At 37.8% G+C, this 126,820-nt stretch overlaps 2 protein-coding genes across 4 annotated transcripts; one reads left to right on the top strand and one right to left on the bottom strand.

Moving 5' to 3' along the window:
- Positions 1 to 14,567: 14,567 nt before the first annotated feature.
- LOC128208471 (octapeptide-repeat protein T2-like) lies at positions 14,568 to 15,074 on the bottom strand. Its single transcript, XM_052912036.1, has 2 exons — positions 14,956 to 15,074; positions 14,568 to 14,775 (listed from the first exon to the last, which is right to left on the bottom strand). Exons 1-2 carry the CDS (start codon positions 15,072 to 15,074, stop codon positions 14,568 to 14,570), a joined length of 327 nt encoding a protein of 108 aa, XP_052767996.1.
- Positions 15,075 to 20,783: 5,709 nt separating this feature from the next.
- LOC128207936 (protein trachealess-like) lies at positions 20,784 to 95,633 on the top strand. Of its 3 annotated transcripts, none has more exons than XM_052911145.1 (14): positions 20,784 to 21,426; positions 48,947 to 49,021; positions 60,324 to 60,377; positions 74,227 to 74,465; positions 80,202 to 80,272; positions 83,704 to 83,793; positions 85,202 to 85,289; positions 87,101 to 87,190; positions 87,799 to 87,908; positions 88,562 to 88,755; positions 89,344 to 89,450; positions 90,984 to 91,131; positions 91,481 to 91,566; positions 92,207 to 95,633. In XM_052911145.1, exons 1-14 carry the CDS (start codon positions 21,335 to 21,337, stop codon positions 93,415 to 93,417), a joined length of 2,655 nt encoding a protein of 884 aa, XP_052767105.1. In that variant the 5' UTR covers positions 20,784 to 21,334; the 3' UTR covers positions 93,418 to 95,633. The 3 variants fall into 3 exon arrangements, with proteins under 3 accessions (XP_052767105.1, XP_052767106.1, XP_052767107.1); XM_052911146.1 differs by lacking the exon at positions 20,784 to 21,426 and adding an exon at positions 40,055 to 40,105; XM_052911147.1 differs by lacking the exons at positions 20,784 to 21,426; positions 48,947 to 49,021 and adding an exon at positions 59,928 to 60,090.
- The last annotated feature ends 31,187 nt before the right edge of the window (positions 95,634 to 126,820 follow it).

Here is a 126,820-nt window from a genome sequence, read left to right as displayed (position 1 = left end):
AGCTACAAAAACATTTAAACAAATTCCGTCCTGATATGGGTGATTATACTACAATGAATGTATACATCGTCCGTCTGTGTTTCGTAGAGTATTAATAAGGCCAAAAATTTTTTAAAAAAATATGTTTAGAGTAACCTTCCCAAAATTTCTAGGTAGGGTAGGTAGGGATTTTTTTTTTCAAAATCTGTCGTAAGTTCAGAGTGTTTTCTTGCACATGGCAGTCTTTCCTACATTACTGTCATTGCCTGACTTTGTTTTATCATATAAACAATAATTCTGATTAAAATCTGCATTTATCCGCCCTTCGTAACTCTCTATTCGCTAACGAATATTTTTTTTTGCTCAGAAACGGAAAAAATAGTTAGGGTCGGCGCATATTTATAGGTAGGGTCGGGTTACCCGAAACGGACATATTTTTTTTTAGGCCTAACATGTAAATGGAAAACTTATTATGTAATAAGCCAAAAACATTGTCTCTGAGACATAATGTTTCATATAGTCTGTTTAAAGATACTCTCTCAAAGATTGACCGATTTGACATCTTTTTTGTCTTGGAATGAGGCATTTTTTTCGCCAATGTCTGGAAAACAGTGATATAAGACTGCTGACAAAAGATAAGATTTTTTTTTTCTAAATTTACATTTGGAAATTGATCTTTTATGGCTAAAGTGTTACCTATGTCTAAATAAAATTGAAATTTTCATCAGTTTTTCAAACAAATGAGATCTGTTATATTGTTCTATCTTATATGACCTAATTGAAGGCCGGTTCTGAGACACAAAAAAAAGAATAAATAATGTAAATTTGTAGATTGCAATGTTTAATGGTACTTTCCAAAATTTAACAACACAAAACTGTGGTTCCGATTGTTTATTAAGAGTCAAAAGAAATTACCACCGCAATTACAATGGCCCTAAGTTGTGATGGTCAAGAGTCTTGACCCAAAGCTTGTCAGTATTTACAGTTATATGCACATATAATGATTTGCTGATAATTAGCTCTAGCTGTGTTTCAGCAGGTCCCTGGTACATATGCGTAGGACTGATTACTCACCCTTTGTTAATAAAAAGGCTAGGCCTTATAAACAATACTTATGACCCTACTTACAAAATAGGCGACGACCCTACCTTTTTATGCACCAGTCAATTGTAACCACGCTACCCCCACCCACCCCCAGGTCCGGGGAATAACGGGGACTTTGACTTACGGTCCAGCCAAGCCCGGGCAATATCCCGGCCCTGAGGGAACTAACTGCTGGTACCCCCCCCCCCGCCAAATGCCACCGCACCCCAGGGACCCTAAGTTAGGTCCATCCCCCGCCATATTTGGTGCGAAGACAAAACCACCACATTCAACCGGCAATGCGGGGCCACCTGGAAGGTAAAAACATGGCCCATTTCCACGTTTGTGCCCGGTATACTCATGGACCTTGGGGGGGCCGTGGTTGCAATTGACTGGTGCATTATAATCCGTTGGTACAAGAAGGTGCGTTTTAATATGTAGTTTAAAACCTTATACATTATTCAGAAAATAACATTATAGCCATTCCCCAATAGTGGCAATAACGTTCTTACATAAAACCTTTTAAAAAAAGAAAGAAAAAATCCTTACCCTACTTGTTTTTGAAATGGATGTAACCCTAACCATTTTTTTCTGTGTTGGCCCTACCTCGAATTTCTCACAATGTTTCTATGTCACTTGGACAGGTTGAGTTTAATTACAGCTTTGTTCGTTCGTACATAATACCTTCGCTAAATTTATTCAATACATGGTATTGGGCAAGTTCATTCTTTACACTGCAGGATGTCACTGTACTGTGTAATGGTGCATAGTGTGGCAGATTGGAATGTGGAATCTTTTCAGAGCTTATGTTCATTAATGTGAATAAAATGTGAATAATGTATGTAATACTAGTAGAAATAAATAGTGCCAGGAAGCTAAAGCCAACGCTTGTTTGTTGTTATGATTTCGGTTAGGGGCGTAGCTAGCCCTCTATTCATGTGGATTCATAGTTGTGCTAGGGGGGTTCAGGGGCATGCCCCCTCAGAAACTTTTGAAAACCATGCATGGTTCATTTTGGGCGTTCTGAGGTACTTTATTTAGTACTGGAAAACTGACAGTTTTAGGATCATGTAGTCAACTACGCATACTGCAACTTTGGTTGATTTTTTATTTGTTTGTCAGAATCATGTGGATTCAGCCGCGTACTCGCGTATAGGCAGCTACGCGCCTGTCGGTGGCATCGGCCGAGTGTTTAACGTATCAGACTCTGAAACAGAGTGTCCCGGATTTTATCCCCACTCGTAGCTTTGTCGATGATAGTAGTTTTAAACTTTTCACAACGCTTGTAAGGGAAGTGACATTTACTTACACTCATTCACTCTTGTTGGCACGATGTTACGCGAAAGTCTGGTCTTGTGTTGTGAGGGTACCGGAGAAAACCCACTTATCCGGCTTAGTGACCACCAACCAAACTCAATGCGTCCAGACTATCAATGATTGTACTGTTTATAATCTTTGAATTGTAAATGGGTTCATAATCACATGTATATAACAGATTTAAAAATGCACATGCGTTCGTCTCTAAAATTATTATACAGAGCTTGTGTTACACGTTCTTGACCATTGCGACTTCTTCTAATTACAGCGTAATAATATTTACCTTGACCTTTATTTTCTCTCCCAGGATGCGCCCTTGACCGGAAAAGCAAACTCGAGCAAACAATGTGATAATGATCAAAATTACTTATTTATTTTTCTTTCGTTTGTTTCTGAATTTTATTGTGAAAACAATGTCATTGAAAGAAACTGTAAAACTATATTTCTAAAAGTTCTGCTCACGGTAAAAAAAATTGTAGATGGCGTACATGGTATATGTGTTTTACTTAATTATTCAATGTGCGATGTTTTGCGTTCGAAAACCGGTAAAGCATCTTTGATACCACGGACAATGTATTTTATTATATGCTTTCCGGTGGTTTGTAGAAGTTTATCAGTGAAATGAAATTGAATTTTCACTGTTTCAATTTAATATGTTTCACTGCTTTGAAATTTGAGCCCGTTCTCACGTCCAAATCAAACTTCAGCGTACACTGAGCTGGGACACAATTTAACAACGTCATTTCCGAAATAAACCTTACGTTTGCATACAATTTGGCACGCTTTTCTGAAAAACAATTTGATGTAATGTTATATCCTTTTTAGGCAAATAGTAAAATTAAAAATGGTTTGTTTTCAGTGTGAGATCGCAAAATATTTCACCTCGTGAACACCGCTTTTGGAGCTGACTCATAATATATAAATTTCGTTCTTAAAATGAAAAAAATAAATATCGTCTATATCATTGTCATACATGGAGACCCTTAAGGAAAGCTTATCAAAGAATCAGTTACAGTTGCGAAGAAAATAACTTAACATGTTTCGTGACATATTACATAGATATAGTTTCATTGTCAATGTGTGGTCCTTTATTTTAGCTTATCGGAGCAGAAGTTAATTGTTTGTGCTTTTTTGAGTATTGTGTCGTGATTATTTACGAGTAATATGTTCTTGGTGATGCATTATGGTATATATGGTATACATTTTTTTTAATTTCCTCGGAGCTTATCGTGAGATGATTCCGTTTCATCGAATATTATGGCCTTCAGTACCATAAAACAGATAAGTTGTTAAGCCTTTGAGGGTATATTTACAAAAGTAAAAACATCTTTCAAAGCTTGCAAGATAATTTGTATGCTGTCGCAGCGTCAGATTTTAAACTTAGTTGCACAATGGGTCAGAGATGGCCAAGCTTCGGGGCTCTTGGCCTTGTCTGAAACTAGTCCTTTTGCACATGCATTTGGTTAGAAACCGAATACCTTTAATATAAACCGTCATACCCATAGAGTCAAAATCTACCGCATTTCGATAGCCTCTGTGTCGTCTGTTTCGTGCAAAAGCTCACGTAAGCGAAAGGTTTTACAAACCTGCATCGAAGATATTTAAATGAAACTCGGTATAAGGCGCACAACTTGACGTTATCTGGTTAACAAGGACACGTCCATACCACGTACTGAACACTAATATAAGCGACAAACCGTTTAGTTGCAGCAAAGAAGTTCTGAGTTCGCGTCAAGTCTGTGAGTTTCAAAGGACATATGTTTGTCGTCTTAGAACCGTTGCAGGTTGTGGTTGCACAGAGCAAGAAGCCGCCTGATGGAAGATATGATAGATACTTTGGAGAGATAAATGGACCGCCCTAGGCATACCGTATATATACTGTACACGTCTGACGTTGATCAAGGCAGAACAGGCTGTGTGCAACGTCGTCACCACTAGGCCGATCACTGACATTGAGGGCGGCGACATCTCTCGGCACGGGCCGACGACCGATCAAAGTATCAGCGGTCCCTTTATTTACATGTCCTTGGCCATGATCCTCAGTGTTTGAAGCTGGATAGTCAGGGCCATGTACGCCCTTGTACACATATACATGTTTAGAATGTAGCTCATGTCCTTTGTGGGTCTGGTATTGCCCTAGGTACTCTTCATGGTGTAATATTGGAGGCGGCAATATACTAGTAAGCGGAAGCCGTGCTGGTCAAACCGTTAACGAATACATGTGATCACCAGGTCGAATGCCTCAAGGTATTTCTTGCGGTATATCTGGCAATGTCAGGGTATTCGTGTGGTGCGTCCCTGAACTCAAACCCCTATGGCATCCCCCATCTCCTTGACACGGTTGGTTCTCCCATAACTAACGTTAACGTCGATGCCATCCCCAAATTGGTCACCTCGGAGACTGCTTGGGTCGTTATAGCCAATCAGGCAGCGACCTAGGTCGTCCTGGTCCTCTGGCGTGGAGAGGTTCTAGTGTTATAGCCTGCTGCTTAGGTTGTCAATTTGTGGCAGGATCTTGTATGAAACGCCGAACAAGAAGTCAAACGCCCTCATCTTAGCCTTGATTCTGAGTAGTATCGCTCTATTTCCAGACTGTTTGCTTCGCCCAGAGACTTTGAAGCATACAGTTATTGTCCAACACACTCTGTGCAAACAGTCTGTCCATCTCGCCTGGAACTGCACATGGAACCCGAAGTCCTTCTTTAGGGTCGATGGCATTTAATTTAAGTTTAGTGGTTATGTGCTTAATCACCCCTGTAAGTATGTTTTATTCCATTAAATATGATTCTCATTACAACATGAGATTATTAAAACTAAAAACACTTATGTTTTGTTAACTATTCACCCTTAGGAAATCTGAGGCAAAACATGTTTGCGGTTTGCACTGAAATACACCAAAAAATAAGCGTTTGAAAGGAGAATTGAAAACAGAAATAATACAATGAATTCAATTATGATGTGTCTTTCGAGTGTTGGTATACCAAGTGATATACAGTCGAACCCCGTTGGGTCGAATGCGAAAATATCTCGAGCCTCGGAAAATTTGAGCCAAGCCGGATTGTTTACCTTCAATATAAAGAAATCGGTCCTTAACATCTAGTTCGAGTAAACGAGGATTTCGAGGCAATCGAGGTCGAGCCAACGGGGTTCGTCTTGCTAAAGAGAAGGGATATTTGATGTTACATTTATGGCTTTGTTTTCATAGTATTGTGATTCAAAATATGTTTTTGCATTATATGATTATTAAGTATTTTGGAATACAAGACAGACTTTTAAAATATTACCATTTTTAAAGTCATCCACCTTTCTTTTTAAAAGTACAATACAGATGAAAGTACAGTGTTAAAAAATAAAAATTATTTATTTAATGCGCCATTAAAGCTGTTCTTTCACAGATATACCATTTTTACAACTTTTTTTTTGTCTTGGAAAGAGCCAATTTTTGCGTAAATATCTGTAAACCAATGATATAAGGTTGCTGACAAAAAAATCTGATCGTAGATTTTCATATTTCCGTTCGAAAATTAATGTTTTATGGCTTAAACCGTTACTAACGGTTTTAGAAAAATGCATAAAACATCAGTTTTTTAACTTAAATATAAAAATCTGCGATCTAATTTTTTATCAGCAGTCTTATATAAATGGTTTCCATGGAATTTCGCAAAAATTGGCTCGTTCGAAGACAAAAAATAAAAAAAAGTTGTCAAAACGGTAAATTTGTGAGAGTGCAGCTTTAAAAGGAAATATCAAAATCGTAAACCCAGGCCTATAGTTCATCATTGTTAATTGTACTAAAATGAAATAGAAAATTTCATTATTTTTATCAAAATGATACATATAACCGCAGCAGTATTCATGTATAAATGTGAAGTTAAATTGTTTCATTCTTAAGTATGGACAGTTTTTATGCAAATATAAAACATCTTTATGCTATTCATTGTATTGTAACATAGAGTTATTAATTTAACTCAAACAAACGTTAACCATAATAAATGTTCGCATAATTCATTTATATTATGGGCTTTTGCTAATTTTCTGCAATAATATCATGATGGATTCGTCGTTATGTATGTTTCAATGCATCACGAAAGTACAATTTGCATACACTTTCCAGGTAAAATAGCTTTGTAGGAGTCAACAAACTGTGGCGGCCTTCTGCAGAATTATATCAATACTAATTTAAAACATTGGCACAACGTTTTTACATTAATTTAAGCAAGGTTAACAAACTGTATTTTAATTATCTCATAACATTTTCACAGACATACTTGACATGATCTGATGTACACCATGTAGTGTCGTCAAGGCCTTTCTCTGAATCAGGTCCGGTCATTCCCCTTTCAATTTCTATCAGTCATTTTGGAGGCATCTTGAATTTTTTTCTGATATCACCAAACTGGTGTATTCTTGTCAAATGGACACCTTCCGGACACCGTGCGAACGCCGAAACAACACATGTGTATCATACGAGTTATGAACCTGTCAATTGTAACCACGGCCCCCTTGGTTTGTGGGTATACCGGGGATAGCCGGGAAATGGGCCGTGTTATTACCTTCCAGATGGCCCCCAGTGCCGGGTGAATGCGGTGGTTTTGTCTTCGCGCCAAAAATAGCGGGGAATGGGCTTTACCTAGGGTCACTGGGGTGCGGGGGCATTTGGCGTGGGCAGGAATTTTACCCGGGCTTGGCTGGACCAAAAGTCAAAGTCCTCGCTATTCCCCCGACCTGTGGGGGGGGGGCGTGGTTACAATTGACTGGTGCATTACATCCGAGATCCTTGCGCACTCCGCACGACCTACCTGCGATGTCCCTGAAATTATTCGATAGGTATGCTAGTCATGTAAACTAAAGGTGATGTCTGGCCTGTTGTAGATTGTATAAACATGTTTCCGTATGCATGTGACAAGAAACTTGGATTGCATAGATCGTACGGTTTTTAAAAATAGCGCGGTAATCGCACGACATCTGTGAGATTGCCTTGAGACAGTCGTGCGAAAGTCCTTGGAAATCAACTAATTCGTGCAAAGATAGGTTGAAAATCTCACGATACTATCGAGTTACTCCTGCGTTTAATAGTCTTGTGTTATTAATGACTTACTTCTCCATATCTGGAAAGGGTCTATAAACTTGAGGTGAAAACTTTATCAAAATTGATATCTGTTCCTGTCGTGAAAGCATCTAAATTTTCATTCGACCACTACCACAACATTGTCAAAAAAAATTAATATTTCGAACGACAAAATTATCGTGGCTTTCATAACCGATGCTTACCGGAAACATGATTAAACAGATCAGACATCATATTACGTTTACATGACTATCAGATTTTTAGAGAACGTGTTTGTTGTGTACGAGGTGTGTCTTTTAGGCCTAAGTCGTGTGCCTTTAAACACGGTCTTTGTTAAATGTGTGTCATCTTGGCTTGTCCCTTATGTTTAACTAAATAAGTGTAGTTTAATGCACCAGTCAATTTTAACCACGACCCCCAGGTCCGGGGATATATCGGGGATAGCCGGGGAAATGGGCCGTGTTTTTACCTTCCATGTGGCCCCGCAGTGCCGGGTGAATGTGGTGGTTTTGTCTTCGCGCATAATAGAGCGGGAAATGGGCCTAACCTAAGGTCCCGTGGGTGCGGGGGCATTTGGCGGGGATTTTACCATCAGTTCATCCCCGTAGGGCGGGGATTTTGCCCGGGCTTGCCTGGACCGAAAGTCAAAGTCCCCGCTATTCCCCGGACCTGGGGGAGCCGTGGTTACAATTGACTGGTGCATAACTTTTGTTCCCTGAAAACCATTCTATATAACCTCCTAGAAAACAGCTAACTTCACGCCGCTAGGCCGCTGAATCGCTTGATCGACTTTTTTGAAGAAAAAAAATGAAAATCCCTTCAGATTGATCATGTGTGCATAAAAACAGCAAATATGTCATTGTTGTAGAAGAGCAGGCATGTTTGCATGCTTTAAATAGAAAAAATGATTGTTCAACCTTTTTGAAAAGTTGATAAGATACCATATTAGGCCGCTAGGCCGCTAACTTCACGCTGCTAGGCCGCAAGGCCACTAGCTTCACGCCGCTAGGCCGCTAACTTCACGCCGCTAGGCCGCTAACTTCACGTACATTAGAGAAGCACCATGGGAAACCGATAAACACAAACAGCATGATTTTGCAACATGAGCAAAGTATGTCTAGGTAACATGTTTGACAGAAAATGGAGATTACGTTTACGATTTGACGTTGTTTGTAGTCTGAAATGGTGCATATTGGTGCATATTATTAATAAATACTCCGTCATAGGAATAAAAAGGTTCACGTAACAATTTAAAATTAGGTTGTGATTATTGTTGCTATATCGATCTCAGTGTAGTTTAATGTGCAATCATGCGAGTCTACTTTTAGATCGCACCGCCATCGTTTTCAATTGCTGGCTTAATTAAGCTGCTCTATTGCCTTAAATTTTGGAAAAGAAATTTATCAAACTATTTTATATGTTTAATTCATATTTTGTCGTCATGTTTTTTCTAAACAATTCATTATTAGTTTTAAAAGTATTTCTGTTCTAGTGAGTTTGATTTTAATAAATGTATTTCGAAACACTTAACAGGATATAAATTATGCGAAATACTATTAATGTGATTTGGCGTTATCTTTCAAAGCTTTCTTTATGAAACTGCACAATACGTCGGAAACCTGTTATCAAAGAAGTACATAAGATATTAATAAAATTGTAAAGAGGCTTATTTCTCTATTTGTCAAAGCAGTTTAAGCATTCATAATTTTGTAGCTAACATTAAATTGATTTATACAATTTCTGACACAAGTCAGTGTGATAGATCACAGAACTAAGAACTGCATCAATCACTTTTCAAAGTCAGCCAATGTAAAAAATCAAAACAGATTAAGAATGTTTAAGTTAAACGAGTATAGTTGTTAATTAACTTAAATGCAACTGAAATGGCATCTTGATACTAATAGATCATCCACTAATGAATAAGACCATATTTCTGGCTATAAGCAGTTTAAACATATTTCATACTAATTAATCTGGATTTTTAATGAATACCCACATAAACAAATGATTGTTACATTTAGTATGTTATTAAGGTATTGTTTCCATCAAGCATGAAAATGTATGTCGATATTATTTAAAAAAAATGTTTTTGTTATTTTCCATTTTTGAAGCAAATGCGGAAAGTAACCATTTAATCGATGAGAAATCTTAACAATCTCATCCCGGACACTGCAGAACTAATTGATGAACGCCTTGACCTTCAACACGCTTGTGCTAATGAAGTAAGTTTAGAAAAGATGAGGAAATCGACCTATAGTCGATCAGAAACCTTAACAATACCAACCCGGACACTGCAGAACTAATTGATGAACGCCTTGACTTAACACGCTTGTGCTAATGAAGTAAGTTTAGAAAAGATGAGGAACTCGCCCTATAGTCGATCAGAAATCTTAACAAAACCAACCCGGACACTGCAGAACTAATTGAAGAACGCCTTGACCTTCAACACGATTGTGTAAATGAAGTAAGTTTAGAAAAGGAGAGGAACTCGCCCTATAGTCGATCAGATATCTTAACAATACCAACCCGGACGCTGCAGAACTAATTGATGAACGCCTTGACCTTCAACACGATTGTGCTTATGAAGTAAGTTTAGAAAAGGAGAGGAAGTCGCACTATAGTCGACCAGATATCTTAACAATACCACCCCGGACATTGCAGAACTAATTGATGAACGCATTGACCTTCAACACGCTTGTGCAAATGAAGTAAGTTTAGAAAGGAGAGGAAGTCGCACTATAGTCGATCAGATATCTTAACAATACCACCCCGGACATTGCAGAACTAATTGAAGAACGCATTGACCTTCAACACCCTTGTGCAAATGAAGTATGTTAAGAAAATGAGAGGAAGTCGCCCTATCGTCGGTCAGAAATCTTAACAATACCAACCCGGACACTGCAGAACTAATTGTAGAACCCCTTGACCTTCAACACGATTGTGCAAATGAAGTAGGTTTAGAAAAGGAGAGGAAGTCGCACTATAGTCGACCAGATATCTTAACAATACCACCCCGGACATTGCAGAACTAATTGATGAACGCATTGACCTTCAACACGCTTGTGCAAATGAAGTAGGTTTAGCCACAGTTTCACTTCTCACAATCCTTCACCCGTTTTTTTGCAAATATAATCTGGCTCGAATGTATCAATGATTGATGGAATAAAATGTAAAAAAAAACAAATCCGTTAAATCCAAGTGAAAGGGAACTTCGATATAAAGTTAAAGGAAAATGTTAATAGAGTATCAATGATCATTTTTTTCTAAACTCTAGATACTATTCTTATAAAAAGTCCCTCATTTTCGATTCATTTGAATAATTGTAACCAGCCTCCTATTGTAAAACGAGCTTCTATTTAAATATTATTTGAGTTACGTTTTATTGCTATTATCTGCTCTTAGAAATATTTCCAATACCAGTTGCATGGTATACCAGTTGCATGGTTTTACCGAGTCTGTTTCCCTGCCTACTAATTCCAATAGTACATAGTGTATAAGGGAAATGATCCAGTGAGACTAGGTTTGAGCATATTTGGTCCATCATGCTCTGTAGGACCTTATTATTCCCATATCATATTCTTCACAGGTCTGGGAAAAATAGGATCAAATTCTTCACAGATTTTGTTGATGACATTGCTGTTTGATAAATTTGGTATTAATATGTAATAATAAAAAGAAATAAAAAGATAATAAAAATAAAATAATAATAATAATAATAATAATAATAATAAAAGCATGATAAAAGTTATAATAATTACCTTATACTACTTTATAATTTCACCACCTTCCTACCTTATAACCTGGCCGCATTCCTACCTTATAATTTCACCGCCTTCCTACCTTATTACTTGGCCGCCTTCCTACCTTATAATTTCACCGCCTTCCTACCTTATAATTTCACCGCCTTCCTACCTTATAATTTCACCGCTTTTCTACCTTTCCTTATAACCGCCTTTCAATCTATTCATTTCACCGACCGCCTTCATCCCATATAACTTGACCGCCATTCTACCTAATAATTTCAACGCCTTCCTACCTAATTATTTCACCGCCTTCCTACCTTATCATTTGACCGCCTTCCTACCTTATAATTTCACCGCCTTCCTACCTTATCATTTGACCGCCTTCCTACCTTATAATTTCACCGCCTTCCTACCTCATAACTTGGCCGCCTTCCTACCTTATAGTTTCACCGCCTTCCTACCTTATCATTTCCCCGCCTTCCTACCTTATTATTTCACCGCCTTCCTACCTTATAACTTGACCGCCTTCCTACCTTATAATTTTTCCGCCTTCCAACCTTATAATTTCACCGCCTTCGTCACCTTATAATTTCCTCGCCTTCCTACCTTATAACTTGACCGCATTCCTACCTTATAATTTCACCGCCTTCCTACCTTATTATTTGACCGCCTTCCAACCTTATTATTTCACCGCCTTCCTACCATATAATTTCACCAATTTCCTACCTTATTATTTCACCGCCTTCCTACCTTATAACTTGACCGCCTTCCTACCGCCTTCCGACCTTATAATTTCACCGCCTTCCTACCTTTAAATTTGACCGTCTTTCTACCTTTTTATTTCACCGCCTTCCTACCTTATACTACCTTAAGTTATAATTTGACAGCCTTCCTACCTTATTATTTCACCGCCTTTCTACCATATAATTTCACCGCCTTTCTACCATATAATTTCACCGCCTTTCTACCTTATAATTTCACCGCCTTTCTACTTTATTATTTCACCGCCTTTCTGCTTTATAATTTGACCGCCTTTCTGCCTCATAATTTGACCGCCTTCCGATATTATCATTTGACCGCCTTCCTACCTTATAATTTGCCCGCTTCTTACCATTTTATTTCACCGCCTTCCTACCTTATACTACCTTTAGTTATAATTCGACTGTCTTCCTTCCTTATTATTTCACCGCCATTCAACAATATAATTTCACCGCCTTCCTTCCTTAAAATATGACCGCCTTTCTACCTTATAATTTCACCGCCTTTCTGCTTAATAATTTGACCGCCTTTCTATCTTATAATTTCACCGCCTTTCTGCCTCATAATTTCACCGCCTTCCTACCTTATAATTTGACCGCCTTTCTACCTTATAATTTCACCGCCTTCCTACCTCATAACTTGGCCGCCTTCCTACCTTATAATTTCACCGCCTTTCTGCTTTATAATTTGACCGCCTTTCTATCTTATTATTTGAAAGCCTTTCTGCCTCATAATTTGACCGCCTTCCTACCTATAATTTCACCGCCCTTCTACCTTATAATTTCACCGCCTTTCTGCTTTATAATTTGACCGCCTTTCTGCCTCATAATTTGACCGCCTTCCGATAATATCATTTGACCGCCTTCCTACCTTATAATTTGCCCGCTTCTTGCCATTTTATTTCACCGCCTTCCTACCTTATACTACCTTTAGTTATAATTCGACTGTCTGCCTTCCTTATTATTTCACCGCCTTTCTACCATATAATTTCACCGCCTTCCTACCTCATAACTTGGCCGCCTTCCTACCTTATAATTTCACCGCCTTTCTGCTTTATAATTTGACCGCCTTTCTATCTTATAATTTGAAAGCCTTTCTGCCTCATAATTTGACCGCCTTCCTACCTATAATGTCACCGCCCTTCTACCTTTTAATTTCACCGCCTTTCTGCTTTATAATTTGACCGCCTTTCTGCCTCATAATTTGACCGCCTTCCGATATTATCATTTGACCGCCTTCCTACCTTATAATTTGCCCGCTTCTTGCCATTTTATTTCACCGCCTTCCTACCTTATACTACCTTTAGTTATAATTCGACTGTCTTCCTACCTTATTATTTCACCGCCTTCCTTCCTTAAAATATGACCGCCTTTCTACCTTATAATTTCACCGCCTTTCTGCTTTATAATTTGACAGCCTTTCTGCCTCATAATTTGACAGCCTTCCTACCTATAATTTCACCGCCTTTCTGCCTTATAATTTGACCGCCCTTCTACCTTATAATCACACCGCCTTTCTACCTTATAATTTCACCGCCTTCATACCTAATCATTTCACCGCCTTTCTACCCAATCATTTCACCGCCTTCCTACCTTATAATTTCACCGTCTTCCAACCATAATCATTTCACCACCATTCTACCTAATCATTTCACCACCATTCTACCTTATAATTTCACCGCCTTTCTACCTTATAATTTCACCGCCTTTCTACCTAATCATTTCACCGAATTTTTACCTTATAATTTCACCGTCTTCCTTCCTTAAAATTTGACCGCCTTTCTACCTTATAATTACACCGCCTTTCTGCCTTATAATTTGACCGCCTTTCTATATTATAATTTCACAGCCTTTCTGCCTCATAATTCCACCGCCTTCCCACCTTATAATTTCACCGCCTTTCTACCTTATAATTTCACCGCCTTTCTACCTAATCATTTCACCGCCTTCCTACCTTATAATTTTACCGTCTTCCAACCATAATCATATCACCACCATTCTACCTTATCATTTCACCGCCTTTTAACCAAACATTTGACCACCTTCCTGCCCTATTATTTCACCGCCGTACTACCTTATAATTTCACTGTCTTCTACCTAATCATTTGGCCGCCTTTCTACCTGAACACATTTGACCGCTTTTCTTCCTAATTATTTCACCGCCTTTCAAAATATATCAATAGTAAGTGGTAAAATAAGCTTATTTTTTGCGTCTTTATAATTACATAATTAAGAATTACTTTGTCTGAGAAACAGACCATACTGACATACAATCTTTAATGTTAATGCTGTATTGTTATTAAATGCTGCTCAATCAATTTGACTGATCATATTGCTATGTTATAGTTATTACTGTCTACTTTTTGAAAGTTGAAAGTATTTATATTTGCTATTATGTAAATTGAACGATAAATGACATTTCTGGGAAATGATGTTTTAATGTAAATGTCCCGACTTGTGTATGCAGAATTTACCATTTTTGTTCATTTATTAAACGAGTTGATTTTAAGGCCCACTATTGAAATACTTATATCACTTCCAAGTTACTTTCTGTGACAGTTTCGCAGAAATATTATGTTATTATGAATTCCTGTTTCAGCTAACTATTATATTGTTGTTCTAATCCTTCTCCTGTTTTCCGTCCCCCTCTCCTCTCTTTTCTATGCTATTCCGAACCTCCTCCAACCGATTCCTCGCTCCTTCCTCTCCAACTCTCCTATCCACATCTCTCTTCTCTTCTTCATCGCCTTTATCCATCTCCTCTCCTCTTTGTCTACTGTTTTCTTCCGCTTCCTCTAATTCCCCATTTCCTCCTCTTCCTCTCCTCCTACAACTCACCTCCTCTTAATTATCCTCTCCCCCTCTCCATCTCCTCAACTCCTGCCCCTCCTCCCACTCTCCCCCTACTCCTGTTTTTCTTTTCCTCCTCATCCCCCTCAACTGCTTCATCTCGTTCTCTCCTCATCGAACTACCAACTGAACTCCCCCTTCTCGACCTCTTACTGACCCCCTCCTCGACCACGTCTCTCCTCCTATTTCTCCTTTCATCAGCCTCCTCCTTTTCTTTTTCCGTGGTCTTCTACTATACTTGTCCTCCTTCGTTTGTCTTCCACGCCTCCTCCTCATTTTCCTTTACCTCCTTTCCTCACCTCTCCTCATCTTTCTCCTCACCCTCCTCTGTTCATCACCCTCCTCTATTTCACCTCAACCACCTTCTTTTCCTCCAACCTTCCCTTTTCATTATTACAGGTCAACTATTTTCACATGTTTATCTTTTCTTAATGCAAAGGAAAGGTTCACACTCTAAGAGATATCTTTGGTATCGACACACATGCAATGAATAACAAGAACGGTCTCGATTTAGTGAAACTATTGATAGGCGGTTAGGGCATCACTTTCAAAAAATCAGTAGCACCCGCCAAATGTTAAGGGCAGTGATGATGATTTGGTTAATATTTAATAATATACATTATATAGTTATGTCCACATTTCTTTCACCATATGTAATTGTTTGCTTATGCAGTTTATATTATTATATTTAAAAAAAAAACTCTATTAAGATATATTCACTTATGCACCAGTCAATTGTAACCACGCCCCCCCCCCCACCCCCAGGTCCGGGGGTATACCGGGGATAGCCGGGGAAATGGGCCGTGTTTTTACCTTTCAGGTGGCCCCGCAGTGCCGGGGAATGCGGTGGTTTTGTCTTCGCGCAACATATAGCGGGGATTGGGCCAAACCTAAGATCCCTTGGGTGCGGGGCAATTGGCGGGGATTTTACCATCAGTTCATTCCCGCAGGGCGAGGAATTTAGCCGGGATTGGCTGGACCATAAGTCAAAGTCCCCGCTATTCCCCGGACCTGGGGGGGGGGCGTGGTTACAATTGACTGGTGTATTATCCCGAAGGACCAGAAATACTATTGTGAACGAAGCCTGCGCATAACTTAACGCCAGCTGTATATAGAGCAATATGTAGTAATAAAAACAACGGTCTCCCATTGAAAAGAAACAGTACAAATAAGTGCAAACATGTCAACGCCCTCAGTGTGAAACAAAACAAAGTTATGTCATCATCCTATCTAGTCTGGCGTTCCTTTCCCTAACACTTTAGTTTCTGTATGGAATATCAGTACGCCGGGAACCAGACAGCATCTCATCAAACAACAACTAGGCCATCTCCGGCAAGTTTCGAGATAAACCTTGTGTTATTTTCGGTGTCAATTGGATAATGGCCGAGGTGTTCCAATTGATTTGGAATGTCAAATTAGCAACCTTCAATTGTTGCAAAACATTACTTCACACTCATAACAATACGCATGGTTCCATGCATATTAATTATACATTCTTAAGAAAAGGACTGAGGGATAGTTTATCTAAACGCCTGATTACATAGAAATTGACAAGCTTCTTGAAGCAGTTTAAATTAACTGCGCGGGAAAATGCTCCGTGTCGAAAAGTGTTTGTTCTTGAAACAAGAGGACTCGTTCTGAACACCCCAAAATTAAATTTAATCCCAGCATTTTTTGATAACGATATTTCAGTACGTAATTTTGTGGACCAGTCTAAAGCACTCGAGTGCCTTTAAGCGTCTATTGACTGAAAGGACCTCTAGAGGTTAAAGCCCCAATTAACAACAAACACGAGACACCCAACGACAAAAGGAAACACTAGACATACAACAAAAGACAAGAACAACCAAATACAAGACACACAACGTCACAAGGCAACAGACACGAGAAAAAAGCAACGTCACAGGACAACACGAGACATACAACGTAACAGGACAACACACACGAGACTAACAACGTCACAAGACAAGACACACGAGACATATAACGTCAAAAGACAACACAAGACATACAACGTCACAAGACAACAAACACGAGACTAACAACGTCACACACAACGCCACAAGACAACACGAGACATACAACGCCGAAAGACAACACGAGACATACAACGTCACAAGACAACAAACACGAGACTAACAACGTCACAAGTCAACAAACACCAAACAAGATGCATACAACGTCACAAGACAACAAACACGAGACTCCAAACGTCACAAGACAACAAACACGAGACACACAACATCAACAGACAACAAACACGAGACATACAACATGCACCAAACACGAGACACACATAACATCAACAGACAACAAACACGAGAAAAACAACGTCACCAGACAACACGATACATACAACGTCACAAGACAACAAACGCGAGACAAACAACGTCAAAAGACAACAAACACGAGACATACAACGTCAAAAGACAACACGAGACAAACAACGTCACAAGACAACACGTGACTAACAACGTCACAAGACAACACGAGACATACAACGTCAAAAGACAACACGAGACATACAACGTCACAAGACAACAGAAGACATACAACGTCACAAGACAATACGAGATATACAGCGTCAAAAGACAACAAACACCAAACAGGATACATACAACGTCACAAGACAACAAACACGAGACTCCGAACGTCACAAGACAACAAACAGGAAATAAACAACATCAACAGACAACACACACGAGAAAAAGCAACGTCACTAGACAACACGAGACATGCAACGTCACGAGACAACAAACACCAAACAAGATACATACAACGTCTTAAGACAACAAACACGAGACTCCAAACGTCACAAGACAACAAACACGAGACAAACAACATACAACAAACACGAGACACACAACATCAACATACAACAAACTGGAGAAAAAGCAACGTCACAAGACATCACGAGACATACAACGTCACAAGACAACAAACACGAGACTAACAACGTCACAAGACAACACGAGACATACAACAAACACGCGAAAAAACAACGTCACACGACAACAAAAACGAGATATACAACATTACAACATAACACGAGACAAACAACGTCACAAGAAAACAAACACGAGACTAACAACGTCAAAAGACAACAAACACGAGACATACAACGTCAAAAGACAACACGAGACAAACAACGTCACAAGACAACACGTGAATAACAATATCACAAGACAACACGAGACATACAACGTCACAAGACAACACGAGACATACAACGTCACAAGACTACAACACGAGACATACAACGTCATAAGACAACACGAGACATTCAGCGTCAAAAGACAACAAACACCAAACAAGATACATACAACGTCACAAGACAACAAACACCAAACAAAAGACATAAAATGTCACACGACAACAAACACCAAACAACAGACATGCAACCCCAACGACAACAAACACCAAACAAGAGACATAAAACGTCACACGACAACAAACACCAAACAAAAAAAAACATAACACGTCACACGACAACAAACACCAAATAAGAGACATAAAACGTCACACGACAACAAACACCAAACAAGAGACATACAACTTCACAAGGCAACAAACACGAATCAAGAGATATAACTACAACTTCACACGACAACAAACACGACTCAAGAGGCATGCAACTTCACACGGCAACAAACATCAGCCAAGAGACTTATGCTCCAGTCAATTGTAACCATGCCCACCCCGACGAATAGCGGGGACTTTGACTTTCGGTCCAGCCAAGCCCGTTTAAAATCCCCGTCATCTGCGGGGACGAACAGCTCGTGAAACACCCGCTAAATGCCCCCGCACCCCAGGGATCCTAGGTTAGGCCCATTTCCCGCTATTTTTGGCGCGAAGACAAAACCACCTCATTCGCCCGGCACTGCGGGTCACTTGGAAGGTACAAACACGGCCCATTACCACAGCTGTCCCCGGTATACCCCCGGACCTGGAGGGGGGGGGGGGGGGGGTTACAATTGACTGGTGCTTTACAACGTCGCACGACAACAAACACCAAACAAGAGACAAACAAGGTTACTCAACAACAAATGCATGACACACAACGTCACAAGATAACAAACAATAGACAAGAGACATACGTCGTCACAAGACAACAAACAATACACGTCCATCAAATATCGCTATTTGTAAATGTTCTTGGTACGGTCAGTGAAGGTCACTGGGTGTTTAAACCATTTAAGCGCTCAAAATCACACCTGCCCCATCAGTTATGTCCCTAAACAAGATCTCAGTATGTTTTTCCTCCGAGCTTGTTTCTGTAGATGCAACTGCATTATAAAACATTAATGAAAAACAACAACAACCAACTGGTTTACTTCTTTGTTCCTGTTCGCTAATTGCTGAAGGCAAAAATCCGTCAATGCGAATTATTTCCATAGCATATGAAATATGATTTTTTTTATTTGTTAATAATTTCTAATAATTGACCCAACAATTGTCGAACATTGAAGGGACATATCAAAGCTTAAATCTTTAAGCGCATTGATATAAATCATGATTAAAACAATACAAATCATTTGTTAATAGGTACATCTTCCTTTTGAAATTACGTTTTAACTGCATGGCGAAAAACATAATTGTGTCCTCTGATGACATTTTACAACAGTTTTATTTCTTTGACCAAACAACGAGATGTCAGCTATCAAGCGCCTTTTTAAGAAAATAATTTATGGAAATGAATATGACTAGGATGTTTCCTCATTGAACATTTTATTTTCATAGTTGTGTTGTATTTACAGTGTTCAAAGTGGTCACTGGCGTATCCCCACATAGGCACAATAGGGGCCAGACCTGCACATGATTTTTTTTTAAAATAAGGTGTGTGTGCGTGCGTGCGTGCGTGCGTGCGTGCGTGCGTGTGTTCTGGTGGGGGGAGATTAAACGCTCCCTGCATTAAACCATTATCTACATTGGCATTCAATATTAGTCTTAATTTAATCGAAGAACGATACTCGGATATCTGACCTACGCTTTGAATGAAGTAAACAGGAGCGAATCCAGGATTTAACATTAGACGGAGTGTAATATTTAGGGGCGTACTTTTGGAAATTTATTTGGTTTAACGTGTTGGCATGGGGGTTTTGGGTACTCCCCCTTAAAAAATTAAAAACAAATCTGGTCCGAAACGGTGCATTTTGGGCGTATTTTATTTCTTATCCTCCTATGATAAAAAAAGTGACATTGGACGATTTGGGGTTGCAAGATGTCCCCCCTAGACCCGCTAGTGGTAAATGCTGTATGACCTTAAGATTAAATAAAGCTAGATATGAAATTTCAACCCTGGTCATCAAGCCCCGACCGCCCACCACATACCACCACCCCCAGTAAACCGAGCCTACACATCAGTTCTGATCTAGTAACACCCCTGTGTTTGCTTTCGTATTGCTTAAATAATGTATTCATTTTACAACTTTAGGTTTAATCGCTGCTGGGTCTGCTTCTCAATATATTTAACTTAACAAATAAGACTGCAGCTATAAAACTATAGTTTAAAGTATATACTATCTAGTAGGCATTGTGGATGTAAAGATGTAAAGACTTGCGCTAAAGCTATCTATGAGTTCGTACATTCGGAGTGAAAAAATGATTTATAGGATACTTTAAATTGAAGACTTTAAAGTGAATTAATCTTTCCACCATACACCAATGCTAATTCATTGCATCTTCAATAGAGAATGTGTGCATCTTGTCTGAACGCTTTAAATGAGCATCCGCCACTCTTTCAATATAACTTTTAAATTCATTTTTAAAAATAAAATCGATCATGGAAAATGGTCCGCACATCTTTTCATGCAGTTTTTACGCTCCAATTTGAGATTAAAAATATAAATGAATGAGAATGTAATAAACAGAAGCACCAACGCAACGTATCTATAACTTCTTCTATAGCCAGTTCTGGATTTTAAACGCCTCAAATACTCCAGCTTGCACTAAATCAATGTTTCGTTTATTTGGCATACCAATGCACGTCGCTTTTCTCCTTTCTGCTCCATAAATCACTGGTTCTTGATTTGGATAGGCAAGAACTTCCTATTTGATGGACCTCCGGATTGGTTCGTTATTGGGAAAAGGCGGGCAGATGAAATGGAACAATTCTTAGGTCACGTAAAGCAGATAATATGATCGACTGATTTGGAATTCAGCGCAAATCGCTCGTGTAAAACTCGTGAACATTTAGAACCGATGTTAAACCGAGCATCAAGAAGTTGTTTCTGTTTCCTAGGAATTGTATTACAAGTTAACGACGTTTATCTTATCTTAAAGAAGCGTTTGACACTATTGCACAAATAGTTGTCTGGTAATTAAATTTAACAAGACTTGCCAAAATCGACGATTTATATCTTTTAGTGTTAACATTTGGCAGTAGGAATCTTACTTCAATACATGCCATGGAAACCGTCTGCAAAGATACCAACGTAGTTCTAGCGGTGTTCGGCAATGGTCAGACGAACTGACGTGAATACTACGACGCATATACTAGTTTTGTAAAACGTATAGAATCTCCAGTTGGGTCAAGAATGAACGACCAGACCTATTTTCACTGGGATTTTTTCCGACCACAGATTCACAGCCCAACCTTTGCGGTTGGAGGACAATTTCTGGACATAAGGTAAGAACTTTCACAATGATCTGATTTCTTTGTCGACACATATCTGAAATGAACCTTTTTGTTTAAAGGTTTCATCCCACTTATTATTTGCTATATGCTTCGAGATTTTATTTGTATATAAGTTGTTAAGGGCATATTATTTACTCTTGTCGAAATAGTTTGATTTTTTTTTCATACGTGTTTTTTATATATTTTTCAATATTTTATTCCTCGTGTAAAATGTATTATGCATGTATTTCATATGCATGGTTAACCGATCGGGCGTATACGAAAACGGATAAGAATTTGGCAGTTTTATAACTTATTGCAATAAACGGTTTTATTATAGTTAGATTATTCACCTTAGAACGATTCCAGATATTGCCTTGATCTATGATTGATGTTAAATTAATTATTTTTTCTCGGCCCTGCTATTTAAAGCTGTATGTGATTAATTAATGTGGCTTCGACGGTCAATGACATAACTTTATTTGAGATACATATTTACACAAATCTCATCTAAATATATTTTCAGATTGTCAAAATAAAACAAATCCTCTAGGAGTAACATTATTGCAGTCACCAACTTATTTTGAGAATATTTATTATTTCAAATAAACATTTCTGCTAGCAATATTTTAAAGTGACAGTCTTATTTAAAATCAATACATATACATGTATAACAGACATACATTTTGACTGATAAACCTTTAACTACTTACTAAATAATGCATTTATGGAAAATATTAATTACTGATAAAAAGATTGTAACCGTGTATCTAATAGCAAAAAGCGCAAAAAAATTAAATAATTGGTGAATGCTAAAAGATTAACTATGGTCTACTATAGTCTCATAAGGTAGAAATACCGTGCTTTTTGACATTTATTCATCCCTTTTGGAATATTAAAACAATATAATTAATTGTGGTAATCTTATTTGGGAGTAAGAGTGCATCTTTAAACATATGAAATGTTCATTATCCTGGGGGTTAGAAACAAGATGATGCTTCAGTGATATGTTCTGATCTGCATAATCACTTGTCTATCTAACCACGAAATAATTTAAAAAAAAAATCAGAATAAATATGAAATATATGTTAATATCTGTTTTTTTTTTTTTTTTCAAGGTGATCATTTCTGTTAATTTAAATATATTTCGTCTGTTTTTGTCTTTAAACATTTCAATGTATATGTGTGGCGCTTGTTATATTGGAAGCTTAGTTTGTTTTAACCAGTATCTCTTTTGATAATAAAATAAGTTCAAAACACATAAAATAGCAAGTAGAAAAATAATCACGATAGTTGATATTTCAAACTGTAAGAATGACACATCAAGAAGTAATCCTTCTTACATTTAAAGTACACATTAACAGAATTGAGAAGTATGCATCAATGATTTCTAAATCTATCTTATGTCTGTATTCTTAAAATGATAAACATGTGGGGTAAAATACCATAATTGACAATCATGTTGACATATTTGATTCATATTTCACAATAGTAAACTAAAGAATAATAAAAAAACATTGATAATTATTACAGGATGGCGTTATCGAGACGCAGAACAAGAAATTAATATACATGTTTTTCTATATTTCTATAGAGCTGAGTTTAAATTTTGTATCATTATATTTTTTCTAAACTGATTAAGCAGCGACGATTTTTAAAGCACATAAATGTCTCAACCATTTTAGGATTCGGACTATGGCTATTCCAACACGGTACAGACGAATTCATTTAAGATATACTACTACAGAATATATTACTTGTGTTTCTTTGCTTGTTACAATTTTGAATTATTAAATATCCACCTGTAAAAGCCCTTAGATTTCAGCATAATATCATGATACAATAATTTATTTTATCTTCTTATTAACTCTCTTATATGTATATAGCCAAATAAGATAAAACGTCAATAAAGATTTAGACACTGAAATCAAGGTTTTACTCGTAAAAATGTTTGATGAAGCAAAATACAGCTTTATACATGAAAAAATGATTTTTTTTCATGCGCCGATAGTAAATTTGATAAAAGTGAACCAATCATAGTTGGGAGTATTGGTCAGATATAATGAAAACAAGTTACAATAAAAGCTTACCGGTGATTTATAGGATACTTCACAGTTTCAAACATTGTTCAAAACTAATTCACATCTTATATCATTTTCAGGCGTATACTGAAAATAAAAGTTTATTTAATTGTAATATCAGAATATATTCCACCCCGTGAACACCAAATGTTATTACATGACTCGTGAAATAACGTTCTTGATGCTCAATCTTTTTTTATTTTTTGTCATGGAAAGAGCAAATTTTTGAGTAAATATCTGCAAACCAATGATATAAGATTGCTGACAAAATATAAGATCGCAGATTTTCCTATTTCCGTTCGAAAATGTTTTATGGCTTAAACCGTTACTAACGGTTAAAGAAAAATGCATAAAACATCTTTAACTCAAATATCGAAATCTGCGATCTAATTTTTGTAAGCAGTCTTATTTAACTGGTTTACATGCATTTGCCAAAAAAATGGCTCGTTCCAAGACAAAAATAAAATAAAAAAAGTTGTCAAAACGTTCAATTTGTGAGAGTTCAGCTTGAATTTACAATGATATATAATATATTTAAATGCGATGTTTGAAGCAGTTTGCACACTGTGAAATGAAATGAAATGTTGTATGTACACTGTGTCAGAGTTTTATTGTCTATTGTAATTCTATAATAGAATAGCCGCATATATCCTGTTTTGTACATATTTTGTTTTAATTGAATTGAATAAATAAATAAATATATATCAGTGCTTCGAATCCATTTCAAGCGTGCCTTTAAATGGTCTTGGTGGTAGAACATGTTTTTTTTTCTTTTTAAGTTTACTGTTTTGAATGTTTTTAAATAAATGTTTACTTTATATTGCAATAACTTGAATGTATTTCATTATCGTTTAAAAAACAGCACCAAACAAACCTATCACATGTAGAGACTATCATCATTACTGTAGTGGGAAACTGGGATCCGTGTCAATAATTATCTAATCGATCTTAGTCGTCAAAGTAGCTCGCTCATGGTTTGTAAAATGCACTCCTTTTTAATAACGAAAAAAAGTGTGGCAAATCATAAGGAGGTTAAAATTTGTTCAAAATTTAATATCGTCTATGAAGACCACAATTTTCATTAGCGTTAATAACGCGATTGAAAATTAATTACGGCTGTGGTGTTGCGTGATTGGTTGATTGACATTATCACGTGATGTTATCAATGTTTCGTTAAGCAGTCAACATATCCAACCTATTTATAAAGTACCGTTGGCCGTGTGGACTAATCGGCTATTTTATATTTTTTCTTGACTTTACCGGCGTGGTTTTGTACCCCATAAAAGTATTTTCTTATGCTATAACTGTATTTTTTTTCTGCAATTTCGACATCATACAGTAAAAATAATGATAAAATAATTATTTTCAAAATAAGAGCACGCGGCGCGCACCCCTACCCCCTAAAAAGTCCCAAGTTTGATTACTTTTTATTTCAATATAGGAGAATAAAACTTAAACTACGCCTAAAATGTACAAATTTAGACTAAAAATTGTTAAAATTTCTTAAGGGAGTACCCAAACCCTCTGCCAACATTTTAAACCAAATAAATTTCGGTTCGAATGAAGGGGCGCACGTCAAACTCTTAAGCCCCCTCTACCGTCCAATCCTGGAACCGCCCCTGTGTATGTAAATGGACAGTGTTAAGATAAACATGCAGTTTGTAAAACATTAACAAGGTTTATTTATGCTTTATTTTGTTTATATACTAGAAAAAATACCGTTGGTTAATAACTTATTTTGTATTCAATTTGTTCTCCATTATTGACCGTTACCGCCATCTTAACTCGCTATTTTACAGAAGAAAAGATACTGTAATAAGTTTTGCTTATTGTCCGTCTGTGTTTTCGAACAAATGATATGTAATATACTAAAGGGTTACTGTTTGTATTCGTCTCGAGTACGACATTCCGGATCAAAACGCAGAACTAATATATCTGTTATTTTATACAAAACTGGTTGTTAGGATACAAACAAGCTTAATCTTTATGAATTTCAACTTTCGCGGGTGTTTAAAGGTCCGCCACTGCCACTCAGCCTGTACACAATCCCTGCGTCAGATTTTGCGTTGACAATGAGTCAGCCACTGAGGTTGTATTCTAATTAGAATCTCAATGATTAAGAAATGGCTCGTTCGCTTTGCTAACTCTCTCTCTCTCTCCCCCACCCCTTCTAAATCATTAAGATTTCAATTCATATCATCTAACTATAACATATCACATGATTTAAAACATGATTAAATAATAAATATTATTTTAAGGACGCACTATTTTGCCTCATGACGTCATCTTATAACATCGCGCAATAATACTTGTTATGACATGACGTCAGCAGAGTAAAATATGGCCGTATTTCACTGAAGTAAAAATAGGACGAACGTACTTTGCGATATGCTAATAAGGTCATACTAGTCCAATTTTATTTATGTAAGACTTGCGCAGAACATTTGATTTTAATATTCAAAACGAGTATTTTTTGCATTTTTAATCCACGAAGTTTTGCAAGAAAAATACCTAAAGCAATGCTTTATATGCGTTTTAGCACCATTACATAAATAGGGATTACTTTCTGAATTTTTATCATTGCCAAAGGAATTATCTATGTCATTTCGACACATAGATATCCCGAAATCTGTAATCTTATGTGCAGACGAGCATTGCGACGTCACCTTTGCACAGTATAAATTATGAAAATGAATGCATTTAAATAATTTTATTATATAGTAAAAATTTCGTACCGAATCTATTATAAGTTCCAACACCTTGTAGGTAGGTTAACTCATGTTGTGAATAGTAATCAGAAGAAAATAGCTTCATGGCAACAAATACGCATTAGGCAAGAGGTGAAGCAATAAAAATGCAAATAAAACGTTATTTTACTTCTAAATGACCTTTTTTGCATGTTTTTTTTTTCGGCGGTAAGTATTTAACCTCAGTTTTGACCTAGGTGTTGGACGAATAACCTTGGTTGTAGGCCATTCAAACATTGTATTTATTGAATAATGTCGAACAAACAAAAGCAAATGTAGCGTTTTGATTGGGTTATATATAAGTCGGTGAGCCCACGTGAGGCACTAAGAAGGTGAAGCTTTGAATTTATTTTTGTGGGTACTTACTTCAAATTGCTTCCCTTATAGAATAACCCTTTTTTGTGAAAACACGCCAAATGGTTCATTTAAGTGCAAACTATTAAATTATTAAGCATTATATGTTTTCAGCTGTTTATCGTCTATTTAGTATTATAACCCCTTGCGAGCCTCGCGTAATCTCCCAGTGATGTGACGTGTGTGCACACCACGCGATAAATTGCGTCATAAATGCTATGTAGGAAGGCAATATTTGACTTCGAACGAAGACTTTAAACAAAGATAACTTTACTATTTCTTCACAATTATGAATGAAACAAAACAACGCCGGTTACAGTATGTTAAGGTCATACTACTTTCTAATACACTCTTCAAGACCGTGTTTACAAATGAATCGCGTTTATCTTTTTTAAATATATTTCTCTTTTAACTTGTACCACTATTTGTTAGAATGTTAACTCAACTGTTCTGCTATAAGTACTAGAACGCATGACAAACAACACTGCTTCTCCTCTCTGAAGATATAAATGCTACTTATTCAACAAATCAAAGCGCTTAAAGCGTTGAAAGAATTTCGTCCTGCTACGTTTAATGAGTATAGTCATGTATTTTTGAAATAAATATACCCTGTTTATTCCGTAACACTACGATTTATTGACATGTTGTCACGTTATGAACACCTAGTGCACTCGTTCATAAAACATGCTGACAAAATTTCACGGAACACATTTCTTGCCAAATCAAATTAATCATATTAGCGGTATATTTATAAACATGTTAGGTTGAGTAAAAAAAAATGGTAGACCAAAATGTTTACAATTAAGAATTAGAACTTAATCATTAATAATGAACATGTTGGCTCGATGTAGATATGAAAATTATCATCTTTCAGTACATCATAAAACCATTATCGTACAGTGGAATGCACAATTTCTTGGCATCGACTTTCTACAATTGTTACATAAATGTTCAAAAAATACCAAAATATTTTTAAAAATCCATTTGTTCGAAAAGCGCATTTGAGAGTAAAAACATGGCATCGTAATCCTCTGATCGTAGGACGTCTATAAATAACTTAAAATAGCAAAACAAATTTTAGCTCCTTCTTAATTCAATGTAACTTTGAGTGACCAACAAAACCCTTAAAAAGGGCAAAAATGTAGAAATCATACAATTAAAACAAAGCCATCATCTTCAAGGGCAAGAATTATCCTAACATATATGTAGAAAGTAAGTTGATTTGTTGAAAGACTATTTCGTGAGAACGATTTAACCATATTTTCCCTATATAACTATATAAGCACTTTCGCTTCAGTGTATTTCTCCAAAGTTGACAATGCGACTGTAGCCAAAATCTAAACATAGATATATACATGAATTTATTTTAATTCAGTACGCGTTCATTTTGAAACTATATGCGTATTCTGCGTTTTATATTGTTTCGAAACTCGTCGATATTAGAATAATTGCGTTTTCTATGAGTTTAATTTCGTAATTACGCAAAAACGCATTGTATTCGCACTATATTAACCGCATAACATATTATGAATACTCCTTACAGCGCTAATTTTAGCAATTTAGCTACATGTACTTATTATGAAAAACGCAGCCGGTGGCTACTGAAGCTATTGGTAACTAGGTAATTGAGATGTAAATGTAAATGTAAATAAGGTCGTTCAACTGACTGCTGTTCCAACGGCGCTGGGGTTGATACGCCCATGCGCGCATTAATTTGTCATAAGTTTAAAATGTTATGTTGACCTGCCGATGGGAAATTCCGGGATACGGTTACAAATGTCGTTGACCTGACTGCTGTTCCAACAGCGCTGGGATTGATAAACCATGCGCGCATTAATTTGTCAAAAGTGTAAAATGTTATGTCGATCTGCCGAAGGGATACGTTTATAAAGGTCTGCAGGCCTAGTGTTGATACATTATATGTTCTTGTTTGCAGTGAAGATTAAATATTATTAGATGTTCATCTATACCTGAAGCACACTGTTTCCATTCGAAAATCCATTAACACAGAAAATGTACATGACAGTAATCGGAATGAACATAGTCCATGGCATTCATAAAAGAAAACATCGGATTTGATGCATGTTTGGACTAAATGTCAGTTTTTCCTCAGTCCAAGTAGGATAACTCTACGGAATGTAAGTTTTAAGTCATAGTTTCTTATTCTTCAGCTTTCCGCGCTTTAAAAACAACATTTACTATTTCTTAAAAAAGGTACAGTTGTGGGTTCGTGGTGGTGGTATTTTTTTTTTTTTTTTGGAGGGGGGGATACCATTCAAAGTGCATGAGATTAAAAAAAATAAAAACAGCCGAGTTAGTTTAGTTGGCAGAACTGAACTTGTCTTCCAATCGTACTTGTTCGCGGCAGATCATGCTTCACATAGAGAACAATATATGTACACAATACGCTTGACTTCATCGATTTAAAAGTCATAATGTCTTCGAGTAATTTGTTTTTCTTCAGTGTTTGTATACCACGTGATAAATTACGTCATATATGCTACGTCGGAAGGCAACTTTTTGCTTAAAATGAAGACTTAAAAAGATAACTTTTCGTTTACTTCACCATTTTAAATGAAACAAAGGGCAGTCTAAAGAGCCCCACCTTTGTTTTATCACCGAAGTTTGATAAGGTGATTAGTTTCATCAAACACTTCGACAAAACTGTTTCCAAAATAATGTTTTGACAGTGCTCCGTCAGACGGTCGTATTGTGAAAAGGTTTGTCGAAGTGTTTTAAGAAACTAAAATCTCAATCAACCTCTGATAAAAGACCGAAGGTGGGGTTTCGTAAGCGGCGTAGACTGCGCTTTGTTTCATTTAAAATAGTGAAAAAATGGTAAAGTAATATGTGTTTAAAGTCTCTTTTCGAAGCAAAATATTGACTATTGACATAATATTTATGACGCAATTTATCACGTGGTATACACACACTGTTCTTTATAAACAAACATAAAACAGCTACTGATCGATACTCAATTGAACATATTCTTTTTTAAATAAAAGCCTATAAGAAATGAAACATAAAAAAACAGTGTTACTTAAGCTTTTCGGCAATTTAGGCCATACCCTGTCATATTTCCAATAACCCTTAACAAGATTACTATTTTGAACAATCATTTATCATTGTTCCAAGCGTTTTGGTCACTTTTTACAAATACTGAAACTGTTTAATATCTGTCTCCATAAAATGCAAACGAGTACCTCCAGCTTTGATGTGTGTCACTCCAGTAGCCTTCAGTTTTGTTTAAAATATAAGATAAGATAAACATAAGCTATCTGTATGCAACCAAAGTAAAATTGAGTATAATTTAGGTCTTGCTCTCATTTTTATTACTTTGCAAAGCCGTTCTAGGTGGATTGAGTAGCTTGGAAGACTTCACAATCTTTCTTAAGTTTTAACACCCCCCCCCCCCCCCCCCCCCCCCTGCATGACTTGCCACCAGCGGAGTACATAGCGTGACACAGATACTCGAGCGCGTACTTCTGAAAAAATAACGGACAAAAATAACAAACTTTTTAATTGCGAAATTTGATGTAAAAACCCAACCCTTAACCGGGTAAGGCACAGTGGTACCCAAAACAGTCGAATGTAAGTCAAATGGATCATCTTTATTTTTTACATGTGATTTGTATTAAATATTAGCGTTTTTAAAGTACAAAAAAGTCATGAAATATACGCCAAATTGCACCTTCAAAAAACATTCCGGGGGAGGATGCCCCCGGACCCCAATACAAACAGGTCGCGAGTACATGCTTAATGTATCTAAGTACGCCCCTGGGCCCACTACAACAATTAAATGCCATTAAAAAATTTATTCATGCGCCAGGTTGAAACAGTAAAATCACAATGAGAGAACTAGAGCATGAACATTACTGGAGCCGTTGACCTTTCTTTGCACATGGAATTGTCAATACTGCGTACATGCTTTTGTCTAAATATATTAGATATAAGTTTAGACTTGTATTTTAATTAACAAACAAGCAATAAACTTGGAGGCTGCACTTTATAGCTGCACACTCACAGATTTACCGTTTTTATTAACGGTTTAAGAAAAATGCATAAAACATCACTTTTGGAGCGAAAATATCAAAATCTGCGATCTCATCTTTTGTCATCAGTCTTTTATCTCTGGTTTGCACATATTTACGCAAAAATTGCTAGTTCAGAGACAGAAAAATGTAAAAACGTTCAATCTGTGAGAGTGCAGCTTTAATTAACTAGTTTTGCTTTCTGGTGTTTAGTTCAATGTATTATATGCCTCTGTGAATACTTGCGTTGAACTTATGGGATTTTATTATATTTTTCAATGTTTAATTTTCACACGACAATGATGATGATGATGACACTAATGCTATGCCAAAACCTAACACATTTTCTTCAAACAAAAACAAAAACAAGCAAATTCAGTAAAACAATGATCGTGCCTGAGAATGATTTTGGTGCTAGAGGCGTTGACAGTATATCATCTTCCGTGCCAGGCAATGATCTCGGTGCTAGAGGGCCCTGACAGTATAGCACCTTCCGTGCCAGGCAATGATCTCGGTGCTAGGGGGCCCTGACAGTATAGCACCTTCCGTGCCAGGCAATGATCTCGGCGCTGGGGGCCATGACAGTATAGCACCTTCCGTGCCAGGCAATGATCTCGGCGCTAGGGGGCCCTGACAGTATAGCACCTTCCGTGCAAGGCAATGATCTCGGCGCTAGGGAGCCATGACAGTATAGCACCTTCCGTGCCAGGCAATGATCTCGGCGCTAGGGGGCCCTGACAGTATAGCACCTTCCGTGCCAGGCAATGATCTCGGCGCTAGGGTGCCCTGACAGTATAGCACCTTCCGTGCCAGGCAATGATCTCGGCGCTAGGGTGCCCTGACAGTATAGCACCTTCCGTGCCAGGCAATGATCTCGGCGCTAGGTGCCCTGACAGTATAGCACCTTCCGTGCCAGGCAATGATCTCGGTGCTAGGGGACCCTGACAGTATAGCACCTTCCGTGCCAGACAATGATCTCGGTGCTAGGGGGACCTGACAGTATAGCACCTTCCGTGCCAGGCAATGATCTCGGTGCTAGGGGGACCTGACAGTATAGCACCTTCCGTGCCAGGCAATGATCTCGGTGCTAGGGGGCCATGACAGTATAGCACCTTCCGTGCCAGGCAATGATCTCGGTGCTAGGGGGCCATGACAGTATAGCACCTTCCGTGCCAGGCAATGATCTCGGTGCTAGGGGGCCCTGACAGTATAGCACCTTCCGTGCCAGGCAATGATCTCGATGCTAGGGGGCCCTGACAGTATAGCACCTTCCGTGCCAGGCAATGATCTCGGTGCTAGGGGGCCCTGACAGTATAGCACCTTCCGTGCCAGGCAATGATCTCGGTGCTAGGGGGCCCTGACAGTATAGCACCTTCCGTGCCAGGCAATGATCTCGGCGCTAGGGGGCCCTGACAATATAGCACCTTCCGTGCCAGGCAATGATCTCGACGCTAGGGGGCCCTGACAGTATAGCACCTTCCGTGCCAGGCAATGATCTCGATGCTATTAAGGTACCCGATCTACGGTATTGTGAAAACGCAATGCCTGGTGATCCTGTTTTATTCTGGTATCATCAAAGGGGGGAAGCGCGTAGGTGGAGCATATGTAAATATTAAATTGATATGAAACATTTTGCATACACTCAGTGTTGACCTTGACATATTGATATATTCGATTTCCATTGAAATGATTAACAAAATAACAAACTTCAATGACTTTTCTGTAGTAACTTTTCGGTCATTTATGCTACATATAACTAATCAGTTAGCACTACCTTTTAAATGATATTAAAATTATATTACATTACCAGGCAGTAAAGCTGCTCTCTTACTCCCAAATAAGTTATACCACAATGAATACATATTTTTTTTAATTTACCAAAAAGGACGAATATATATCAAAAACAATGGTTCTTATCATGGACACCGTGTTGAATTTGAAAGAAAGGTGCAGAAAACACGTTATTTCTACCTTATGAGACAATAGTTAATCACTGTAAATCTTTTAGAATTCACAAGTCATTTAATATTTTTGCGTTTTCAGTAGTTAAATACACGGTTAAAATCTTGTTATCAGTAATTAATATGTTGTAAAGATGTATTATTTAGTAAATAGTCAAAGGTTTATCACTCAACATTTATGTTTGTTATAAATGTGTACGTATTGATTTTGAATAAGAGTGTCACCTTAACAATAAAACCAATGGCTCGATAAAGCGAAAATCTTATTTTTATCGTAAACCTTAAACCGTTTTCTATTTTCTCTGCGATCATAAAGATATGTTTCAGATCCAGATTGTTTGTTTATAATAACACGTATGTCTTCTTTATGCCACTGTACCCGAGAACGCCCCCACTCTATTTGCTTAAGTAATGAGCGCTCTGACAAAGCGGTATTGTGATATGTGGCTTACTCGACTGCAACAGCTCGCAAGATGAACGTATCAAGGCGTCAATTTATCTTGTCCACATTGTCAGCGCTTTGCTTTTCAAATTGGATGGATTCACTTCGGGCTATTCCCTATCCAAAAGTCTTTATTACACATATGAATTGAGTAAAAATCCTACCGTGATCATATTTAAAAGCAGAAAACCCTGTTTATTATAACTCACAAAAACATGGAAACGGGTGCAGCTAACATCAATATCAAAGTCATGTTTTGTATGACTACTAGATACGGTCATAGTTTGATACCTTCTAGAATGGTAGACTGCGGAGGACAGGCCTAGATCTACAGTACTCGACCTCACACATGTCCGATCATTAATCGATAGAAGCAAAATTCAAATGAAAAATAATCATTGATCTTAAGTGTTACATAAGTAGTCATATAACCCCATTGATCAGTTTTCAGTACATTTGCACCGACCAGATACAGACATCACCGGCAACCTAATCGATACATTGGTATAATTACTTTACCTCACTTGCAACCCAATGGCAATATTGGGATATCTTCTTTACGTCACATGCAACCTAATGGCAATATTGGGATAACTACTTTACGTCAAATGCAACCTAATGGCAATATTGGGATAACTTCTTTACGTCAAATGCAACCTAATGGCAATATTGGGATAACTACTTTACGTCAAATGCAACCTAATGGCAATATTGGGATAACTACTTTACGTCAAATGCAACCTAATGGCAATATTGGGATAACTTCTTTACGTCAAATGCAACCTAATGGCAATATTGGGATAACTACTTTACGTCAAATGCAACCTAATGGCAATATTGGGATAACTACTTTACGTCAAATGCAACCTAATGGCAATATTGGGATAACTTCTTTACGTCACATGCAACCTAATGGCAATATTGGGATAACTACTTTACGTCAAATGCAACCTAATGGCAATATTGGGTTAACTTCTTTACGTCAAATGCAACCTAATGGCAATATTGGGATAACTTCTTTACGTCAAATGCAACCTAATGGCAATATTGGGATAACTACTTTACGTCACATGCAACCTAATGGCAATATTGGGTTAACTTCTTTACGTCAAATGCAACCTAATGGCAATATTGGGAAAACTACGTCACATGCAACCTAATGGCAATATTGGGATAACTTCTTTACGTCAAATGCAACCTAATGGCAATATTGGGTTAACTTCTTTACGTCAAATGCAACCTAATGGCAATATTGGGATAACTTCTTTACGTCACATGCAACCTAATGGCAATATTGGGATAACTACTTTACGTCAAATGCAACCTAATGGCAATATTGGGATAACTTCTTTACGTCACATGCAACCTTATGGCAATATTGGGAAAACTACTTTACGTCACATGCAACCTTATGGCAATATTGGGATAACTACTTTACGTCAAATGCAACCTAATGGCAATATTGGGAAAACTACGTCACATGCAACCTAATGGCAATATTGGGATATCTACTTTACGTCACATGCAACCTGATGGCAATATTGGGACAACTACTTTACGTCACATGCAACCTGATGGCAATATTGGGATTACTACTTTACGTCACATGCAACCTAATGGCAATATTGGGATAAATACTTTACGTCACATGAAACCTAATGGCAATATTGGGATAACTACTTTACGTCACATGCAACCTAATGGCAATATTGGGATAACTTCTGTACGTCACATGCAACCTAATGGCAATATTGGGATAACTACTTTACGTCACATGCAACCTAATGGCAATATTGGGTTAACTACTTTACGTCACATGCAACCTTATGGCAATATTGGGATAACTACTTTACGTCACATGCAACCTAATGGCAATATTGGGATATCTACTTTACGTCACATGCAACCTAATGGCAATATTGGGATAAATACTTTACGTCACATGCAACCTAATGGCAATATTGGGATAACTACTTTACGTCACATGCAACCTAATGGCAATATTGGGATAACTACTTTACGTCACATGCAACCTAATGGCAATATTGGGATAACTACTTTACGTCACATGCAACCTAATGGCAATATTGGGATAACTTCTTTACGTCACATGCAACCTTATGGCAATATTGGGATTATTACTTTACGTCACATGCAACCTAATGGCAATATTGGGAAAACTACGTCACATGCAACCTAATGACATTGAGATAAATACTTTACGTCACATGCAACCTGATGGCAATATTGGGACAACTACTTTACGTCACATGCAACCTTATGGCAATATTGGGACAACTACTTTACGTCACATGCAACCTGATGGCAATATTGGGATTACTACTTTACGTCACATGCAACCTAATGGCAATATTGGGATAAATACTTTACGTCACATGAAACCTAATGGCAATATTGGGATAACTACTTTACGTCACATGCAACCTAATGGCAATATTGGGATAACTTCTGTACGTCACATGCAACCTAATGGCAATATTGGGATAACTACTTTACGTCACATGCAACCTAATGGCAATATTGGGTTAACTACTTTACGTCACATGCAACCTTATGGCAATATTGGGATAACTACTTTACGTCACATGCAACCTAATGGCAATATTGGGATATCTACTTTACGTCACATGCAACCTAATGGCAATATTGGGATAAATACTTTACGTCACATGCAACCTAATGGCAATATTGGGATAACTACTTTACGTCACATGCAACCTAATGGCAATATTGGGATAACTACTTTACGTCACATGCAACCTAATGGCAATATTGGGATAACTACTTTACGTCACATGCAACCTAATGGCAATATTGGGATAACTTCTTTACGTCACATGCAACCTTATGGCAATATTGGGATTATTACTTTACGTCACATGCAACCTAATGGTAATATTGGGATAACTACTTTACGTCACATGCAATCTAATGGTAATATTGGGATAACACTTTACGTCACATGCAACCTAATGGCAATATTCGGATATATTCTTTACGTCACATGCAACCACTGCAACTTACTGCTTTACGTCCACTGCAACTAACTGCTTTACGTCCCCTGCAACTTACTGCTTTACATCCCCTGCAACTAACTGCTTTACGTCCCCTGCAACTTACTGCTTTAAGTCCACTGCAACTTACTGCTTTACGTCCACTGCAACTAACTGCTTTACGTCCACTGCAACCTACTGATTTACGTCCACTGCAACTTACTGCTTCACGTCCACTGCAACTAACTGCTTTACGTCACCTGCAACTTACTGCTTCACGTTCCCTGCAACTTACTGCTTTACGTCCCCTGCAACTTACTGCTTTACGTCCACTGCAACTAACTGCTTTACGTCCACTGCAACTAACTGCTTTACGTCCACTGCAACCTACTGATTTACGTCCACTGCAACTTACTGCTTCACGTCCACTGCAACTAACTGCTTTACGTTCCCTGCAACTTACTGCTTTACGTCACCTGCAACTAACTGCTTTACGTCCACTGCAACTTACTGCTTTACGTCCACTGCAACTAACTGCTTTACGTCCACTGCAACTTACTGCTTTACGTCACCTGCAACTAACTGCTTTACGTCCACTGCAACTTACTGCTTTACGTCACCTGCAACTAACTGCTTTACGTCCACTGCAACTTACTGCTTTACGTCCACTGCAACTAACTGCTTTACGTCCACTGCAACTTACTGCTTTACGTTCCCTGCAACTAACTGCTTTACGTCCACTGCAACTTACTGCTTTACGTCACCTGCAACTAACTGCTTTACGTCCACTGCAACTTACTGCTTTACGTCCACTGCAACTAACTGCTTTACGTCCACTGCAACTTACTGCTTTACGTTCCCTGCAACTTACTGCTTTACGTCCCCTGCAACTAACTGCTTTACATCACCTGCAACTTACTGCTTCACGTCCACTGCAACTAACTGCTTTACGTCCCCTGCAACCTACTGCTTCACGTCCACTGCAACTAACTGCTTTACGTCCCCTGCAACCTACTGTTTTACGTCCACTGCAACTTACTGCTTTACATCCCCTGCAACTTACTGCTTTACGTCCACTGCAACTAACTGCTTTACGTTCACTGCAACTAACTGCTTTACGTCCTCTGCAACATACTGCTTTACGTCCCCTGCAACTTACTGCTTTACGTTCCCTGCAACTTACTGCTTTACGTCCACTGCAACTTACTGCTTTACGTCCTCTGCAACATACTGCTTTACGTTCCCTGCAACTTACTGCTTTACGTCCACTGCAACTTACTGATTTACGTCCACTGCAACTTACTGCTTCACCTCCACTGCAACTAACTGCTTTACGTCACCTGCAACTTACTGCTTTACGTTCCCTGCAACTAACTGCTTTACGTCCCCTGCAACTTACTGCTTTACGTTCCCTGCAACTTACTGCTTTACGTCCACTGCAACTTACTGCTTTACGTCCACTGCAACTAACTGCTTTACGTCCACTGCAACTTACTGCTTTACGTCCACTGCAACTTACTGCTTTACGTCCACTGCAACTTACTGCTTTACGTCCACTGCAACTTACTGATTTACGTCCACTGCAACTTACTGCTTCACCTCCACTGCAACTAACTGCTTTACGTCACCTGCAACTTACTGCTTTACGTTCCCTGCAACTAACTGCTTTACGTCCCCTGCAACTAACTGCTTTACATCACCTGCAACTTACTGCTTTACGTTCCCTGCAACTAACTGCTTAATGTCGCGTGCAACCTAATGGCAATGTTGGGATAACTACTTAACTTCACTTCCCATGCTTGCTATTAAAAGATTTTGTCTAAAAAATGTCGAACCAAGTTTGAAATGTATGAGATAATTTTATGTGTTTAGACGATGTACTTATATGTCCAATATATGTTACGTCTGTTCTGTTGAAATATTCAAAATTTAAACGAATTAATGGCTAATTGAATCGGGATAACAGACCTCCCGCGGAGACTGCCAAAAATAACTTATTTTATGCAGAAATATACATACATTTTTTTTCTTAAATTTATCGCATTTTATGCTTACTGCCAAAACATGTAAAATCATCTAATGTGAAGGAAACTGCTTTTTAAACTTTTTGAAACTGCCCCCGTCCTAGAATTGAGAGCATAAAGTAGTCTTTTTGTCTGTCCGTCTGTCCCTCCGTCCGTCACATCCTTTTACGGAATATAACAACAACTAGTGATGGGATTTCAACGCAACTTCAAACATAGACAGAGGGCAATATGCACACGTGCTATTCTCACGCCTTGCTAAACTGTCTCGACCTTGAACTTTCTCATCATGCATGAATAAGGAAGTTATAACTCAAAACGTACTTTGTAGTGATTTGAATAGATCTTTGAAAATAGATAGATAGCAATGAGAGGAATTACAGTGCGAGAGAACTTAAATCTTACATTTCATAGTTACTAAGTAATCTCCCCTTTACCATATTCGTTATACTTAATTTTGATCCGGAGCATAATTGCAAAAGTCGTTGAAGTATTTATGCACCAGTCAATTGTAACCACGCCTCCCCCCCCCCCCCCAGGTCCGGGGGTATACCGGGGATAGCCGGGGAAATGGGTCGTGTTATTACCTTCCAGGTAGCCCTGCAGTGCCGGGTGAATGCGGTGGTTTTGTCTTCGCGCCAAATATAGCAGGGAATGGGCCTTACTTGGAGTCCCTGGGGTGCGGGGGCATTTGGCGGGGGTTGTACCAGCAGTTCATCCCCGCAGGGCGAGGATTTTGCCCGGGCTTGGCTGGACCGAAAGTCAAAGTTCCCGCTGTTCCCCGGACCTGGGGGGAGGGGGGCGTGGTTACAATTGACTGGTGCATTAACTAAATACACATACATATGTAACAGAGAGAAAGAGCAGTGTTAAGAAACCACAGCCCTGTCATTGGAATTTCCTTCGTTCATTTATATGCTTATTTTTTCTGTCCGGAGTATTACCAAAGGCCTTCTGCCATTTTACTTCAGCCTTCATATACAGCTATATTTCATAGCGTAGAAGTGTTGTGCGAGGAAACCATAACTGTATTTTGAAGTTTTAGATTTGGTGCCCGTTGTTCATGTCCATTTTTTTTATCCGGGGGATAACCAATACTATATTAATGATAAATAAATAGTATTTCGCCTTAGTTCTCCAAAGACATTAAATTTGTGGCATTGGTTGGTGGACTGGCCGTTGGCCGTCGCCATCGTGACACCGCAACCTCTTGCGGATGCGGCGGCTTGGATAACCCGTTCATGAATACGCTACCCCTGAAATGGCGTAATAGGTGCATTGCTTATGAGGAATATACCATCAAGACATAAGACAATGCAAGAAGTTAATAGTAATTTATGTATTATACTTTGTATTTGTAGTCTAACGTGCTTTACACGTGCTGAGTCAACAAAAACAGTTGTATTGTAATGATGGACAAACGCCTTTTATCAAATTTATACATGCTCTTTGTTTATTTACATATTTGAGCTATTGTATACTTATTTATGCCCAATCATTTTGAGTATTTCTAATTTAATGCTATTTGGAAAAAAAAATCCTTCACAAAGATTCATAAAAATAGTTGCTTTTTTTAAATACGGCCCCGAATAATGTTCGTTTTTAATAACGTAGCCTTTTTAAAATAAAAACGGAAGTATAAATGAAACATTTAATCATCACCATGATTGTATTTGCGGTTCGAACACACGTCTGAATTTGGACGGCATAACTTCACCAAAACGTTTGGTAAAGTCAGTAATGATATGAATTAAAAAATGAATTCATCATTAATGTAAATGCAGAAAAAGGAAGAATTACCATACGATATTTTGAATGCCATGCTAATAACTCTTCTCCTTGCGCAGTTCGGTAATTTGAAAGGCGGTAAATGATTGGTAACATAATTAATATGGGGTTGAACCTACACACATACATTGCGCAGTTGATGAATGTTAAAACACAGGCGTACATACGTGTGATTATAACGAACGACAGGTTGTTGAAGGCTACGCGTATGTGTACTTGTGGACTACTTTTGAGTGCGACGTCATCAAGGTATGTGGAGACGTTACGTCAGATGTTCAGCAGACGATTGTATAAAAGTGGTTAATTCTTTGGTTTTGTCAAAGGTTGTCGATAAGTTAATTGATTGGTCGATATTTATCCAATAATTATTATTAACCAATCACATTACTTGAATGAGCAAACTAACCGAATGAAAACCCGTGGACAACTTAACCAAGTGGCCCACTGGCTAAGGGCTATGGTTATTGCTCAAATCGCAGAAGTTCACAAAGTTGACGCACTGGTCAGTGAACGTTCAGTAAACATATTAGTTTGAAAATTACTGGGAAACGTAACATTGTGGGTCTATTTCTATGATATAACATTCATCATGCAATTTCGAAAATTACAGATATGGTACCTACGTGAAAGGATTCTGAAATTGACATGACTTTTCGACATAACGTCCTATAGGATACACATTTTAAAATATGTAGCTTATTTCCCACTGTGTGGGAATGGACAACGGATATAGCTGAAAAATGATCAATCGATAAGCGTTTGATTTTGACACATGGTCAGTTTTCTATCATTTTTTTTGTATTTTATGTTGATATATTTAACAAAATCGAAGAGTTTTGAATTACTTAATACTGTGCAATATACGACTATGATGGAAATATGTCTCCTCTTTTGTATAATAGCCCAATTCATTCCGAAAGTTGCATGATCGCTCACAAATGTTAATTTATGTGGTACGATTTCAAACATAAATCAACAAATTGAAAATAAGAATAAAAACTGAATCGAGCTATTTCATTGTAAATACATAATCTAGTAATGTGTACAATATCAATATGATATATTTTGTTGTTACGGAGATATTCATACCTTTCGATGCCCTGGCAGTGTACTGGGGATAGATGAAGCAAATAAATAACTGCACAGGGGATAGCTATTAAGTGGACTGAGGATAGTAACGATGTATTTAGAATAACGAGACTGTGATAATGATTACGGCTTTTTATCTATACGCGAGCCCGAGGGGAATTGTTCGATGTTGTCCATATCGAGGGATGAGAGCAAAAACATGTTGTTGTTTTTTTGTATCTGTATGCACTTAAAACTGTTTCATTCATACATATTAGTTAACCATGATGTGTTTTTCACAAGCATCAATATCTAAATATTTGAAATACGCCGGTAATCTGATTTATTGAGTAACACAAAACATACGGCCGTAGAATTTTTGTAGTGTTTGCTATTCATATATATAGTATTGCTTTGTAATCAAGTTGGTACGTTTTTGCACACAGAATGTCACCAGTAGGGAATGAGATATTGTGATCAAATTTGGAACACGTAAAGCTTTTTTTAGCTTGGGTCGATATTGGTATTACTTAGAACAGAATAATGGTCTCTGTTCGTTCATTTCAGTGAGAAAGAATGTATTGTGACCAACCCTGATATTTACGCAGCGTGCATATACGTTCATTTAGGAGAGCATGGATCAAACTCATTGTTAACTAAAGTTTGCTCAATAATTTCTTATCAAATTGTACTCTCACTTTTTGCAGATTATTTGAAAGTTCGAAATAGACATATACATGCATATTGTATATTAACAGTGTTACTATCAATTTGTGTCCCATTATATATATGTTATCACCAGGACACAAATTTCTCAACTTTGAAATTATCCCCAGTACATAATACGGCTATCCCCAGTACAGTACTGTGAACATTTCTAAGGGCATATCTTTAACAGTTTAAAAGTTACATTGCCATATCTCACAATAAACATAAGTTGAACTTATGCTTGTGAAATCCTTCGATTCAGATTTTTTATTTATTCGATATATTTCCTAAAAATAACAATACTTGTCGAAATTCTGTAAGTTTTGAGGTGATCAGCTCAGATTTGAAGAAACATTTTACGAAGTCTGCTAAATCGTAAGCACTTTAAAGTATACCATAGGCCAAATTTAGCATTCAGCAATTAATTCAAACACTTGCTTCATTTGTGGATACGGTAGATATGCGTTAACACAGCAAGATTTTACCTCTGGTTAAGAAAAACAACTGCATAATTGTCTGTTTACTGATCACTTTTTGAGCTATATCCGGTGTCCGTTCCCACACAGTGTTTCCGAGACACATGAACATAATACAATTTATGCCACATAAACATGAGTAAGCTCGTTTAAATGTAAAATGTTTCATATATTTCACATTTACACTTCTGTAAGCATGACGGAATCATTTCCGGTGTACGATATACAATTATATGACATGTTGACGCCTGGTGACCACATATTACTTTGGCTACCTTAAAGTGACGCTCATAATTAAAATCAATATATATACATATAATTTTTGATTGATAAATCTTTAACTACTTACTGAATAATGTATTTTTTGGAATTATTAATTACTGATAACAATATTATAACCATGTATTAAATAGCTGAAACGCACAAATATTAAATGACTGGTGAGTGCTAAAAGATTTACATTGACCTACTATCGTCTTAAAAGGTACAAAATACCGTGTTTTCTACATTTGTCTTTTAAATTAAACACAGAATCCTTCGTAAAAAAACATTGCTTTCGATATTTATTCTTCTCTTTGGATTAATTAAAACAATTGTAATAATTGTAGTACATCTCGTTTTGGAGTAATAGTGCATCTTTTATATAGTTACATCTGAAAGGGTTTAATGTGTACAGGAAAAAATTGTAAATATTGTACTGTTAAACATATTGCATGCACGCTTTTTTGACCTTGAACGATTGAAAAATCTGTTAATTTGGTTCTAAATTCATTTGAAATATAGAACTCAAATTCAAACTGCCAACACTTAAGCTATAATGTATTTTTGTCATTATTTTACATATTAGTAATCTAAGCAATACCCTGTCAGACGAAACCTTATTGTTCGGATCAGGGTCGGGTTAGATACACGAACATAAGGCCGATTGATCAGGACTTTGTTAAAGTTAACAGCGTGATTATCGACATCGTTGTTAGCGTTTAAACGTCAACTAGTTGACAAATGTGATTTTATGGTAAAATAAAACAAGTACAGCAATAAACTTCAAGAGCAGAACATATTTTAAAGATAACAACGATGACTTTAACAACGTTTTTAACTTCATCAAAGTTCTGAACAAGCGGCCCAATATGACCTTTGAAATCAACTTTTACGGGTACAAGAAGCTTCCAAAGCATCACTTCTACAATTGAAATTCATTAAGTCGAATTTTGATACCTCGAATGTTTAGGATTTGATAAAAACTGCAACTTTCATGTGTACGAGCCGTCAAGGGAGTATCTTCGGTTTTAAAAGTGATATGTGATATATTATGAAAACAAAATAGTCATGACAAAACAGAGAAGGACACTGATAATAGGAAGCTTTGAAACTCATACTACATTTCGTTTCTGTTACTCTGTGATGCTAATAATAGAGAGCCTTGAAACTCATACTACATTTCGTTTCTGTTACTCTGTGATGCTAATAATAGAGAGCCTTGAAACTCATACCATATTTCGTTCCTATAACTATGTGAAGCTGGTAATAGAGAGCCTTGAAACTCATACCCTTTCTCGTTCCTATAACTATGTGAAGCTGGTGATAGAGAGCCTTGAAACTCATACCCTATCTCGTTCCTATAACTATGTGAAGCTGGTAATAGAGAGCCTTGAAACTCATACCCTATCTCGTTCCTATAACTATGTGAAGCTGGTAATAGAGAGCCTTGAAACTCATTCCCTATCTCGTTCCTATAACTCTGTGAAGCTGGTAATAGAGAGCCTTGAAACTCATACCCTATCTCGTTCCTATAACTCTGTGAAGCTGGTAATAGAGAGCCTTGAAACTCATTCCCTATCTCGTTCCTATAACTATGTGAAGCTGGTAATAGAGAGCCTTGAAACTCATACCCTATCTCGTTCCTATAACTCTGTGAAGCTGGTAATAGAGAGCCTTGAAACACATACCCTATCTCGTTCCTATAACTATGTGAAGCTGGTAATAGAGAGCCTTGAAACTCATACCCTTTCTCGTTCCTATAATTATGTGAAGCTGGTAATAGAGAGCATTGAAACTCATACCCTTTCTCGTTCCTATAACTCTGTGAAGCTGGTAATAGAGAGCCTTGAAACTCATACCCTATCTCGTTCCTATAACTATGTGAAGCTGGTAATAGAGAGCCTTGAAACTCATACCCTATCTCGTTCCTATAACTATGTGAAGCTGGTAATAGAGAGCCTTGAAACTCATACCCTATCTCGTTCCTATAACTATGTGAAGCTGGTAATAGAGAGCCTTGAAACTCATACCCTATCTCGTTCCTATAACTATGTGAAGCTGGTAATAGAGAGCATTGAAACTCACACCCTATCTCGTTCCTATAACTATGTGAAGCTGGTAATAGAGAGCCTTGAAACTCATACCCTATCTCGTTCCTATAACTATGTGAAGCTGGTAATAGAGAGCCTTGAAACTCATTCCCTATCTCGTTCCTATAACTCTGTGAAGCTGGTTTTATGAAGCATTGAATCTCATACTATATCTCGTTTCTGTCACGATGCTTAACATAACATAACATAACATAACATAATGTTTATTGTACTTAAAGGCCACCAGCCCAGAATACATACAAAAATATTATATTTGATAGTACATTAAAATATACATCAACTATAATTATAGTCGTGAATGCTTTCATCAATATTAAGACATAATACACAAGTAACACAATGGAAATGAAATGTAATGATATATAAATCGATAGATAGATCTTAAGGTAAGCTTTGGAACTTATTCTATGATAAGCAGACTTTACTGGTGTTAATGCTGTTTTTGTTTTTTGTTTTTTTAAATTACTTGTTATAACATGGTGAATACTTTTATAGCATTTGGCAAGTGCTAAATAAATTTCAAAAAACTGGGAAAAAACGGAGGAAGAGAGGAAATCTTTACGAACAAGATACTTACAGCATTACTTCAAACGTGGAGATTCATTTATTACAACTCTGATATCTCGAATTTTGGGTTAGGTTTATTTCATATTTCTTTATATCGAAGTGTATTAAGTGCAGTTGTATTTCCGTTACGATAATTTTACTGTGTGTGCCAACCCTGACATTTACGAATCAAAAAACAAATATTTAGTACTTAAAACTGCAAAATATGCACAACAAACAGTTTGTCGGTAACATAATTTCCTGTTTGCCAAATAAGCTTTGATCGATTAATTGCTTTGGAATGCAACTGCGTGAGCGTCATCAAAATATCTATTAAACGTCTTCCATTAATTTTCTATATCGTTATAGTCAGAACATATTGTGTCATATCCAAAATAAATATATGTCTAAATGACTAAGTAGAGCGGGACGAGAGAAGCGAGCGAGACTTTTCAAGTCATTAAGATTGTAAACAATAACTGACTAAGAGTATAATGTGTTTACAGTAGGCGGGGATCATGTAATAATTAGATGACATGAAGTAGCATTTTAATGATGAAGAATGGGCGGAGTAAGCGTATCGAACGAGACCTTCTTTAACATTATAATATTACTTTAGGTCATCTAACTTTCTTAAAATACTACCTCATTGGTGGACACATTGTCAACGCAAAATATGACGCAGGGATTGTGTATTGGATGAGTGGCAGTAGTCTTCCGCGAAAGTGGAATTGTTTTAATGATTCAGCATAGTATTTAATGATTGACTGTTTGCAATTTCATTGGCTGAAAATGTAGGTCGTATTCTAAATCTGTTGAGTTCGTAATAACTAAGCGTGGTAGTTTAAGCAGGCCGATATAGGCGATTTCACTTACTGTAAATGGTAGCTAAAATATACCCCCGGTGAATATACATAATGGATGCGAATTGAATGCCTTTTTAGTGGGATCCATTAAAGCTGCACTCTCACAGATTTATCATGTTCACAACTTTTTATTTTTTTGTCTTGGAAAAGGCAAACTTTTTCGTAGATATCTGCAATGATATAAGATTGCTGACAAAAAATCAGATCGTAGATTTTCATATTTCCGTTCGAAAATTAATGTGTTATGGCTTAAACCGTTACCAACGGTTTAAGAAAAAATGCATAAAACATCATTTTTGAACTTAAATATAAAAATCTGCGATCCAATGTTTTGTCAGCAATCTTTTATAACTGGTGATCATGGATTTTCGCAAAATTTGGCTCGTTCCAAGACACAAAAATAAAAAAAGTTGCCAAAACGTCCAATCTGTGAGAGTGCAGCTTTAAGTATTTTTTTGAGGACAGTTTGGGAAAAGCTCGTCATTAACCTAACCGTACTTGTTTGAATAACGCTTAAAATTAGTTCATCTGGAAAAAGACAATTTATGTTATTGTTTTAATTAATGGCCCGCCTCTATCCTTACGGCAGATTTATCATATGGCATGGCTTTACTGAATAGCACGCCTCTGTTCTTATGACATATTTATCATATGGAATTGTATTTTTGAATATATGAATTTATATGAGTTGTACGAGTTTGTTTTAGTAAGTATTGATCTTGATACTGGCTATGACAAGGGTATAACGTTAAAACATACTTGTGTTCATAGATGTTGGAATATGTGTGAGGTTGAGTGTCTACACAAAACAACAATAATACTATTTTTGTTTCAACTGGCCATTTCAAGATGTTTTCTCTAATATTGATAAAGACGAAGAATTGGTTTAAACAATATGTATTTTAATATACAATACAAAAGAAAACATACAACATTTAATTTACCCGTAGGGTGTGCTATATAGAAACATAAGAAAGACAGAATTTCTGATAATGTTAAATGATCAGGGTTTAGAATAGGGAAGAAAGCTGAAATCCTATGCGATCCTAGGGTGAAGAATCACGCGAATTCAAAGGGGTTCTCACATAGGTCACCACGGGTCACAACTGATGTAAGAAACAAGTAAATGGCGATAATTTATAAATAATTTGTTTGACAAAAATATATGAAAATGTTTCCTAGCTTGTAAATTATTATGATTTTTCTGCTCTAACACGTGTGAAATATTTAAGATTTGCTTGTATTTGATGCCATCCTTTGCCAAAAATTCAACTTGACGAATTTCGTAGAACGATGCAACGCTTAAAATTTGGCCATGGATTGCATCATTAATCTACAAGCAAATCAAAAATAGTTCACACATAAAGAAGCAGAGAATAGCATAGTCTTTTATAGGCTAAGAAATATTTTCTCTCAAGAAAGTTATTAGGAGATTTACCTCATTTACTTGATCGGTCCCATGTGAGAACCCCTTTGAAGTCACGTGATTCTTCACTCTGCTCTCTTCTGTTACTGCTTTGACTTGTTTGAGCTGGGTATAAACGATTTGAATATAAACCAGGTATTAATAAACATGTTTACTGGTTTGTGCGGGTGTGTTTTTCTTGCTTAGTCAGTTGATATCGCTTCAATTCTGCTTCTATATATGAAAAAAATAGCTTACTAATACGGTACCGAACCTTTTTAAATACAAAAAAAACAAACATAAAAATACGACGACGAAATGAGAGACCTGATTGACTTTAAAACAAAACATGTATCATATCTTTTTAACTCCGTTTATAAGTTTTATGAAATTTATATGATATCCAGTAAAAATCTTAGCATTAACACTATACCTCTTTTAGAATACAACCTACATTTTCATTTAAAAGGGCACATTGGCTTTTATGAAGTACTGCGCTAAATCGTTGAACGGGCTTTTAAGCTCCGCCTTCTCAGAACCTGCTTTATACAGGCCGATCAGTTGTTTCATTCAGTGAAATTACAGGTTGTTTTTAAAGCACAGACAGTACAGAACGTCTGAATTCAAGAGGAAATAACACGTTTTCCTCATAAACCACTTTATTTAAATTAATCTTGATCATAAAAGCGAAATGATAAATAAACGTATAACTTGCTGAAATATTACCAATTAAGCACTCCAACAAAATTGCTTACAAACATGCGGAGTGATATATTATCTAACCAATAGAACTCCAGCAATGTCATGTGTGCGTTTTCAACATATATTTGTTGTACGAAATGAATAGTTATTATAATTTATTATTATTAACGACGATGTATTTAGTGTATTGAATAATGCAGTACGTATACTAGTAAAATACGTACAATAGACTAGATACAATAATCTTGATTTAAAGCCGGGTATATGGTAACAAAAACAACAACATATGCTCAGTTTTATGGAAATATTTCTGAAGATGTAAGTATTCATTATGCCATTGAAGCGGGAATGTGTTGTAGATAACCCGGAACCAATATAAGTGCAGAAATTTTCAACATAGACAATATTTCCTTTATGAGTTTGCAAGTCAACATCTTTTTTCTAGATTTAAAACATAATTAACCACCTTACGACATCTATAGAAGACGTCGTTGAATTGAAAATTTAAGACTTTAACTTTGCGAGTAAGGATTACCTGGCAATGGTTAGAAATTATATATATATATATATATATATATATATATATATATATATATATATATATATATATATATATATATATATATATATATATATATTCCAAACGTGTTTCATTCAGTCATCTTTTTATCTTTTTGTTTTGCAGTGATCATTACATGCATATTGAAAGGGTCCTGCTTACCCTACACTATTTTGTATTTGTTTTCGAAGTTGAATTTAAAGATCTTAACGAATGCTTTATGATCATACATGTAGTTAAGATTAACGTTTAATGAAATAGGCAATTCCCGCTATTAAAATAGAAATTTCACATGTAATAGCTGTATAAAAACAGATCCAGAATATTAGATGAGGGACATGCAGCAAAAACTCTAGTAATAGTTTACTACTTTTATATTTGTTTTCAGGGAGGATGCGATGCGAGGAATCCAGAACAAAGCACCTTGCAAGCCCTTCTCTCTGGACCAATCATGCGCCTTCTGGTGAGCTTTTATTATCATCATTCAGATTGTATCATGGATTTGACAATAACAGTCGGCGAGCGGGCTTGTGTCGTAAACAAATCTTGTTTTATTCCATGTCATAAATTCAGTAGCTTTTATTCAATTTTCATGAAACTTGGTCAGAATACTTGTCTGCACAGTGCCTTAAGAAATATAAATATGGGTCATCTCAGGTAAAAAAGCTATGTCACTAGGTCAAATCCCCTCTATAAATTAATAGTTTCTGAACAATTGTTATGAAACCGAATGAGAAAACTTGTTTGCATGCTTTCTTGAACAATTATTAACACAAAGTCAATTTTCATAAAACCTTTATCAGTTTTTCTGCATTTTGTTTTGAACAATTATGAATACAATGTATTGGTCAGTTCATGTCAAACTAGGTCACTAAGTCAGGTAATAATAGATCAAATCTTTGAATAAAAATCAACATCAATAATTTGAACAACTGTTGAGAAACTTACTCAGAATACTTGTTTGCATGTTTTCTCGAACATTTATGGATGTGGGTCACCTCATGTCCAAATCTATGTCACTAGTTCAAATTTTAGAGAAATAGTCCTCGTCGTAATTCAACTTTTTTAATAAAAAAAATCTTGACAACAACTTAATTCACTCGCTATTCTATAAACAGTTAAACAAAAAACCCAATTTGCAGAAGTTATGTTTTCTTTCATAAGCTCAATTTTTATGGGGTGGGGGCGGAAGGAGTACCTTTTATATCGTGACATTTTCCTGAAGGGTGTAACAACGGCACTAGTCAATCAAATATTTCTTCTAAAGTATAGTGAACGTGAAGTGTTACATGGAAAAATAACAACACGTGGACATTTGAATAATATTAAATTCTCATGAGGTCCACGATTAAGCGCTTGCATTAAAGGATTTTTGTTTTATTTCGGTTTAAACAATCACAGAGATATCTGATTTTAATCACTGGTTTCATTTGCATTAATATGATTTTTAATTCCACGTTGACTACAAAATATCGATTGACCAATTTTATTATATCATTTTTATAATGTGACCATATATCCAATATCAATTAATCCACATGTTTAAACTTGCTCAATATACATAAATTCAAACGATCAATATATTCATGGTTTGTAGAAATCCAATATATGCATTTAAATAAAGTTCATGATAATTATTCTGTTTCCCAGAATTTGCTACTATATTAAAGATGAACCCGTCATATATGGGACAGATGCCATTGACATTTCAAACAACGTGTTACATGTAACGACTGCTCAGTAGTTTATAATATTCACCCACTCCCACCGTACAGCTGTTCGAAAAGCACCATAAATAAAGCAGCATCTTCTAGCATCTTCTTGCAATGTTTTATCTCAAACATTTTGCCAAACGCGTTATAACAACACATCCCCACGCTATCGCACAGCATCGTGCCAAAACATGCGTCTAGAATAGGTCAAAACAATGGTTAACTTTCTTCACACTCGATGTGAAATAAATACATTTTAAATTGAACTAATCTAAACTAAACGCCATGCTTATATTTTATTTTGATTACATTTTTAAATATTCTTAATTTTAAAATGTGCAAAATAAACAAATGTGCATTCAAGCACAAAATGATACAATGAAAGCAATGCCTTTAAATGCAATAACCAAATTGAGCTAATTAACTATTAAGAGTTTACGATAACTATTTTATAACGCAATTTCATCAACAATCGTATTGTACGAATAATGAATATATACTTGCATTTGTCAGTTTATTCATTCTTCTACTTAATTTTGCACGCACACCTATAGAGTATTGGTCAAACCATAGTTTATCGGTCTAGGCACAATGGTACTAAACCACTGTTTTGTTCTGTATCTGTCACCGCCTGGGCACAATGGCACTGAACCACTGTTCTGTTCTGTATCTGTCACCGCCTAGACACAATGCTACTAAACCACTGTTCTGTTCTGTTCTGTATCTGTCACCGTCTGGACACAATGGTACTGAACCACTGTGTTGTTCTGTGTCTGTCACCGCCTCGACTCAATGGTACTGAACCACTGTTCTGATCTATATCTGTCACCGTCTAGACACAATGGAACTGAACCACTGTTCTGGTCTGTATATGTCACCGTCTAGACACAATGGTACTGAACCACTGGTCTGTTCTATATCTGTCACCGTCTAGACACAATGGTACTGAACCACTGTTCTGTTCTGTATCTGTCACCGTCTAGATACAATGGTACTAAACCACTGTTCTGTTCTGTATCTGTGATAACCTGGGCACAGTGGTACTGAACCACTGTTCTGTTTTGTATCTGTCACCGTCTTGGCACAATGGTCCTGAACCACTGTTCTATTCTGTTCCTGTCACCGTCTGGACACAATGGTACTAAACCACTGTTCTGTTCTGTATCTGTCACCGTCTGGGCACAATGGTTATGAACCACTGTTCTGTTCTGTATTTGTCACTGCCTGGGCACAATGGTAATGAACCACTGTTCTGTTTTGTATCTGTCACCGTCAAGACACAATGGTACTGAACCACTGTTCTGTTCTGTATATTTCACCGTCTGGACACAATGATACTAAACCACTGTTCTGTTCTGTTTCTGGCAACGTCTGGGCACAATGGTTATGAACCACTGTTCTGTTCTAAATATGTCACCGTCAAGACACAATGTACTGAACCACTGTTTTGTTCTGTATCTGTCACCGTCAAGACACAATGGTACTGAACCACTGTTTTGTTCTGTATCTGTCACCGTCTAGACACAATGGTACTGAACCACTGTTTTGTTCTGTATCTGTCACAGCCAGGGTACAATGGTACTGAACCAATATTCTGTTCTGTATCTGTCACCGTCTGGACACAATGGTACTTAACAACTGTTCTGTTCTGTATCTGACACAACCTGGGTACAATGGTACTGAACCACTATTCTGTTCTGTATCTGTCACCGTCTGGACACAATGGTACTAAACCACTGTTCTGTTCTGTATCTGTCACCGCCTAGGCACAACGGTACTGAACCACTGTTTTGTTCTGTACCTGTCACCGTCAAGACACAATGGTAATGAACCACTGTTCTGTTCTGTACCTGTCACCGTCAAGACACAATGGTACTGAACCACTGTTCTGTTCTGTATCTGACACAGCCTGGGTACAATGGTACTAAACCAATGGTCTGTTCTGTATCTGTCACCGTCTGGACACAATTGTACTAAACCACTTTCTGTTCTGTATCTGTCACCGTCTGGGCACAATGGTTATGGACCACTGTTCTGTTATGTATTTGTTACCGCCTGGGCACAATGGTAATGAACCACTGTTCTGTTTTGGTATCTGTCACCGTCAAGACACAATGTACTGAACCACTGTTCTGTTCTGTATTTGTCACCGTCAAGACACAATGGTAATGAACCACTGTTCTGTTCTGTACTTGTCACCGTCAAGACACAATGTACTGAACCACTGTTCTGTTCTGTATCTGACACAGCCTGGGCACAATGGTTATGAACCACTGCTCTGTTCTGTATCTGACACAGCCTGGGTATAATGGTACTGAACACCTGTTCTGTTCTGTATCTGACACAGCCTGGGCAAAATGGTACTTAACCACTGTTCTGTTCTGTATTTGTCACCGTTTAGACACTATATTCTAAACCACTGTTCTGTTCTGTATCTGACACAGCCTGGTTACAATGGTAATAAACCACTGTTCTGTTCTGTATTTGTCACAGCCTGGGCACAATGGTAATGAACCACTGTTCCGGTCTGTATCTGTCACCGCCTGGGCACAATGGTAATGAACCACTTTTCTGGTCTGTATGTGTCACCGCCTGGGCACAATGGTACTGAACCACTGTTCTGTTCTGTATCTGTCACAACCTGGGCACAATGGTAATGAACCACTGTTCTGGTCTGTATCTATCACCGTCTAGACACAATGGTAATGAACCACTGTTGTGGTCTGTATTTGTCACCGTCTAGGCACAATGGTACTAAACCACTGTTGTGTTCTGTATCTGTCACAACCTGGGCACAATGGTAATGAACCACTGTTTTGTTCTGTATATGTCACCGTCTTGACACAATGGTACTGAACCACTATTCTGTTCTGTATATGTCACCGTCTGGACACAATGGTACTGAACCACTGTTCTGTTCTGTATCCGTCACCGTCAAGACACAATAAACTAAACCACTGTTCTGTTCTGCATCTGTCACAACCTGGGCACAATGGTAATGAACCACTGTTTTGTTCTGTATCTGTCACCGTCTGGACACAATGGTAATGAACCACTATTCTGTTCTGTATCTGTCACCATCTGGACACAATGGTACTGAGCCAATGTTTTGTTCTGTATACGCCACCGTTTGGACACAATGGTAATTAATCACTGTTCTGTTCTGTATCTGTCACCATCTAGGCACAATGGTACTGAACCACTATTCGGTTCTGTATCTGTCACCGTCTGTACACAATGGTACTGAGCCACTGTTCTGGTCTGTATGTGTCACCGTCTGGACACAATGGTACTGAACCACTATTCGGTTCTGTATATGTCACCGTCTAGACACAATGTTACTGAACCACTGTTCGGTTCTGTATCTGTCACCGTCTTGACACAATGGTAATGAGCCACTGTTCTGGTCTGTATCTGTCACCATCTGGAAACAATGGTAATGAACCACGGTTCTGTTCTGTATCTGTCACCGTCTAGGCACAATGGTACTGAGCCACTGTTTTGTTCTGTTCTGGTCTGTATCTGTCACCGTCTAGGCACAATGGTACTGAACCACTATTCGGTTCTGTATCTTTCACCGTCTTGACACAAAAGTACTGAACCACTGTTTTGTTCTGTCACTGTCACCGTCTAGACACAATGGTACTGAACCGCTATTCTGTTCTGTATTTGTCATCGTCTGGACACAATGGTACTGAACCACTATTCTGGTCTGTATCTGTCACCATCTGGAAACAATGGTAATGAACCACGGTTCTGTTCTGTATCTGTCACCGTCTAGACACAATGGTACAAAACCACTATTCTGTTCTGTATCTTTCACCGTCTTGACACAATAGTACTGAACCACTGTTTTGTTTTGTAACTGTCACCGTCTAGACACAATGGTACTGAACCACTATTCTGTTCTGTATCTGTCACCATCTGGACACAATAGTATTGAGCCACTGTTCTGTTATGTATCGGTAACCGTCTAGACACAATGTACTAAACCACTGTTCTGTTCTGAATCTGTCACCGTCTGGACACAATGGTACTGAGCCACTGTTCTGGTCTGTATCTGACACAACCTGGGTACAATGGTACTGAGCCACTGTTCTGTTCTGAATCTGTCACCGTCTGGACACAATGGTACTGAGCCACTGTTCTGTTCTGAATCTGTCACCGTCTGGACACAATGGTACTGAGCCACTGTTCTGGTCTGTATCTGACACAACCTGGGTACAATGGTACTGAGCCACTGTTCTGGTCTGTATCTGACACAACCTGGGCACAATGGTACTGAGCCACTGTTCTGTTCTGTTCTGGTCTGTATCTGTCACCGTCTAGACACAATGGTACTGAGCCACTGTTCTGTTCTGTTCTGGTTTGTATCTGTCACCGTCTAGACACAATGGTACTGAGCCACTGTTCTGTTCTGTTCTGGTCTGTATCTGTCACCGTCTGGACACAATGGTACTGAGCCACTGTTCTGGTCTGTATCTGACACAACCTGGGTACAATGGTACTAAACCACTGTTCTGTTCTGAATCTGTCACCGTCGAGGCACAATGGTACTGAGCCACTGTTCTGTTCTGTTCTGGTCTGTATCTGTCACCGTCTAGACACAATGGTACTGAGTCACTGTTCTGTTCTGTTCTGGTCTGTATCTGTCACCGTCTAGACACAATGGTACTGAGCCACTGTTCTGTTCTGTTCTGGTCTGTATCTATCACCGTCTAGACACAATGGTACTGAGCCACTGTTCTGTTCTGTTCTGGTCTGTATCTGTCACCGTCTAGACACAGTGGTACTGAGCCACTGTTCTGTTCTGGTCTGTATCTGTCACCGTCTAAACACAATGGTACTGAGCCACTGTTCTTTTCTGTTCTGGTCTGTATCTGTCACCGTCTAGACACAATGGTACTGAGCCACTGTTCTGTTCTGGTCTGGTCTGTATTTGTCACCGTCTAGACACAATGGTACTGAACCACTGTTCTGGTCTGTATCTGTCACCGTCTAGACACAATGTTACTGAGCCACTGTTCTGTTCTGTTCTGGTCTGTTTCTGTCACCGTCTAGACACAATGGTACTGAACCACTGTTCTGGTCTGTATTTGTCACCGTCTAAGTACAATGGTACTGAGCCACTGTTCTGTTCTGTTCTGGTCTGTATCTGTCACCGTCTAGACACAATGGTACTGAGCCACTGCTTTGTTCTGTATCTGTCACCGTCTAGACACAATGGTACTGAGCCACTGTTCTGTTCTGTTCTGGTCTGTATCTATCACCGTCTAGACACAATGGTACTGAGCCACTGTTCTGTTCTGTTCTGGTCTGTATCTGTCACCGTCTAGACACAGTGGTACTGAGCCACTGTTCTGTTCTGGTCTGTATCTGTCACCGTCTAAACACAATGGTACTGAGCCACTGTTCTTTTCTGTTCTGGTCTGTATCTGTCACCGTCTAGACACAATGGTACTGAGCCACTGTTCTGTTCTGGTCTGGTCTGTATTTGTCACCGTCTAGACACAATGGTACTGAACCACTGTTCTGGTCTGTATCTGTCACCGTCTAGACACAATGTTACTGAGCCACTGTTCTGTTCTGGTCTGGTCTGTTTCTGTCACCGTCTAGACACAATGGTACTGAACCACTGTTCTGGTCTGTATTTGTCACCGTCTAAGTACAATGGTACTGAGCCACTGTTCTGTTCTGTTCTGGTCTGTATCTGTCACCGTCTAGACACAATGGTACTGAGCCACTGCTTTGTTCTGTATCTGTCACCGTCTAGACACAATGGTACTGAGCCACTGTTCTGTTCTGTATCTGTCACCGTCTAGGCACAATGGTACTGAACCACTGTTCTGTTCTGTATCTGTCACCGTCTAGGCACAATGGTATTGAGCCACTGTTCTGTTCTGTATCTGTCACCGTCTAGGCACAATGGTACTGAACCACTGTTCTGGTCTGTATTTGTCACCGTCTAGACACAATGGTACTGAGCCACTGTTCTGTTCTGTTCTGGTCTGTATTTGTCACCGTCTAAACACAATGGTACTGAGCCACTGTTCTGTTCTGTTCTGGTCTGTATTTGTCACTGTCTAGGCACAATGGTACTGAGCCACTGTTCTGTTCTGTTCTGGTCTGTATTTGTCACCGTCTAGGCACAATGGTACTGAGCCACTGTTCTTTTCTGTTCTGGTCTGTATTTGTCACCGTTTAGACACAATGGTACTGAGCCACTGTTCTGGTCTGTTTTTGTCACCGTCTAGGCACAATGGTACTGAACCACTGTTCTGTTCTGTATCTGTCACCGTCTAGGCACAATGGTATTGAGCCACTGTTCTGTTCTGTATCTGTCACCGTCTAGGCACAATGGTACTGAACCACTGTTCTGGTCTGTATTTGTCACCGTCTAGACACAATGGTACTGAGCCACTGTTCTGTTCTGTTCTGGTCTGTATTTGTCACCGTCTAAACACAATGGTACTGAGCCACTGTTCTGTTCTGTTCTGGTCTGTATTTGTCACTGTCTAGGCACAATGGTACTGAGCCACTGTTCTGTTCTGTTCTGGTCTGTATTTGTCACCGTCTAGGCACAATGGTACTGAGCCACTGTTCTTTTCTGTTCTGGTCTGTATTTGTCACCGTCTAGACACAATGGTACTGAGCCACTGTTCTGGTCTGTTTTTGTCACCGTCTAGACACAATGGTACTGAGCCACTGTTCTTTTCTGTTCTGGTCTGTATCTGTCACCGTCTAGACACAATGGTACTGAGCCACTGTTCTGTTCTGTTCTGGTCTTTATTTGTCACCGTCTAGACACAATGGTACTGAGCCACTGTTCTGTTCTGGTCTGTATCTGTCACCGTCGAGACACAATGGTACTGAGCCACTGTGCTTGTTGCAGGTTTTAGTTTTTGAATTTTTGAATCACCACAAAAGAAAGGCGCAGCGCAATCAAGACATGTTACGAAATGCACATTGAACTATCTGATGAATGCAATTATCATTCACCGAAATGAAATGAATATTGTGGTTACCCGCGGGCTTGGTGAAAGAGTGGAAATAAATTATACATATGCGATCTAACATTGCACGGCCTAGGGTTAATTAGGATAAGATAAGATAAATCGTATTTCCAATACTCGATCATGTAATATATGACATATATCACAGTATGTAAGCAATGTAAAAAATTAATCAAATCAATCCGAAGGTTGCAGGAGCGGATCCAGAATTCGACATTAGAGGGGGCGTTACTTAGGGCGTACCCTTTTGACTTGCGCCCCTCCCTCAGAAACCAAAATTATTTGGTTTAAAGTGTTGGCGGGGGGCGGGGGGCGGGGGGCGGGGGGGGGGGTGGACGCCCTGCCTTAGAAAATTTTAACAATTTCTAGTCCGATTTAAGTGGTGCATTTTTGGCGTAATTTATTACTTTTCTTCTCCTGTATTGAAGTAAAAAGTAAACTTGGAATATTTTTTTTTTTTGGGGGGGGGGGGGCGCCGGGTGCGCCCTCCCCCCCCCCCCCCTTAAATTCGTTATTGGGTTGTAGTGCAATTTAAGCTTAATTCTGATTGTTTAAAGTTCATAGGGCTCAGAACACTCAAACATGTTTCACATATCTATGCAAACTATGGGACCGATTGTTCAGAACTTTCAAATCTTACTGCTCGGAAAGCCTCATGGAAACACGTGTGATCTGCAGTATTTCTTGTAACAAGATTTCAGACAACTGTTTAGCTGAACTTGTTTTATTTAAATCTATGAACACATCCTCAAATATTTCACGTTATGGTGTCATCAATCACGTTATTAACTTATGAACAATCGGCACATGTCTTATAAGTTTATTTTTAAAAATAGTTATTATTTTCACATCGTTTATATATAGAGAGTATGGTATAGTATGAAAAATGTAAAAAGAAGACAGCATAAATGTGTATATGTAATTAGTACATTAACAGGCGCGTAGCTGACAGTACGCAAATACGCAGTTGCGTAAGGGAATTTTGACAGGTCAAAGTTTTTGACATACCAAAACCCCCGAATTTAAAAAAAAAAACGAAGGGGGCTAGGGGGTGAAGGGGTTAATATGCTGTCAGTCATCGATCTGCGTAATCCCAAACTGCCCTAGCTACGCGCCTGATAAATCTTAATACAGACACCAAATGCCATCACAATCAAATAAGTATGGAAACTATATGAATAGGTAAAGATCTGCTATTGCATAAATCGGAGACGATTTGTTTTGTGTGATACAAAATTCTATATAATTATTTTTGTTGCATTTAGTTTTTCCTGTTTTATTATTTTTTTCGCGCATAGTATAAGTAAGCGTATTGCCGTGGTTATGTATCACACCATTCATAAACCGCTAAGAAATGCAACATAACCTTGAATATACAGCTGAAAAATACCGACATCCTGTTTCGCGCCTATCAGTCATGAACCGAAGAGTGTGTACGTGGGAGATCAAATACACGGATTTGCACAAATGGCAATCAAAAAGCGTTTATTCACCTAGGGATGTAAACACGCGACCGAATATACTAAATATCAATCTTGGGTGTTTCGACGTACCAAATATCAGGCTGTGTATGTGTATGTGTAAGGGGTTTGGGGTGTAAGGGGTTTGGGGTGTAAGGGGGTTTGGGGTGGAAGGGGTCAACACCGTCGGGCCAAGTAAGAGTATTATACCTGTTAGGTTGTGAGCCGTAGTGCTTAGAGATACTGTGGTTCATTAAAGGGACTAGACACCAGATGCTATAATTGTAAGAAAAAACAGGAAATTGTCAAAAACTTACATTGACTTGACGTCATTGTGTACAACGCATTGTATCTTACCACTGGTGTATCACATCGCTTACGACACATGCATCTTTCGGAGTTTTTGCGCTTTTTTCCAATTCGAAATTAACAGTGGTGGTCTACCACGTAATGCCCAGGATGTTTAAAAATAGCGCCAGGATATTTATCTGAACTCAAAGACGGATATGATTTAAACTGGGGAACACAGATGAGACAGCAGCATGACTGTTGCGATTATTAATTGAATCACGTAAAATGATGAACTATCGGCATCCTCCCAGCTCGTATTGACTATTCTAGGCTTGCTTTGAGGAAATACTGTATTTGCCGATATTTGGACCATCTGGTGCCTAGTACCTTTAAGGTACAATACTTTATAGCACTGTCGCATAAAATCTCCATCCCTGTCGGAGGACGGCAACTTTCCCATTTCCTGATTATATGCCCGTCCTTTCAGGATGGAATAAACCCGGAAAAAGCAAGTAAATAGTGAAATAATATGTCGTAAATATGTGTCAGTCTACCAAACCAACAACAACAGTTTATTTGTGCTGGTATTAAGCGGAGCATGTGCTAAATGATCTTTCCAATGAAAGATCACCAAGCATCATTCCTAACATGAGACAATTAAAAACCGCCGTTTGCCGTTAATTCTGTAACAAAAATAATTCAAAAATAATCTTTGAACTATCACGATTTAGTTTTGATGTTAAAATTGACTCAGTCATCATGACACGACTTTTAACCTTTATAGTTTTGTCTTTCAAACCTATTTAAACATTGGGACGTGTGTCGATTTTCGATAAAATGCATTTCCTATACTGCGCGCTAGTGTATGGACGTGACATGATTGTACTAACATATTGAACGAGCCTACTTTTAATCTAAAACTAAACACCATGCTGAGCACCGCTTCAACTAGCTGACATTTCATTCATTTAATATTGAAGGAAGTGAAACTTTATGTTTGGAATATGTTATATGTGCAAGAACTCAAATGCATATAGTTGTTCGTAATTCTGAAAGGTATGTCGAGTTATGATCCTATACTCTATATTTTATAAACTTCAAGCACATCGCAATTAAGATATTTACACAATGTAGTGATATACTTATTCATAAATCATACTTTTTCACGCTGTATGAGTATTAGTTTAGCTATCAAAACAAAACGAATAAAAATGCATGAAATATTGTAATTATATCAATAAACACTTGTTATAAGATCATCGTTAACTGTATTTATATTCTATTTTCAGGTCTAAGGACATTGGATTGGAATCCGCAGACGGTTTTCACAACGTTGGAGGCCGGTATGTGTCCTATATTGCATGATAAATCTTGTTTTAAACCACTGTACTGCACGTATCTTGCATATAGGTCACTGAAATTTGAGTTGTAAGAGCGCCTCTGTATGCACATGTACTTCATATCCTTTAACCACGCCAAGAGAGCACCTCTCATAAAGTATGCAAGTAATTTTAAAATACAACACTTATTCAATACTGGAGGAACATATAAATATAAACATTAACATGAAGGCGTTATTTTACACAAGTGGCGTGGCAATTTTTCTTATGTCTTTTTGTCTTCTTTAAAAACACCATCTGGCTCAGATAATTCATCTCATCATATAATGTGACGATAATTCAAAGTGACAATTGAAGCGTCGAGTCAAGAGATTGCGTTTGAATAATAATGTAGTATTGTTTATTCTTTGATATAATCAGGGCTTTTTTGTCCATTTTGGGAAAATACCATACACATATCGGGAAAATTTGCGTCGAAAAATTTATCAATTTGGGAAGAAAAAATCAGGCCTTTTTTGTTAATTTTGGGATAAAGTTGTTAAAATGTGTGGCCATGCTGGAATACTTATCTTGACCACGGGCAAAGATAAAAAAGTATCGGCCGTATTTAAAAAAATAAATTAAAATAAAGTTTTACTATTTTTTAAGTGAGGTGAGGTAAATAAGCATTTACCATGGCGGCTTGTGTAAGATACATGTAGTTTCATCCCAGCCCTCACACAGGGTGTCCTGCGGAAAGGTTGTAAACCAGGTTTCCGCAAAACACTTTACGCTCGGGTTGGATTTTTTTTATACACAATGGAACCGATCCACCGCGTCTTTGATTTGATGTATTGCATCAAAATTCGTCTTGTTTCGTCAGTAATAAGTATTGTGTCTGGACTATGAAAAATACCCGCAACAGATGATGTTATTTTTGCATGCGAACCCCCCTCCCCGCCCCGCCCCCCCCCCCCAATAATACCGAAACTACCGAGACAACCCCTGCAGTATGGATCACTATGAGAATGGTGAAAGGCCCTGGTTATAGAGGTCAGGAAAAAGGCACACATTACATACATATTTAAACAGTATTACAATTAAATGTTCGGGTTATTACCTAGGAACAAAACACTGTTTTTACTGATAAAATGTAAGATATTTTCTAATTAATTAAAAAAATGTATTTTTTTTAAAATTGCGATACAAATAAAATATTTCCAACAATTTGATAAATATCGTAAGATTCTGGGAAATATATAGCATCCAAATATCTAGAAAAAAGTAATGCTTACTCGGTATGTGTACGTTTACACTACACATTCCATGTGAATGTAATGTTCACTACCGGATTTAAACCTAGTTAACTTATTTATGTCAATGTCGTGGGGGGATTCAATAAGTTATCTCTAAATATGTTTTTATTTGTCTTCTAGGATAACCTCCGAATCCCCCCCCCTTCCCCCAACACACAAATACACACAACTACAAACATTTAGACCGTACATTTTATATCGATATTGTAGTCAGACATAAAATTGAATTGATATTGTTCAATACAAATCATACCGTACTTTAACCATAAAGTTCACTGAATGATCTGCGCGAAACATGTGTTATTGATATCAAATGTATGCTATTACAAATAATTCTTCAACATGATTCATCGAACTTCATATCATTCGACGAAAAGTTCCTTACGGTTCTTTACCGCATTCTCTGACATGTTTCTCTTGGTAGGGCTCGTTTAGTCGTCACCCGGAGTTACGTAATCTGATCGTTTTCAATGTCGAACAATCTCAATAGCGGTGCACACATTACACTGCATTGCCATAAATGTGACCAGAGACACTGCAATGCATTTATTTTATTTATATTTGGCAGCATCGGTCGACAAGTTGAATTTTTATATATATATATATATATATATATATATATATATATATATATATATATATATATATATATATATATATATATATATTGCCAAAAACAGTTTTCACCATCTCTGACTGATACACTACATATGGTTTCGTTATGTTTCACCATCTCTGGCTGGTACTATCACCCATGGTTTCGTTATGTTTCACCATCTCTGCCTGATGCTACCACCTATGATTTCGTTATGTTTCACCATCTCTGACTGTCACTTTCACCAATGGTTTCGTTATGTTTCACCATCTCTGGCTGGTACTATCACCCATGGTTTCGTTATGTTTTACCATCTCTGCCTGATAATACCACATATGGTTTCGTCATGTTTCACCATCTCTGCCTGATAATACCACATATGGTTTCGTCATGTTTCACCATCTCTGCCTGATAATACCACATATGGTTTCGTTATGTTTCACAATCTCTGCCTGATGCTACCACCTATGATTTCGTTATGTTTCACCATCTCTGACTGTCACTTTCACCAATGGTTTCGTTATGTTTCACAATCTCTGACTGATACTATCACATATGGTTTCGTTATGTTTCACCATCTCTGGCTGATACTACCACATATGGTTCCGTTATGTTTCACCATCTCTGACTGATACCACCACCCATGGTTTCGTTATCTTTCACCATCTCTGGCTGATACTACCACATATGGTTTCGTTATGTTTCACCATCTCTGCCTGATACTACCACATATGGTTGTTGTTATCTTTCACCATCTCTGGCTGATACTACCACATATGGTTTCGTTATGTTTCACCATCTCTGACTGATACTACCACCCATGGTTTCGTTATCTTTCACCATCTCTGGCTGGTACTATCACCCATGATTTCGTTATGTTTCACGATCTCTGACTGATACTACCACATATGGTTTCGTTATGTTTCACCATCTCTGGCTGGTACTATCACCCATGGTTTCGTTATGTTTCACCATCTCTGACTGATACTACCACATATGGTTTCGTTATGTTTCACCATCTCTGACTGATGCTACCACCTATGGTTTCGTTATGTTTCACCATCTCTGACTGATACTAACATCCATGAATTCGTTATGTTTCACCATCTCTGACTGATACACTATATATGGTTTCGTTATGTTTCACCATCTCTGACTGATACACTATATATGGTTTCGTTATGTTTCACCATCTCTGACTGATGCTACCACCTATGATTTCGTTATGTTTCACCATCTCTGACTGTCACTTTCACCAATGGTTTCGTTATGTTTCTCCATCTCCGGCTGGTACTATCACCCATGGTTTCGTTATGTTTCACCATCTCTGACTGATACTACCACATATGGTTTCGTTATGTTTCACCATCTCTGACTGATGCTACCACCTATGATTTCGTTATGTTTCACCATCTCTGACTGTCACTTTCACCAATGGTTTCGTTATGTTTCACAATCTCTGACTGATACTATCACATATGGTTTCGTTATGTTTCACAATCTCTGACTGATACTAACATCCATGAATTCGTTATGTTTCACCATCTCTGACTGATACTACCACATATGGTTGTTGTTATGTTTCACCATCTCTGACTGATACTACCACCTATGGTTTCGTTATGTTTCACCATCTCTGACTGATACTACAACCTATGGTTTCGTTACGTTTCACCATCTCCGACTGATAGTTTCACCTATGGTTTCGTTATGTTCTTCTATCTCTACCTGATACTACCACCTATTGTTTCGTTATGTTTCACTACCTCTGACTGATACTACCACCTATGGTTTCGTTATATTTTACAATCTCTGCCTGTTAATACCACCTATGATTTCGTCATGTTTCACCATCTCTGACTGTCACTACCACCTATGGTTTCGTCATGTTTCAAAATGTCTGCCTGATACTACCACCAATTGCTTTGTTTTGTTTCACCATCTTTGACTGACACTACCACCTACGGTTTCGTTATGTTTCACCATGTCTGACTGATACTACCACCTATGGTTTCTTTATGTTTCACCATCTCTGCCTGATACTACCACCCATGGTTTCGTTATGTTTCACCATCTCTGACTGATACTACCACCTATGGTTTCGTTATCTTTCACCATCTCTAACTGATACTACCACCCATGGTTTCGTTATGTTTCACCATGTCTGACTGATACTTCCACCTATGGTTTCTTTATGTTTCACCATCTCTGACTGTCACTTTCACCAATGGTTTCGTTATGTTTCACAATCTCTGGCTGGTACTATCACCCATGGTTTCGTTATGTTTCACCATCTCTAACTTATACTAACATCCATGAATTCGTTATGTTTCACAATCTCTGACTGATACTACCAGCCATGGTTTCGTTATGTTTCACCATCTCTGACTGATACTTCCACCAAAGATTTTGTTATTTTTCACCATCTCTGACTGATACTTCCACCAAAGGTTTTGTTATGTTTCACTATCTCTGCCTGATACTACCAGCCATGGTTTCGTTATGTTTCTCCATCTCTGGCTGTCACCACCACCTAAGGTTTCGTTATGTTTCACAATCTCTGCCTGATGCTTTCACCAATGGTTTCGTTATGTTTCACCATCTCTGACTGATACTACCACCCATGGTTTCGTTATGTTTCACCATCTCTGACTGATACTACCACCCATGGTTTCGTTATGTTTCACCATCTCTGACTGATACTACCACCCATGGTTTCGTTATCTTTCACCATCTCTGACTAATACTACCACCCATGGTTTCGTTATGTTTCACAATATCTGCCTGATATTACCACCCATAGTTTCGTTATGTTTCACAATCTCTGCCTGATACTACCACCCATGGTTTCGTTATGATTCACCATCTCTGACTGATACTACCACCTATGGTTTCGTTATGTTTCACAATCTCTGCCTGATACTACCACCATTTGCTTCGTTATGTTTCACCATCTCTGACTGATACTACCACCATTTGCTTCGTTATGTTTCACCATCTCTGACTGATACTACCACCTATGGTTTCGTTATGTTTTACAATCTCTGCCTGATACTACCATCATTTGCTTCGTTATGTTTCACCATCTCTGACTGTCACGGTTTCGTTATGTTTCACAATCTCTGCCTTATACTACCACCATTTGCTTCGTTATGTTTCACCATCTCTGACTGATACTACCACCATTTGCTTCGTTATGTTTCACCATCTCTGACTGTCACGGTTTCGTTATGTTTCACAATCTCTGCCTGATACTACCACCATTTGCTTCGTTATGTTTCACCATCTCTGACTGTCACGGTTTCGTTATGTTTCACCATCTCTGACTGATACTAACACCATTTGCTTCGTTATGTTTCACCATCTCTGACTGTCAGGGTTTCGTTATGTTTCACAATCTCTGCCTGATACTACCACCATTTGCTTCGTTATGTTTCACCATCTCTGACTGTCACGGTTTCGTTATGTTTCACAATCTCTGCCTGATACTACCACCATTTGCTTCGTTATGTTTCACCATCTCTGACTGTCACGGTTTCGTTATGTTTCACCATCTCTGACTGATACTACCACCATTTGCTTCGTTATGTTTCACCATCTCTGACTGTCGCGGTTTCGTTATGTTTCATCATCATTTCTTCCAAAAATAGATTTTTCAGTAATGTTTTAGAATCTGATAAAATTAAGATCATTCTCCGACAAAATTGGGAATGTTTCTTTATTCAATGGAAATTAATCTATATGCTTCATTAAAATTACACACTTACAAAGTAAGAAATGAACTGATTTTGCCATTTGCCCTTTGATATTCGTACATATTCAACGTAAAGAAAATACTATTGGTCTTGCATTTTTTAGAATATTGTTAATCATGAAAATAAAGCTTAGAATAAAAATATGAATATATAGGTTTTTAACAACCAAAAATAGAAATGATAACAGTGGGGATATTCTTCAGCCTTCTGGGGATATTTTAAATAAATCGAAAGCTTGAATCTATAATAAAATATAGTTTTTTTTGCTTATATATTTACACATACATTGGAACATATTGTTCAGAAATTTGTTAAAGTTAACATCGCTTTTAACAACACCGTTGTTAACTTATGTAAACTTTAATATGTGCTGATATATTAATGTTAAACAGGCTTAGCTGAATCAGTTATCTCGATATTTGTGAAATGAAACCGCAGATCACACTTCTGTCCTTTAAACTTTAAGAGCATTGAATGTTTGAAGTTAACGACGTTGTTACCGTTGTTAACTTGAACAACGTTCTGAACAATCGGCAACATCTCTGTCATATGATTCACTTGGACTGACGTTTTCTGGGAAAACACGTTAAAGTGCGACTTATTAATTAAACAGTTTGTAACTGAACACCCCAAATCGGTATCAAATACTTAAAACCATAAACCCCTCCGAAACTACAGAAAGTTTATTATTGAAACTCAACATGAAACGTATTTAAGAAACATATTCATTTAAAGCCAACTTCTTTGATCAAGTTTACAAATAACTTTAACTTTTAAATACCTCTCTCAAATCAATACTAGTCTACAGTGCAACACATTTTTGAATATCAATCACCTAAACAAGAATATTGAAAGGCAAGCAGAAGTCTTAACAGGCTTTCAAATACTGTAGAGATACACAGCCAGTCGTCCGAATCCTTGCATATGACATCACTCCAACCATTCATCATATTGAATGATATACGTTAATATTTTAAATTTAAATTCGTCAAAAAACGACGATTTAAATGAAATATGCTGTGCATATTCTTGCACCTTCATCAATTGTGCTCGTTCTTGGAATGCGAAGATAAACCTGGTGTTGAACCATGAAAGAACGATATTCAAAACATGTCTACTTTATAATATGAGGTATGATGAACTGTAACATATGCATTGCTTTGTGGTAGACTTCTGGCAAATATATTCAGCTTTCTTCTATAGTCTGTATTTTAATTATGCGTGTTGCGTTGTAGCATATGTACCATATACTTTCGATACTATTTTTGAAACATATTCATCGCTTTGTGATATAACGTTAAGACATATGCTAGCACTGTAATATTATTTTTCAACATATGCTTTCTTTGTGGTATAACCATGTAATACTACATTGTTCATTACTTTGTTGCTCTGCGACAGTACTATGTGGCATGTACATTGATCAGCGACAGCACTATGTGGCATGTACATTGATCAGCGACAGCATTATGTGGCATGTACATTGATCAGCGACAGCACTATGTGGCATGTACATTGATCAGCGACAGCATTATGTGGCATGTACATAGATCAGCGACAGCACTATGTGGCATGTACATTGATCAGCGACATCACTATGTGGCATGTACATTGATCAGCGACAGCATTATGTGGCGTGTACATTGATCAGCGACAGCATTATGGCGTGTACATTGATCAGCGACAGCATTATGTGGCGTGTACATTGATCAGCGACAGCATTATGTGGCGTGTACATTGATCAGCGACAGCATTATGTGGCGTGTACATTGATCAGCGACAGCATTATGTGGCGTGTCCATTGCTCAGTGACAGCATTATGTGGCGTGTGCATTGCTCCGTGATAGTATTATGTGGCGTGTGTATTGCTCCGTGATAGTATTAAGTGGCATGTGCATTGCTCTGTGATAGTAATATGTGACATGTTCATTGCTCTGTGATAGTATTAAGTGGCATGTGCATTGCTCTGTGATAGTATTATGTGGCATGTACATTGCTCTGTGATAGTGATAGTATTAAGTGGCATATTATGTGGCATATGCATTGTTCTGTGACAGTATTATGTGGCATGTACATTGCTCTGTGGTAGTATTATGTGGCGTGTGCATTGCTCTGTGGTAGTATTATGTGGCGTTTGCATTGCTTTGTGATAGTATTATGTGGCATGTGCATTGCTCTGTGATAGTAATATGTGGCATGTTCATTGCTCTGTGATAGTATTATGTGGCATGTGCATTGCTCTGTGATAGTAGTATGTGGCATGTTCATTGCTCTGTGATAGTAATATGTTGCATGTGCATTGCTCTGTGATAGTATTATGTGGCATGTTCATTGCTCTGTGATAGTATTAAGTGGCATGTACCTTGCTCTGTGATAGTATTAAGTGGCATGTACATTGCTCTGTGATAGTATTATGTGGCATGTTCTTTGCTCTGTGATAGTAATATGTGGCATGTGCATTGCTCTGTGATAGTAATATGTGGCATTTGCATTGCTCTGTGATAGTATTAAGTGGCATGTGCATTGCTCTGTGATAGTATTATGTGGCATGTTCATTTCTCTGTGATAGTAATATGTGGCATGTGCATTGCTCTGTGATAGTATTATGTGGCATGTACATTGCTCTGTGGCAGTATTATGTGGCATATACATTGCTCTGTGACAGTATTATGTGGCATGTGCATTGCTCTGTGATAGTATTAAGTGGTATATTATGTGGCATGTGCATTGTTCTGTGACAGTATTATGTGGCATGTGCATTGCTCTGTGGCAGTATTATGTGGCATGTGCATTGCTCTGTGGCAGTATTATGTGGCATGGGCATTGCTCTGTGGCAGTATTATGTGGCATGTATATCCCTCTATGGTAATAATATGTGGCATGTGCATTGCTATGTGGTAATATTATGTGGCATGTACATTGCTCTGTGGTAATAATATGTGGCAGATGCATCGGCTGTTATATTATAGTGTGGCATAGACATTGTGAAGTGATTGTTTATGTGTAGAAGTCCATTACATACGCGTCATACCACTATTCTGTATTGCGTCGGGGTAGTATTATACTACAAATTCATTGCTTTTACACAAAATTTAATTGCACAGGCATTGCTTAGTGATAAATTCCGTAATACATGTATGAATGTCAGCTCTAATATTCAATTCATTGGCTTTTTTTCATGGTATACTTTTATCTATACATCTTTACGTCGCCGATGTTTGTTGATAAATGCATAATAAGCCGCAGAGTTACGCGCAGCAGCCGGACATGTACGGTGACCTTGATGTGTGACACCATTTAAGATAAGAACGCCGCTGAGCGAACGCAAAGGCTTGTGTTTCCGTTGTTGATTTCTGTCGAACAAGGGACATTACTCAAAAGATATTTAAGCCATAGTTATGGGCCTTGACATATATGGGTGTGTTGTCACTGGTAACATGTATACCAAGTAACATTTGCATATCTTTAATGGCTTTTGAGTTATGACCAAATTTTAAAGTGCCGAACAACGCCGATCAATCCCAAACAAAGGCTTCACTATACATAGACTTTTTTGTCTAAAAGCAGACGAGTCAAACAGGAAAGAAAAATGGCACGCAGATAAAAATCTAGAACACAAACAGGCAAAAACACTCGAAACGTACAAGATTACGAACACAAAGTAAACATAAATGTAAATTAATCGTGTGTCAAAAATATGATTTATCTAACGGCTCTTTTATTTTTAATACAGTTTGTCTTTAAAGTGAGTCGGTGCAAAAATTATCATCAATCTACCATAATTGAGTTTTAACGACCCAAATAAAACAATTTCCAAAGTAAAATAAATGCACTGTTTTGCTTGATGACAATTATACAATATTATTGCAAGTGTTAGACTATTTGTCTCTATCTAGTTATTTGCATATATAGAATGGTAATATTGTCATGTCATTTTGCTACTGGAAAGGTACTATTAAATTCAATTGAGTACTTATAATATGGAACCCCGTTGGCTCTGACTCGCTTGGCTCGAACTCGTCGTTGGTTCGAACTGGATGTAAAGGACTGATTTTTTTATACTAAAGATTAACATTCCCGCTTGGCTCGAATTTTGCAAGGCTCGATGTATTTTCGCCGGTCCCTGGGAGTTCGAGCCAACTGGGTTCGACTGAAATATGTTGAAAGAAGTGGACAGCATCTGACTTAAGCTGATTTGTAGATCTCTGACCTTTTTGTGTGTCATATGGCGCTATTTTTACTGCTCTGTATCTAACCGCGCACTAACAAAAAACAATTGGTCTGAAAACAACCGGGTAAAAATGACACCAGCTGCTAACCCTAAAATGACCGACAATCCGTCGTCGTCATTGGTTACTATCCAATAAACAGTCCGAGTGATGCATGGAACATTATGAGAACCTATATGAATGGCTTTATTGAATGGTCAAACTCTTTTTTTTCAAGAGATGTTCTCTTCCAGCCGTTTTGCATTGGGATATTTATTAGAGTGTTAGGCAACTCAGGCGATGATGATGGTACTCCAGACAACGGTCAAACACATGACGATAGGGCAATATTTTAGTATATTTTTGTGAAGCAAGTAGTAAGAATCCACTGTAAATAAAGATGGGCAGACCATTATAAAGAGTTTAGAGTTTATTTCTAATACACTAAGTACCATGACCACCTAACCACAAGCAATACAAGACATATCGTATATATTCCAAATATTAAGTTATAAAAATACAATTTTTATCAACTGTAAGCTAATAATACAATACATATATATTAAATAAAGCGTGAGGAGAGTGTTACTATTTATTCTGTAATTATGATAATGTGTTTTCTCAAATATATAGCCGCAAGTATTTTATTTACATTGTTATTTTGAGAAGTAAATACTATTTATCACATTTGGTCGCACAAAGTACATACAGTCTATATTTTTCTTATATCAGTATAGTATTTGAACCCCCCAAAAATACAACTCATCTTCGAGCCATTACACAGATGGAATAGTACTACTTTTATTGGACAGTAACTGGCTCATTCCATCTACATGTACCTGCCTCTATTTACTGTAAGGGTGGTACCACTGAAGGCTAATGCAGTCATACATTTATTTCAATATTTCAAACAAGGTAATTAAACTTTAAGCACTTTTATCAGACTCAAAATATTTACTTAAAATTAGCTTAGGTTTTACATCTCAGAGATATATTTTCTTTTAGCAGGCTGTAGACAGGGCTTCAGTGCAATTCATTGTAACATGCTGGTGCAAAGTTGTTCATTTTTGTTAACAAACAACTACAAGCCGATGGCGGAATTAATTGACGTGCTCCGTTGTACATACTTTAGTCTTTTGGTTATAATATAAGCTCATTGATATGAAGAATTCATGTGTTTCGTTGTTCATACTGAAAAGTTATAATATAAGCTCATCGTCATGGAGGGTTTATGTGATCCGTTGTACATACTTAAAGTTGTAATTTAAGCTCGACGCCAAGAAGAGAACTTTGCTGACCTCATTTGCATCCAAATGTTTTGAGAGTCCGCAAAGGTTATAAGAGTGTACTTGTACATTAAATAGAATGCTCTAGATGTTTTCAGGGTCATGGCATGTCAAAATTAATGCATATATTATCAAACCTATACATTAGAAAGACAATCGTTCGATCATTGTTCGGGATGTTTCAACAATAAATGGATTATATATTGCAGCCAAAATTTAAGGTACAAAAAATGCAGTCGAAATAGTCTGGTTTCAAGAGGACCATCAGAGCCCCTCCGATTGCCCAATTTTGACGATTTTTCTCCCAATTTTGACGATTGTTCTCCCAATTTTGACGATTGTTCTAGGGATATTAACCTTACTGTTTAAACTGACACTGGTATTTAAAATCAATACATACACATGTATAACAAACGTATTTCTGAGCGATAATCCTTTCCCTATTAACTAAATAATCCATTTATGGTAAATATTAATTAATTACTAATAACAAGATTGTAACCGTGTATCCAATGGCTGAAAACTCACACATATTAAATGATTGGTGATCTATACTATAGTCTCATTAGGTAGAAATATCGTGTTTTCTGCACCTTTCTTTGAAATTAAGCACGCAATCCTTCATAAGAACCATTGTTGCACGCAATCCTTCATAAGAACCATTGTTTTCGATATTTATTCATCCTTTTCGGTAAATTAAAACAAGTGTATTAATTGTGGTAAATCTTATTTAGGAGTAACAGTGAATCTTTGAAGTTTGGTAGTATTTGAAAGGTATTTGTCTGCTTATTACCTATACCGAAATAACATTTTGCATAAAATTAATTCTTACAGTCTTATATTTGCTGTTTATGTCTAATGAAATCGATCGAAAACTGAAGTATAATACCATCTTTGAAGGCCAAAGATGGTTTTTGTTGTATCATTTTCGGTTAAATGTTAACCATTTCTTTTTCTCCACGTAAAAATTCTTAGCATATGATAACACAGCCATTAATATGTGGCCATCAGATATCCAAAATGAACCTATTTGTGGGTCGGATATCTTAAGTTCTATGCATGATATGAATCTCTAAAATATAGCAAGACAGAGTCTTTGTCTCGAATATTAATCAAATTACATTACATACTGAATGCCCATCATATCTCGACCTTGAAAACGTACAACATCATGTTATACATAATATTTAGGTCAGAAACATACTAGTATTCAGCTGAATTTAATTAAGGTCACGGTGACTTACTAGTAGTCAGATGAGATGAACCTTACAAAAGTGCCAATAGCACTGTTGTTAATAGTAAAAATACATTTGTAAGTGCTTTGAACTGAGCCATCGACCATGACCTTTATAAACTTGTTCACGCCGAATTAATTGATGACATACGTTATCTACAAAGTTTTAGGGCAATCTTATTTAATCACATTATTCCCCTGGCGTTTCCATATTAACCATTCAATACGGTTTGATGTCTGACAACTATGGTTGTGAGGTGCCAGACACGCGACTTCTGAAGTATTATTGCCAAATCTTTGTTGACCATCTTTAACATGTCGACAATACAAAATTTACGCCTCCCACATGCCACATTATAGCCAATTTAAGTCAGCAGTCCAAGTATAATTGTTTATCCTTCTCCAAAGCACGTCCCCAGATGAACCAACTTTTCAGTCGACTAAGTGACATTGACAAAAATTAAATCACAAACGCGTGTGGCGGTGAACAATGCGCCATCTTCAGGACCAGCCTGAACAACAAAACGGGCCGAACGAGCACGAGTCACACGGGGAGGCAAATAAAATTAACTGCAGTAATCGCCTTAATTGTGATTTCAATTGCTGTCAGGCGCTCACTTGGTGAAAAGCCAGTTTGGCGCGATAGGTGTCCAAATAAATTAAAACGACGATGAAATTAAATTGTGGAAATAATTAGACCCCCTTTTGCCAATGAATAAGAACAATGATGATGTTTACCATCCATACCCAACCTCCCATTAGTGAAATACAAATACGGCAACTTTACTACCAAACGTCTGACTAACGTTCCAAATAAGAGAAATATCGTTTTATCGGAAGGGCAAATTTGTGACAAAATCAAGTCAAAACCAACTAACCAATTAACAAATTCCAGCCCAGGCATCTAAGGTTCAATATTCCCTACTGAATTTAGTCCTCAAATAAACAATCAGAAAATAAGACATGGGATTATCTGGAAATTGCATTGTTTCTTCGCTTCCCACAGTTTCGTATAATTCAATATATCATTCGTCATCTTTGAAGATGGGCGACTAATGAAGTACTTCATTTGATTATGCAGATAACTCAGCATGTACGGTGAATTTGTGAAAAATCACCGTAGGAAAGATTGATTAAATATGTTTGAGAAGGTAAAAATATCATGACTTTGAACGTTTCTGGAAATGCAAGACGGATGTGAAATTAATTATAAATATTATACAACGAAAGGTTGGTTGATAAAGTTGACAGATAACTTGAAACAATTTCTAGGACATTTCGAAAGTTGAAAAAACACGTATATCGGCTAAAGCCAAATAATTTTCATATTTAACGAATATAAGAGTGTGCATATGTATGGCTCAAGGACACACAAGCAGAATGTGTTCGCTTCAATCCATCCATGTTTGAAATAAACGCAGACGTACCTTAGTGAAACAATCTAAGTTAACTGTATCGTTGTTGTTGTTTTTCTTTCAGTGTTCTAGAAATTCGGAAGGAGAAGTCCCGTGACGCCGCTCGCTCCAGGAGAGGCAAAGAAAACTACGAATTTTACGAGCTGGCGAAACTACTTCCGCTTCCGGCTGCTATCACAAGTCAGCTAGACAAGGCGTCCATCATCCGACTGTCAATCAGTTACCTGAAGCTCCGGGACTTCTGCGGGCATGGCGATCCACCCTGGAACAGGGAAGTGCAAAGCCATGCAAAATTACATAAAGGTATATGATATTTGCGCATCCAAGCCTCTGAAGTTTCATTTATGTCACAAGGGCGTTAGACTGGTTGGATTGTAAAGATCTTGCATTTATATCGAATGCCAGACGATTTATTAAAAAACCCACATGTATTATTAGTCAAAGCGAAACAAGACAACGGTATGTTTTGCAATATGCGCTAAATCGTGTACAAGTGTGTTATTTGTCTTCGGTCGTTTTGAAACCAAATTTATTGGAACAAACTCGAGCAAAATGATTTTATCATCAAACACATAATGTTAAGGCCATCATACACTTCATAAATTGTTTAAGACTCTTTTTTTTTAAATATGAACTTTTGAGAGTGGAGCAAATGTTTCGAAGGAAATTTTGTCTTTTAATTATTCCAAGAACATTTGCATCGCTTGACTCACAGCCAATGTTTTCACGGTCATTCTGATTTTGAAAAGGTGCATTGAAACGGTAGTTTCCTTTTTTGTTCCGGTAAATCTGCTCTTGAGGGCAAATTTACTGTTGCATTTATAATGTCCCAAAATACCTGCGTATGAAAACAAAAGTATGCATACAAAAGTGGTGTTGTTTATTTACAAAACTGTGACCGAATCTTCCGTCGTAGATTTTATCCCGACTACCTCCCCACAAATGCATAAAACAAAATGATAACAAAATACATAAGGTTGTACCATAAAATTAGATGGAAGTAGTGAGCATGTTTTCACTTCCTTTTTTTGTGTTCGGGGGAGAGCCATACTTTGGGAGTTTTCAAACCCAAAAACAAGAAGTTGAGGTTATATTATGTATCTAGAACCTTCACTTATAAATGACTGACAGTTATATTAAAACATCATGCGATATTGCTGATCGGAAAAAAAGATACATTCGCAAAACCATTCCGGTCAATATAGAACGGGTTGAAAAGCAGAAGAACTTTTTACGCATAACCATTCAGGTCAATCCAGAATGGGTTAAAAGCGGAACAAAATATATTCGCAAAACCATTCCGGTCAATCTAGATCGGGTTGAAAAGCGGAAGAAATTTATACGCATAACCATTCTGGTAATTCCAGAATGGGTTAAAAAGCGGAATAAAATGTATTCGCAAAACCATTCCGGTCAATCTAGAACGGGTTGAAAAACGAAAGAATTTAATACGCATAACCATTCTGGTCATTCCAGAATGGGTTAAAAAGCGGAATAAAATGTATTCGCAAAACCATTCCGGTCAATCTAGAACGGGTAAAAAGCGGAAACGGATATATTCGCACGACCATACCGGTCAGTCTAGAAAGAGATGGAAAAGCGGGAAAAGATATATTCGCATAACGATACCGGTCCGTCAAGAAAAAGATAGAAAAGCGGAAAAGATATATTCGCAATATCATTCTGGTCAATCTACAGCACGGGTTGAAAATAACGGCCTTGCGGAATGTTTTGAAAGTCGTACTTTAAGGTGAGCTTTCAGACGGTTCTCGCTATCATTGGGAATCGTGATAAGAGTTGTTTTGTTCGTATACACCTTCACGAATCTGCGCCGACTTCAAGTGACCCACATCTGGACTGGCATAAACTTGGCATTACTTCACTTATTTGTCTGTCTGGCTTCGTCTTTTTAACAATTATCAAATTGTTCTCAATCGGGCGTGATAAGATTGCCTGATTTTTGAGACTTTATTTTATGTGTGGCTTAATGCCTTGAAGTATTAGTTTCAAACCAGAATTCCTTTAGTGCCTGTTGTTAGGGTTAAAAGGGTATTACGTTACGTAAAGCAGCAAGGTGTGCAACAAAAACTGCGCTCTTAAATCAATTAGCTGATTTGCTTTATGGCTTGCGGGGTCCTGTGTATAAATTTTAGCAAATTTTGGCAGAAATCTATGCACCTCTTATCGCTGCATCGGCGTAATATAGTCCACCCCTTAAGATTACAAAAAGATCTGTACAGCATAAAAGTTTTAATATAAAAAAAATATTTGTGTATCTTTTTCAATGTTAATGAAAAATGAACACATTATGTTAATACTTTTAAAATGCTAATGATATAATTTATTTGGCCTCATTTCTAATTGATTGTTATCATAAATAGATTTAATCTCGTGTATCATGCGTTCCATTGGTTTCAAACGATTTTTACACGCCCATTTGAGTTGTTATTATATTCAGGGTTCACTAAAAGAATCAAGTGTTCAATAAAAAAAATATATTCAGTAAAATGTTGTCGAATTGAACGTCGGAGGGCGTTTCGATAAATATCTTAGTCGATTTTAGTCGTAAATAGAAACTTAGTGCCATAGTTTTGGAACTTTGCTACATATTTGTGTGGGAATTTAATTTGAGCTGATTTTTTTTTCCAATGAATTACCATAGTTTTTACGTTTATACCGATTTAAGATAATTGAAGTGACGGCTAAAATCCAACGTCGTACACGAGTATACGCTAGGCAGGCTGCCAGTGCATCAATGTTCAGTCGAACCCCGTTCGCTCGAACTCCAAGGGACCGACAAAAATACCTCGATCATCGGAATTTTGAGCCAAGCGGTATGCTTACCTTCCGAGTATAAAGAATTCGGTCCTTTACATCTAGTTCGAGGGAACGATGGATTCGAGCCAAGTGAGTTCGAGGTAACGATGGATTCGAGCCAAGTGAGTTCGAGGTAACGATGGATTCGAGCCAAGTGAGTTCGAGCAAACGGGGTTCGACTTTATTGCAAAGAAAATTTACATTACGGTATCGGCTGAACAATCATGTTGTTGACCTTGAAGGCCTACAAGCGACCCCATATATGCTAGTATGGTATCATTTCAGAGAGTTTATGGGTAGGGAAGGAACATGTAAAACTCATATCAACAATAATACTACGAACAAAACATAGTCGGAAGTTTATTTCGATTTATGCAACAAAGCAATATATACAGGGTAAACAAAGTTTCATGCATAGGGTTATCGTAACGAGGTTTTGTTTATGTCTAATGAAATCGATCGTAAACTGCATGACCTTTTCAACCATCTTTGAAGGCCAAAGATTATTTTCTTTTTTTCTCCACGTAAAAATTCTTAGCATAGAATAACACATTAAAGATGCACTCTCACAGATATACCATTTTAACAACTTTTTTTATTTATTGTCTTGGAAAGTACAAATTTTGCGTAAATATCTGCAAACCAATGATAAAAGATTGCTGACAAAAAATCATATCGTAGATTTTCATATTTCAGTCGAAAATTAATGTTTCTTTATAGAAAAAATGCATAAAACATCAAGTTTTGAACTTACGTATAAAAATCTGCGATCTGATTTTTTTTCAGCTGTCTTATATAACTGGTTGCCATGGATTTTCGCAAAAAATGGCTTGTTCCAAATAAAAAAAAAAGTTGATAAAACGTTTAATCTGTGAAGTGCAGCTTTAATAACAATACATGTATGGTTATGAAATGTGAGAATGTTCATGGAGAACAATCTAATAAAAAAGGCTATATATAAAGTTAATAAGATATATAATGGATATTCAGTTGATTAAAAACTAAAACTATGTCATTAATTAAAGAGGCTTCTTCTACCTTTAATCTGTTACATGAATTTACAACAGTTGATTTGTTAATTCTACTGATTTAAACATATAAGGTCTTAGATTCATTTTTTCAATAAACATTAATTGGCGATCATTGAAACAACTGCTACTCGTAACAAAATGTAATTCATCCTTAATTTTCTGTGCATAATAATAATAATAATAATAATAATAATAATAATAATAATAATTATAATAATAATAATAATGAATAAAAAAAATAATAATGATAACAATTCATCTCATTCTAATAAATCAATTGGGTCTGGTTAAAGTGTGTGGAGTCCAAAGGAATCCACGCGTACTTTGGCCAGCTCAATTGCGTTCATATCCCCGATAATGACATCAATCCCGCAATTCATAACTTATATTTGCACCAATAGTTCATTATTTCATTCAAGAATGGTTAAAAATACTTCATTTAATTTAAGAAAACCTTTAAGTAATCCTTTCTTACCCATTCTGTAAATAGAACGACCCGACTGTAATCGAAAACATTTTATCAAATGAAGTCACAATAACGCGGAAAAAGATCAACCACTTAAAATCACCTTTAAGCGTAAAATTGAAACACTTCTGGTGCAATACATTTAACATATCGTAAATTACCTTTTTCTAAAATGTTGATTTATATTTTACGAGACCTGCTGACACAAAACAAACAATAAAAAGATCAACCTATACGGAGCGGGAGGTCGTGGGTGCAAACCCAGGCCGCGTCATATTAAAAGACGTTAAAAGTTGGTTCAAGTAGCTCCCTTGCAGGACGCTCGGCATTTAAAGGATAATGCTTGGAAAAGTGGTGTACTCAGTGCTGGTTTAACCTAGAAAAGTTGTACCCCGTGTATCGGCACTTCACACCGAGCACGTAAAAGAACCAAAGAGGCCTCTTCGAAAAAGAGCTAGGGTATTGAACCCGGACTTCCTTTTATCCCACCACTGTCTCTTCAGCGTGCTGTCCCTTCAGCGAAAACGAAGGACCCCGGTGGAAGTAAGTGCTTGCACTTTCACGGTTTATCCTTGACCGCAAGGTCTAAAGCAATACATACATATATACAACAATTTTCATGTATATTGTTATGCGATGAATTGCGATCCGGACATATCCGAAGATGTTGCGTTCATCGGATGATAACCGCAATTGCCGAAAGGCAGTTCATTTAAGGAATTGAAGTTGAGGTGTAAATACGAATAATTAAATCGGCAAAGTATATCATTAAAGCTTTCTGCGCCGACATTTTCCGAGATTTATTGAGTTTAAATGGTTGAAATGTTATTGAGGTTATTTGTTACAATTCGGTCGCTATTAGTGTCCTATAAATCCTCTCGTTTTTATGAACAAGTATTTAAATGCACGCTTTTATGTTACACAAAACGGATCTATTTCATTTTGGTGTAACCACATTATTTTGAGCCTTTGAGAAAGTACATATACTGTATAACGTATGTGATCTTACCAGACATTTGAGAGTTTATAACTGCTTCTATTACTATTATACAATAGATACGTTTTCCTTAATTAGGTAGCCGCACTTAAGAACACGATAGACAACCAATTTATCAATCTTGCAAGGCCACAAAGAGTACAAACCGTTGAATATATTATTAATAGTAAACGTAGATTCGCTAAGTTCTTTTGAACTTGAAGGATTGCAAATTGGTTAATATCAATTTTGGTCGAACTAAAGAATAAATACACTAAGTGCTATAACTTATCTGTACTGTTTTAAGGTCATGTACTAAACATGGTAATTTCCATTCAAATGATGCCAAAATGATATGGAGTCGGGCATCAACACTAGCGGGTCCGGGGGGGGGGGGTCTTATGTCATCCGATTTTAATTTTCATTTTGATATACAAGAAAAAAGTAATAAAATACGCCCCAAAGGCACTATTACGGCCTGTATTATTGTTGAAATTCTTTTGGGGGATTACGCCCAAACCCCTCTGCAAACACTTTAAACCTAATAAATTTCGGTTCGGATGGAGAGACGCAAGTAAAATGGTTATGTCTATGACTTTGAATCCTGGATCCGCCCCTGATAAATACATGTATTTGACATTACTTATTATGCCTTCTAATGTTATGATAAACTGACTTATACATCGGATACCTTTAGTAGTTTTTTTAATTCAAATATAATGTTAATAGTTTTTGTAATTACATTTTAGGTCAACGGCGCGGTCAGACTTCGATAACAGCGGACCTCTTTGAACTGCATCAAGGGGCTCATATACTGCAGGTACAGTATTATGTTAACTATGGTGTAACATACGGATCACTTGTTTATTTTTGCCTGCATGTGACCTCTCAGTTCGTCACATGAAACTTTGTCCATAGCTTTACCAATCCCCTACGCAGTGATCTCCCCTGACAAGCAACATAAACCTCAGCCACCATGAGCGAGTCTAGCTGGATTTCAGCTATATAAACTACTTTTTTAAATGTATTTTCTTCTCTCTTTTTTAACTTGTATTTTATTTATATTATTTAAGGTGCATTGAGGTTAAAATACAAAACAAAATTACTTTTTTTACGGATAAAATACTACGTGGTTTGCTTGGTGGCAGTGATTACTACTGTAAGGGAAGTAACTCTGCGCAGAGTTGGTATCTTTACCTACATCCGTCTTTGTAGCATGTGAATGGACTTCTAGTTTCATCATTCATACACAGGAGCAATAACAATCATAAGATTGTTGGTCGGGTTTTTGATGGAGATTTGTTTTTACTTTGACCAAAATAAAATAACTTTTTTAAACGGTGAATAGCCAGTAATGAAATGAATTCCAAAATAAAAGTACCAATGTCTAAATCAACGACTTAATCTATTATTAACTTTAACATACACAGACCATGGATCATAAACGAACAGAACGGACCATATTTTAGCTTTAACGTATACAGTGTATCGTTGTTACAATAAAATGAACACATGGCATGGCGATATCAAGTAAATACCAGAGTGCAATATTCATTTCGAAAATAGAAAAGTTGAACAAATGTTAAAATAAATAAAGATAAGCATAAAACTACTGGCAAAAACGTTCGTGTATATATATCATCATATCTTTAATTACGCACAATTAACGTTTTTTGTTCATTTTATATTAACCATAAAATTCAATCATTCTCTGTCACCATTTCCCAACAATAATAATCATAATATTTATACCGCGCATAATAGTTTATCTCCAAGCATTGCCGCTTATGATGCGCGCATTCAGGAGTGAAACGTTTTCTATTTAACTATAAAGTATTGTTCAAACTTACTCATACAAATTGCTATTTTTTTTAATGAGGACACCAATCAGTCATAATTATAAAGGCATTCGCACTCACACTTATCAAGGGTTACGAGGTGTTTTTTATTACCAACTCTTTTAAAGATGCACTCTTACTTCCACAATAGATTTTCCACAATTAATACTGTTGTTTTATTATTCCAAGGATGAATACGTGTCGAAAAAAAAATGGTTCTTATGAAGGATATCTATTTTAATTTGAACGAAATGTGCATAAAACGCAGTATTTCTACCATTTGAGATCAAAATAGATCACAGTAAATCTTTTAGCATTCACCAATCATTTGATATTTTTGCGTTTTCAGCTATTAAATACACGGTTACAATCTTGTTATCAGTAAATAATATTTTCCATAAAAGCATTATTAAGTAAGTAGTTAAAGGTTTATCAGTCAAAATATATACGGAGTGTATACATGTGTATGCATTGATATTATTATTATTTGAATAGCTATAATTATATTTGTTCTTGAATTTATGCTCTTCTCATACAACATTAATGTCAATGCTGTTTTGTAATATATGCATTTTCTACGAACATGTTAATGTTTATGTCTTGTCTTATAAAAGTTCTGTTCAGTTCTGTTTTGATATGGAATAAGGGTGTCACTTTAACTGTAGTCTCGAATAAACAAGACGTAAATCGTGTCCTAATAGCACAGTTTATATCGCTTCATCAGAACTCTTGGTGGTAAATGTTTATTTGTATGTAAGCGAGCAAGAACATCTAAGACGTGTCTCACATGACAAAATCCCGCCAAATCTCGGGAGATTTAAACTGGACGGTGATATTGAATCAGTAGTGCATTAATAACATTTTCCTGGAAGTGTGAATGGCAGAGGCATTAAATTGATGATCGATTGCGCGCTTAGAGACCCAACTAAATGCGGACAATAATCAAATTCGAACCGTCTCTTTATTACATGTGGCAACATAATGAATTGTTTTGGCTACGACGGCTTGAGGAGGAGACACTAAAATACCAGAAGAGATTTCGTCATAGTCCCCAATCATCCCTAGAAAATTGACTTTTATTCACTTCACCCGCTTCAAACACTTGGTTCAAGTCGATTAGTCCTTTTCTATATGCATCGAATTTTTCGCTACGTCTGGCGGATGTATTTGTTCATTGTCTTCATTAACATTGAACTAAATGAGTTCTGCCAGTAATATATCTTATTATAATGATTGATAGTTCTAAATAATTAGTGGTTGTTGCTGCGAAATATCTCAATATATTTGGACGTCACAGGTTTTTTTTTGTATTTGACCAATTTTTTGTCTACTGAAGGGCACCTTCGTGCTCTTAATACCTACCATCCCTTTTGTGATTACCACCTCTATTGTATCGCGACAAGTAAACTTTCGAGAAGTATTTCAATTTCCCATTTTCTTCGAACGCTTGATCGACACGTAACACGGCGCACGTGATTTTCATGGCGTCACGTGAAAGGAGAGAACGTGTCGTCTGTAGGGCGACTAGCGCCAAGGAAGAAAGCTAATTGTCTCAGCATTGTTGTAGCTCCCCCTGAATCGTAATCAACTGCTAAGACCCTCCCGTTTATATTGAATTAAATTTTCCTGACTTCTTAGCCTTTTGTGAGCGTCGAAAGCCAAACAAAACAAAATTAAATTGTTCCTCATTTAGACCGTAAAAATACCTTATATTTATTAAGAAAGCGATATTGGACTGACTTTATTTCACACGGCATTTGTCAATGAATGAAGTAGTAATTTTCTGTATGGACGCACGTACCTTTAATTGATATAGAAATAAGGAAACTTCTTACTATATAGATTGGCAATACTCATATTTGCAATAATATAAGGTTCCCAATTTCTCATTTTATACAGGGAATGCCGTATGTTTGACTAAAGTCTCGGAGACATGGAGATAATAGGCATCCATCACCGTACCCAACCCACCCGTTGCTCAATAAACTTATACTTGAAAAGAAGGCAGAACCGTATTGACTTAAGCTCATTAGTATATGCTAAACTTTTAATTATCCAAAAACGATATAGAAATAAAGTGGTTCATTGTCCTCTTCTAAATAAATTCATTATGAAATTTAAAATCATCTAAGAATATTTTGTTGATTTTTTTTTTATATGTAGCTCATACATATGCAATGTTTTACGGTGATACAGTTGTATGGCATGATATTCTTGTTTATTATTTGTCACTTAAATAATTAGATTGTGATTTTAGAAAATAAAAGGATCGCAATATTAATCGATTCCTAAAAGAACAAACTCCCACACTTTTCAACTAATAAAACAAAATAAATAAGCACAAACCTGCCCTTAAGTTGAAGATCTTGGTCGTGGGTTTGAGACTATTTTATATTTGCTTTTTGCTTTCCAGTCCTTGGACGGATTTGCCTTCACATTGAGCAATGATGGCCGTTTCCTGTATATATCCGAGACAGTGTCTGTCTACCTAGGGCTTTCACAGGTGCGTATACTTACAAAGGAATGAATGTAGTTGCTTCTTTATTTTTCTGATACCAGCTGTTTATCCTTCATCGTGTCTCTATGCTTTATAAGCAAATGTTAGGACCAGTGAGATGATGAGGACCCCTTGGCTGACCGTTACAATGTGTTTATCCTTCATCGTGTATCTATGCTTTATAAGCAAATGTTAGGACCAGTGAGATGATGAGGACCTCTTGGCTGACCGTTACAATGTGTTTATCCTTTATCGTGTCTTTTTTCTTTATTAACACATGTTAGGTCAAGTGTGAGAGTGATCATGTATACATATGCATATGTTATATGTGTTTGTTATTTGATGGCATTGTGCGTCGAATGTCTGTCAGCTGTTGAACCAGTGAACTAGTTGGCTATTCGCTTTGTTTGTATTATTGATCTAAAGCAGTGTAAAAAGATTTTCTTGAAAAGCAATGCGTCAACTTGTATGTCTGAAATGCTTTGAAAAGGAGTTCGAAATTTTTCGATTTTTCAATATTATTAGGAAATGGATGCCCATGGCTTTGTTTAAATTGACCGTATTATCATTGCCGATTATTTATAAAATGAATGATAATTTACCGAATCATTCTCTCACATTGTCTGTTTCCCTAACCTGATTACATGTTGTTTACTGTATACAATCAGGAAATTGAGTCTTTTATTAAGCAAATAAGCTAAAAAACTATATGTAAACTGAATTATGAACAACATCTTTTGAGGGAATAGTCTCTTAATGGTGTAAATCTAGGGCGTCAATGCACTATGGCAACTTTCAGTAAATCAGTTTTGTTGGCAAATGAGCTCCGTCTAAATTCCTTTGCCTTGGCCCCATATGGTGTAACAATTACTCGGTGTCATCCGCAGCTCATTTAGAGAATGGGTTATGCAGATTTTTCTGCTTGGGGTGATAGCATTCTCAATAGGGGTCATTTGTTATTGAATGTTAGTTTTGTGGAGTACTTTAAACGTTCGATGACTCCAAATGTGTAGGAAAAAGTAATTTGCATGTGGACAAAATTAAAAAAAAAACATCCTCAAACACAGCATAACCTAATTTGTACGAACAGTTCTGCCAAAATAGCATTTGGTTTAAAACATCTGGATGTTTTTTAACTTTTGAATGTTGACCAATACGTTTTTCTTTGTCTGAAGTCAAAATGCGCGTTTCACGTCAAGACTCTTTAAAATGAAATGATAACAATTTGTTATTGTAGTTATACAATCACATATTGCAAAATAGAGACAGTTCATCGGGTCACTATTTCACTCTTGTATATTGGTGTGTCGAGGATGTAGGTACTCATACACTGTTTATTGTCAGGTGAAAATCAAGGGCACCAACCTCCTGACTTTGTTATGTAACCATATATATATATATTTTATATTGTCAGGTGGAAATGGCGGGCAGCAGCATATTCGACTATGTTCACACACAAGACCACCAGGAAATGGCGGACGAACTGGGCATCTCATTGTCGAGTATATGACCTTCTCTTACCTTGCAAATCTATGTTTAAATTTATATTTGAACATCACCCCGAATAATTCTGAATCATTATTTTGTTACCAGCACAAATTGTATGTATCGACCCTGATGTGATTGGAACATAATGTCCAGTTTTGTTGTACATGTTGCTTCTCTTAATTTATTTTTATTTTAAACCTGAAGATATCCGATGAATAATATTGTAATATGTTGATGCTTAATAGACCAGCGTATCATTTTTTATAATGAGGAGACGGGACACTGGCCACATATGACTTTGGCTACCTTAAAAAAGTGTTTAATGTGTAGAGGAACAATTTATACATATGTTAATGATAAAAGTATTGCAGACATGCTGTTTTAAGTTTGGGACGTTTTTGCAATCATCTTAGATTGATCTTAATTTATGAATCAAAATCTGAGAGATTTCATTGGCCAATAAATCCTATAGACTCAAATCAATCATTTAAAACAGCCAAATTACACTTTTATCTATAAGTTAAATCTAAGGCATTTATTGAATACGGCCCTAGGCATCCACATTAAACATTACGGCCATAACTTCACTGAATTATTTCAATAATTTGCTTCCAGTTGTTAGTAATACTTCGACCGGATTTTTTAACCGAGTATTATAATATTGGCCTTTACCATGAGTAATATTCAATATGGTTTGATGTTCGTCAATCATTCATACAATGTTCTTGCAAGCTTGTTTAACTGGAAGTTACAGCATTATAAATCATGTATGGAAAACAAATGGATTTCAAATTTGCCGTTATGCTTAGACGCCAAGTCTGGCTATCTGTAATAAAAATGATTTGTATTTATTATAATTTATGAAATAAATTTGTATGACACCGGTGTTAACTGTCCGATATATAATGTTTAATGTTATTTATTGGCTGGCCTTGAGGAAAAGAAAAAAAATCGCTGTACTTGAACAAATGTTACGCTAATGTTAAACAAATCGACAATTCAATAGTTCTTTTGAAGTTTAAAGGACCATTCTTAATTGATACAAACATTTTTTTTTAATCACTTGTAAAAAAAGGTGGATTCCGAAATTTCTTTCCTAGGTTATTTCGAATATTATTCTTATAAAATTACTATTCGTTGTTGGCCAAAGTCATTTTTATAAAGCATTGTTTAATTAGATAAGATAAGATAAGATAAGATAAAGAATGAGCTGATTTTCACATTCACATTTTTTGTATTTCCATTAATTAAGTATGTTAATATATATGGCATGCAAATCACAATATATAAGTACTGTAGAAAATAAAACAAATCCTAGGTTGATGAAGGTTGTTATACAATAAAGCTTACGCAACGATTAACTTCATCAACATTATATCCAAATGGTTTTAAGAAAACAACCCCTCGTCAACTGCACCTAAGTCTAGAAAAAGTACATTTAACTTCGTTTGATCACAATTTATTTATATGTGGACATTTGTACTTTATGGCTACGTTCGCATTGCGTGGAGTTCACCAACATGATGGAAATAAAAGATATGCGTCAACATTTTCTGTTTGAAGTTAACGTTTATTGTATTGCAACGTGTTTTTATTTACACAGGCTGTCATATTATATCAATTGATTTAAAGTTCTAATAAAACAGTATTTGTATACCATTTAAAAGTGCGCGCAATTAAATAGTTGATAAACTTTGTGAATATGAAACTGAAATATCTGAGTCATCTTAAAAAAAAACGTTATCGAAAAATAGGCATTTGTTAAGATAAGTTCGTAATAACATCCTATAACTTCATGTAAACAATGCATCTTTGTTTGTTCCAGGTATTTCAAGCACACTTTCCTCGCCCACATCTCCACTCGTGGAAAGTCCAAAAAGTGCAAGGGCAGTAACTCCTCCCATGAACGATAGAGGTAACTTTAATAGCAATGTTCAAACGCGCTTGTTTTGTTTAATATTACGTTCGAATTCAGAATCGTTGGACCGATTTTTCAGAATGTTGTTAAGTTAACAACGATGTTAATGTCATCGTTGTTAACTTAAAAATATTTTCTACTCTAGTAAGTTATTGAATACACGTGTGATCTGCAATATCTCTCACAAGATTTGAGACAGCTGTTTAAGCTGTATTTGCTTCATTTAAATATATTAGCACGTCAAATATTTCAGGTTAAAATTGTACAACAGTGTCATTAATCAAGTTGTTAACCTAAACAAATTTCTGCCAATTATGTTAATTAATATGTATTTCGTACGGGGTGACTTAACTGGCTTACTTTATAACGAATGATGAAAGTTACTTGATAGGATATTCGCCAGACTAAAAAAAATAAATAACAGTATTTCTGCGTATATATTTATTAACTTATCTGTGTTAGACGGTTTCTTGTGGTTCTTAAGACCCATATGATATAAGACTATTTAAATGGTATTTATTTTTTGTCCTTTTGTTGTTACATTTAAAGAAATTCAAACACAACATTATAGCAATATCTTATATTAAGATCTGATTCCTTTGAAGTTCCGCTGATGGTTCCCGGTGGTGAGAGAGGCTACAGGCGGACATTTTGTATCCGGATGAAGTCGACACTAACCAAACGAGGCGTACACAGTCGAACATCGGGCTATCGAGTGTGTATTGATTTTTTATCGATTATTTTCACATCTGTTTCCTTAAAAATTAGTATTAAAGCATAACAATATACAGAAAACTCAAAATTGTTGAATATATTTCTATCTGTGTCAGGGTACATTTTAAAACTAAATTGGTTCATTCATACTTGACATTCTGCAACAAATGTTTGAAAAAACAAAAGTATACATTCGATATGTTCTAGTAGTATATCAGCGGGACATATAGACATATCTATGCAAGCATATACAAGCCCCTATATAGAGATATAGATAGATATATAGATAGACAGACAGACGGACAGACAAACGGACTGAAGGATGGACGCAAAGACAGACTGACATACAGACAGACGTACAGACCGACGTACAGACAGACGTACAGACTGACGTACAGACAGACGTACAGACTGATGTACAGACAGACGTACAGACTGACGTACAGACAGACGTACAGACTAAAATCACTAGTGGAAAAGTTTATTCGATCGAATAATGATTTATACATAACCATGAAAATACCTTATAACTTAGTTCCATATATATGCCAAATCATCTAAAGACTTGGCGTTATTCTTAACAACTTTCGTATTATTCACATTTGTTTTTTTCCCTGCTATTATATATACTTATTAATTTGTTTTGCTCTTCAGGTTTTGTTAATCTGTGGCAAGTTCCGATCTCAGTTCAGCTTCACCATTGGCCAAAAAAGCCCAGGTCCTCTGCTGGGCTTATCAGGCGTGGCGATTGCCCTCCCACCACCGTCCATTACAGAATTGAGGATTGAGTCAGACACTTTCATCATGAGGTTCACTTCTAAGTTCAAGGTCATCTACTGTGAAAATGTGTAGGTACTTGCTAGGTCGAGTAACGGAATTTATAGCTGTTCGTAGTTAAAGGTTAAAAGCAACACGAGTATGCACCAGTCAATTGTAGCCACGGCCTCTCCAGGTTCGGGGAATAGCGGGGACTTTGACTTTCGGTCCAGCCAATCCCGGGTAAAATCCCCTCCCTGTTGGGACACACTGCTTGTAAATCCTTGCCAAATGCCCCCGCACCCCTGGGATATCATAGGTACGGCCCCTTTCCCGCTTTTTATTTCTTTGCTGTATAGAACAGAAACAAACCTACATGGATAATTAATACGTCTTCTCAAATAGATCGCCTTTGTCTTCGAATTTCCAAATATACGCTGATATCGGTTTGTGTTTACCTCATTGAATCATCAACATGACGTCATTCCCTAAGGCGAAAAATGACCTGAAAGAATAAGACAACAGCGCTGAACAAATAGCTGTTCTACATACAGCTGTTGCTCTTCTTTTTCAATTTTAAAATGATTTAATAAACAATTCAATAAATGGCCGCGTTGTGCAATTGCATAGTTCTGATGATGGGTCCAGTGTTGTGTACGGCTCCCTTATCTCTGCTTCAGGATCAGCACGTTAACAGACTGGAAGTCTGATGAGCTGTCGGGAAGGGACGTATACACCTTATGTCACCCAGGGGACATTCAACTGCTCAGGAAGGCTCACGATGACCGTGAGTTGTTTGGACAATTTGTCGACAAAGGGTTTATTTAGGATTGCGAAAATAGGGTTTATTTAGGATGGTTGTTTCCCACGAAAATAGGCTTATTCTCCGAGGACTGTCGTAGAATTGTACGGGTAATTTGTTGATAAATGCTTCATGTAACATTAAACAATTGTTTCTTACGAAAATAGGCTGATTCTCTGATGATTCAGAAATACATGCACTCGCCGAAAGTAGTACGGTTAATTTGTTGATACAGGCTTTCTGACAGTTTAGAACGGTCGTTTTCTTACGAAACTAAGCTGATTCTCTATGCGTAAAAGCTTGCCTGGGACAGGAACTTTAACTATTATTCAAAAACATGCAATTGAGAATTAAACTGTTTTCAAATCGAAATCAGGTGTACATGTATTTACTAAATACAGACAGACATGATATATATTATTGACAAAGTTGTCATTAAAACATGTATATCCTTTTTACACAAATTATCCTATAGATAGGAAGATTCAATTGCTAGTTGTTTTTTGGACATTTCGGTCCGGCGTTTCCTGGCCTAGCCTTACACAAATTGCTGAGTCAGGAGAAAAGGCCAGGCCAGGTCAGGCAAGGTTTTAGAACATGCAGTGGGCATGCACTCACCGAACGTTAGGCGGACACTTTGTTGATACAGGCTTGCTGACAGTACCGTTAAGCCTTTCGTAGTATTACGGAAATTGTTTCAGAAAGTTCATTTATGGCTTTTCATAAATAGCCACCGAATATTCATTTTTCAGATCAAACATCAACGGTTGATTCACAATATACGAATAATCTCAAGTAATCATACAATTATCAAAATTCATGTTAGAGTAAATTTGAAGGCATCCTTCTGTTGTTTTGTCCAAAGAAAAAAGTTCTGGCTAAATTGACATGTATCAGACGATGGCCCGATTGTTCAGAACTTGTTTTGGTTAACAACGTGATTAACGTGTTCTCTCGTAAGTTTTAATTGTGAGATATTTAGTTTAAACATATTTATCTTATAACGATTGTGAAGTTATTACAACATTATATTAATCACTCTCGTTGGCACGATTTTACGTGAGAGTGTGGTCTTGTGTTGTGGGGGAAACCGGAGAACCCGGAGAAAACCCACTTGTCCGGCTTGGTGACCACAAACCAAACTCACATGCGCCCAAGCCAGGAATCGAACCCGGGTCGCCTAGGTGAGAAGCGAGTGCGCTAACCAATGCGCTAACCGGACAACCTATATTTAGATATTTAGAGTGCTCATATTTCTAAATAAATCTGAAACAGTTTTCTCAAATCTGGCTAGAAGTACTGCAGATCACAAATGTATTCATTAAACTTCTAGCGCAGTTAATATTTGAAAATTAACAACGATGACGTTAATAACGTTGTTAACCTGAGCAAAGCTATGGACTTTCTACCCAACTATGTGTGTATTGCATTGTCAAATGGAGAGATTTCAATAAACCAAAAAGGTAAACAAATTGGATGGAAATAGAAGTGTATTTAACTAATTGTTACTTTTTTCAGTGCTGGCAAAAGGGCAGGTGTTGTCACCCTGTGTTCGCCTGCTGAATAAAGGTGGCGGGTACATCTGGGTGCAGATATGCTGTACATCCCTGTTTACCTCCAAGACGACTGACGAACAAACCGTTCTTGCCATTATCCAGACAATGAGGTTTAAATTATTCTCAAAAACTATTTTCGAATTTGTAAAATCTGCTAAAGGTCCTCAAAACAACTGATTTATTTGTGTTTCAGTAATGTTAGATAAATTAAATATATTGTAATCAGTGCTTCAATTATACAGGGTAAATGGATGAAAGACCAATTGTATGGATTGTTGCCATAGCAACCAAAAAAAATCAATAAAAAAAAATCAATTTCCGTTTTCTAAATGGTATTTGTTGCCCTTCAGAAATAAACATGAACATATCACACCATTTTATATTTGTATTCAATTTTAAAACTTAGGAATGTCATATTTTGTCACGGTGATACGGATTTTGTTCTGTTCTGGTTTTCAGTAGTATTGAGCACCGAGGTGTCGCCATGGATACTAGTCAGATGCAGAATGTGGCCCAGCCTGTATGCAGTTCTTCAAACCAAGGCGGTACGTGTCCTACACAAATGTCGTATTTTCGACTTGCTTTTCTATGTCTGTTGTTAAGGTTACCAATTTTTTTGGATGATCAAGTGCTTTTATTTATTCAGTGCTTACCATTTTTCCTGCGAAGTATTTAAAAAGCATTCGCAAAATATAAGACTGGTGTCAAAAGAGCAGATAAAAAGTTTCATACTTACGATTAAAAATAAATGTTTTATGGCTTAAAACATTACTAACACTTAGAAGAATAAGAAATTTTCGGCTGTTTTCCGAAGAACTGTTCTTTGTGAGCTTATTTTTATGACTGAATTAAATGCATTTATGTCAAAATCAGCTGATACAGAGACAAGAAATAGAATAGTTCAAAACTTTCAATCTGTGAGACTGCAGCTTTAAAATAAACATTTTTATCATTTTGTTCAGGCGTTTGATATAGGCATCCTGTGTATGAATTTAACAATCTAATATTCATTCTAAATGCATTCCGTATCATTATGACTTACATCTGTTGCATATATAACTTTTTCCCCGTATAACTTTTAAACATAGTTTCATATAACCTTAGCAAATAGCTTAGAGCCATGTGTGCAGCATCATCATTCATAATCAATGTATTGATGTATTAATGTTTTAATTTGTTTCGCAGATTTGGAGGCTATTGCCGACGGGAAGGCGTCTGTGGCAGATTCACCAGACCTGCTATCTAAAGACACTGATGAATCACAAGATGGTTCCAATGAACAACCACCAGAGGGCGCCTCTGCTGAGTTTCACACAACAATGAAACAAGGTCTGTTCTTTGAGGACAGTATAGACAAAAAGGTCGAATTGGCTAAACATGACAACCGGCTTTCTCGAAGAAAAGCTGATCGCCCAAGGAAACGACGTCGTGATTCGGACGAGTGTTCACCTGTTGCCGCACACACAGTGGACATAAGTGACAATAGTACCTGTGATCTTATTTGCAGACACAACAGTGTATCTGAGCACGGGTCTAGCCCGTCCCTTCACAGTGAGGAAGACAGCATTCTGAACTTGTCTTCGGCAAATCCAAGTATCCCAAGCAGCCCGCTAGTGGACACCACAAAACTCGCACAGGCTACTCCGGAGGATCTTTCTCTGAGATCAAAGATTGAAAAAATGAATGGTGAATATAGAGAAGCGAAGATTCAAGCCAAAATAACTGATAAAAATATTTCAAGCACTGTTCAAGACCTTGAGAAGGCTATGAGCAGGCATCTTCCATCCAAGGGGAAGTCCAGTTTTGTTGAAACAACGAGCCGCTTGGATCACAATTGGACTGGTCCGTTTTATTCATTTACACCTGGTTTATATAGTGCTCATAACAATAACATATATGCAAGCAGGGAATCAGTCATTCGCACAAGTTTAACCAATAGGGTGTGCTCGTCACTTTTGGATTCAAACCAAATCCAACCATCTTCAGACTTATCTATTCACAAGGACCAGCTTCAAATTAATATTCCACACATTTCAATTCACAATAAACAGAAACAGTATGTCCAGAGCGATATATTATCTCTCGCGGACGAATTGATCATTCCTACCCAACCGTGTGAATCAACCGCGGAGAAGTGTGGACAGGGATGTTTTACGGAGAATGATGATGTTCTTGGACTGAGGACAATCCATAGAAACCCTAAGTTTACATATGCATCTGCCACTGATCCTATCAATGATATAGCAAAACAGCCGTTTCTTTCTGTGCCAAATTATCCATATGTTAATCCTAGTTTATCGCAGTATGCAAATTCATCGTCACAATCAGTGGGTGCCATGTTTGAGACACGAGCAGACGGTAACAGCATGTGGTATGGGGCGTCATATCCAACATAAACTGTTTCTTGATATACAGTCGAACCCCGTTGACTCAAACTTCCAGGGGCCAGCGAAAATACCTCGATTCCGGAAAATTGGAGCCAATAGGAAATGCTTACCTTTAATGTAACGAAATCGGTGCTTTATATCCATTTCGAGCCAAAGAGAAATTCGAGCTAAGCGAGTTCGAGCCAACGGATTTCGACTGTACATTTGCCTAACCATGAAAGGAAAACATATATCACACTGAAAGCTGGAACATATTTTTAACAAATTTCAACATTAACAAATGTTTAGATAAAGTGTAAAGGGGATTTACTAAAAGTAACAAAAACCATCAATTTGCATAATTTTAACACTTTTCACACTTTTAAGCTCGACTGTTTTTTCGGAGAAAAAAACCCCGGACTTTTGTGAAAACTTTTGGTGTCGGCGTCGTCGTCGGCTTCGTGCAAAAAATTAAACCTTAGCTTTCACTAATAAACCGTTAAGATATTCACACACAATAAGGTACACTTTCTCCCGAGACAATACGCACATGCATGGCAAGGCACATATCTCTGACTTAAATACGTGTTGAGTTAATGCCCATTATGTAGATTGAAAACGTCGTCGCAAGTTTTAACTTGGAAATAACTCCAGACCGTTCGAGATAATTACATGAAACTTTGTACACATCTACCCAGTGACATTGCGCACAAGTATGGCAATGCCCCTTCCGTAAGGTTAGTTAAGTCATTTCCAAGTTTTGGCTAAAGAAGTCGCCGTTGGACACAATACTTTCATTATTGTAATGCTTCAATAGATCTCAGGCGATAAGTATTCCAAATACACGAGTAAAATATTATTGCTTTACTTTCGTCGCTTTTTTCAGCTTAATTAATGGAGTTTTCTTATCTAACTATTGACTGCTGAAAGCTGTTGTTTAATATGGTTTTGTTCGGAAGGAGCAATACCTACCAACCAGATGACGCATAACATTGAATCAATTTTGGCATTTTTGCCTTCCATGTAGGTCAGGGCAAGTAGGCATAAACCATCTTAAATTATTTCCTAACTTTAGCCATTTTCCTAAGTTGATTATTATTTATTGCATATCATTTGAGGCAATTACTCAGTAATATCTGGAATACCTTATTTTAATTGATTTTATTGAATAAACATATTTTATTTCTAATCACTTTCATTTTTCTTATAGATTAAATATAAAAAATAGGAGATCGACTTAAGTTGCGAAATGGCTTACAATGTTTTTTTGAATACCGACCCAGGCCCCAATATCGCGAAAATACTTAAGTCAAATCTTAAACTCAATCTCAACACATTTTACAATAAAACATCAAAATTTATTGAAAGAAATATATGATTTTACACATTTTAAAAACCGCATTTTTATCATTGAATATTTAAATCTTTGTTCTAGATTCCAAGGGAAAAATATTCTACAGCCAAAAATGTACATGAGTACAATTGTACAAAATGTACTTGGAGTACAATTCATTGCCTTTTAACATTTACTCAAGTATATGCTTTGCTTTTTAGAATTAGTTTTCTTTGAAATATTGTCAAAATCTTTCAATACCATATTCTATGAGAAAATACGTTCTCAAAAAGTATAAAAACATACCAGATTTTAAATGATACTATATATGATTTTATGTGGTAAATTGAGTTGAGATTGAGACTAAGACTTAACTTGAGTATTTTCGTGATACTGGGGCCAGGTCTTTAAAACAGTAGACTTTCGGCTTGATATATATATTTATGTAGCGAAGAGTTAAATTTTAATTCAGTTTTATCACACAAAACTATGATTGAAACGTGTTCTTGCTGAACACTATAATACAATGTTTTAAATAAAAGGAAAGGTTTATGTGTGTTTAAATTGATTAAGTGTTCGCTAAAACAGAAAGCGTTGTTAAGAAACAATGAAAATTGTTCGATCGGCTTAGATCAATTGCCTACTTCCAAGAATAATTGTAATTACCAGAAACATATGGCCGCTATTAACTCCTGATGTTCAAACTTGATAATGTGGTCGTAATTAACCCTTCGTAAAATATGTGTTCTGTGTGTAACTATATCCAATATAATTGGGAATATGTACATTTTTATTTTTAGATTATTAAAATATATGTAAACTTGGTCATTGCTCATGTAATGGGTCTGTTGTTTGACGTCCTCCTCTTTCTGTTGTAAAAACATTACAAATGAATAAAGGTTTTTCAATTACATTGAATTGTGTTTCATTTAAATTTAAATACCAGTTTACCTGAGAAGTTGTTTTATTTCGTTTCTATAAAACAGTCGAACCCCGTTGGCTCGAACTCCCGTGGACCGGCGAAAATACCTTGAGCTTTGGAAAATTCGAGCCAGTTTAACAAAATCGGTCCTGTGCATCTAATTTGAGCCAACGAGGATTTCGAGCCAAGCGAGTTCGAGGCAACGGTGTCCGACTGTCATAAGAAAAGAACAAGCCCCACGGATAATACATCCTCGGCACCCCAGCGTATCATAACCTATATGATATGAATATGATTTTGTTGATGATGATGATGATGATGATGATGATGATGATGATGATGATGATGATGATGATGATGACGACGACGACGACGACGACGACGACGAGGAGGAGGAGGAGGAGGAGGAAGAGGAGGAGGAGGAGGTTGTGTTCATATACATGAGGTTAAAAAACCCAGGGATCTCTTACATGCCCAATACCGTTCCAAGGCGGTGCACATTTTGCTCGCTTTTAGCCCACAAAATCCATCGTATTTGTATTATCTAAACATATTAACGCATCAGCAAATTGTAAATCAATTGTTAAACACGTTTTATCATGTTGTTAACTTAATCAATGTTCTGAACAATTGACCTATTGTTTCGTCCGTTATTAAATAAAGGCGTCATTTTCTCTAAAAAACAAGAATACCAGAATACGCTTATTGAATTTTATTTAATGTTGTTAGTTTTAGAAACATTGTACCTTAGTGAGTGCTTTGTTATATCAGTAAAACCGGTACGTACTCTGAAAAAAAAAACTTGCACTAAATAACACAAAAACACGTTTGGTTTCAACTCAACCACAAGAACACAATAAGTGAAAACAATATTTATTTCAACATAACCTTTACAAGTTTAAAAATAACAAAATGCATTAATCGTGGTCAAACACACGAAAAGTAGACAAGTGACATATACAAAACAACAACAACAAAATAATGAACAGAAGAGAAAGCTCTAAAGAGCTTATACTATGTAACGTTTCTGTGCCCTGTCAAGCTTTTTATAATGCTGTGAAGGTTGTTATGATTTTTTGAATATTCAAAATCTGATGGAAGATGAGGCACACGTTGAAAGGTATAAGACAAGTGTATTTTGAAGCTAGTGGTAATATGTGTTGAGAATATTCGTTGGAAAAGAACAAAATAAAAGGAACGGAAAGAAACGGAAAGAAACCGGAGACGGAAATGATGAACTTGGAAGGGATGGACGTGGAAGGGATGGACGTAGAAAGAATGGACGTGGAAGGGATGGACTTGGAAGGGATGGACGTGGAAGGGATGGACGTAGAAAGAATGGACGTGGAAGGGATGGACTTGGAAGGGATGGACGTGGAAGGAATGGACGTAGAAAGAATGGACGTGGAAGGGATGGACTTGGAAGGGATGGACGTGGAAGGGATGGACGTAGAAAGAATGGACGTGGAAGGGATGGACTTGGAAGGGATGGACGTGGAAGGGATGGACGTAGAAAGAATGGACGTGGAAGGGATGGACGTAGAAAGGTTGGGTAAATTGTTAAATCATGTTTGCGCTGAGTTTTAAGGAAATCAAAAGCGTAAAGTAGGGCGAATGTAGTGATGAACTTGGTTGAAAATTATTGTATTGGTCTGGTACGTGGCGTCTTTTCGATACAAGCAGTAGTTCTTGTATAGACAAAGGCCAATCGCAGATAACTTGTCGGACAGATGAACTCTTTGGGCATGATATGATGGACAGGTGATGAATAAGTGGTAGAAATCCTCAATATTAACATATGCGTTTTCGGCTGTTGTCAATGTGTTCTGAGAACAAATTTTCATGAAGATTACTTTAGTGCAAACGAAGTCTTGCCTGACTGACACTCGCCTTGCGATCACCCTCAAAGCCTTGCCTGACTGTCCCTCGGCTTGCGATCACTCTCGAAGCCTTGCCTGACTGACGTTCGCATTGCGATCACCCTCGAAGCCTTGCCTGACTGACAATCGCCTTGCGATCACCCTCGAAGCCTTGCCGGACTGACAATCGCCTTGCGATCACCCTCGAAGCCCTGCCTGACATACCCTCGCCTTGCGATCACCCTCGCAGCCCTGCCTTACTGACACTCGCCACGTGATCACTCACGAAGCCTTGCCTGACTGACCATCGCCTGGCGATCACCCTCGAAGCCTTACCGGACTTATATTCGCCTTGCGATCACCCTCGAAGCCTTGCCTGACTGACACTCGCATTGTGATCACCCTCGAAGCCTTGCCTGACTGACCATCGCCTGGCGATCACCCTCGAAGCCTTGCCTTACTAACCATCGCCTAGCCATCAACTCGAAGCCTTGTTGGACTTACATTCGCGTTGCAATCACCCTCTAAGCCTTCCCTGACTGACTCCGCCTTGCGATCACAGTCGAAGCCTTGCCTGACTGACACTCGCTATGCGATAACCTTCAAAGCCCTGCCTGACTGTCACTCGCCCTGCGGTCACCCTCGAAGCCTTGCCTGACTGTCCCTCGCCTTGCGATCAACCTCGAAGCCTTGCCGGACTGACAATCGCCTTGCGATCACCCTCGAAGTCTTGCCTGACTGGCACTTGTCTTGCGATCACCCTCAAAGCCTTGACTGACTGACACTCGCCTTGCGATCACTCTCGAAGCCTTGCCGGACTAATTCTCGATCTTTTAAAATACTTGTTAAGGATATAGGAAGAGGGCAAATATTTAGAAGAACGAAATTCTTCTTGAAGTGCATTCCATGCGGACAGTGTATATGTAGATGACAGGAAGAAGCTTGACAACAATTGAGATTAGCACGTGATTAACGTGAAATGTTACGTAGATTAAGCAATTTTCGGGAATCACCAACTTTAAAAAGAAAAAGGAGTAGTAAGGTAAGCTGGTGTAAGAGAATTGAACATCTTGTAGAATATGGTAAGTTTATGTTTTCGCCTTCTTTACACTAAAGCGTCCTGATTCTATATACAGATTGAATATTAAAGAACCTTACAAATGGTAATGGTAATCAACGCCAGTAGAAGCTTCACAAAGAGAGGACGACAGAGATGATGTAGGACCAGGTACGGCCCAGGTGTATCACAGAGGAAATTGGAAGGAAAAACACTAGTAGTATAACAAGAGGTTTTAAAAATGTGGCAGGTACACAATCATAGCAAGAACACATTCAACTTATCATGTAACTAACAGACATTACACTTATTTGAAAACTTAAGAGAGTCGAATCCTTCCAAAGATTCGAAGTGGTACATCTTATGGGAATCCGTATAATTGAACGGCGTCAATTTCGATCCATTCGGGCGTAGCGCCAATTTCGATTCTGATGTGGTTTGAGTAGCAACCAGGAAGCTGCAATAACAAAATGAAACCGGTTGCGATGATGTCAACTATTTCATTGGGGCTTAAATAAGTTCCATTTGTAACTCTGTGTGCAACATTGAGGATGTGTTTGCCAGCATGAAGGATCATTTGGCTCATCTACGTTCTAATTGCTGCCTTTCAATAAATCTACTGATGAATTTGGCGTGACGTTTATGATTTTATTCGGTGCCACTAAAGAGTTAGCAAATAACCCGATAGTATAATAAGTAAAAAAATAAATTGCGGAAACAAAATGGCTCACTCTTTGGGTATTTTTGAACTTTCGAAGAATACTTTTACTTCCACGGCAAACAATGAAGGTGTTTAAACATAAAAATGGCCATATAGTACCAAGGTTAAGCGCAGAAAGCAAACATAAATAAAGCACATAGCTACAAAGTGAAAGTCACATATAATCGACTTACGAGAGGTGGTGTGAAAATCCGTGCGACTTTAATACTCTCCACAGTAGCACTTGCCCATAGTTCGAGGAACACACCATTCTTGAAGCATTTGACTGCGGAAACAGCCCCGCCATTATACGTTTCGTAGATGTCAATTTGTGTTACCATTACAGACTGCGCAAACAGGATCTGTAAAGGTAAGCCAACCATGTGTGTGTGTGTGTGTGTGTGTGTGCGTGTGGCGTGCGTGCGTGCGTGCGTGCGCGCGCGTGCGTGCATGTGTCCATGTGTGCGTGCTGGCGTGCGTGCGTGCGTGCATGCGTGCGCGTGTGTGTGCGTGTGTGCGTGCGTGCGTGCGTGCGTGCGTGCGTGCGGGTATGCATATACGTGCGTGCGTGCATGTGTGCGTGTGTGTGAGACCAGCATTGCAATACCTTTTGTCATGGGAATTCACTTTAGGCCGTTTACCCGATACAATTTTACGTAGATTGGAAGAATTGAAAAAGTAAATAATCAATAACAAAATATAAAAGAAGAGCGTTTTTGTAAATAATGTTGCTGAGCCATCCAACCCCTGTTTTGGGGTACGCGGTATGCATTGGGGGAGGGGGCGAGAACGGAGTACACAGGACTCAAAAGTGTGGTACGTGGTATAAAGAAATTTTTACCAAGTACTTGGGACTCAAAAGTGTGGTATGTGGTATTTAGGGAAGTTTCATGATGGACTCGGGACTCAGTACTGTGGTATGTGGTATTAAGGGAAGTTTCATGGTGGACTCGGGACTCAGTACTGTGGTATGTGGTATTTAGGGAAGTTTCATGGTGGACTCGGGACTCAGTAGTGTGGTACGTGGTATTAAGGGAAGTTTCATGGTGGACTCGGGACTCAGTACTGTGGTATGTGGTATTAAGGGAAGTTTCATGGTGGACTCGGGACTCAGTACTGTGGTATGTGGTATTAAGGGAAGTTTCATGGTGGACTCGGGACTCAGTACTGTGGTATGTGGTATTAAGGGAAGTTTCATGGTGGACTCGGGACTCAGTAGTGTGGTACGTGGTATTAAGGGAAGTTTCATGGTGGACTCGGGACTCAGTACTGTGGTACGTGGTATTTAGGGAAGTTTCATGGTGGACTCGGGACTCAGTACTGTGGTACGTGGTATTTAGGGAAGTTTCATGGTGGACTCGGGACTCAGTACTGTGGTATGTGGTATTAAGGGAAGTTTCATGGTGGACTCGGGACTCAGTACTGTGGTATGTGGTATTAAGGGAAGTTTCATGGTGGACTCGGGACTCAAAAGTGTTGTACGTGGTATAAAGAAATTTTTACCAAGTTCTTGGGACTCAAAAGTGTGGTATGTGGTATTAAGGGAAGTTTCATGGTGGACTCGGGACTCAAAAGTGTTGTACGTGGTATTCAGGGAAGTTTCACGGAGTACTCGGGAGTCAGTACTGTGGTACGTGGTATTCAGGTACATTTTAACAAGTACTCGGATAAGTATGAGAAAAAAGAAAATTTGGTATTATTCCGTACACGGACAAGTAAAATCGTTGCAAAGTATTATTTCGCAGGATTCGGACACGAAATAAGGGAGGGGGGAGGGGTCGCACCTTCATTGATAAAACAATGACAACACGTATGTTTTAAGTCTGTTAAGGTTAAACTGGAATCAAGTTAAAAGCGTTAGTATATACTAAACCTCTATAAATTCCTCCGAATTGGTTGTCAGAGCCCAAGCGCCCATTAGATCCCCATAGCTAGGATACACTGTTGGAGGCCCGACAACTTCCGTAGCACCATATCTGGAAGGTGATGATGTATAGTGAAATAACTACCTATTTTGCCTATTTGCAATACGACGTTTCAGTAGTCAGTAAAAGATGTTTACATTTATTAATGAAAACGTTCAAAGAAGGTTTGCCGTGTAAGCGAATGGAATAACTTAACAGCTTATATCTTGTTACAAAGATGTCATGAGCGCTACGTTAAAATCAAGTCAAAATATTTACACGTATTGTGAATATCGGCAGTTACAAGCAAATATAGAGCACACATCACTAGCAAGCCTTGTAACTTTTGCAAACGATTATAAAAAATATAAGATGAACGGTATGTCTTATACATACCCCGCATCAGGGTATTGTGTGGAGAAGCTGTACACACTGTGGACCCACTGGCCTACAGATAGAGGTAGTTTCATAGTATAACAGTGTGTGTATACCACGTGATAAATTGCGTCATAAATGCTACGTCGGAAGGCAATATTTTGCTTCAATCGGATGAAGACTTAAAACACAGATAGCTTCACTTTTTCTTCACCATTTGAAATGAAATATAGCGCAGTCTACTCCGCTTACGGAGCCCCGCCTTCGGTCATTTACCAGAGTTTGATTGAGAGTTTAGTTTTTTTAAAACACTTCGACAAACCTTTTCACAATACAGCCGTCTGACGGAGCACTGTCAAAACATAATTTTCGAAACAGGTTTGTCGAAGTGTTTGATGAAACTAATCACCTTATAAAACTTCTGTAATAACACGAAGGCGGGGCTCTGTAAGCGGCATAGACTGCCCTTTGTTTTATTAAAAATGGTGTAGTAAAAGAAAAGTTATCTATGATTTAGCGCTCTGTGATTTAAGTCTTTATTTTAAGAAATATGTTGCCTTTCTGCCTATAGCATATATGACGTAATTTATCACGTGGTATACACACACACACTGTATAATGTCATTAAGACACGCAGAAAAGCTGTGTTCGTCTAAATATATTTAAAATGACGTGACAGTTGAATGGTGTGTATATGCCCATTGAAAGAATATTTTTTTATTTGCAACATATATTTAATATATTTTTAATATCATTTTTTCCTTTGTGCATAGCTTAAGGCGTTTATTTATATTGCTAATTTCTACAAGAATACAACATGTTTTCATATGAAGAACTTGATCTATCTTTTTAATTTACATGAATGGTTCAATTTTCTATACCAATTGTCGAACTCGTCAAAGTTTTCGTCGACGTCGGTGATGACGTTGTCGACGCTATTGTTGAAACTGTCAACCTAGAGACCGTCGGTGATGATGTTGTCGACGCTTTATAGGATAAATAAAGTTTACATGGGTATACATTTTGTGAAATAATAATAATAGTAGTAATAATCACGTTTACCTAGCATTTGAATAGGAAACATACATTATTAGTGTTCGCCTTAACATTATAACAGGTCTGAAACTACATCTGTGAAAAGTGTTGTTACACGTTCTTTCGGCAGTAATAACCCGACAATATCACAAGATCTTTGCGTCCAAATCTGACACCGACATTAACCGTTGCTTATCTTAACTTCCTGTCACCTGAACCAGACGTCTGCTCAAAGCATGACGTACGGTCACTTGCTTGGTTTACCTACATTGAGTGCACTGTTGCTCTGGTAGCCACTCTCCGTTTTGGCATGTGATCGACCCGGACACACCATTCAACGAGTATCCATCATCACACGACACGCGTCGTCTAGACCCTTCTGTGTTCACGTTGCCAAGGAGTTCCCCATTCAATACAGTCGGGGTTGAACACTCTGAAACGGGTGATTTTATATAATCATGGCACAAGAAGTATATAAAATCATAATACAGATACTGTGGATGAATTTACTAAAAAAATACAGTCAAAACCCGTTGGTTCGAACTCGCTTGGCTCGAACTCCTCATTGGCTCGAACTTTATGTAAAGGACCGATTTCTTGATATTGATGGTAAGCATTCCTGCATTGCTAGAATTTATCAAGGCTCGAGGAATTTCGCCGGTCCCAAGAGTTCGAGAGAACGAGGGTCGACTGTACGTGATTTATACATTGAAATGAAATTTGGCAGCAATCAAACTGCAGTGGCAAATATTGAAACTTGTTATTCCTTCATTAAAATAAATGTAGATTATTTTAGTTAGACAACTGTTACAGACATACCAATGATGCACAAGATATCTGCTTGAGTAACATCACAGACATGGTTTCCCGTGGTACTCGGACAGGCTTCGATACATTCAAGGGAGTGCTGAAACAGACAGAAGGTTATTCAAAGATTTGCACTTTTATTCCCAAATAAGATTTAACAGGCTTTATAAAATTGTTACGATATACCAGGAAGGATGAATAAATGTCGTAAACAATGGTTTTATGGAGGATTGCGAGTTTAATTTGAAAGAAATGTGCAGAAAACACAAAACATCTCATTCTGCAGTGTTTGAATACATCTCAATCTGCGGTGATAGAAAACATTTCATTCTGCGGTGTTAGAAAACATCTCATTCTGCGGTGTAAGAAAACATCTCAATCTGCGGTGTTAGAAAACATCTCAATCTGCGATGATAGAAAACATCTCAATCTGCGCTGTTAAAAAACATCTCAATCGCCGGTGTTGGAAAACATCTCAATCTGCGCTGTTAGAAAACATCTCATTCTGCTGTGTAAGAAAACATCTCAATCTGCGGTGTTAGAAAACATCTCAATCTGCGGTGTTAGAAAACATCTCAATCTGCGCTATTAGAAAACATCTCATTATGCGGTGTTAGAAAACATCTCAATCTGCGGTGTAAGACTACATCTCATTCTGCGGTGTAAGAAAACATCTTATTCTGCGGTGTAAGAAAACATCTCAATATGCGGTGTAAGAAACATCTCAATATGCGGTGTAAGACAACATCTCATTCTGCGGTGTAAGAAAACATCTCAATATGCGGTGTAAGAAAAAATCTCATTCTGCGGTGTTAGAAAACATTTCAATCTGCGCTATTAGAAAACATCTCAATCTACGGTGATAGAACACATCTCAATCTGCGGTGTTAGAAAACCTCTCTATCTGTGGTATTATAAAACATCTCAATATGTGGTGTTAGAAAACATCTCATTCTGCGGTATTAGAACACATCTCATTCTGCGGTGTAAGAAAACATCTCATTATGCGGTGTAAGACAACATATCATTCTGCGATGTAAGAAAACATCTCATTCTGCGGTGTAAGAAAATATCTCAGTCTGCTGTGTTGGAAAACATCTCATTCAGCGGTGTTAGAAATCATCTCATTCTGCGGTGTTGGAAAACATCTCATTCTGGGGTGTAAGAAATCATCTCAATCTGCGGTGTTAGAACACATCTCATTCTGCGGTGTAAGAAAACATCTCAATCTGCGGTGTAAGAAAACATCTCAATCTGCGGTGCTAGAAAACATTTCATTCTGCGGTGTTAGAAAACATCTCAATCTGCGCTATTAGAAAATATCTCAATCGGCGGTGTTGGAAAACATCTCAATCTGCGGTGTTAGAAAACATCTCATTCTGCGGTGTAAAAAAACATCTCAATCTGCGGTGATAGAAAACATTTCATGCTGCGGTGTAAGAAAACATCTCAATATGCGGTGTAAGAGAATATCTCATTCTGCGGTGTTAGAAAACATCTCATTCTGCGGTGTAAGACAACATCTCATTCTGCTGTGTAAGAAAACATCTCATTCTGCGGTGTTAGAAAATATTTCAGTCTGCGGTGTTGGAAAACATCTCATTCAGCGGTGTTAAAAAACATCTCAATCTGCGGTGTAGTAAAACATCTCATTCAGCGATGTTAGAACACATCTCAATCTGCGGTGTAAGAAAACATCTCATTCTGCGGTGTTAGAAATCATCTCAATCTGCGGTGTAAGAAATCATCTCATTCTGCGGTGTTAGAACACATCTCATTCTGCGGTGTAAGAAAACATCTCATTCTGCGGTGTTAGAAATCATCCCAATCTGCGGTGTAAGAAATCATCTCATTCTGCGGTGTTAGAAAACATCTCATTATGCGGTGTTAGAACACATCTCAATTTGCGGTGTTAAAACACATCTCATTCTGCGGTGATAGAAAACATCTCAATCTGCGGTGTCAGAACTCATCTCATTCTGCGGTGTAAGAAATAATCTCATTCTGCGGTGTTAGAACACATCTCATTCTGTGATGTAAGAAATCATCTCATTCTGCGGTGTAAGAACACATCTCATTCTGCGGTGTAAGAAATCATCTCATTCTGCGGTGTTAGAAAACATCTCAATCTGCGGTGTAAGAAATCATCTCATTCTGCGGTGTTAGAAAACATCTCATTATGCGGTGTTAGCACAAATCTCAATCTGCGGTGTTAGAACACATCTCATTCTGTGGTGTTGGAATACATCTCATTCCGCGGTGTTAGACAACATCTCATTCTGCGGTTTAAGAAAACATCTCAATCCGCGCTGTTAGAAAACATCCCATTCTGCGCTGTTAGAAATCATCTCAATCTGCGATGTTAGAAAAATCTCATTTTGCTATTTTAGTTGAACTGTACATAAGGCGATCTTTGTATTTAAAATATCTTTGAATTGTTTGTAAATATCTCACCTGAAAAGAAGTATCATCTTTTTTAACATAAATACAGCCAGCTCTTGTTCTCCCTTCCGGATTGTTTTTAATCACGTCCACTTTACTAGCATTCGGAGTTAGTGCGCACACATGGAAACGCCGAAAGTAAGCACTCGCTTGACACCAGGGACGTATCGCACACGCATAGACACAATTGTCCAAGGATATAGATCCCTCCATATAGTTATCAGCAAAACCTGTCATGTCACAATCGCGTATTTTACTTATTGTAAATGTCATTTCCGAACAACATCTTCGCATTTGAAAAATTAGCAATATAATAAAAGATATATTCATCTTACACAGAGATTTCATGTACGATGATTAAACCGTCGGATCTGCACTGGCTTCGTTTAAGGTCTGAATGGTGCCTTACTTCGGTTAATTTCTTTGTCTCTGTGTGGAAAACATTGAAATATTTTAATTATAAGCAGACAATAATTCATTTTCTTTCTATAACTACATGCGATTATTTATTTAAAGCATTCCAAGTATAGTTCATTGTTCGTTATGTTGAATTTGAAGTTTCTGATCAATTCTGTACTATACTTATTTCCTGTGCTTTAATGGAAAGCACTTTTGCCTATTTGCTAATGAAAAACGGATCGTATTATAATAAGCGAATATTTTTTAACTTGGTATTCTTATTTAGGAAATGCTCATTACCTGAAATAAATAATCGTGTGATTTAACAACGTTTTAAAAATGGCACCGACACAGTCAAGAAGTCTAAAGATGAAGAAAGAAAACAAGGTCGCCTAAAAACGCGTGCTAGTAAATGGTGAAAGGGAACTCGATTAAAACGCGTACTTGTAAGTAAACGGTGAAAGGGACCTCGCCTAAATCGCGTACTAGTAAATGATGAAAGGAACCTCGCCTTAAAACGCGTACTAGTAAATGGTGAAAGGACCTCACCTTAAAACGTGTACTAGTAAATGGTGAAAGGGACCTCGCCTTAAAACGCGTACTAGTAAATGGTGAAAGGGACCTCGCCTAAAACTGCGTACTAGTAAATGATGAAAGGGACCTCGCCTTAAAACGCGTACTAGTAAATGATGAAAGGGACCTCGCCTTTAAACGCGTACTAGTAAATGATGAAAGGGACCTCGCCTTAAAACGCGTACTAGTAAATGATGAAAGGGACCTCGCCTTAAAACGCGTACTAGTAAATGGTGAAAGGGACCTCGCCTAAAACTGCGTACTAGTAAATGATGAAAGGGACCTCGCCTTAAAACGCGTACTAGTAAATGATGAAAGGGACCTCGCCTTAAAACGCGTACTAGTAAATGATGAAAGGGACCTCGCCTTAAAACGCGTACTTGTAAATGGTGAAAGTGACCTCGCCTTAAAACGCGTACTAGTAAATGATGAAAGGGACCTCGCCTTAAAACGCGTACTAGTAAATTATGAAAGGGACCTCGCCTTAAAACGCGAACTAGTAAATGGTGAAAGGGACCTCGCCTTAAAACGCGTACTAGTAAATGGTGAAAGGGACCTCGTCTAAAACTGCGTACTAGTAAATGATGAAAGGGACCTCGCCTTAAAACGCGTACTAGTAAATGATGAAAGGGGTCTCGCCTTAAAACGCGTACTAGTAAATGGTGAAAGCGACCTCGCTTAAAACCGCGTACTAGTAAATGATGAAAGGGACCTCGCTTGAAACTGCGTACTAGTAAATGATGAAAGGGACCTCGCCTTAAAACGCGTACTAGTAAATGATGAAAGGGACCTCGCCTTTAAACGCGTACTAGTAAATGATGAAAGGGACCTCGCCTTAAAACGCGTACTAGTAAAAGATGAAAGGGACCTCGCCTTAAAACGCGTACTAGTAAATGGTGAAAGGGACCTCGCCTAAAACTGCGTACTAGTAAATGATGAAAGGGACCTCGCCTTAAAACGCGTACTATTAAATGATGAAAGGGACCTCGCCTTAAAACGCGTACTAGTAAATGATGAAAGGGACCTCGCCTTAAAACGCGTACTTGTAAATGGTGAAAGTGACCTCGCCTTAAAACGCGTACTAGTAAATGATGAAAGGGACCTCGCCTTAAAACGCGTACTAGTAAATTATGAAAGGGACCTCGCCTTAAAACGCGAACTAGTAAATGGTGAAAGGGACCTCGCCTTAAAACGCGTACTAGTAAATGGTGAAAGGGACCTCGTCTAAAACTGCGTACTAGTAAATGATGAAAGGGACCTCGCCTTAAAACGCGTACTAGTAAATGATGAAAGGGGTCTCGCCTTAAAACGCGTACTAGTAAATGGTGAAAGCGACCTCGCTTAAAATCGCGTACTAGTAAATGATGAAAGGGACCTCGCTTGAAACTGCGTACTAGTAAATGGTGAAAGGGACCTCGCTTAAAACTGCGTACTAGTAAATAGTGAAAGGACCTCACCTTAAACCACGTACTAGTAAATGTAGAAGGGACCAAGCTTAAAACCTCGTAACAGTAAATGGTGAAAGGGACCTCGCCTAAACACGCATACAAGTAAATGGTGAAAGGGACCTCGCCTAAACACGCCTACAAGTAAATGGTGAAAGGGACCTTGCCTAAAATCGCGCACTGGTAAATAGTGAAAGGACCTCGCTTAAAACTGCGCACTAGTATATGGAGAAAGGACCTCACCTTAAACCGCGTACCAATTAATGGTGAAAGGGACCTTGCCTTAAACCGCGTACTAGTAAATGGTGAAAGCGACCTTGCCACAAACCGCGTACTAGTAAATGGGGAAAAGGACCTCGCCTAAAACCGCTTACTAGTAAATGGTGAATGGGACCTCGCCTTAAACCGCGCATTAGTAAATGGTAAAAGGGACTTCGCCTTAAACACGCGTAATAGTAAATGGTGTAAGGGACTTCGCCTTAAAACGCGCACTTGAAAATGGTGAAAGGAACCTCGCTTTAAACCGAGGACTTATAAATGGTGAAAGGGGCCTTGCCTTAAACTCGTACTAGTAAATAGTGAAAGGGACCTCGCCTAAACACGCGAACTAGTAAATGGTGAAAGGGACCTCGCCTAAACACGCGAACTAGTAAATGGTGAAAGGGACCTCGCCTAAACACGCGAACTAGTAAATGGTGAAAGGGACCTCGCCTGAACACGCGTACTAGTAAATAGTGAAAGGACTTCGCCTAAAACCGTTAACTTGTAAACGATGAAAGGGACCTCGCCTTAAAACGCGTACGAGCAAATGGTGAAAGAGACCTCGCCTGAAACCTCGTGCTAGTAAATGGTGAAAGAGACCTCGCTTAAAACGCGTACTTGTAAATGGTGAAAGGGACCTCTCATAAAACGCGTACTTGTAAATGGTGAAAGGGACCTCGCCTAAAACTGTGTACTAGTAAATGGTAAAAGGGACCTCGCCTTAAAACGTGTACTAGTAAATAGTGAAAGGACATCGCCTAAAACCGTGTACTTGTAAATGGTGAAAGGGACCTGTCATAAAACGCGTACTTGTAAATGGTGAAAGGGACCTCTCATAAAACGCGTACTTGTAAATGGTGAAAGGGACCTCTCATAAAACGCGTACTTGTAAATGGTGAATGGGACCTCGCCTAAAACTGCGTACTAGTTAATGGTGAATGGGACCTCGCCTAAAACTGCGTACTAGTAAATTGTGAAAGGGACCTCGCCTAAAACTGCGTATTAGTAAATGGTGAATGGGACCTTGCCTTAAACTGCGTACTAGTAAATGGTGAAAGGGACCTCGCCTAAAACGTGTACTTGTTAATGGTGAAAGGAACCTCGCCTAAAACGCGTACTTGTAAATGGTGAAAGGTACCTCGACACAGGTTTTGATACCTTATTATCAATAATGGAGTCAGCGTGCTAAGTTAGGTTGTATTATAAACGATTTCCTCTCCTTCGTTCGCAAATTTCTCCTTCATATCCTACCACAATCCTGCTTACGAAGCAATATTAACAGTTACGAGTGAAAGCGTAATTGTTAGCCTCGACTTCTCCTTAAAAAGTCCTGAATACCGCGAATTTGAAATAAACGTGTCGTATGAATTGTATTGACGAATGACACAAGGGACATCAATCGGTATTCCACTAGAAAGAATAAATAACAGGATTTATTTGCCCTATATTAATTTAACAAGAGACACAATTAAGAGCAACACATAGATCCTATATTTCTCGATTATCGGGGAGAGCGGTCGCACTCTCAGATGCGCCCCTTTATTTTTCTATAACGTAATATTCTGAATCTGCCCCTGAACTTTAGTCCCCCCCACACACACACTCACACCCGGCCTGGGGCACTGGCTGCGTGAAGCTTGCGGACTGGGGCACTGGTTGTGTGAAGCTGGCGGCCTGGGGCACTGGCTGCGTGTAGCTGGCGGGCTGCGGCACCGGCTGCGTGAAGTTGGCGGGCTGGGGCACTGGCTGCGTGAAGCTGGCGCCCTGGGGCACTGGCTGCGTGAAGCTGGCGGACTGGAGCACTGGCTGCGTGAAGCTGGCGCCCTAGGGCACTGGCTGCGAGAAGCTTGCGGCCTGGTGCATCGGCTGTGTGAAGCTGGCGTCCTATGTCACTGGCTGCGTGAAGCCGGCGGCCTCGGGAACTGGCTGCATGAAGCTGGTGGCCTGGGGCACTGGCTGCGTAAAGTTGGCGGCCCGGGGCACTGGCTGCGTAAAGTTGGCGGCCTGGGGCACTGACTGCGTGAAGCTGGCGGCCTCGGGAACTGGCTGCGTGAAGCTGGTGGCCTGGGACACTGGCGGCGTAAAGTTGGCGGCCTGGGGCACTGGCTGCGTGAATCTGGCGGCCTGGGGCACTGGCTGCGTGAAGCCAAATTGTACTTTTTTTAAGCCTTTTTGCCGAACGAGTCATGAACATTTTTGCCGATTTACACTTTGATACAACAGAAAATGCATTTGCGATATCATTAATTGTAGAGCTCAATACGGGGTTTTACCACGCATAAAGGGGCACGTTCAAATACATTTACGACTTTTTGAGAATTTGAAGTTGTAGATATTTTTTTATGTCTTGTGAGAATAGGGTTGGCTGCCAGTGCTTTCTGCACAATCACTATGTTACATGGATGTAGATGGTTTCGCCAAAAGGTGTCATGTCACATTTGCCTATTTCAGTTACTTTGAAAGATACCTCCGCATAACCCGCATGTATTTCTACAAGCAAAGTGTCAATGAAATAGTTCTGTATTTTTTCAAGTTGCAAATTGCAAGTGTAATGATTAAAACCAAGCCGTTGGTCAAATATAGGCTTGACAGGGTTTATATTTGAATTAATGACTACTGGGCTTGTTCCGGTAGATTGAAGTAGAGCAGATATTTGGACGATTAAAACAATGTGATTACACTAAAAATAAAACATTTTCAATTATATTGTATTGTTTCCATTTTACTTTTCACTTACCCGATCAATGCTTACTTTACTTGTTTCCTGGACCTATCATTAGAGGCATGGTTTATTCGCGGTCAAGGAAAGTTGAAAAGTAGTTCATCTTTTTTTATTTGATTTTGATCATATGTATTTCTTTTCTGTAAAGGGACTTGCTCATGTTTTGACACCAATTTGGACCGTAGTGCATCTGAAAACAATTATAATACAATAACTATTTTACTCTTTGATACCTATTACACTTAGTATAAAAAGTTTTCTGATTTTAGTGGGATGCGACCCCGATAAAGTCAAAGAAAAATTAGAAAACTAACAAAATAAATCATGTCTACAAGTACTCATACACAAGCACGAGAACAACTTAACGTTTTAGCCTTTTGTTGAATCGCGTTACTTACTCTATTCAAAATGGTGGACTTCAAAGACAATATTTGAGCATATATCAACATTTTTTTTGAAGGGTTCCAGCCGTCATTATCCTAGTTTCAAGTCTCCTTTTGATTTCTCCACACTTTATTTCGTCATACAAAATAGGACATTTTACAAAATCATGAGCGAGTCCATGAAACAACGTTAAGATGGAAATATGAAATTGTGCACATTGCAGAGTTTAAAGCTATTAATATATAACTTTTGCCAAAAATCCGCTGTTACTGGAATGTTTCGCCTTAGTCTAAGACAGTCAATTGATTTTCTCTTGGATATGATTTGTTCAAATTGACCTTTGTTATAAATGTATATTTATGTATGTATAAGACGATTACGTCCGTAAATAAAGCTAGCAACACAAAAGGCGTACGTGATTATTTGTTTAAGACATCATGGTATTAAGCATTTTTGGCAACATCGCACATGTCGAATTTGAATGTATAATTTGACTCCATTTTAAATGCATCGGACTTTATCAAGATGGTTGACAAGTAGCTTTCGCGTCGCACAAGAAACAATGTCGGTGGTGGGGTAGATTGCTTCCCAAATATTGACGACTAAAATGAAATATATTTCAAATATTTTGAAACTTGGCCGGAATGTTGAGTCCGGACTTGCGTGTTTGCAATCCAGAGACCACATTTGCTGGTCCGGTCTTGCGTGTTTGCAATCCAGAGACCACACTTGCTGGTCCAGACTTGCGTGTTTGCAATCCAGAGACCAGACTTGCTGGTCCGGACTTGCGTGTTTGCAATCCAGAGACCAGACTTGCTGGTCCGGACTTGCGTGTTTGCAATCCAGAGACCAGACTTGCTGGTCCGGACTTGCGTGTTTGCAATCCAGAGACCAGACTTGCTGGTCCGGACTTGCGTGTTTGCAATCCAAAGACCAGACTTGCTGGTCCGGACTTGCGTGTTTGCAATCCAGAGACCAGACTTGCTGGTCCGGACTTGCGTGTTTGCAATCCAGAGAGCACACTTGCAGGTCCGGACTTGCGTGTTTGCAATCCAGAGACCACACTTGCTGGTTTCTACCCAGGAATGCGGAGAGGGCTACATATCAGCTCTCAGATGTCCTCACAATAGAGCTCAAATAAATAAGTGGGGTAAGCCGATGTTTCATCGACATGGCACACTTATCGACAGTTTATTCATGATAAACTACTAGAATTATTCCATAAACTAAAACTAAGAGTGAAACGTATCACTCTTGATGGTCATTCCTGCTCATAATTAATTGTTCAGTTATTAGTTTTGCTACTACTGGATGGTATACCACGGTTCCTGAGGTTCCATGAGACAGTTTTGCTACTACTGGATATTATACCATAGTTCATGAGTCTGTTATGCTAATACTGGATGGTATACCACGGTTCATGAGTCTGTTTTGCTACTACTTGATGGTATACACCATAGTTCATGAGTCTGTTATGCTAATACTGGATGGTATACCACGGTTCCTGAATCAGTTATGCTAATACTGGATGGTATACCACGGTTCATGAGTCTGTTTTGCTACTACTTGATGGTATACACCATAGTTCATGAGTCTGTAATGCTACTTCTGGATGTTATACCATGGTTCATGAGTCACTTTTGCTGCTACTGGATATTATACCACGGTTCCTGAGTCTATTCTGCTATAACTGGATGGTATACCACAGTTCATGAGTCTGTTTTGCTACTACTGGATGGTATACCACGGTTCCTGAGTCTATTCTGTTATAACTGGATGGTATACCATGGTTCCTGAGTCAGTTTTGCTACTACTTGATGGTATGCCACGGTTCCTGAGTCAGTTTTGCTACTACTTGATGGTATACCATGGTTCCTGAGTCAATTTTGCTACTACTTGATGGTATGCTACGGTTCCTGAGTCAGTTTTGCTACTACTTGATGGTATGCCACGATTCCTGAGTCAGTTTTGCTAATACTTGATGGTATACCATGGTTCCTGAGTCAGTTCTGCTTCTACTGGATGGTATACAACGACTCCTGAGTCAGTTTTGCTACTACGTGATGGAATACCACGGTTCCTGAGTCTGTTATGCTAATACTGGATGGTATACCACGGTTCATGAGTCTGTTTTGCTACTACTTGATGGTATACACCATAGTTCATGAGTCTGTAATGCTACTTCTGGATGTTATACCATGGTTCATGAGTCAGTTTTGCTGCTACTGGATATTATACCACGGTTCCTGAGTCTATTCTGCTATAACTGGATGGTATACCACAGTTCATGAGTCTGTTTTGCTACTACTGGATGGTATACCACGGTTCCTGGGTCAGTTTTGCTACTACTTGATGGTATACCATGGTTCCTGAGCCAGTTTTGCTACTACTTGATGGTATGCCACGGTTCCTGAGTCAGTTTTGCTACTACTTGATGGTATGCCACGGTTCATGAGTCAGTTTTGCTAATACTTGATGGTATACCACGATTCCTGAGTCAGTTCTGCTACTACTGGATGGTATACAACGATTCCTGAGTCAGTTTTGCTACTACGTGATGGAATACCACGGTTCCTGAGTCAGTTTTGCTACTACTGGATGGTATACCACGGTTCCTGAGTCAGTTTTGCTACTACTTGATGGTATACCACGGTTCCTGAGTCAGCTTTGCTACTACTGGATGGTATACCACGGTTCCTGAGTCAGTTCTGCTACTACTGGATGGTATACAACGATTCCTGAGTCAGTTTTGCTACTACGTGATGGTATACCACGGTACCTGAGTCAGTTTTCTACTACTGGATGGTATACCACGGTTCCTGAGTCAGTTTTGCTACTACTTGATGGTATACCACTGTTCCTGAGTCAGCTTTGCTACTACTGGATGGTATACCACGGTTCCTGAGTCAGTTCTGCTACTACTGGATGGTATACAACGATTCCTGAGTCAGTTTTGCTACTACGTGATGGTATACCACGGTACCTGAGTCAGTTTTGCTACTACTGGATGGTATGAGTCAGTTCTGCTACTACTGGATGGTATACAACGATTCCTGAGTCAGTTTTGCTACTACTTGATGGTATACCACGGTACCTGAGTCAGTTTTGCTACTACTGGATGGTATACCACCTTTCCTGAGTCAGTTTTGCTACTACTTGATGGTATACCACGGTTCCTGAGTCAGCTTTGCTACTACTGGATGGTATACCACGGTTCCTGAGTCAGTTATGCTACTTTTGGATGGTATGAGTCAGTTATGCTACTACTGGATGGTGTAAGTCAGTATTGATACTACGTGATGGAATACCACGGTTCCTGAGTCAGTTTTGCTACTACTGAATTGTATACCACGGTTCCTGAGTCATTTATGCTACTACTGGATGGTATACCACGGTTCCTGACTCAGTTTTGCTACTACTTGATGGTATATCACTGTTCCTGAGTCAGTTATGCTACTACTGGATGGTATACCACGGTTCCTGAGTCAGTTATGCTACTACTGGATGGTATACCACGGTTCCTGACTCAGTTTTGCTACTACTGGATGGTATACCACTGTTCCTGAGTCAGTTATGCTACTACTGGATGGTATACCACGGTTCCTGAGTCAGCTTTGCTACTACTGGATGGTATGAGTCAGTTATGCTACTACTGGATGGTATGAGTCAGTTATGCTACTACTTGATGGTATACCACGGTTCCTGAGTCAGTTCTCCTACCACTGGATGGTGTAAGTCAGTTTTGCTACTACTTGATGGTATACCACGGTTCCTGAGTCAGTTTTGCTACTACTTGATGGTATACCACGGTTCCTGAGTCAGTTATGCTACCACTGGATGGTATAAGTCAGTTTTGCTACTTCTTGATGGTATACCACGGTTCCTGAGTCAGTTATGCTAGTATTGGAAGGTATACCACGGTTCCTAACTCAGTTTTGCTACTACTGGATGGTGTAAGTCAGTATTGCTACTACTTGATGGTATACCACGGTTCCTGAGTCAGTTTTGCTACAACTTGATGGTGTACCACGGTTCCTGAGTCAGTTATGCTACTACTGGATGGTATACCACTGTTCCTGAGTCAGTTCTGATACCACTGGATGGTGTAAGTCAGTTTTGCTACTACTTGATGGTATACCACGGTTCCTGAGTCAGTTATGCTACTACTGGATGGTATACCATGGTTCCTGAGTCAGTTATGTTACTACTGGATGGTAAACCACTGTTCCTGAGTCAGTTCTGATACCACTGGATGGTGTAAGTCAGTTATGCTACTACTGGATGGTATACCACGGTTCCTGAGTCAGTTATGCTACTACTGGATGGTATGAGTCAGTTATGCTACTACTGGATGATATACCACGGTTCCTGAGTCAGTTCTGATACCACTGGATGGTGTAAGTCAGTTTTGCTACTACTTGATGGTATACCACGGTTCCTGAGTCAGTTCTGCTGCCACTGGATGGTGTAAGTCAGTTATGCTACTACTTGATGGTATACCACGGTTCCTGAGTCAGATATGCTACTACTGGATGGTATACCACGGTTCCTGAGTCAGTTTTGATACCACTGGATGGTGTAAGTCAGTTTTGCTACTACTTGATGGTATACCACGGTTCCTGAATCAGTTTTGCTACTATTTTATGGTATACCACGGTTCCTGAGTCAGCTATGCTACCACTGGATGGTATAAGTCAGTTTTGCTACTACTTGATGGTATACCACGGTTCCTGAGTCAGTTATGCTATTACTGGAAGGTATACCACGGTTCCTAACTCAGTTTTGCTACTACTGGATGGTGTAAGTCAGTATTGCTACTACTTGATGGTATACCACGGTTCCTGAGTCAGTTTTGCTACTACTTGATGGTATACCACAGTTCCTGAGTCAGTTATGCTACTACTGGATGGTATACCACTGTTCCTGAGTCAGTTCTGATACCACTGGATGGTGTAAGTCAGTTTTGCTACTACTTGATGGTATATCACGGTTCCTGAGTCAGTTATGCTACTACTGGATGGTATACCACGGTTCCTGAGTCAGTTCTGCTACTACTTGATGGTATACCGCGGTTCCTGAGTCAGTTATGCTACTACTGGATGGAATACCACTGTTCCTGAGTCAGTTCTGCTACTACTTGATGGTATACCACGGTTCCTGAGTCAGTTATGCTACCACTGGATGGTATACCACGGTTCCTGAGTCAGTTCTGATACCACTGGATGGTGTAAGTCAGTTATGCTACTACTGGATGGTATACCACGGTTCCTGAGTCAGTTCTGCTACTACTGGATGGTATGAGTCAGTTATGCTACTACTGGATGATATACCACTGTTCCCGAGTCAGTTCTGATACCACTGGATGGTGTAAGTCAGTTTTGCTACTACTTGATGGTATACCACGGTTCCTGAGTCAGTTCTGATACCACTGGATGGTGTAAGTCAGTTATGCTAACACTGGATGGTATGCCACGGTTCCTGGGTCAGTTCTGCTACTACTGGGTGGTATACCACGGTTCCTGAGTCAGTTCTGATACCACTGGATGGTGTAAGTCAGTTATGCTAACACTGGACGGTATACCACGGTTCCTAGGTGAGTTCTGCTACTACTTGATGGTATACCACGGTTCCTGAGTCAGTTCTGCTACCACTGGATGGTGTAAGTCAGTTATGCTAACACTGGATGGTATACCACTGTTTCTGCGTCAGTTATGCTACTACTGGATGGTATACCACGGTTCCTGAGTCATTTATGCTACTACTGGATGGTCTACCCCGGTTCCTGAGTCAATTATGCAAAACTAACGACTGTTAGTGTAAATATCATTTATTTAAAACAAAAAACACACTAATATGTATCAAACAACATGTTACAACAATTTGCATAGGTGGTGCCATAAATGCCATCGAATCGTTATATTTGAATACTGATTGGTAGTTGTACTTACAAAATTGTATGTTTACTATGGATCAAATATTCAACACACAATATATAACGGAGTCTATTTCAATAACACTATAGGTTAATACATATATTTTTGTGTCGTCTGCATAAAACTAATTGTTATTTCATCTGGCTAAAATTTATCGAAACATCTTAAAATTAACAGACATGTTTCAAGTAGCCAAAGGACATACTTTGATTTAAATTAATTAAATAAAAAATGGTTAATTGTGTTAATCATAAGTATAATTCTTATTTATAGTACTGTATACACACCTTAAAAGAAGTTCATACTATAATGAATCATAGAAAAACAAATCACTCATTATTTTCTTATTCTAGTAGTGTAGTTGTATTTTCATATCATATCGTACGTAATACAGATCAACGGCATACAAAGCACAAACTAGAATAAGTAAACAAAAACAGTGAGTTTATCAATTCTTGTATAAAAATATTGGCCTAAGAATAAGTTACATTTGATATAAGTAACGATGACCCTTGCACCGCTCCAATAAAATATTGACGAATACGTTTCAATAGAAGAAAACACTGCGCTTGATTCATTGTGAACTATTTTGTCCGAAAGTCTTCTCTTGTTACAGTACTATTTGTATTGCTCGTGTTTAGATAAAGGACCAACTCATATATCTACCTCTATAAGGTTATGTCCTTAAGTCCTTAACTAAGTGAATATAAACAAGGAATCGATGCATATAAAAATCAACAACAGAAATAAGAACAAAGAGTCGATGCATGTACAAGAAATACTCGATTATACTTTATAACAGTAAGACTTCAATTTATCTCAAAATGCTATATTAAAACATAATGGTTAAAATCATTTTTGTACAGATTTGATGGCAGTATTTTTTCAAATTATTTCAGGTTCAATGTTTAATTACTTAATAACTATATAGATAGCTTTATATCTTTGGCTGTGGAAACGCCAGCGTGTAGTTCTGATGATGACTCGACACTCTGATCCCTTTTTAAGAGTGCGGTGGAATTTATTTCATGGGGATATTGATCCCTTTACAGAAGTTGTCAGAGCCGTAACAAAGCTAACGTGTTCAGTGGCAATTGTTACTCGTAGCCGTAAAGTCGGACAGCGTCTATGTTCACCCAGTTCCGGACGGCGGCTATCAGGATTTTGATACGATTGGAGTAGCAACCACTCGCCTGATGAAACAAAATAGTAACATTTAGTTTATTCATCGATATATTCTACATAAAGGGCATTAGCGGAATTTTCAAAATGTCAGAAACCCATAGACCTGCTAAATGAATTCCAACCACAAAAACTAGTTCCCTGGCCGCACTAGTTATATGAATGTTTAATATTGATGCCAGGACTCTATGTAGATTTGGTATCACCTGAAGGAGTATTTCTTGCTTATTATTAGGTGTATGTTCTTTAAATGGCCAACTGCATTTTCAAAAAAAGGTATATAAGTTTGAAATTTTGCTCTTAATTTAAACTAAAATTGGATATGAAATGAAACATTCTGCAGTTATTCAAGGCCGAAACAGCTTGTCTATTATGCTTTTTCCGTGTAAGTTTCAGGTTTTTTTTTCTTTTCTGCTGATTGCATCTTTTAATATGAGACCAAAATAATGTGGGGTCACCACGCGATTAACATTCACACGCATCCTCCATTCGGAACTCCTCGGCCATTTTATCGAAAACAACCTCGGATGTATTTGGACGGTTTACATACTCAAAAAGTGGTACGATTAAGTCCGCTGCAAATAGATCGCGTAGTAATCTTATTTAGCAGTTAAACTTTATGACTTAACTCTTGGGAATCTTAATTATGTTTGCACTAAAACACTTCACGGGCAATCAATTTAAACTGAGATCAATAAATACAACTCTTAAAAACTACATTTAATTAATGATATTATTAAAAAAATTACGAACTACTTTAACTGATGTACCGGCATACATCCGAGTTTGTTTTTGAAAAAAATGGCCGAGGAGCTCCGAATGACGCATCCTCGAGTCGTATGCACGATCAGAAGGGATGACGTCATTGTTCACATTACATATCATAGCTATTTAAGGCATATTATTAAATTAAAAGTAAAACAAATATGCAGATTGTAGTGTATGTACATGTCTTTAATTTATACGAATATAATAAATAGTCCATTATCATGAATAAAAGATGCTTTTAGTGATTGCATTTATGATGTCATTGACCCTTTCGACTCGGCAATCCACTTATAGATGCATATGTGAATTAAAAGTGTCCTTTAATGTGTTTACCTTTTCCACACCAAACAAAATAACTGTCAGTGTTTGGGTTGTCATTGTATTTACTATGACATCATTCTACACTACGTGTTAAAACATCTTTATAGGCAGCATTAAAGCTGCACTCTCACATAATTACCGTTTTGACAACATTTTTGTCTTGGAATGTGCCCAATTTTGCATAAATATTTTAAAACCAGTGATATAAGACTGCTTACAAAAGTTCAGATCGTAGTATTTTTCAAATTTACGTTCGAAAATTAATGTTTTATGGCTAAAGGCGTTACTAACACGTTAAGAAATTGCATAAAACGTCATTTTTTAACATAAATATGAAAACCTGCGATCTGATTTTTTGTCAGCAGTCTTATATCACTGGTTTCCATGAATTTTTGCAAAAATGTCAAAGCTGTGAGAGTGGATTCATCTCTGCTATACAGACGATATCAACTTACAAGAAATGGCTGAAAAATCCTGGAGACTTTCAGACTCTCAACACCCGGGGTTGTCCACAGAACTTTGTATATACCATTCTCGTAGCATTTCACTTGAGTAATCGATCCTCCGCAATGCGTTTCGTAGATATCAATTCCTGTGATGTTGACCGTCTTCGCAAACAGCAACTATTGAAATGAACGTTATAAACGTCATTATTCATGGAAACACTCAAACACATTTTTAAAGCACTGGAAACTCCAGGGACAATCCTAAAAGTGCACAATTCAATCAATATTCTGTTAAAAACACAAGGATTACAGCCAAACAAACGTTTTAAGGATTTAGTTTGGTAATTATTAAAGGCTGACAACCCAGGACCCCAGGCCTTTTGAAAGGCTGTATTCGGGACACAACCTTGATCATGCATCAGACAACAGACACAACCTGCCACTACAACAGTCATTAAACTTAAACAATCATTAAACAAATGTCAAGATATCTTCAGTGACATTGTCAGTGATAACCAAGCAAAAACACTTGGGGTTTAAACCGGTATGCGGGCGCCCAACCTCACACTTTTTAAGGTTTACTTTGACAAGTTGTTGGCTAACCACGAACAACGTGAAACCATGAAAAAAATTGTAAACACCATGACATTTGTTCAACTATACTTTCAGTGTACTTTCAAGCGTATGATAAACAGTGGGTATTATACACAATTGATGTAGATCAATAGCAGGGACATATCAGTGACAGGGGACAGTGTCTCTCTTTCATTGTCTGTTAGGCGTTGTACCTTCCACGGGAGTTCGGTGGAATATTATTTAGTGATCATTTCCCTGGGATTACCACCGTTATATGAAAAAAGTAAGTTCGATTTGCTCGTGTAGAACTAGATGCTTACATCTATTTAGCGTTTAATTTACGACCCCCCTTAAGGTTTTGCAAGACAGTACAGTAAACTTAAAACAGTACATCGAATGTATCTACAAAACAATCTCATACGCAGTGATCTCCTCTAACGAGCGACACACAAGAATAGCTGGTTATTATATTTTCTTTAAAAATTTTAGAACGTATTTGCGTAATAATAAATAAATTAAACAACGTTGTATTTGAAAGTTGGATCGAAAGAAGCATTCAACTTTTTGAATGTCATCACTTGACATTGCAGCAGTGATTACTGAGAGGCAAAGGGAAGTAAGCACTGTGTGTAGTTTGCTAACATACTTCTTTAATCATGAATGCGAAAATTCTTCAATCTTTGTTTTATTGTGAAATATGTCTACAGGACACTCACCACCAAATATTCTTGATTGTTGTCAGATGACGGAGCCCAGGCGCCAGGCAAATCCCCATATTTCGGATACACATCGGGAGGGCCGATAACTTCATCAGCATGCCAGCTGCATACAGAAACAGTCGAATAAATAACACGTCAATCGTGTTTCAAAGGATATCATTAGTTGTTGTTTTTATTTTTATTGAATTGTAAATAGATGAGCTATTAAAGAATACACTCTTACTTAATCCGAAACACATGTATTTGTTATTTAGCACAACAAGGTTACACTAATGTTTTTAAGTACTCTACACATTTCTTTTTTCAATCTTTAGCTGAATTCAACTTCAGAAAGTTTCGCGTAATAAGAAAAATATCAAATATTCTTTAACATTTCGATCAACATGGAAATTGTGTATTGGAACCTTTCAGCGTGATCGAGGCCGCTATGCTCACGATGTTTTTGGTTGTTGTTGCATTTATGCAATTTCGTTTTATACAATTGTCTGCTGAATACCAAAGTGAGCCAAAGAAAGGTCGCCACAAGAACTTTCAGGCCGGTGACTAAAACGGCGTTTGCTTACGTAGCCAGTCAGACAATTAAACACAACAAACTATAAATCCAGTCTAAACTGTAGCTATGCACGTACCCATCGTTGGATTTCCACTCGGACGAGTATTTGGCTACGCTATCGACCCACTGTGCTGCAATAGACATAAAGTGTCATATTCCTTTCATGTATAGATTATTTATTGAATAGACATTGCTACTTTTATGCTTAATGGTATAAATAATAGTGCTTATCCGCGAGATACGACCTGAACATGTGTTAACCTTACCTATCACTTGAACTGCGGGCTTATCCGTGGACGTTGTCATCAACTGCGTCGTTGAAGTAGTTGGTGTCTGTGTGGTCGTTGTTTCTGTGATGGAGATATTCAGGCAATGATAAGATGCGAACGGGATACTGTTTTTGTTCAAATTAAGTCATGATTAGTACGAATAAATTAATAATACAAAAATATACATATGCCTTTTATGAGTATCGTTTTTATCTGAATGACATCAAATTTCCACAAGTTAAATTAAATTATAAAAATGAATATAATATAATAAATTATTAATGTGATTGGCGATCAGCAAAGACATATTCATCTGCGTGACTTATTCATTTTTAACAAAAGACGGAAGTGTAAAAATGAATGGCCAACTAATAACGAGAAAGAAGTGTTTTCATGACACCTGTGTGTATAAGGGACAACTATTAATAGCGTCCAGAAGTATTTACAGACCTTTCGAGAACAAATCATGTATTTAATTAAAAAGATAAAATGGCCCCTGAATGGCCAAAACTTATGCGAATGGAATAAAAATTATAATATATAGAGGACCTTTAGTCATGGTTTCATACCACAAACATAAAACAAAGACTTCTATGTTAAAATCAAATGAAGAGTTTTAGCTTTGAGTCATTTTCTCGTTTATTATAACATGATAACATGAAGCAATGGAGGTAGTAAGTCTTACCCTATGACTTTCACCACCACGGTTGATGACATATGTATATGTTTATCATAACATGAAGAAGGGGGGGGGGGGTAGTAAGTCAACCCTATTGGCCTGGCATTTACCACCGCCTTGATTGATGACAGCAATGCTATTTACATGTTTATAACTTATAAGTCAATGTGCATTTCTGTATTGGTATATATTTACATCAATAATACAACGAAAACTTAAGGGACACACCTAGTAGCCAAACACACTATTTAAAGGCACAAGGCTATTGGGCTATAACCCAACAGACACTGAAGGTGAGACGCAAAACGCCCATACAACACATACAAACCACACATGCACCAAAAACCTTGCCCACTGAATGTTGGGGTAATACCGCCTTGGAACGGACATTGAAGGACGAGTACACCGGGGGTTTAAAATTGCCCAAACATTTATCCCTATACTATACTTTTAATAAAGAGCGACAGGAAAGGAAGAAACTGGAATTTTGCTTTTACTTGGTCAGGGATTGAACCCATGACGTTCCTCACCCTATAAAGTAGTGCCATGTTCATGACCTTATATATTGAGTATATATTATATATCAATATAGGGTTCATAATAAACACCGAACGTACTTTCAACATACGCCTGTACATTTTAAGTAGATGTATCAAAACGTTTTATAATTCTTATAAGTGGTGTTCTTTTTTAAGAATCACTACGTCATATCCAACGATCCCGAAGGACCTGCAACTAGATAACTAGATAGATGGGCGATCTATAGTCTCTATAGCGCTAGCCATTATTTCAAGAACTTGTCATTTTTAATAATACTTTTTAATTCACTTACGTGCAATACACGTTACTTCAGGAAGCCATGTTCCATTTTGACAGGTAATTGGACCGGGTGTACCACTTAACAGGTACCCTGCAGCGCAGGAGACGGTTCGTCCAGACCCTTCCGTGTTTCCGTTGCCCTGTACCGTTCCATGCAACACCGTTAGTGATAAACAATCTACAATTAGATTAATATTAATTTGCAAAGTTCATAATATATGATGTGAGTATTAAACAGCATAGATTTAGACCCGTGCGTAACACCTCGGCCAAGACTTTCCTCTTGGGAATCTGAATTATTTATGCAATAATGCACTTTACTGGTCATCAATTTAAACTTAGTTTAAAATATAACAGTTAATTAGTACAATTATTAAAAAGTTTACGAACTACTACTACTGATGGTTTTTATCTCTTTAAACTTTCCATAATCGTTATTTAATTCTTAGCCTTTGCAAAACAATAAATGTTCTTATATTTTAACAATCAATATAAATGTAAGAAAGAAAGATCCATCACCTCTTCTGCACAGGATCTGTGTGTCGTTGATTTCACAAACGGAGAGGGGACATGTTTGTTGACAGTCAAGTAAATGCTGTAATGATAATACTTAGAAATAAAACAAGCTCTTGTAAAAGGGCAACACTTTTCACACACGTAAGTAGTTAAGTTACTCGTAGAAGACACTATGTAAAAACTTAACTCAATATTTGTATTCTTTTTACAATAACTATTGCATTCATGTACAGTAACTTTACATAAAGATTTAAATTGTTCAAAGAATACTCCTAAACCTGGTATAAAAAAACGTATATTTGTGTTTTTATTCATAGCAATTGACCTACCTCAAAAGTAATACTTTCCTTCCTGACATAAATACAGCCACTCATAACCCTGTGTTCTTGTCCGTTCTCAGTCGCGTCCAGGAAACTGGCGTCCGCGGCAAGTGCGCACACATGAACACGTCTCATGTAAGCGCTTGCTTCGCACCAAGGCCTTATCGCACACTCATATACACATTTCTGCAACGAACCGGATTCACTGATAATAAAATCATCTTCCAAATGATTGTGGCAATCGCTTACTTTACTTATTGTGAATGCTACGTCGGCAGAACACTCATGCATTTTAAAAAGAATGGCTAAAACTAGGTATGCCTTCATATCTGGGAAAGACAATTTAAAGACCGAACTCCCTAGTAGAATAAATTCTACAAATTGGTTTAGAGTTTGTTTAAATACACAAACGTTGAACAGCCATTTCCCATGGTTTAAAATGTTTCAGACAAATTGAATTGTGCGCGCGTATATACTACAGGTCTGCATCGATAAGCACTTAAAGGACTTCCGGAACTGTCGCTAGAGTTATTTGCGGAGTTCAGAAGGTCGTTTGAGTTGTGTAACAATCACAAACGAAATAATAGTCGCGAAACCCTTTAATGTTAGTTCGTGTACTGAACGTATTGCGGCACAGGTATCATAATTAGCTGCTGACGTCAAACAGGTTTTTTGAGTGTGTACGTTAAACCTTTTTCTTTTGATCTCCTACATTACATTGTCGTTGTATGATATTTTGTTAAGTTACTTTTTGGAATGAATCTTCTCCTAGTTATTAATTAACTGTCTTGTTTGGAATAATATAAATCCAGGCAGAGTATTGACTAACCTGAGAAGGTCATACCAAGAGAATACAGGGCTGATGCCGAGTCCGGCGAGCGAGAAAGCTTGAGCCAAGATAGCTTTTAAAGCAGGCCGGATAAACTATATTTTGTCACCAACCATGTTTATTCGACATCGTGCTATATTTAATGTTTATTATTTCATTTTCTTCGTTTAAAAATATCATAACATTTAAAAAGACTTTAGTCATCGCGAGACGTCAGATGAACTACTTTTTATTAGTTTTGAATTGAGAGTTACATCAATGTAACACAGTTTTGAAGTAAGCACCTAAATGAAATATTTATAAACTATAACATAACATATCACAGATTTATCACAACTCTTACACAACAAGACATCCATTTAACCCCCCAAAGACAATAAAACTATCTTCGAACGATACACTTTTTTCCACTCAGAATTGAATACTGAATATACACAACAAAAATGACTTCTATTCCATATATAAGAAAGGAAATCGCTAGCAAATATACCCCAAATTTTTTCAACTGTTATTCCGGCAGCAATTTTATTTTGCTTATTTTCCTCTGTCGGAAATGACGTCGCATTTATTACATTTGTACCAGTGCTAAACTTAGTTAAATTACCACGTGATCTTATAGATGATAATGGTTTATGGGCTGGAATAGAAAACGTTACATATGCGAAAATTAATCCTTATTTGAAATAAGAGTCTTCCTACAGAAATGATAGCACACAAGCACATTTAACTCTTATTCCTACGCTGCATGTGCGTAATTGCCGGATATTTCAATGTGAATCAATTTGATGATATTATGATATTTTATGACAAAATTAAATAATATTAAAATACTAATGCACCAGTCAATTGTAACCACGGCTCCCCCAGGTCCGGGGAATAGCGGGGACTTTGACTTTCGTTCCAGGCAACCCCGGCTAAAATCAATGCCCTGCGGGTATGAACTGATGGTAAAATGCCCGCCATATGCCCCCGCACCCACGGGACCTTAGGCAAACACGGCCCATTTCCCCGGCTATTCCCGGTAAACCCTCGGACCTGGGGGACCGTGGTTATAATTGACTGGTGCATAAGTTAATGCAAATTATAATAAAGGACTATTTTCATACATGTTGTTCCTGATGAGTAAATAAGACATTCGAACCACTTCACAGTTGCACAAATCTCTTTAGTAATTGCACACAATTGGTATTCAGATGTTTTGCATATGCCCTAGGTTCCTATACTCCTTCCTTTAACTCACCCATTCCCTTGCTTAATTGACGCTTGCTTAGACTTTCATTTAAGA

Source organism: Mya arenaria, chromosome 11 (genome assembly GCF_026914265.1).
Source record: "Mya arenaria isolate MELC-2E11 chromosome 11, ASM2691426v1".
In the NCBI taxonomy this organism is placed as follows: Eukaryota; Metazoa; Mollusca; class Bivalvia; order Myida; family Myidae; genus Mya; species Mya arenaria.
The sequence above is the reverse complement of the archived record's forward strand: the minus strand, read 5'-3'. Positions and strand labels throughout refer to the sequence as shown.

What these genes read in the sequence shown, in the direction of transcription:
- LOC128207936 (XM_052911145.1), top strand. Translation starts at nt 21,335, where the DNA reads ATGAACGACCAGACCTATTTTCACTGGGATTTTTTCCGACCACAGATT. An exon ending in TCTACCTAGGGCTTTCACAG is followed by an intron (nt 83,794 to 85,201) that starts GTGCGTATACTT and finishes TTATATTGTCAG; the next exon opens with GTGGAAATGGCGGGCAGCAG. An exon ending in ACTGGGCATCTCATTGTCGA is followed by an intron (nt 85,290 to 87,100) that starts GTATATGACCTT and finishes TGTTTGTTCCAG; the next exon opens with GTATTTCAAGCACACTTTCC.
- LOC128208471 (XM_052912036.1), bottom strand. Translation starts at nt 15,074, where the DNA reads ATGAGGAGGAGGCGTGGAAGACAAACGAAGGAGGACAAGTATAGTAGA. An exon ending in GAGACGTGGTCGAGGAGGGG is followed by an intron (nt 14,776 to 14,955) that starts GTCAGTAAGAGG and finishes GGTGAGTTGTAG; the next exon opens with GAGGAGAGGAAGAGGAGGAA.